The sequence below is a fragment of the Ovis aries genome, chromosome 12, assembly GCF_016772045.2.
Source record: "Ovis aries strain OAR_USU_Benz2616 breed Rambouillet chromosome 12, ARS-UI_Ramb_v3.0, whole genome shotgun sequence".
Classification (NCBI taxonomy): domain Eukaryota; kingdom Metazoa; phylum Chordata; class Mammalia; order Artiodactyla; family Bovidae; genus Ovis; species Ovis aries.
Genome location: NC_056065.1, coordinates 17,788,370 through 17,932,548, shown reverse-complemented (window position 1 = coordinate 17,932,548; position 144,179 = coordinate 17,788,370). Strand labels below are relative to the sequence as shown.

The window sequence follows — 144,179 nt, the reverse complement described above, 5'->3', positions numbered from 1 at the left end:
GACAAACTGGGTGGCCGACTGTTTCCTGACTATGCTCAGTGCTGTCCTGTATCTGCAGCTTTTCTTGTATTACCAAAGGTTTCTCTACATCCATTGTCTGACAGTCTAAATTCCAGTTTGCACAGATGCCAAGATCACCTGAAACTTGATGCAGTTACTTTCATTGGAAGCAACATTTCCAACCCAAATCCTTAGAGCATTCTTTATGTCTCTTATGATATTCTAGAAATGTCTATCTTGCACTTTTAAGTATTTGCATACAGGCTTTAGGGGCATATTCTAGCCAATTTTGTACGAGCAAAAATAACGCTTATGTAGTGCATGCTACAAAATTGTAACCACTGTTTTGGTGTATTTTCTTCCATTCTTCTCCAAGAAAATACGGCAAAGTAATTTATTAGACTCTTAAGATGGGAATAGCAAAGTAGCTATGCACCAGCAGAAGAAGATAAAAGCTTACTGAACCATTCCCATTCCTTTAAGAGCATTAAGTATTTTCATTGATGTTTAATCCTTGCTATTTTGATAGAGAAAATACAGTATCTTGATATTTTGAAAATTTTAAAAGAAAAGATGTTCTATTTATTCAGGTTTAACCTATATCTGGGCAACAGGCTGAGGATGTATTTATAATAGGTCATATGATAATAATAGTAATATCAAATGTGTGTACCAACTGTTATTTTAAGCACTGTATAAATTTTAATTCATTTAATCCTTAGGAAAGCCAATGGTGTATAGACTATTATGATTCTGATGTTATAGAAGATGAAACTGAGAAAACTAAATGTTAGGTAGCTGGCCTATAATCACAAAACTACTAAGAGGCGCAGACAGAATGAAAACCGTCTCCTAACTTCTTGTTGCTGCTGTTGTTTAGTTACTAAGTTCTGTTGGATTCTTTGCGACCCCTTTGACTAAAGCCTGCCAGGCTCCTCTGTCCATGGGATTCTCCAGGCAAGAACAATGGAATGGATTGCCATTTCCACCTACAAGGGATTTTCCTGACCAGGGATCAAACCTATGTCTCTTGGTTGACTGTCAAATTCCTTACCACTGTGCCACCTGGGAAGCCCTGTTTCACTTTAGAAGCTCTGACTCAGCACCTCCCAAAACAGTTCTTCCAAAATCTGTACTGTTTGTGGATACAACTTTTTTTTAGCAGTGGCCTTCTTATCACATTTGGGCACAGGTAGGACTTTAAAAAGCTCAGAATATCAGTGGCAATGCCTCTCCAGCTTAGAAAGTTGAGTTTAAATTTTCCTTTGAAGCATTTTACCAGGCAGACATTTGTTATTTTGAAGATTAATAATTTTTGAAAATAATTTGAGTTTTGGAATTTTAATGGCTTGGGTGTACCTTGGAACCATAGTCAGTGTGGTATTTCATTGATTTTTTGTTCTCCCTTGACCGTAGATCTGAGCCCAAACACCTTCTAAGAATAAAGTTATGTAAAGGAGATTTTTACTTACTAAAAAATGTTTTACTTACTGAAAAATGCATCTAATGTTCACTGAAGATTAGATGCATAAGATGGATGAAGAAGTAGAGAGTTCAGCAATTATCTTAAAGCCAAGATGGCAGGTGTTTCATAGTAACAATTACTGGAGAAAATGCTTTTGCTTGTATATTCCTAAACTTGCTTGGAGACTTTCATATTTCTGGCTTTATCGCTTCTTGGAATAAAAATTATTCTGCTATTCTTAACAGATTTGGAGAACTCATTGTGTTGAATTATTAAACACATTCAGTAAAAACAAAGGGAATGCTGGGGAGACTGGAAGATCTCAGGAGGCTTCCTTGTAATTCCTTGGCCCCACCCCCCAATGTGAAAAGAAACAAAAGAAGCCTGATAAACTGACTCCGAAGATATATTCACAAGGCAACATCTATCTCAGTAATAGTAATACATTCCATAGTTTACCTACTAACTTCTCTAAGAAGTCCTCTCTTTCCTCCAGTGTGTAATCTCTTATGACATATGGGTCAGTCATACTCCTCCTTTGTATTCTAGCATCTTGTCTTTTATTACCATATGCTCTAGCAGTGCACCCCCCTCTTTAACCCACCAGGACATCTTTCCTGTCTACATGTCTGGTGAGTGACAGTCTTTCCCATTAAATGTTGTTCAGGGAGGGACATCTCTTTTCAGCATGCATTCAGTTTGTGACATTTTTCTGTCCTTGGGGCATCTACATTTCAACTATATTTCCCGAGAATGGATTACTCTTACTGTGAATGTTTTGAACTTTTTTTGGCAAAACAAAAGTTCCAATGTTGTTTTGCTGCTATAATGTTTGTTTTGTTACTATAAGATCTATCATTTTATTTTGACAAAGATAAAGAATAAGATATTTTGATAAAGATAAATGATAAGTAAGTAAGATGGTAAGTGTTGCAAGAGGGCATCAGAGGGCAGACACACTGAAACCATACTCACAGAAAACTAGTCAATCTAATCACACTAGGACCACAGCCTTGTCTAACTCAATGAAACCAAGCCATGCCTGCGGGGCAACCCAAGATGGGCAGGTCATGGTGGAGAGGCCTGACAGAATGTGGTCCACTGGAGAAGGGAAAGGCAAGCCACTTCAGTATTCTTGCCTTGAGAACCCCGTGAACAGTAGGAAAAGGCAAAATGATAGGATACCAAAAGAGGAAATCCCCAGGTCATTAGGTGCCCAATATGCTACTGGAGATCAATGGAGAAATAACTCCAGAAAGAATGAAGGGATGGAGCCAAAGCAAAAACAATACCCAGTTGTGAATGTGACTGGTGATAGAAGCAAGATTCGATGCTGTAAAGAGCAATATTGCATAGGAACCTGGAATGTCAGATCCATGAATCAAGGCAAATTGGAAGTGGTCAAACAAGATGGCAAGGGTGAACATCGACATTCTAGGAATCAGCGAACTAAGATGGACTGAAATGGGTGAATTTAACTCAGATGACCACTATATTTACTACTGCGGGCAGGAATCCCTCAGAAGAAATGGAGTAGCCATCATGGTCAACAAAAGAGTCCGAAATGCAGTACTTGGATGCAGTCTCAAAAACGACAGAATGATCTCTGTTCATCTCCAAGGCAAACAATGCAATATCACAGTTATCCAAGTTTATGCCCCAACCAGTAATGCTGAAGAAACTGAAGCTGGACGGTTTTATGAAGACCTACAAGATCTTTTAGAACTAACACCCAAAAAAGATGTCCTTTTCATTATAGGGGACTGGAATGCAAAAGTAGGAAGTCAAGAAACACCTGGAGTAACAGGCAGATTTGGCCTTGGAATGTGGAATGAAGCAGGGCAAAGACTAATAGAGTTTTGCCAAGAAAATGCACTGGTCATAGCAAACACCCTCTTCCAACAACACAAGAGAACTCTACACATGGACATCACCAGATGGTCAACAGCGAAATCAGATTGATTATATTCTTTGCAGCCAAAGATGGAGAAGCTCTATACAGTCAACAAAAACAAGACCAGGAGCTGACTGTGGCTCAGATCATGAACTCCTTATTACCAAATTCAGACTTAAATTGAAGAAAGTAGGGAAAACCACTAGACCATTCAGGTATGACCTAAATAAAATCCTTTATGATTATACAGTGGAAGTGAGAAATAGATTTAAGGGCCTAGATCTGATAGATGAAGTTCCTGATGAACTATGAACTGAGGTTCGTGACATTGTAGAGGAGACAGGGATCAAGACCATCCCTAAGAAAAAGAAATGCAAAAAAGCAAAATGGCTGTCTGGGGAGGCCTTACAAATGGCTGTGAAAAGAAGAGAGGTGAAAAGCAAAGGAGAAAAGGAAAGATATAAGCATCTGAATGCAGAGTTCCAAAGAATAGCAAGGAGAGATAAGAAAGCCTTCTTCAGTGATCAATGCAAAGAAATAGAGGAAAACAAGAGAATGGGAAAGACTAGAGATCTCTTCAAGAAAATTAGAGATACCAAGGGAATGTTTCATGCAAAGATGGGCTCAATAAAGGACAGAAATGGTCTGGACCTAACAGAAAAAGAAGATATTAAGAAGAGTTGGCAAGAATACACAGAAGAACTGCACAAAAAAATCTTCATGACCCAGTTAATCGTGATGATGTGATCACTAATCTAGAGCCAGACATCCTGGAATGTGAAGTCAAGTGGGCCTTAGAAAGTATCACTACGAACAAAGCTAGTGGAGGTGATGGAATTCCAGTGGAGCTCTTTCAAATCCTGAAAGATGATGCTGTGAAAGTGCTGAACTCAATATGCCAGCACATTTGGAAAACTCAGTAGTGGCCACAGGACTGGAAAAGGTCAGTTTTCATTCCAATCCCAAAGAAAGGCAATGCCAAAGAATGCTCAAACTACTGCACAATTGCACTCCTCTCACATGCTAGTAAAGTAATGCTCAAAATTCTCCAAGCCAGGCTTCAGCAATACAGGAACCGTGAACTCCCTGATGTTCAAGCTGGTTTTAGAAAAGGCAGAGGAACCAGACATCAAATTGCCAACATCCGCTGGATCATGGAAAAAGCAAGAGAGTTCCAGAAAAACATCTATTTCTGCTTTATTGACTATGCCAAAGCCTTTGACTGTGTGGATCACAATAAACTGTGGAAAATTCTGAGAGAGATGGGTATACCAGACCACCTAACCTGCCTCTTGAGGAATCTGTATGCAGGTCAGGAAGCAACAGTTAGAACTGGACATGGGAAAACAGACTGGTTCCAAATAGGAAAAGGAGTACGTCAAGGCTGTATATTGTCACCCTGCTTCTTTAACTTCTATGCAGAGTTCATCATGAGAAACGCTGGACTGGAAGAAACACAAGCTGGAATCAAGATTGCCGGGAGAAATCTCAATAACCTCAGATATGCAGATGACACCACCCTTATGGCAGAAAGTGAAGAGGAGCTAAAAGCCTCTTGATGAAAGTGAAAGAGGAGAGTGAAAAGGTTGGCTTCAAGCTCAACATTCAGAAAACGAAGATCATGGCATCTGGTCCCATCACTTCATGTGAAGTAGATGAGGAAACAGTGGAAACACTGTCAGACTTTATTTTTTGGGGCTCCAAAATCACTGCAGATGGTGACTGCAGCCATGAAATTAAAAGATGCTTACTCCTTGGAAGAAAAGTTATGACCAACCTAGATAGCATATTCAAAAGCAGACACATTACTTTGCCGACTAAGGTCCGTCTAGTCAAGGCTATGGTTTTTCCAGTAGTCATGTATGGATGTGAGAGTTGGATTGTGAAGAAGGCTGAGCACCAAAGAATTGATGCATTTGAACTGTGGTGTTGGAGAAGACTCTTGAGGGTCCCTTTGGGCTGCAAGGAGATCCAACCAATCCATTCTGAAGGAGATCAGTCCTGGGATTTCTTTGGAAGGAATGATGCTAAAGCTGAAGCTCCAATACTTTGGACACCTCATGCCAATAATTGACTCACTGGAAAACTATGATGCTGGGAGAGATTGGGGGCAGGAGGAGAAGGGGACGACCCAGGATGAGATGGCTGGATGGCATCATGGACTCGATGGACGTGAGTCTGAGTGAACTCTGGGAGATGGTGATGGACAGGGAGGCCTGGCGTGCTGTGATTCATGGGGCTGCAAAGAGTCGGACAGGACTGAGCAACTGAACTGAACTGAAATGATAAGATTTATCTGAATGTTGTGTTGGGATGCCAGATGAAAATTCCCTTTGCCCATCTTGGGGGTGGGGCCTGCTGGAGGAGATTGGCCGGGGATGTGGGGTATCTCCTTTTTACATTAGGTAGAGATTTTGTTACAGGAAGGAGTAGCCATTCCAGGGCCTAAGAGTGGGCCCTTGGAAATTTAACATTCGGAAATGAATTGTCCAAGGAGACACATGACAAAGCAAGAGTGCAAGGGAAGCCCCTTTATTGAGAAGGGGAGCCTATCTGGAGAGCAGCAGGGTAAGGGAACCCAGGAGGACAGCTCTGCTGTGTTACTGGCAGTCTCTGGTTTTATTGTAATAAGGTTAGTTTCCAGGTTTTTTCTGGCCAATCATTCTGACTCTGGGTCCGTCTGGTGGCATGCTCATTGGTCAGCCAAGATGGATTCCAGCGAGGATTCTGGGAAGCTGTTAGGATGTATGAACTGGTGTCTCCTCTCTCCTTTTGAACTTTCCTGAATTATTCCAGTTGGTGGTAGCTTGTTAGTTTTAAGTTCCTTACCAGCACCTATGTTTAAGATAACACATGCAAGTGATTACTATGGTGTCTGGCCAGGGCAGGCAATTTCAGTCAGTGGTTCCCCTAACAATTTGATGTTACTAAGTGGTAAAGATGATCTGGTGATGTCCATGTGTAGAGTCTTTTCTCTTGTGTTGTTGAAAAAGGGTGTTTGCTATGACCAGTGCGTCCTTTTGGCAAAACTCTATTAGCCATGCCCTGCTTCATTCCATACTCCAAGGCCAAATTTGCCTGTTACGCCAGGTGTCTCTTGACTTCCTACTTTTGCATTCTAGTCCCCTATAATGAAAAGGACATCTTTTTGGATGTTAGTTCTAAAAGGTCTTGTAGGTCTTTATAGAACCGTTCAGCTTCAGCTTCTTCAGCATTACTAGTTGGGGCATAGGCTCGGATTACCGGGATATTGAATGGTTTGCCTTGAAAATGAACAGAGATCACTCTGTTGTTTTTGAGATTGCATCCAAATATTGCATTTCGGACTCTTTTGTTGACCATGATGGCTACTCCATTTCTTCTAAGGGATTCCTGCCTACAGTGGTAGATATAATGGTCATCTGAGTTAAATTTACCCATTCCAGTCCATTTTAGTTCGCTGATTCCTCAAATGTTGATGTTCACTCTTGCCATGTCCTGCTTGACTACTTCCAATTTCCCTTGATTCATGGACCTAACATTCCAGGTTCCTATGCAATATTGCTCTTTACAGCAGCATCAGAACTTGCTTCTATCACCAGTCACATCCCCAACTGGGTATTGTTTTTGCTTTGGCTCCATCCCTTCATTCTTTTTGGAGTTATTTTCCCACTGATCTCCAGTAGCATATGGGCACCTACTGACCTGGGGAGTTCCTCTTTCAGTGTCCTATCATTTTGCCTTTTCATACTGTTCATGGGGTTCTCAAGGCAAGAATACTGAAGTGGTTTGCCAGTCCCTTCTCCAGTGGACCACATCCTGTCAAACCTCTGCAACATGACCCGTACATCTTGGGTGGCTCCACGTGACATGGCTTAGTTTCACTGACTCTATACAGTCAGCAAAAACAAGACCAGGAACTGACTGTGGCTCAGATCATGAACTCCTTATTGCCAAATTCAGACTTAAATTGAAGAAAGCAGGGGAAACCGCTAGACCATTCAGGTATGACCTAAATAAAATCCTTTATGATTATACAGTGGAAGTGAGAAATAGATTTAGGGGACTAGATGTGATAGAGTGCTTGATGAACTATGGACAGAGTTTCGTGACATTGTACAGGAGACAGGGATCAAGACCATCCCTAAGAAAAAGAAATGCAAAAAAGCAAAATGGCTGTCTGAGGAGGCCATACAAATAGCTGTGAAAAGAAGTGAAAAGCAAAGGAGAAAAGGAAAGATATAAGCATCTGAATGCAGAGTTCCAAAGAATAGCAAGGAGAGATAAGAAAGCCTTCCTCAGTAATCAATGCAAAGAAATAGAGGAAAAGAACAGAATGGGAAAGACTAGAGATCTCTTCAAGAAAATTAGAGATACCAAGGGAATGTGTCATGCAAAGATGGGCTCAATAAAAGGCAGAAATGGTCTGGACCTAACAGAAGCAGAAGATATTAAGAAGAGTTGGCAAGAATACACAGAAGAACTATACAAAAAAGATCTTCATGATCCAGATAATCACGATGGTGTGATCATTCACCTAGAGCCAGAATCCTGGAATGTGAAGTCAAGTGGGCCTTAGAAAGCATCACTACGAACAAAGCTAGTGGAGGTGATGGATTCCAGTTGAGCTATTTCAAATCCTGAAAGACGATGATGTGAAAGTGCTGCACTCAATATGCCAGCAAATATGGAAAACTCAGCAGTGGCCACAGGACTGCAAAAGGTCAGTTTTCACTCCAATCCCAAAGAAAGGCAATGCCAAAGAATGCTCAAACTACTGCACAGTTGCACTCATCTCACATGCTAGTAAAGTAATGCTCAAAATTCTCCAAGCCAGGCTTCAGCAATATGTGAACCGTGAACTTCCAGATGTTCAAGCTGGTTTTAGAAAAGGCAGAGGAATCAGAGATCAAATCGCCAACATCTGCTGGATCATGGAAAAAGGAAGAGGGTTCCAGGAAAACATCTATTTCTGCTTTATTGACTATGCCAAAGCCTTTGACTGTGTGGATCACAAGAAACTGGAAAATTCTGAAAGAGATGAGAATACCAGACCACCTGACCTGCCCCTTGAGAAACTTATATGCAGGTCAGAAAGCAACAGTTAAAGCTGGGCATGGAACAACAGACTGGTTCCAAATAGGAAAAGGAGTACATTAAGGCTGTATGTTGTCATCCTGCTTTTTTAGCTTGTATGCAGAGTACATCATGAGAAACGCTGGGCTGGAAGAAACTCAAGCTGGAATCAAGATTGCCGGGAGAAATATCAATAACTTCAGATATGCAGATGACACCACCCTATGTCAGAAAATGAAGAGGAACTAAAGAACCCCTTGATGAAAGTGAAAGAAGAGAGTGAAAAAGTTGGCCTAAAGCTCAACATTCAGAAAACTATGATCATTGCATCTGGTCCCATCACTTCATGGCAAATAAATGGGGAAACAGTGGAAACAGTGTCAGATTTTATTTTGGGGGGCTCCAAAATCACTGCAGATGGTAATTGCAGCCATGAAATTAAAAGATGCTTATTCCTTGGAAGGAAAGTTACGACCAACCTAGATAGCATATTCAAAAGCAGAGACATTACTTTGCTAACAAAGGTCCGTCTAGTCAAGGCTATGGTTTTTCCAGTGGTCATGTATGAATGTGAGAGTTGGACTGTGAAGAACACTGAGTGCCGAAGAATTGATGCTTTTGAACTGTGATTTTGGAGAAGATTCTTGAGAGTCCCTTGAACTGCAAGGAGATCCAACCAGTCCATCCTAAAGGAGATGAACCCTGGGTGTTCATTGGAAGGAATGATGCTAAAGCTGAAAGTCCAATACTTTGGTCACCTCATTTGAAGAATTGACTCATTGGAAAGGACCCTGATGTGGGGAGAGATTGGGGGCAGGAGGAGAAGGGGAGTACGGAGGATGAGAAGGCTGGATGGCATCACCGATTCGATGGACATGAGTTTGAGTGAACTCCGGGAGTTGGTGATGGACAGGGAGGCCTGGCGTGCTGTGATTCATGGGGTTGCAAAGAGTCGTACACGACTGAGTGACTGAACTGAACTGAACTGAAGTGGTAAAGAACCGAGCTCCTAATGCAGGAGGCATAAGAGATGGGGGTTTGATCCCTGGGTTGCAAAGATCCCCTAGGGGGAGGGTTTAGCAACCCACTCCAGTATTCTTGCCTAGAGAATCCCATGGGCAGGGGGCCTGGTGGGCTACAGTCTGTAGATTCACACAGAGACATGGTGAAGGGACAGCACACATGCATACTCATGCTAAAGGAACTTTCCCTCATTGCCTTTTGAGTTTTCACCTTGTTATCATTCTCTGGAAGACTCCTGTTTACTGTAAGTAATCTCATGGCCGAAAAGGGAAAAAACTTGTGTGTGTGTATTTGTGTGTGTGTGTGTGTGTGTGTGTGTGTGTGTATTTAGTGGGGATTAGATTCACGGCCATCAAATCAGTGATGCCATCTAGCCTTCTCATCCTCTGTCGCCCCCTTCTCCTCCTGCCCCGAATGCTTCCCAGCATCAGAGTCTTTTCCAATGAGTCAACTCTTCGCATGAGGTGGCCAAAGTACTGGAGTTTCAGCTTTAGCATCATTCCTTCCAAAGAAATCCCAGGGCTGATCTTCAGAATGGAGTGGCTGGATCTCCTTGCAGTCCAAGGGACTCTCAAGAGTCTTCTCCAACACCACAGTTCAAAAGCATCAATTCTTTGGCACTCAGCCTCTTTCACAGTCCAACTCTCACATCCATACATGACTACTGGAAAAACCATAGCCTTAACTAGATGGACCTTAGTTGGCAAAGTAATGTCTCTGCTTTTGAATATGCTATCTAGTTTGGTGATGGACAGGGAGGCCTGGCGTGCTGTGATTCATGGTGTCGCAAAAAGTCGGACACGACTGAGCGACTGAACTGAACTGAACTGAAGAAGGAGAAAGAGAAGAGACTTGGTTATGCCTACTATGTGATAAACATGCTAATATGTGCTTTCATAGATTAATTCTTATTTCATTGATCCTCTGATAAAAACAGACTCTGAAGCTAAAATGTTTGCTTAGTTTCCCAGCTTCACAATTTACTAGCTGTATAACCTTGGGACTTCTCTTAATTTCTCTGGGATCCAATTTCTTTTGTTTGTAAAACGTGAACATTATTATTTGCAAAAAGTATTGTTGTGGAGTTTCAGTTCACTTCAGTCGCTCAGTCGTGTCCGACTCTTTGCGACCCCATGAATCGCAGCACACCAGGCCTCCCTGTCCATCACCAACTCCCGGAGTTCACTCAGACTTGCGTCCATCGATTCCGTCATGCCATCCAGCCATCTCATCTTCTTTTGTCCCTTTCTCCTCCTGCCCACAATCCCTCCCAGCATCAGAGTCTTTTGCAATGAATCAACTCTTCTCATGAGGTGTCCAAAGTATTGGAGCTTCAGCTTTAGCATCATTCCTTCCAAAGAAATCCCAGGGCTGATCTCCTTTAGAATGGACTGGTTGGATCCCCTGCAGTCCACGAGACTCTCAAGAGTCTTCTCCAGCACCACTCTTTAAAAGCATCAATTCTTCGGCGCTCAGCTTTCTTCACAGTCCAACTCTCACATCCATACATGACCACTGGAAAAACCATAGCCTTGACTAGACGGACCTTAGTTGGCAAAGTAATGTCTCTGCTTTTGAATATACGATCTAGGTTGGTCATAACTTTTCTTCCAAGGAGTAAGCGTCTTTTAATTTCATGACTGCAGTCACCATCTGCAGTGATTTTGGAGCCCAAGAAAATAAAGTCTGATACTGTTTCCACTGTTTCCCATCTATTTCCCATGAAGTGATGGGACCGGATGCCATGATCTTCGCTTTCTGAATGTTGAGCTTTAAGCCAACTTTTTCACTCTCTTCTTTCACTTCCATCAAGAGGCTTTTTATTCAAGTTAAATTCAAACCGGAGTATTCAATTTTTGTTCACTTAGCTTAGTACCTAATGTTTGCTCCAGGTTCTTTAGCTGTTATAACTCCTAAATGGTTATGAAATGTAACTGCACCCATCTTAAAAGATGAAATAGTTCAGTTGAAGAGTGTAAAGGGATTTCTCTGTTATTGAATACCCTATAAGTGACAGTGATAGAATCAAGATCAAAGTATATGTTTCAGTGAAGATACAGATTGGGCTACTGTGAGAGAAACATGAAATATTATGCTAGAAAATGACAGCCATTTTAGATAATCTATAAAAGTCTAAGCTAATAGATTTCAGGGACCCACAGTGCTTCATTTTTGAGGTCTGCTTTTTGTTTGTACAATCTAAGAGGGCAAAGGTCAATAGGGAGGGCATGCCCTGCCTTTAAGACAGTAGTTCTTAAGTTCAGATTTGCATATTAGAATCACTGGGGGAAGTGTTTACCAAATATTGATCCTGAGTCCTCTCCTCCTTAGAGATTCTGACTCAGTTGATTTGATAAAAGGTTTCTTTTTTCTTCTTTTTTGAAGCAGGTTAAAAAAAACTTCTTTAATTGAAAGATAATTGCTTTACAGAATTTTGTTGTTTTCTGTCAAATCTCCCATAGGTACACATATATCCCCTCCCTTTGAAGATCCCTCCCATCTCCCTTCCCATCCCACCCCTCTAGGTTGATACAGAGCCCTTGATTGAGTTTCCTGAGCCATACAGCAAATTCCTGTTGGCTATCTGTTTTACATATGGTAATGTAAGTTTCCATGTTACTCTTTCTATACTCTCACCCTCTCCTCCCCTCTCCCTATGTCCATAAATCTCTTCTCTATACCTGTTTCTCTATTGCTACCCTGTAAATGAATTCTTCACTACCATTTTTCTATATTCCAAATATGTGTGTTAGAATGTGACATTTATTTTTCTCTTTCTGCCTCACCTCACTCTGTATAATAGGTTCTAGGTTCATCCACCTCATCAGAACGGACTCAAATGCATTCCTTTTTATGGCTGAGTAATATTCCATTGTGTATATGTACCACCACTTCTTTATCCATTCATTTGCTGATGGACATCTAGGTTGCTTCCATGTTCTAACTATTGTAAATAGTGCTGCAGTGAACAATGAGATACATGTGTCTTTTTCAACCCGGGTTTCCTCAGGGTGTATGTCTAGGAGTGGGATTGCTGGGTCATATGGTGGTTTTATTCCTAATATTTTTAGTAATCTCCATACCATATTCCATAGTGGCTGTATCAATTTACATTCTCACCGACAGTGCAAGAGTGTTCCCTTTTCTCCACACCCTCTCCAGCATTTATTGTTTGTAGGCTTTTTGATGATGGCCATTCTGACCTGTGTGCGGTGATATCTCATTATGGTTTTGATTTGCATTTCTCCAACAATGAGCATCTTTTCATGTGTTTGTTAGCCATCTGTATGTCTTTGGAGAAATGTCTGTTTAGGTCTTTTTCCCACATTTTGATTGGGTTATTTATTTTTCTAGCACCGAGTTGTATGAGCTGCTTGTATATTTTGGAAATTAACCCTTTCTCAGTTGTTTCATTTGCTTTATTTTCTCCCATTCTGAGGGTTGTATTTTCACTTTACTTATAGTTTCCTTTGCTGTGCAAAAGCTTTTAAGTTTAATCAGGTCCCACTTGTTTACTTTTGTTATTTCTATTACTTCAGGAAATGGGTCATAGAGGATCTTGCTTTGATTTATGACATCGAGTGTTCTGCCTATGTTTTCCTCTGAGTTTAATAGTTTCTGGTCTTACCTTTAGGTCTTTAATCCATTTTGAGTTTATCTTTGTGTATGGTGTTAAGGAGTGTTCTAATTTCATTCTTTTACATGTAGCTCTCCAGTTTTCCCAGCACCACTTATTGAAGAGGCTGTCTTCACCCCATCATATATTCTTGCCTCCTCTGTCAAAAATAAGGTACCCATAGGTGCATGGGTTTATTTCTGGGCTTTCTATCTTGTTCCTTTGGTCTATATTGCTGTTTTTGTGCCAGACAGTATTGTCTTGATGACTGTAGCTTTGTACTATAATCTGAAGTCAGGAAGGTTGATTCCTCCAGCTCCATTCTTCTTTCTCAAGACTGCTTTGGCTATTCGGGGTCTTTTGTGTTTCCATATGAATTGTGATTTTTTTTTTTTGTTCTAATTCTGTGAAAAATGCCGTTGGTAATTTGATTGGGATCTCATTGAATCTGTAGATTGTAAACAGATGTTTTAATAGCTTCCTATTCACTGTATTAACAAGGCAGGGATTTTGAATATTGGACTTTAACTTGAGACCTTCACCATGATGGTCCAGGAAGGATTTTCCAGCTTTGCTCCTTGTGGTGGCTCAGGCATTCAAGCTCATTCTGTCCCGTGGCTCCTGCATCTGCTCTGATGGCTTGTCATCCTTTACTTCAGTCAACACAGTGCAGGCATATCTGTTTTCTAAAAGCCTCAGGCTTAAGAATCAAATGTCACCCTGTTCTCAGACCATAGCAAGGAGATCTGGGAAAACAGATCTTGACTTTGTAGCTTCCCCCAGTGAACCTCAATCAATCTAGAAGATGGAGAGGGGTTTGAATCAATAACAATCCACCATGACCTTAACATCTCATTTATAGTCTAGGGAAGTATTATTTATTATTTTTCTCTTAATATTATGCAGAATTTAACCCTTTATTTGTGCTTTATTTTCAGTGTTTCTGTCCTCAGAATGTATAATCCTTGTTTCTTCCCCACCCCCCATATAATTAAATAATGTTTTCCTTCCAGATTCAGCTAGTTGGACTTTCTTATAAAATCTTTTGAGGTTACTTGAGAAATTTTGTTCTAAATCCATGTACTCTCCCTTTGAATTACTTGATAAAAATTATCACAAGAAATTACTACATTTCTAACGTTGCCTTATGACTATAAATCATTTAATTCCTTTGTTAGTATTCCTTTTCATGTTTATTTTCATGATTTAATTAGGTCATAAATGCCTAAAACTTATAGTAGCTTGTGCTTAGTTTTTTCTTCTCTGGCAGTTAGGTTTTAGCCTTTCTACAAAGTAGGTGGGTAGGTTCATTTGATATACATATACAAAAACATATCCATGAACACTCACACCAATAATGAATAGATTTAACTGGTATATTTAATATATACTACTTTAGAGATATAAACTACTACTTGTAGTTCCCTGGTGGCTCAGATGGTAAGGCATCTGTCTATAATGCGGGAGATCTGGGTTTGATCCCTGGGTTGGGAAGATCCCCTGGAGAAGGAAATGGCAGTCCACTCCAGTACTATTGCCTGGAAAATCCCATGGACAGAGGAGCCTGGTAGGCTACCATCAATGGGGTCGCAAAGAGTTGGACACAACTAAGCGACTTCACTCACTTACTTTAGGGATATAGTTGAAATGTACTATTGGTCTCCTACTCTCCATTTAAATTGTATTCAGCAGGAATTTTTTTTTTTTCCCCTGCTACTAAATAAAAACTATGGCAGACCTCATGGTTTTTATTTATTTATTTTTTAAAAAATTATTTTGGCCACTCTATGCTGCATGTAAGATCTTAGTTGTCCAACCAGGGATTGGACTCATGTCCCTGTGGTGGGAACACTGAGTCTTAATCACTAGACCAGGAGGGAACTCCCTCATGACTTTTATGATCAAACTTAACAGAAAAACTTCATGTTCTTTTTATTCACAAAACCTCAGATTTAAAAAAAATCAGTTTCTTATTCAGTATATTAATCTTCTTTTATCTTCATTTGAGGATATCATAGTTTTTTGTCTCCCAGGATGTGATTATAAGAGGATGAGATGAAGGGGAGAGACGAAGGGCTAGTGTCTTTCTCTTCCTCTGTGTACCATGCCTCCATGTACCATCATTGCCTCTCATTTCCCATCTAGGGAAAAGAAACCTGATTTTGAGAACTCTCACACTTATATAAGACCATATAGATCACTCTCTATAGGCATTAATTATTTCCTATTTTGGTCTATTAAATTTCATAGTAATTTTCCCTTTATACTCTCTTGTCACTTACTTATATTTCCATCTTCCTTAGTGCTCTCAGAACTCTCCTTTAAAAATTTTACTCCTTTTCTCAGGAAAGCGTTGAGTTTCCTGAGCTTAAAAAAGTTACTTTCCTCCTTCCCAGTAGACAGTTGAGAAGAATGATGTTTTCTTCCTTATTTTTGTACATCTGGTGCATCAGAGTTTCTTATGCCTTTATCATTGGATTTCTCTCATAGTGTCTAAGATCAAAGTGTTTCCTTTTATATACCTGGTGTTTTCTTTGCTCTCTATACTATATACCTTTCATTCTTTGAAACTTTCTTTTATCCATCAGTCTATGTTGTTTTTGAATGAGGCCAGCAGGTTTCTACTCTGCTCCTCTGTCTAGGGTCTCTTCTTTCATTGTAGGTGGCCAGCTCTTTCTACCTGGCCATCCTGCCTTTGGCTACAAAGAAGCAGCACCCTTTGCTCTGTGAAGCTATTCCATTGTATCCCCAAAACCAGTACTGGTATTACGGCCCCACAGGCAAATTCCTACTCTTGTCTTTCAACCTAGGATTCTCTATTTAAGTCTCTTCAAGTTCAGAAAATTCTTTTTTCTTCTCCATGTATGAAACCATCACTCTTTATTTCTCTCAAGTTTTTAAACCTCTTGTTCAACAGATGGATTGCTATTTCTCTTTTCTTGCTAAATAAACTTTATCATCACTTCTATCTATTATTCATCAATTTTGTATTTCATGTGATGTTTTTGGTTTGGAACTCTTCCTACAACTTGAGCCTGCTGTATATACCCTTTGCGTGATTAAGAGTTTTAGAGCATCTTATTTCTTGTGTTGCCTTATAAAACTTCCTTTTTATTTGGCACATCAGGCAGAATGCACTATATTCTCCCATTCAGACAGTCAGTAATCACTTTTATATTCTTTATTATCTTAGTGATATATCACTGTTTCTCTTTCCAGAACACAGAGGTATTTTATTTTACTGAGGGTGAATCTATACAGCTATCATTTTCTAAAAGTCTTCAAGACTTTGTGCATAATATTTAGATATTTTTATCTATATTTAAACAGATGGATTCCTGTTTTTTTATGCTACTCTTTTTTTTTTTTTTAATTTTGGCTTTTTTTTTTTTGGCCATGTCACACAGCCTATGGAATCTTAGTTCCCTGACCAGGGATTGAATCCTTGCCCCCTGCATTGGAAGCATGGAATCTTAACCACAGAACCACCAGGGGAATCCCCTCCTGTTTTGATGTAATAGTCATATTTCATAGGTAAGCTGAGCGCTGAAGAATTGATGCTTTTGAACTGTGGTGTTGGAGAAGACTCTTGAGAGTCCCTAGGACTGCAAGGAGATCCAACCAGTCCATTCTAAAGGAGATCAGTCCTGGGTGTTCTTTGGAAGGAATGATGCTAAAGCTGAAACTCCAATACTTTGGCCACCTGATGCGAAGAGTTGACTCATTGGAAAAGACCCTGATGCTGGGAGAGATTGGGGGCAGGAGGAGAAGGGGACGACAGAGGATGAGAAGGCTGGATGGCATCACTGACTTGATGGACGTGAGTCTGAGTGAACTCCGGGAGTTGGTGATGGACAAGGAGGCCTGGCGTGCTGCATTTCATGGGGTCGCAAAGAGTCGGACACGACTGAGCAACTGAACTGAACTAAACTGAACTGAACTGCATTTTGACTTCCCTAGTGGCTCAGCGGTAAAGAATCCACCTGCAATGCAGGAGATGCAGGTCCAATTTCTGGCTTCGGAAAGTCCCCTGGAGAAGGAAATGGAAACCCACTCCAGTATGCTTGCCTGGGAAATCCTATGGACAGAGAGGCCTGGTGGGCTACAGGCCATAAGGTCACAAGAGTCAGATACGACTTAGTGACTAAACCTACCACCAGCAATTGTATTTTATATTTTTGTCCCAGGCCACATTAGTTTCTATAATTTTTCTTTTAATGTATGCTTTATTATTTTTCTCCCTTTTTAAAAATTTTTTTAGTGCATCCCAAATTTTCCCAGGTTATTTTTATTCAGTTAATCTGGGCTGTATAGATGCAAAAACAAAAACTGTCAGCTAACTATACATAGCATTTTATAAAATGTTGAAATTTGAAAGCTATGTAAGGAATAGCCTTTGCTCTCAGAGGGGAAAAAGAAAATCACAAGAAAGAAGGGAAAGCATATGCTTAAACCAGGAATTAAATTCCAGTGTGGTTTGCACAGAGGCAAAGGTTTATAAGCAGACAGAGGAGAAAATTGACACTGAGTATATGAGGAAATGCTGCTCAGAGACAGGTGACCCTGAGCAGTGCTGATAATGCAAATAGGTCCTCACATGAAATGGGGAGGAGGGAACTCCTGAAGGATAGAATGGCCTGAGGTCTCTGCTGGCTCATAGGGAATTTGGCGTTCTTGGAGCTTGTACTGGGGAGGTGGATGCCGGTAAACTGTGAGAGATGGGGATGGAAAAGCACCAGGTGGTGGCCATGAAATTTCTTGCCTGTCGCTGTATGTAGGCGTGTAGCCTTCATTCTTTTTGTGAGAAGAAACTATTAAAGGCAGATAGACAGGGAAATGATTTTGTCAGATAGGCTGAGAAGTGGTTGCTGCGAAGGATACTTTTGAGGGCAGCAGTAGCTATGCAGAGTCAGCCAGGCGAGTTATGAAGCTCTTGTCTAGAAGAGAGGCTTGGAGGGTCAGAGTATTGGTAGTGGCTGATGGAAAGGAAAAGGCTTGTTCCTGCCAGGATGTGGACCCAAACAGAAGAGAGTGTAGGACAACGGGCAGATTTCTGGCTCCCAGAAGGAGCTAACCAGTCGAGGCGGGTAACCCTGGAGGAAGACTTGTCCATTCCTGAATGTCAGCTTCTTTCTTCTTTGTACTGTAAATGAAGAGTTCTATTCAATCAGAAAGCATGACCTCTTAAATTTCCTGCCTTCCCAAGTGGTGCAGTGGGAAAGAACCTGTGTGCCAGTGCAGGAGAAGCAAGAGATGAGGGTTGGATCCCTGGGTCAGGAAGATCTTCTGCAGTAGGAAATAGCAATCCACTCCAGTATTCTTGCCTGGAAAATTCCATAGATAAGAGGAGCCTGGTGGGCTACAGTCCATGGGGTTGTGGAGTTGGACATGGCTGAACACAGTGCACACCCCAAATCTCAGTCCATTCACTTTCTGTTTGTAGCTCAACAAGGTATTTTCTATATAGGAAACGCAGGCTCACACTCTATAGAGGCAGCCAGGGACAATTACAGGGCAACAGTAAGTGATGCATCCTGGAATTACAGTAGCTATATTTCACAGCCATAGCTCATGAAATGAATTACACATATCCACGGATTCACCCACAGAATCAAATTTTTGGTGACATATGGGGAGAGCATGACTTGTTATATTTGTACCCTCAAAGCTGAATCAGTGCTATTTCATACTAAGCAAGTTGATTAACACTCTAGGTGAGTGTGTCTGTGCTTCAGGCATGCTTGAGCGTGCTGTCAGGGTAAGTACTATGCCATCCCAGCAATATTTCATAAATTCCCTGGTGAAACGCATATATGAATGCAGTGACAATCTTACATTTTTTTCCATTTAAAATCCTTAAATATAATCTTTAAAAAAGTAGAATTGGTGTTACAGTGTCCTAAAAGTGCCAAACAGCTTTCATATTTAGTTGAGATGTACCATCTATTCACTCATAGGGCTCACATTTTTATTTTTTTCATCACTAAATCTGATGGGTATTGTTTTTTTTTTTTTCCCCCTATCTTGACACTGGAAGTACTTTAGTTATCTGTCAAAGTTCTATAGAAGTTTTAAACTAACTTCTAGTTCATTCCAGAATTTTCCTTTCTCTTTGATAGACTTTTTTTTTTTTTAATCATGTTTCCCATGGTTATCTTATCTTTCCTTCTGTGGGCTTGAAACACTCAGCTGGAATGGGGTCCCTATTACACACCTGTCACCAATGCACAACCTATGGCAGCTTCCCTTTGCTTTATAATTAGCATTTCCATTCTTGACATATGCTTCAAGGCTTCCTTTGTATCCAGGCTTCCCTAATAGGGTTTGCATCTGTCAGTGAGCACAAAATCCCTCACGTTCCTCTAGTGAGACTCAGGAATATTTACTTTTCTTTCAATGTTCCCATGAGGACCTTGCTCAAAACACTTATCAGCTGCACCCCTTCCTCCCCTTCATTCTTCACTCCTGACCCCTCCCCCACCTCTGTGGACTCCAGATGCACCTTCTCCGCCCCCCGCCCCCATAGGTTTCATCTGTTTCCAGTGTCATCCAGATAATCCAGATACTGTGTATTTCCTTCTCAGGAAATGTGGGATCTTTATAAGACACCCCCTTGAGTCATCTTTCTGCTTCTGCGCCCAAGCCTGTTGTATTTCCCCCACGTGTCACAGGTGCACATGTCTCCTCTCTTTCCCAGCACTGACTTGACAGCCCTCCACCGTCTGTTCTTTTAGCAGTACAGTTCTCCTGGCCCTGGTACACCTTTCACCTCACACACTACCCGGCTGGGTTATCTTTTTTCATTGCAAGCACCCACCAGTATTTCTTGCATTGAGATTAGAGCAAGTCACTTCCGTTGCTTTAGAAGAGCAAGAGATGTTTCTGTTTGTTCCAGGTTGGCATCATATGACTTTATTCTAATGTGTATCTTTTGGCGCTGCACATCTTTCTTGTAACTTCCACCATACCAATAGGAAGACTGTATGTGGTACTGTGCCTTTCTTAAACTCTGGTCATTTTCACTAATATTCATTATTGCATGAAGTAAAAAAGCAAAGCAGAAAAGGAAAGATATAAGCATCTGAATGCAGAGTTCTAAAGAATAGCAAGAAGAGATAAGAAAGCCTTCTTCAGCGATCAATGCAAAGTAATAGAGGAAAAGAACAGAATGGGAAAGACTAGATATCTCTTCAAGCAAATTAGAGATGCCAAGGGAACATTTCGTGCAAAGATGGGCTCGGTAAAGGACAGAAATGGTATGGACCTAACAGAAGCAGAAGATATTAAGAAGAGGTGGCAAGAATACACAAGAGAACTGTACAAAAAAGATCTTCATGACCCAGATAATCACGATGATGTGATCACTCATCTAGAGCCAGACATCCTGGAATGTGAAGTCAAGTGGGCCTTAGAAAGTATCACTATGAACAAAGCTAGTGGAGGTGATGGAATTCCAGTTGAGCTATTTCATCAGCCTAAAAGATGATGCTGTGAAAGTGCTGCACTCAATATACCAACAAATTTGGAAAACTCAGCAGTGGCCACAGGACTGCAGAAGGTCAGTTTTCATTCCAATCCCAAAGAAAGGCAGTGCCAAAGAATGCTCACACTACCGCACAATTGCACTCATCTCACATGCTAGTAAAGTAATGCTCAAAATTCTCCAAGCCAGGCTTCAGCAATACGTGAACCGTGAAGTTCCAGATGTTCAAGCTGGTTTTAGAAAAGGCAGAGGAACCAGAGATCAAATTGCCAACATCTGCTGGATCATGGAAAAAGCAAGAGAGTTCCAGAAAAACATCTATTTCTGCTTTATTGACTATGCCAAAGCCTTTGACTGTGTGGATCACAATAAACTGTGGAAAATTCTGAAAGAGATGGGAATACCAGACCACCTGACCTGCCTCTTGAGAAACCTGTATGCAGGTCAGGAAGCAACAGTTAGAACTGGACATGGAACAACAGACTGGTTCCAAATAGGAAAAGGAGTACGTCAAGGCTGTATATTGTCACCCTGCTTCTTTAACTTCTATGCAGAGTACATCATGAGAAATGCTGGACTGGAAGAAACACAAGCTGGAATCAAGATTGCCGGGAGAAATCTCAATAACCTCAGATATGCAGATGACACCACCCTTATAGCAGAAAGTGAAGGGGAACTAAAAAGCCTCTTGAAGAAAGTGAAAGAGGAGAGTGAAAAGGTTGGCTTAAAGCTCAACATTCAGAAAACAAAGATCATGGCATCTGGTCCCATCACTTCATGTGAAATAGATGGTGAAACAGTGGAAATAGTCTCGGACTTTATTTTTGGGGGCTCCAAAATCACTGCAGATGGTGACTGCAGCCATGAAATTAAAAGACACTTACTCCTTGGAAGAAAAGTTATGACCAACCTAGATAGCATATTCAAAAGCAGAGACATTACTTTGCCGACTAAGGTCCGTCTAGTCAAGGCTATGGTTTTTCCAGTGGTCATGTATGGATGTGAGAGTTGGACTGTGAAGAAGGCTGAGTGCCGAAGAATTGATGCTTTTGTACTGTGGTGTTGGAAAAGACTCTTGAGAGTCCCTTGGACTGCAGGGAGATCCAACCAGTCCATTCTGAAGGAGATCAGTCCTGGGATTTCTTTGGAAGGAATGATGCTAAAGCTGAAACTCCAGTACTTTGGCCACCTGATGTGAAGAGTTGACTCATTGGAAAAGACTCTGATGCTGGGAGGGATTGGGGGCAGGAGGAGAAGGGGACGACAGAGTATGATATGGCTGGATGGCATCACTGAGTCGATTGACGTGAGTTTGAGTGAACTCCGGGAGTTGGTGATGGACAGGGAGGCCTGGCGTGCTGCGATTCATGGGGTCGCAAACAGTTGGACACGACTGAGTGACTGAACTGAACTGAATTGAAACATTTGTCCAAAATTTGCTAAGAACAAGGCCTAATGCCAAGTCCTGTGCTCATCAAAATGCAGAATACATAGCTAATGTGCTGTTGTGTACAGTATAATCTTAGCCCTAAGCTTTTGGAGACGGGTGACTATCGACACATAGGAAGCAGCATTCTGTATGTCTCTAATTCACATAACTTATATGACTGTTCCTCATAAACTACTACTCTGTTTTTTTTCTTGAAGTGCCTCAGTTTCGTAGAGTTGGGTTAGTTCTGTCCCTTGTTCCACAGTGACCTGGCCCTTCAAGTTCCTTAATTCAGTTTGCTCATTCATCATTCTAATGTAGCCATGCTTTAGTGATGTAGTCTCCTCCATCTTCAGCTTATTTAATTGGTTTTCTCAGAGTCTCGCTTAGAATTTTTCCTTAGATAGCCAAACTTCATACATTTCATTCTCTGTGGGGTACCTTATGCATCTTTGCTTCCATAACATTTAAAAATATAAACTATGCTCATTAATTTTTCTATTGATGTGCATGACAGTTCTGCCTGGGAACACTGCAGCTTGTCTCACTTGTGCAGAAAATATCTCTGAACAGTTGTCATCATTTCCTTTAGTACTATAAGGGGAATTGTTTCTCTTCTTCAGTATTAAGTCTTTATGGAAACTTGCTTTGAAATCAGGTTTTATCCATTTGTTTGGTTTTCAGCTAACTGAAACAACTGTACAACTAAGTTAACCTTTTCTATTCAGTACTTAGTTCCTTTGTGGGTTTTTTTTTTTTTTTTTAATTAGGGCATGAAGCCTCCATACTCTTTGCAGAATAAACCAGTACACTGTTCATATTTTTAATAAGTATCCATTCCCCAAGTATTTGTAGAGAACATATTTGTGTCAGGGCTTCCCTGGTGGCTCAGATGGTCAAGAATCTGCCTGCAATGCGGGAGACCTGAGTTCAGTCCCTGGTTTGGGAAGATCCGCTGGAGGAGGGCATGGCAACACACTCCAGTGATCTTGTCTGGAAAATCCCCATGGACAGAGGAGCCTGGCGGGCTACAGTTCATGGGGTCACAAAGAGTCAGACACGACTGAATGACTAAGCACCTATTTGTGTCAGGCAGTCTTCTAGGCTGGATAGCACAAAAGTGCACAAAAATTCCTGCCTTCATAATTCATACATCTTAGGGGAGATAGAAAATGACTGGATGACTAAGTAAAATCCATAAGACATGTGTGTGTTTTAAGATTTTGCAATTTTGGTAGGTGTCTAGGGAAGGTTTCAGTTGAGAGGTGGGGGGTGGGAGGTGAGTTATGTTGACATCCAGATGAAAACTATTTCAGGTGACAGGGACAGGAACTCAAATGCCCCAACCTGGTGGCATGATCTGCCATGCGTGGGACACCTGGGGAAGGCCAGGGAAGGGCAGGGGAAGTTAGGGGGTGAGGTTAGAGAGATGGTGAGATTCAGGTGGGGTAGGGCCTTGTAACGTATTTGAAATTCGTAAAGTCTGTACTGTGAAGACTTTTGCTAAGTGTGCACTTTAGTTCTCATGCCCCCAGGAACATTTCTGATGTGTTCTTTTTCTCACGGCTGCTGTTGTTAGTCGCTCAGTCCTGTCTGAATCTTTATAAACCCGTGGACTGCAGCCCACTGATGACTTCCTCCTAATGGATTCTGTCTCCTTCCATCCCTCCATTCTCGTCTCCTCCTATTCTTCTTTCTTTTTGCCACATGATATCCCTGTTTCTTCATTCACAATTTATCCCAACAGAGTCTCTTATCCCCACTTATTAATAGAAACATTTTCCTCCTGCCTATGAAGACCCTAGTATATATATTTTTTTTTTCTGAAAACATCATATTTCTTCCTCATTCTCAGGTCACAAGAGAACATGGGCATTTGGGAAATATTTGCAGCAGAAATGACAAGCACGGGGCTTTTCTCTTATGTATTTCAGCCCAGCATCTGATTTCCTTATTGCAAAATTCAGACTTAAATTGAAGAAAGTAGGGAAAACCACTAGACCACTCAGATCCCTTACAATTATACAGTGGAAGCGACAAATAGATTCGAGGGATTAGATCTGATAGAGTGTCTGAAGATCTATAGATGGAGGTTCGTAACATTGTACAGGAGGCCTTGATTAAAACCTTGAAGAAACCTTGAAGAAAAGAAATGCAAAAAGGCCAAATGGTTGTCTGAGGAGGCCTTACAGATAGCTGAGTAAAGAAGAGAAGTGAAAGGGAAAGGAGAAAAGGAAAGATATATCCATTTGAATGCAGAGTTTCAAAGAATAGCAAGGAGAGATAAGAAAACCTTCCTAAGTGATCAATGCAAATAAATAGAGGAAAACAATAGAATGGGAAAAACTAGAGATCTCTTCAAGAAAATTAGAGATACCAAGGGAACATTTCATGCAATGGTGGGCACAATAAAGGACAGAAATGGTATGGACCTAACAGAAGCAGAAGATATTAAGAGAGATGACAAGAATACACAGACCTATACAACAAAAGATCTTAATGACCCTGATAACCACGATGGTGTGATCACTCACCTAAAGCCAGATATTCTGAATGTAAAATCAAGTGGACCTTAGGAAGCATCACAATGGACAAAGCTAGTGGAGGTGATGGAATTCCAGTTGAGCTAATTCAAATCCTAAAAGATGATGCTGTTGAAGTGCCATACTCATTATGCCAGCAAACTTCGAAAACTTGGCAGTTTTCACAGTATTGGAAAAGGTCATTCATTCCAATCCCAAAGAAAGGCAATGGCAGAGAATGTTCAACCTATTACACAACTGCAGTCATTTCACAATGCTAGCAAAGTAATGCTCAAAATTCTCCAAGCCAGGCTACAACGGTATGAGAACCGTGAACTTCCAGATGTTCAAGCTAGATTTAGAAAAGGCAGAGAAATCAGAGATCAAATTGCCAGCATCCGTTGGATCATAGAAAAAACAAGAAAATTCCAGAAAAACGTCTACCTCTGCTTCATTAACTATGCTAAAATCTTTGATGGTGTGGGTCACAGCAAACTGTGGACAATTCCAAGAGATGGGGATACCAGACCATCTTACCTGCCTCATATGAAATCTGTATGCAGGTCAAGAAGCAACAGTTAGAACTGTTTCAAAATTGGGACAGCTGTATGTCTAGGCTGTTTATTGTCACTCTAGTCATTTAACTTAAATGCAGAGTACGTCATATGAAATGAAGGTCTGGATGAAGCACAAACTGGAATTAAAATTACTGGGAGAAATATCAGTAATCTCAGATATGCAGATGACACCACTCTTATGGCAGAAGAGGAACTGAAGAACATTTTGATGAAAAGAAGAGAGGAGAGTGAAAAAGCTGGCTTAAAACTTAACATTCAAAAAATGAAGATCATGACATACAGTCCCATCACTTCATGGCAAATAGATGAGGAAACAATGGAAATAGTGACATACTTTATTTTCTTGGGTTCCAATCACTGATGACAGTAACTGCAGCCAGGAAGTAAAAAAGATGCTTGCTCATTGGCAGAAAAGCTATGACAAACCTGGACAGCATATTAAGAGCTAGAGACCTTACTCTGCCTACAGAGGTCCATTTAGTCAAAGCTATGGTTTTTCCAGTAGTCATGTATGGATGTGAGAGTTGGACTATAAAGAAAGCTGAGCGCTGAAGAATTGATGCTTTTCAACTGTGGTGTTGGAAAAGAGTCTTGAGATTCCCTTGGACTGCAAGGAGATCCAACCAGTCAATCCTAAATGAAATCAACCCTGAATATTCATTAGAAGGACTGATGCTGAAGCACTAATACTTTGACCACTTAATGTGAAGAACTGACTCATTGGAAAAGACCCTGACACTGGGAAAGATTGAAGGCAGGAGGAGAAGGGGACTACAGAGGATGAGGTGGTTGGATGGCACCACCACCTCAATGGACATGAATCTGAGCAAGCTTGGGGAGATGGCAAAGGACAGAGAAGCCTGTCTTGGTGCAGTCCATGGGGTCGCAGAGAGTCAGACATGACTGAGTGACTGAACAACAACTCACATTTCCATTTGCTTTCCTTCTTCCTTGGCTCTTTGGTGCTTTCAAAGCACGGCCGAAACCCGACTCTTGCCTTGTGAACTCCCCACTCTGTATCTTTGCCAGTTGGCTTCTGCATACAGGGACGTATACCTTTTGGCTCACTCTTCTCAGAGAATCATGTCTGAGACTGTCAGAGGCACCCTGTCTTGGCTGGCTTAGCAAGCCCTTTGTCCCTTTGTCTTTGCTTGCCTCTGGCAACCCTGTTTCTATCTAATTTTGTGTACATCAGCAATTTTGGGGGCTTAGCTCTCTAGGCAGGTGTTCCCAGCCTCTGGGCTGTGGACCACTGTGTGTGTCGCTGAGTCATGTCTGACTTTTTGCAACCTCATGGACTGTAGCCTGTCAGGCTCCTCTGTTCCTGGGATTTCTCAGGCAAGAATACTGGAGTGGGTTGCCATTTCCTTTCCCAGGAGTTCTTCCTGACCCAGGAATCGAACCTGGGTCTGTTGCATTGGCAGGCTGATTCTCCACCACTGAGCCACGTATACCTCCTGTCAGATCAGTGGCAGCATTGGATTAGAAATAGTGTGTGATAAATGTAATATGCATGAATCATCCCAAAACCATACCCCAACCCTAGTCCGTGGAAATATTGTCTTCCACGAACTAGTCCCTGGTACCAAATAGTTTGGGGACTGCTGTAAGGTGATTAGAGAATCCTGGACTTGTGGAGTTAGAAATGATTCTGCCTGGTCCAGCATTACCAAATACATGGAGATACAGTGCTTTCCTTGTTGTCCCGTGTACATACATGAAGGCAGAGTGCCTGGGCTCGTAGCCGAGCTGTTATTTTTCTCAGGTGTACTTGCTTTAGATGCTTTTTGTTCCTCTGTGAAGAAGCAACAGAGATGTGATCCTTCAAATAACCCTAGGTGCCTTGTCATGTTGGTTTTTCCCATGTTCTGCTGTCCAAGTGGTATTCAGAATTCCACTTTCTCTGGGAAAACTTTTTGGATAATCCCAGCCCTTTTGCAGCTTGCTCTGAGCTCCTTCTTCCCTCGTGGTTGATACTGCTTACTTGATATGAACCCAATATTGTCTAAGTATGTGCATATTTATTTATCCATTTATATTTGCATTTATTTGTATTTCCTGATTCTTCAGTTAGATTGATGGATCGTAAGGGCAGAGTATCTCTTTCTCTCTCTCAAAATCTTTTTTTTTTTTAATACCCACCATGACACTTAAAACAATGATATTTTTAAAAGTAAGAGCTCAATAGTATATTTTTCAAATGATCCCAGAACATGATCTTTTTATTAACTTTAAAATTCTTGTATTTACTGCTCCTCAATTGATACTCTTGTTTTTATTTTTATTTTTTTTGGGGGGGGTATGTTTGCTTTACAGTGTTGTGTTTCTGCTGTACAAAGAAGTCAATCAGCTGTGTGTGTGTGTGTGTGTGTGTGAGTATTTTTTTTTTCCCTCCATCTTGGACCTGCCTCCCATTCCCCCTCACCATTGGAACTCTTGATGTGTCATATTTATGCCCAGGTCAAGCATGGATTCCCTGTCCCCTATTATTGCAGGAAAGGCTATTCATCATTATTGACTCAGGAAAATAAACTTTTCTTTCTCCTTTCATTTTCCGTATTTACTTTTCCTGAAATATTCTCAAGGGTGTTGTTTCTCTTCATAACCAAATTAAACCAACTTGTTTCTTCACTGTTTTTCCTTTCCCTGAGTTACCTTTCTTATTCCATACTGTTATTTCCATCCTGCACACACAAAGACACTTTTGCAGCTTATGTGTCTTGATTTTCTACAAATATCAATTTATTAATAGTTATACCTTAAAACAGGTGTACTACTTATTCAGCAGTATTCTTTTTTTACATCAAATTTTTAAAAATTAGAGGATAATTACTTTATGATATTGTGATGACTTTTGTCATACATCAGTATGAATTGGTGTTGATATCTATTTCTTATGAAGAGTTTAGAGAAAACTCCCATTAAAGTAGCCTGGAATACAATATGGTTGCCCAGAGTTAACTAGGGAGTGTGTATAGTCTGTTTTTCTTCATCAGTTCGGTTCAGTTTCAGTCTCATGTCCAGCTCTTTGCGACCCCATAGACTGCAGCACTCCAAATTTCCCTGTCCACCATCAACTCCCGGAGCTTGTTCAAACTCATGTCCTTCGAGTTAGTGATGCCATCCAACCATCTTATCCTCTGTCATCCACTTCACCTCCTGCTTTCAATCTTTCCCAGCATCAGGGCCTTTTCTAAGGAGTGAATTCTTTGCATCAGGTGGCCAAAATATTGGAGTTTCAGCTTCAGGATCAGTCTTTCCAATGAATATTCAGGACTGATTTCCTGTAGGATTGACTGGTTGGATCGCCTTGCAGTCCAAGGGACTTTCACAAGTCTCCAACAACATAGTGCTCAGCTTTGTTTATGGTCCAGCATAATCTTTTAGGATTTGAATTAGCTCAACTGGAATTCCATCACTTCCACTAGCTTTGTCCATAGTGATGCTTCCTAAGGGCCACTCAATTTCACACTCCAGGATGTCTGGCTCTAGGTGAGTGATCACACCATTGTGATTATCTGGGTCATGAAGATTTTTTGTATGGTTCTTCTGTGTATTCTTGCCTTCTCAATATCTTCTGCTCTGTTAGGTCCATACCATTTCTGTCCTTTATTGTGCCCATCTTTGCATGAAATGTTCCCTTGGTATCTCTAATTTTCTTGAAGAGATCTCTAGTCTTTCCCATTTTATTGTTTTCCTCTATTTCTTTGCATTGATAACTAAGGAAGTCTTTCTTATCTCTCCTTGCTATTCTTTGGAACTCTGCATTCAGATGAATATATCTTTCCTTTCCTCCTTTGCTTTTAGCTTCTCTTCTCTCAGCTATTTGTAAGGCCTCCTCAGACAACCATTTTGCCTTTTTTCATTGCTTTTTCTTTGAGATGGTTTTGATCATGGCCTCCTGTACAATGTTTTGAACCTCCATCCACAGTTCTTCAGGCACTTTGTCTATCAGATCTAATCCCTTGAGTCTATTTGTCACTTTTACTGTATAATCATAAGGGATTTGATTTAGGTCATACCTGAATGGTCTAGTGGTTTTCCCTACTTTCTTCAATTTAAGTCTGAATTTGGCAATAAGGAGTTCATGATCTGAGCCATAGTCAGTTCCTGGCCTTTTTTTTTTTTTTTTGCTGACTTTATAGAGCTTCTCCATCTTTGGCTGCAATGAATATAATCAATCTGATTTCAGTATTGACCATCCAGTGATGTCCATGTGTAGAGCCGTCTCTAAGAGGATGTTTGTTATGACCAGTGCATTCTCTTGGAAAAACTTTGTTAGCCTCTACTCTGCATCATTTTGTACTCTAAGGCCTAACTTGCCTATTATTCCAGGTATTTCTTGACTTCCTACTTTTGTATTTCAGTCCCCTATGATGAAAAGAACATCTTTTTTTTTTTTTTTTTTGGTGTTGGGGCTTCCCTTGTGGCTCAGCTGGTGAAGAATCCCCCTGCAACATGGGAGACCTGGGTTCAGTCCTTGAGTTGGAAAGATTCCCTGGAGAAGAGAAAGGGTTCCTACTTAAGTGTTCTGGGCTGGAGAATTCCTTAAACTGTACAGTCCATGGGGTCACAAAGAGTCAGACATGACTGAGCAACTTTCACTTCACGTTTTGGTGTTAATTCTAGAAGGTCTTGTAGGTCCTCGTAGAACGGATCAACCTCAGCTTCTTCAGCATTTGTGGTTGGGGCATAGACTTGGATTACTGTGATATGAATGGCTCTCCTTGGAAATGAACAGAGGTCATTCTGTCATTTTTGAGACTGTACCCAAGTACTGCATTTTGGACTCTTCTGTTGACTATGAGGGCTACTCCATTTCTTCTAAGGGATTGTTGCCTACAGTAGTAGATATAATGGTCATAATGTGTTGTTTTTACTTTGGCTCTGTCTCTTCATTTTTTCTGGAGTTACTTCTCCTCTCTTCTCAGTAGTATGTTAGACACCTGCCAACTTAGGGAGTTCATCTTTCAGTGTCCTATCTTTTTGCCTTTTCATACTGTTCATGGGGTTCTCAAGGCAAGAGTACTGAAGTGGTTGCCATTCCCTTCTCCAATGGACCATGTATTAGCTTCCAATATTTTTTTCTTACAATTCTGCAGCTAGCCTTACTGGAGAGACTTTTTATTTCACATTCCTGGTTTGTTTTTTTAAACTCTAGTTAAATCATCTTGAATTCAATTGAATTGAATTGCTAGACTATGATACATGTTGCCATTTTCCAGATAGTTTATGTTAGCTTACATGTGACTCACGGTATATGGGAATGCCTATTTACATGAGATCTTAATGTTACAGAGTTTTACCATAATTTTGTTTTTATTTTATTTTTTACTTTTCCAAATTGTAGGCATAACAAGCTATAGTATTAATTTATATTTCCTGAAATAATTAAACTTTTAAAAGTGGTTCTAAGTTTAGTTTCCTTGTTTTTTGAACTGCTCCTTTTCATTGATTAAGGTGTTTTTTTCTTATTTACTTTTAAAAAGAGATCCCTCTATATTAAAATTGGTAACTCTTTGTCGTATAGGTTGTAAGTGGTTTTCCTAGTTTGCTATAAACTTACCTTTGTATCTTTTCATGATGATTCTTGGCATGCAAACACTTTTGAAGCCAGTTAATGGGTTTACTTTCACATATGTGCTTAGGAAGATTATTTTATACCTGAAACCAGATAAACATTCACTATATTTTATATTGAATTATTTAATATTTAAATATCTACCATATTTGACAGTGAATATGGGTGTACAATGAGAATTTTGGAGTGGTTTTTTTTTTTTTTCAGAATGATCCAAATTGCCTCTTTTCCTATAATCTGTTGTACTTCACAGACTTGAAGTTTATTTTGTGTAATACATGTACAAAATACTTTTTCAGGTTTACATATCTCACCCTTATTTTTTGTTTATTTATTTGCATTGCTTATTTAATTTAACTTTCTTCATTTGATTCTTGGCTGAGTTTGTTTTTCCCTATCCAAGATCCTGTTGCATTATGCTTTTGGCATTTGCATGGGGAAATCCTTTTTTCCTACCTCCCACCCTCCCCAATACCACTTCACCCTTCTCGCTTCATCCCTAAATTACAGAGGGTCGTTCGCTGTCTCTTTCTGAATTTTGAAGACACCTTGACTTTCTACCGTGGTAATCAAATGAAGACTTTTGTATTCAATGTGACTTTTGTTATTTCAACTTAAAGCTCTTCCTTTTCTCCCTAAAGACCTTCCTTTTCCCGCTCAAATGTCATAAGATGCTTCTTCTTAAATTTATTTTGTCTCAACCACATCCCTGTTGGTCTTTGCTTTTAACTCTGAAGCTTTCTTGTGGCTTCTCAATCTCGGATTGTGTTTTGCCTTGCTGTGTTTCGGTGATTTCCTCCGCCCTTTTTTCTATGCCTGTGCCATGGGGGTCATCTTCACTATCTTTGAGTCCAATGCATTGAGTCCCCTCTCAGGGTCTCTTAGGCAGGCGCAGCGTCCTGCCTCATCCACCTTACACATCCTGTGTTCACTTCTAACTCCTCCTGCATTATATTTTCTTGAACACGGGCTTCACAGTAACCAAGCTTTCTCCTTTTGCGCAGTACAAGTGCTTTATTTTCCTCTGCAGACAATGGATTCCCTTTGTATCTCGCCTACTTTTATGTCTTTTAATTTATCCCAAGGTTATCTTTAGTCTCTTCTCTGCATCTCGGCTACTTCACTTGATCTCAACGTCTACCCTGTCTGTGTCAATAATATTCTGTTCCTTTGTTCCAGGTAGTTCACCAGATTTAAGGCATTTAGTGTTTGTCTCTTCAAGTAAGTCTGCTTTTATTCTTTGACACTCTTGAGAGATGTGGCTGTTTTTCTCCTTTATACAATTGTCCTTATTTTCTATCCTACCCTTCAACAGATGATTTATTTTCGTCTTTGCTTTCTTTTTCTTTCCACTTAGTTTCTCTCTGTATTGTGAACTCTTGTATTTCCCATCTCAGTTTCTTTTCATTCCACGTCTCTTGTCACCTTCCTATCTGAGAAATGTTACATTGCGTCTTAATCCTTCACATATTGTTGCAGCCAAGTTAAATCATCTTTGCTCTCAACGGATGGTTCACTTTTCCTTTTAAAAATCACAGTAGATAGTTTTGTTTTTTTCCTACTCGTTTTTAAAAGTGATGGTTCATCTGACCTTCTTTATTGTACCTCGTGTCTTTTTAGTTTGCTTAAGCTTAGCGTCAGGCATCTGTTCCCTTTGCACTTTTCAGTGATTTATGGATTCTGTGTTTCTTTTAAATGTTTGAAATGTATTGGTCTTCTAATTGATTCAGAGTACATGATTTTCTTATTCCTTAAATGCTAAATTGCTTTAGTGATTATAAAGTAATCTATTCAATAAATAGTTAAGCATAGTAACTTACCAGTGTGCCAGAGACTAAGAGAGATACATGAGAAGTTTTAGAGGACACTCAGTCTGGACTGAATCAACTAGTGAAAACTTTAGGGGCAGTAAGAATTTGAGCACATCTAAAGAATTCATAGATAAGGTAAGAGGAAAGGCCAATGCCAGGTACTACAATCTTTCTTTTATGGTTTAGAACAATTCACAGTTTTGGAGAAAAGCTAAACTAAGGTGATTAAATGACTGTCAGATGCTAACAATCAGGAGCATATTAAGTCCATTTGTTTTTTCAGTGAGAAGAATAGGAAAAATAAAACTGAACTGAAAAATGACCTCATTTGACCACTCAAAGCCAGCAAATGGTTTTACTTTTTTTTCTCTTTTTCTTAGATTTTTTTTTTTTGGGGGGGGTGTGGACCATTTTTAAGGTCTTTTTTGAATTAGTTACAATATTGCTTTTATGGTTTGGTTTTTTGGCTCTGAGGTATACGGGATCTTAGCTCTCTGACCAGGGATCAAATCCATACCGTGTGTGTTGGAAGGCAAAGTTTTAACCACTGGATCACCAGGAAAGTCCCTTTTATCACTTCTTTTCTTAATTTATAAATTGTTACTGTCGTTCCACTTTTAATCTATTATGTTTAATTCATCATCCACTATTTTGTAAATCAATGAATAAATAATGTACACCAATAAAATGTGTACATTAGCAGATATGAAAAGGACAGCTTTTAGGGAGCTTGTAGTCTCTTGTGCAAGCCAATAATTTAAATTTTGAGTTGATAAAGGATATGCAGTGAAATGATGACTATATAAAGAATCTCTCAGGCTGTATACATTCAGAAAATAAAAAAATTAGTGATGATGGAATTATTCAAAAAAGTCACTAGGTGGGTCCCAAAATACAACTGGGCCTTGAGGGATAGATAAGTAGAAGAGAGGAAGAAAACATTCTAAGGAAACCTTTCTAAGTATCTAAAGTATCTATCAATATCTAAAGATAATTACATGTCTTGGCATGTGAAGTCAGTGGTTGGTATGACTTGTATATCCATCCATTTGTTCATTTATTAAACTAGCAGATATTAAGCATGTATCATATGCCAGGTGTTCTTTTAGACTCTGAGATATGGTGATGAACAGGACAGACAAAATCTTTGCACAAATAGGTTTTGATGCTTGGGGTCAGCCACTCAATAAAGGAAAATCTAGTTAAGAAAAGGGCTGATAGTGGGGACTTCAGTTAATAATGGACTTCCTTTGTGGCTCAGCTAGTAACAAATCTGCCTGTAATGTGGGAGACCTGGGCTTAATCCCTGGGTTGGGAAGATCCTCTGGAGAAGGGAAAGGCTACCCGCTCCCAGTATTCTGGCCTGGAGAATTCCATGAACTGAATAGTCTATGGGGTCACAAAGAGTCGGACACGACTGAATGACTTTCACTTTCACTTTCATAGTTAATAGTATTGTATTGCATATTTGAAAGTTACTAAATGCAGAGTGGGAGAAGGCAATGGAATCCCACTCCAGTACTCTTGCCTGGAAAATCCCATGGATGGAGGAGCTGCAGTGTACATCATGAGAAATGCTGGGCTGGAAGAGGCACAAGCTGGAATCAAGATTGCCAGGAGAAATATCAATAACCTCAGATATGCAGATGATACCACCCTCATGGCAGAAAGTGAAGAGGAACTAAAAAGCCTCTTGATGAAAGTAAAAGAGGAGAATGAAAAAGTTGGCTTAAAGCTCAACATTCAGAAAACGAAGATCATGGCATCTGGTCCCATCACTTCATGGGAAATAGATGGGGAAACAGTGGAAACAGTGTCAGACTTTAGTCTTCTGGGCTCCAAAATCACTGCAGATGGTGATTGCAGCCATGAAATTAAAAGACACTTACTCCTTGGAAGGAAAGTTATGATCAACCTAGATAGAATATTGAAAAGCAGAGACATTACTTTGCCAACAAACGTCCATCTAGTCAAGGCTATGGTTTTTCCAGTGGTCATGTATGGATGTGAGAGTTGGACTGTGAATAACCCTGAGCACTGAAGAATTGATGATTTTGAATTGTGGTGTTGGAGAGGATGCTTGAGAGTCCCTTGGGGTGCAAGGAGATCCAACCAGTCCATCCTAAAGGAGATCAGTCCTGGGTATTCATTGGAAGGACTGATGCTGAAGCTGAAACTCCAGTAATTTGGCCACCTCATGTGAAGAGTTGACTCATTGGAAAAGACTCTGATGCTGGGAGGGATGGGGGGCAGGAGGAGAAGGGGACGACAGAGGATGAGATGGCTGGATGGCATCACTGACTTGATGGACATGAGTTTGGGTAAACTCTGGGAGATGGTGATGGACAGGGAGGCCTGGGGTGCTGCTATTCATGGGATTGCAGAGAGTCGAACACGACTGAGCAACTGAACTGAACTGAACTGAGGAGAGTAAATCTTAAAAGATCTCGTTACAAGAGAAAAAAAATTTAACTGTGTATGAAGGTGGTGTTGACTAGGTTTACTGTGGTGATCATTTTGTAATATATGCACATAGCAAATTAATATGTTGCATACTTGAAACTAATATAATGTTTTATGTCATATCTCAATTAAATAAAAATTTCGCATCCCAAAGCTAACAGTGTAGGCGGATTCCCTTCTCTCCACACTCTCTCCAGTGAATATTATTATTATTTGGCTGTGCAGTAACTTATGTGATATCTCAGTTCCCTGACCAGGGATGGAACCTGCACCCTCTGGATTGGAAGCATGGAGTCTTAACCACTGAACAGCCAGGGAAGTCTCCCCAGATTTATCATTTGTGGTCTTTTTAACTTTGTTCATTCTGCCTGGTGTGAGGTGATACCTTGTTGTAGTTTTGAGTTGCATTTCTGTGATGATTAATGCTATTAAAAGACTCTTCACTTGCCTGTTGGCCATCTGTAAGGACATGAGATTCTTGAGTCAGTGCCAAAGGACTTAATTGTGGCTGAGAAGGCCACTTGAAGTTCATGTCTGTGTCTGTTCTCCTCGCTCGCCCCCCCAACCCTGTACTCCATGGTAGGTGGTGAAAGGTGGGCCTAGGTGTGTGCTGCACGCAGTGAGTTTGTTTGACAGCTGTGGATCTCTGAGCTTAGGAAACCTCAGTCTTTTAATGTGGACCTTAAGCAAGATTGCCCAGGTTTGCTCAGGAGACATTACTTTTTCTGTATGTGTTTAGTCACTGTTGTGTTTAATTCTTTGTGACCCTTTGGACTATGGCCTGCCAGACTCCTATGTCCTTGGGATTTTTTTCAGTGGGTTGCAACTGGAACTCACTGGAATGGGTTGCCATTTCGTCCTCTAGAGGATCTTCCAGATCTAGGGATCTATCCTGCATCTCCTGCACTGAGGGCAGATTCTCTACCCACTGAGCCATCGGGGGTGCTGGGCAGCAAATAATCTGCCCTCTGTCTGGAGAAAAAGTCTTTATCTTCCAAGAAGATAACATGTACAAGAACCTTTGAGAAGGGATTTCAGAACAGAAGGCTGTCTGTGCCTCTGCTCTCATGATATGCAACAATGTGCGGAATCCCTGAAATTTGTTACCCATCAAAGGGAGAGATAAAATAATTGCAAACCAGAACTAATGTACATTTGACGTATGTTTTGAGCGCTACACTGTACTGAGTATTATTTCTCTCATTTACTAATCAAAACCACTCTTTTAGGCAAGTTTCCTTCTTGTCTCTATTTTAGAGATAAAAGTAGATCATAACGAACTTGCCCAGCATCTCACAGTTAGCAAATGGCAAAGTCGGGATTTGAACCTAGACCTGACTTTTGAGTCCTACCATGTGCTGATTCACAGTTTAGTAAAAAGAGTATAAAACATGTTCATTGGCAGCAGTCACATGACAGGGCTTTGTGACCTCACTGAGTGTCATTTCAGTGGAGCCATAGGGGCAGAGTCCAGCTTGGGTTAAGTTGTAGAATGATTGGGAAGACTATAAATGAGAGATGGTGAACATAAACAACTTATTTCATGCATTTGATTATAAAGAGAGGGTGAGAACAAAAGAATCAAGAAAGAAAATTTTTTTAATTTGGAGAGGTTTTTTTTTTTTTGCCTGCTTGTGGAAAAAAAGGAAAAAAATACCATGGTGTGCAAGAGAGGGCAGTTAACAAGAAAAAGGAAGAAACACCAAAGAAAGAGAGTTCAGTGCACTCCTGGGGAGATAGGAAAGCCACCTCTTCTATTACAGCAGGGAGATTTTGTCGCTGTGCTGGGGTTGAAGCCATTCCTAGCTGATGGCTTCTCTTTGATCTGTGAGGTAGAAGGGGAGATGGTCTGCTGAGTTTAAAATGCAGGGGACTGTAGAAAGTGGCCTGACTTTTGAGAATCAAGTAGTATTTTGTGAAGAATGGGTGAGAGACTCCCCGTTGAGAGGCAAAGAGTATAATGTGAGTTTCACTAGCAGCACTTGAGTGCTGTTCAGCTGGGATGGACACGCTAGGCTGCTGGGTTTATCAAGGTGGAGATTTGCCAGGAGGAGGAGAGGGGAAAGGAGGGTGTTGGAAAAAAGCATGGTTGATGTGATGGGCCATGACCTCTAAGCTGGAGAGGAAAAGAAGTGAAGGCCATGGGATGCTGGTACATAAGGACAAAGCATCAGGGTGGCCGAGGAACTGCAAATCCTGAGAAGATCAACCCTGTGTGGTGAAGTAATTGAGTGAGCAAGCTGGAATAAGTAGGAAGTGGGGGGTCCTGTTTTTTCACGGAGTTATGTTTCTTTTTGTCATCAAAACCTGTAACCTCTGCCTCTTTACATCATGTCCAGAATCTTCTGATCATACTCAGGAGAGCTTAGGAATGAAGCCCCTGAACCTTCCTCATTCACTGAACAGATGTTGACAGTGGGCAGTGCCTACCGCAGGCACAAAGTACTTTGTGAGGTTGCCAGGAAGCAAAAGGCAGCCGGGATGGAGCGCCTAAATTATAGGAAGCTCTCTGTCAGAATAAACAAGGTTTCCAGGCAAAGCAAGTGTGTGTGCTCAGAGAGTACTGAAATACTAGTGTAGGGTGACTGTGAAGCACGCCTGGGCTCGGCTCAGGGCTTGGCTAGTGCAGATGAAGCTGGAATGCGCCTGGGTGTGCAGATCTGTCTTCAGGATCTGATTTCATTTCCTTCCAGGCTTTACTCAGAAGTAAAATTGCTGGGTCATATGGTAGTTCTATTTTTAATCTTTTGAGAAACTTAAATTTCCACACTGTACTCTGTAGTGGCTGAACCAGTTTATATCCCTGAAACAGTGCTTGTTAGTGGTAAAGAATCCACCTGCCAATGCAGGAGATGCAAGAGATGCGGGCTCGATCCCTGGATCAGGAAGATCCCCCAGAGAAGGAAATGGCAACCCACTCTAGTATTGTTGCCTATTGTATCCCATGGACAGAGGAGTCTGATGGACTATAGTCCATGGGGTCGCAAAGAGCTGAGAACACACACACACAACAGGGCATGAGGGTTCCTTTTTCTCCACACCCTTGCCAGTTCTTGTAATTTTTTTTCTTTTGGAAAATAGCCATCCTAATGGGTGTGAGGCGATAGCTCATTGGGTGAATGTAGTCAAAGGGTACAATCTTCCAGTTATAAAATCAGTAAGATGAATAAGTTCTCGAGGTATAATGTATACCATAGTGGCTATAGTTAACCCCACTGTTGTGGATATTTGAAAGCTGCTAAGAGTAGACCACATACACACACACATTCTGACCATGTGAGGTAGTGGATGGGTTAACCTCACTGAGGTAATAATTTTGCAAAATATGCAGCAAATCATTATGTTGTACACCTTGAACTTGTACAGTGTTATATTTCAGCTCAGTGAAGCTGAGAAAAAGGTGAAGCCCACCCTCTCTCAGGATTGGCATTAGATACAAATGGATAAATAGATAGGTAAAGTTTTGATGGAAGTGGGGTTTGTTTTTATTTGCCTCTTACCCTCCTTTTCCCACTTCTTTCCGGTTTTTGATAACTTTTCTCTTGATAGATACCCCGAGCACACTTACCCCAACTTTAGGGCTGTATTACTTTTTAGCTATAACTCAACTGGGAGATATTTTTCAGGTTTTATCTGTAACCTTTGATTACATGGTGAAACTTTCCTTTTAAATTTTGCTCTTTCCTTGTAATTTTTTGTTGTTGGTGTTGTTGGCTTAGTACATTCTTCAATGATAAAGATGATGGTAAAGATAGTTGTTTAAACTTTTAGCTTCAGTGGCATATAGTTGATTTATGATGTTAGTATGAGGTTATAGCAAAGTGATTCAATTATATATATACCCATTCTTTTTCAGATTCTTTTCACATATAGTTCATCACAGAAAATTGAATAGAGTTCCCTCTGCTATATAGTAGGTCCTTGTTGCTTATCTATCTTATAGGTAGTAGTGTGTGTATATTAATCCCAAGCTCCTGATTTATCCCTCCCCACAACATTTTGCCTTTGGTAACCATAGAGACATCACTTTGCTGACAAAGGTCCATATAGTCAAAGCTATGCTTTTTCCAGTAGTCATGTACAGATATGAAGTTGGACTATAAAGACGCTGAGCACCAAAAAATTGATGCTTCTGAACTGTGGTGCTGGAGGACTCTTGAGAGTCCTATGGACAGCAAAGAGATCAAACTAGTCAATCCTAAATGAAATCAGCTCTAAATATTCATTGGAAGGACTTGAAGCTCTAATGTTTGGCCACCTGATGCAAAGAGCTGATTCACTGGAAAAGACCCTGATGCTGGGAAAACTGAAGGCAGGAGGAGAAGGGGACGACAGACGATGAGATGGCTGGAAGGCATCACCAACTCAATGGACATGAGTTTGAGCAAACTCTGGGAGATAGTGAAGGACAGGGAAGCTTGGTGTGCTCCAGTTCCTGAGATTGTAAAGAGTCAGACATGACTTTTAGCAACTAAACAATAACCATAAATTTGATTTTGATATCTGTAAGTCTGTTTCTGTTTTGTAAATAAGTTCACTTGTATCATTTAAAGAATTAGATTTCACATATGAGTGATATCATATAATATTTGTCTTTTTCTGTCTGACTGACTTAGTATGCTAGCCTCTGGGTCCATCAGTGTTGCTTCAAATGACATCATTGCATTCTTTTTTAAGGCTGAGCATGCTGCAGTCCATGGAGTCACAAAGAGCCGGACACGACTGAGCGACTAAACTGAACTGACCGACTATTCCATTGCATGCGTGTACTGCATTCTCTTTATCCATTTATCTCTCAGTGGACATTTGGGTTGCTTCCATGTCTTAGCTATTGTAAATAGTGCTGCAAGGAATGTTGGAGTCATGCACCATTTTAGATTATGGTTTTATCTAGATGTAGGCCCATGAGAGAGTTGGTTGGATCATATGGTAATTCTATTTTTAGTTTTTTAAGAAACCTCCATACCATTTTCCACAGTGGCTATACCAGTTTATAATCCCACTACCAGTGCAGGGGAGTTCCTGTTCTTCATACCTTCTTCAGCATTTAGTGCTTGCAGACTTCTGGATGATGTCCATCCTGCCCGGTGAGAGGTGATGCCTCTCATTGTTTTGATTTGCGTTTCTCTGATAGTTAATGATGTTGAGCATCTTTTCATGTGCTTTCTGGCCATCTGTATGTTTTCTTTGGAGTAATGTCTATTTTGAACTTCTGCCACTTTTGATTGGGTTGTTTGCTCTTTTGATATTGAGCTACATGAGCTGTTTGTCTATTTTGTAAGAGTGTCTTCTATTATAATGACACTATTATAATGACAAATGTAGTGTCTTCTGATAATGAATAGGGTTGTAATTTCTGTCATTTGATGTTGTTCTCCATTTCAAATGGTACTTTTTTTCCAATCTTCCTAATGACCTTTTCTTTCTCCATTCATCTCATAAGTACTGATGAGCTCCAAGTCTTGAACACTGATCACCATTATAGAAGACATTGCTGGTTGCTTACCCATATCTACTGCATTTCCCCTATGCTGAAATGTTCATTTCCCCCTTTTTCTTTAGCAGCAAAACCCATTTAAACTGAGTTTGTTGGTCAATAGCTTAAAAATGGCTTGTTTTAGCCTCTCTTGCCCTGGGATGTGATCATGTGACTAGGATGACCAGCCATGTCACATGGGGCATAGCTTTCCCTTTAGAGTGTGGGCATGCTCCCTTTCTTTTTCTGCCTGATGAGATTATTGGAGCTGCAGCCACCATCTTGGAGCTTGGGTTGACCTTGAGGAAACAGAAACTAGGGCCTCGAGTCCCTGATGATGGTGTGAAGTCATCTCAGTATTACACTACTACCGTTCTTCTGAAATTTTTTTTTTTTTTTGCCCAAGCCCAGGGGTCAAATCCCATCCCAGAGGTTAGGCCTTCCTTCCCTTCCCACTTGCAAAGTGGAAGGGTAACATCCTCCACTCGAATGACATAAAATAGCACTTGATCGTACATGGAGCTCCAGATCCTTGTGTATAGCTCTATTAGAGAGCTCTAGTTAAATACTCCATGTGCTAAAGCAAAACTCAACGTCTCTGTGTGAAAGCATGTTCCTTTACTGCATTCCTTTTCTTGTTATGTAGCCTGATCTGCAAGGCATACAAGACAAAAGTCTGCTAGTCACTTTTGCATTTCTCTTTTCTTTATAACTCATATCCAGTTGATAACTGGTCTTTCTTCATTATATATCAAAAATCTGACCTTTCTACTCTACCTGAATGTGTGTTGGTTTATTTCTTTATGTCTCTCCTGGGTCATTAAATCACCTGGAACACTTCCAAAGTACTATAGTTATTAACAGTGATGCCAGAATTACGTTTTTAGAACGCAACTCAGGCCATATCTCACCCCTGTGTTAAAACCCTTGCTATTGTCTTCAGAGAATAATAGCAAATTAATAGGTCTGCAGTGTGTTTCAGAACTGGCCAGCTCTCTCTCTGCCTCATCCGCTTGTGCCAATCCATCCCATGAATAGTAGTGTCTTCTTATAATGAACAGACACATTGGTCTAAATATGTCGGACACTCCCTCACTTCAGGGCTGTTGCACATGGAGCTTCTTCCTCTTGGAATATCCTTCTCCCAGCTGTGACTGAGTGTTAGTCAAGGGTTCCCGTAGCTGCTGGGCTCCTGATGCTTTTAATGATTCAGTAGTTTTTTTTATAGTGCCTGTCGGTATTGATGCATATTTATGTCCTAACAACTCAGTAGCCATTTTTAAAAAGTAATATGCTTATGTTGGAAGAAAGGTAATATTTTACAGTTCTTTTTAAACATTTGAGTATAGCTGCTTTACAATGGTGTGTTTCTGCTGTACCACAAAGTGAATCAGCCATATGTATATATATCGCCTCACTTTTGAATTTCCCTCCCATTTAGGTCACCACAGAGCATTGAGTAGAGTTCCCTGTGCTGTACAGTAGGTTCTCTTTTGTTATCTATTTCACACACAGTTGTGCATTTGACATTTCTTTATTCACCACAGTTACTTATTTTTTTTTTAACTGGAGGAGAAGGTGTGATGAATTGAGAGGTAGCATTGAAATGCACACATTACCATGTGTAAAGTAGCTAGCTAGAGGGAAGTTGCTGTGATGACCTGTGTGAGTGGGATGATGCAGGGAAAAGGCTCAAGAGGGAGGGGATATATGTCTACTTACGGCTGATTCATGCTGTTGCAGCAGAAACCAAAACAACATTGGGAAGCAGTTATTCACCACAGTTACTTATCAGGGGGATGCGTGCTTCTGTTGGGTACCTCCCTTCTCTAACCTTTGATTAGATCGGATCTGGCCAGCCTCCTTTGTCTTTCCACATGGATATTTTCACAGTCTTAGCTTTTCTACTGAGAAATCACAGGTCTACAAACATACATCTTCAAAAAGAATGTGCCGTTCTTAAACCTAATGTTAAAACTGTGAACAACCTTGAGGGAGTATTTCACATCCTGTCTGACACTGCTGCATTTCCTTGGAATTTTAAAAATATCCCAGGTTTCTCCAGTGAGTTTGCTTCAGTGCCCGGAGTGCCTTGGCACATAGTTTGGAAACAGTGATGCTAAGAGCCTGGCATTGGAAACTACTGTGATAATCCATTCTTTTATTTAAAAATGTAGTGATCTGTTCAAGACATGGTAACCGGTAAGCCACTGTGAGCTGAGAGCCTGTAAGTCTAACGTTCTTATCTTAGACTTCACTGTGAGTCTAAGAATTTCTACATAAAGTGGTATTTGAGTTGACAGGATGGACTGGATATATCAAATTAGTGAGGAAGTCTAGAATTACAACTAAACAACAGGACACTCTCACTTATCTTTCTATTGCGATGCAAGGGGCGCTGAAGGGCATCTCCACCTTGCCCCCCAGATGAGAAACATTCCACAGCTGCTTGGGGTGCTGACTGCTGGTTCCTGGGACTTGCATGTGGTCCAAATGTGCTGCCTTGCACAAAGTTATATCCTCTCCCTTGGGGCAACACCCACATCCGGTGACTCCTGAGCGCACCCATACAAGCTCTCAGGTCCCTTGCCTAAATTGGGCACATCTCTGAGGAGCCATGGCTGCTCCTAGACTCCCCAAAGAACTGGTTTGGACTTCTGTTCCCCTCTATCTAATCTTCCTTCCCCCATCCACTCAGAGGTCTGGGTACCAGCTGTGTTCCTCAGTAAACTCACTGCATACAAATCTCCATCTCAAGAGTGGAGCCGGAGATTGTAATCTGACATGCTGGTAAGGTGATCATATACAATGCTTTCAAATCAAAATATTATTTTTACTTGTGAGTGTACCCTTGGGCAGTAGGATGAATTTCTTACTTTTTTGGACCCATGCTGTTCTATTAATGCCATTGTACTATACTACATACAAACTATTAGGAAAAATAGATTGAGCATGTCTTATTTCCCCAATAAATTTTCATTTTTTTCCTTTATATAATGAGACGGGGAGGGTGAAGAAGGGAGGGACTAACTTAGTATCTCACATTTTTCCCTTTCCATTAAAAATCAACATGTATTCTGAGATATGGGAACATTTTGTACTACTGAAAATGATGGTCCACACACTTAGTACCTATAATATTTTAGCATTAAAAATAATAAATGTAAAGTTCTTATTTTCTGTGAACAAATAATCTTCAACATATTTTACTGCATGCAAGCACAGGTGTAAATAAGAGTTTAACATGGAAGGTTTCCCCCCCTTTTTATTGCTTCTCTAAAGACATGAACACTCTCCAGTGACTCAACTGGTTAAAGAATCCACCTGCCAATGCAGGAGACTCAAGAGACATGGGGTCGATCCCTGGGTTGGGAAGATCCTCTGGAGAAGGAAATGGCAACCCACTCCAGTATTCTTGTCTGGGAAATCCCATGGACAGAAGAGGCAGGCAGGCTACAGTCCATGGGGTCCCAAAGAGTTGGACATGACTGAGCATGCAAGCACACACACACACACACACACTCGAAACATAGTGACTTTATTGTATTTGTGCAACTCAGGGTCCTCTTAGAAGTTGAATATGTGTAAATTTAGTATTTTTTGTAGATTTATTTTTAAAATATTAAATAGTGGTATAGTCAGAACAAGGCCTTTCACAGTGTTACAGTGGAAAAGTGTCAGTGGTACACACTGTGGAGAAAGGCAGAGGGCTGGAACCCATGCAGCCTCAGAATGGAGTTATTCTGGCCTAGGAACATCAGGGGTTGGTGGAGCATCTTCTGGGGATACTGGCAGAATCTCATGGAATTCTGGAATAAGATCTGGGCATGCATGACATAGCACTAACACTGGGAGTTCGTGCTCTTCTGTGAATCTTCCATTCCTGGATGGATGTGTTTTGTGAGCAGAATGGTAATGAGATTTCTGGATCCACAAAATTTACTATTAAACTGTATCACTGTTATTTATCTTTAGAGCTATCATAGGAGAAGTTAAAGAAGTTGCTTGATTCATTCTTTCAAAGCGAAAGTCACTTTAAAGAAAAACTGACACTATTTCAGTGTCATCTACATTTGAGTCCATTTTAGAATGACCACCTACAAGACAGGAATTGAAAGAGCTGTTAGGAAAAAAATTAAGCTCATGATTCATGTTTGCCAAAAGATGGTGCTCATGTATCTGTTAAGACCATTTAGGCAGCAATGAAGCTGAAAAACAACATCCTTTCCAAGAACTGGAAGGCATGACTCCTAAGGCTGTGGCATAACAACAATATACTTGCATTTTTCCATACTGCATTTGAAATGTAAACAACTTAATTTAAGAGAGAGGCTTTCTTGCAAATGTACTGTTAAACAGCAGCCGCCCAGAAGACAGTTAACATACCAAATTAAAGCACTTTCAAAGATACAGGATTCTGCAAACATTGTTCTTTCCAACAACAATGCTGGAATGAAGGTATGAGAATGTCAAAAAAGGAAATAGTAAAACAATATATCAAAGGCATATGTGCTAGTCTGATGCTCAGAATTTCATTCTTTTGCCATATAAGATGAATATGGGCTTTCTGTGTCTGCATTAAACGTGTCATTTAGCATCCCCAGTAACCATCATTGTGCATCTGCTGTGTATCTGGCGTGCATTCAGGATTTCACTTCATCCTCAAAAAGCTTTAAGATGTAGGTATCACTCTCATCAAATCCATCTTACAGAAAGTTGAAGCTAGTTTAAAGATGGCAAATATTGGGAGCCAGTATGTGAACCCATGCCAGCTTCCCAGGTAGCTCCATGGTAAAGAATCTGGCTGCAATGCAGGAGACCTGGGTTTGAGCCCTGGGTCACCAGGATCCCCTGGAGAGGGAAATGGCAACTCACTTCAGTATTCTTTCCTGGGAAATCCCATGGACAGAGGACCCTGGCGGGCTACAGTCCATAGGGTTGCAGAGTGTCAGACATGACTGAGAGACTAAACAACAACAGCTAATTTCAAAACTCATTCTCTTAACCACTAGGCTCTATCAGCTCTGTAAAGATTTTACTTAAAATTTGAATCCCAGGTTAGTGTTAGTCACTCAGTTATGTACAACTCTTTGAGACACCATGGACTATAGCCCACCAGGCTCCTCTGTGCATGGAATCCTCCAGGCAAGTATATTGGAGTGGGTTGCCATTTACTTCTCTGGGGGATCTTCCTGAGGCTGAGATTGAACTCCAGTCTCCTGCATTGTGGATGGATTCTTTACCATCTGAGCTACCAGGGAAGCCTGAATCCCAGATTAATAGAATATACTGTTTATACATCCCTTGTTTACTGTTACTCTTATGGGTAGCCAATTATTTTTCATAAACGTTTGAAAGTAGTAGGTATATCTATTCTAGAGTCCTGCATCTTTGGACAGAATGCCACTGATTGCCACCACAAGTGCTTTCATCTAAGATACATTTCTCTATCTGGAAAGTAACTGCAGGTTTGTGCTTCCTTTAAGGAGTGTTGTGAGATATAGAAGTAATTCACACAGTGCTTACATTCAGTACACACTCAGTTTATGAGAGCAATTATTTTCAAAAAATGCCTAATAAAACGTGATTTCATTCTACACACAAGCTCTAAATCATCTCGTGAAAAGAAATTATTATGAAGAAAATTACTAAGGCAAACATTCCATCCTTTGAGTAAACTTAGAACATATATTTCGACCATAGGTCTGCTCCACTCTAAAACATTAGTTAAACATGTAGTTTCAGAATTATGCATTTGAGGATTAAGTTGTGGCAGATAGATGGGGAAACTGGAAACAGTGTCAGACTTTTTTTTTGGATGGGGGGCTCCAAAATCACTGCAGATGATGATTGCAGCCATGAAATTAAAAGACACTTACTCCTTGGAAGGAAAGTTATGACCAACCTAGATAGCATATTGAAAGGCAGAGATACTACTTTGCCAAAAAAGGTCCGTCTAGTCAAGGCTATGGTTTTTCCAGTGGTAATGTGTGGATGTGAGAGTTGGACTGTGAAGAAAGCTGAGTGCCGAAGAATTGATGCTTTTGAACTGTGGTGTTGGAGAGGACTCTTGAGAGTCCCTTGGACTGCAAGGAGATCCAACCAGTCCATCCTAAAGGAGATCAGTCCTGGGTGTTCATTGGAAGGACTGATGCTAAAGGTGAAACTCCAATACTTTGGCCACCTCATGTGAAGAGTTGACTCATTGGAAAAGACCCTGATGCTGGGAGGGATTGGGGGCAGGAGGAGAAGGGGACGACAGAGGATGAGATGGCTGGATGGCATCACTGACTCTACGGACATTAGTTTGAGTGAACTCCGGGAGATGGTGATGGACAGGGAGGCCTGGTGTGCTGTGATTCGTGGGGTTGCAAAGAGTGGGACATGACTGAGCAACTGAACTGAACTGAAGAGATTCATAAAATGATACATGTTGAAGTTGTAGTTTGTTTTCAAGCATTCACAATATGATACAATTGACGTGTTCTATAAATTATATAAAGTGAGATGAAAATTAGGATGATTATTCTAAATCATCAAATTCTAGTACTTTCAGTAGTGAATCAAGTTGATGTGAAATGTTATTTTATCTATTTCTTTTACCCATAAAGTTCTAGATTAGTTTATTTGCTGGGGAGAAACTCTGTGATGAATCAGAACTAAATCAAAATATTACTGTATTTAAATTATCTTGGAAATAATGAATGTACCACAGATGTATTAAGTGAGGACTATATATACATTTGGGTTTTTCAGGTGGCTCTAGTGGTAAAGAATCTGCCTGCCAGTGCGACATACAAGAGACTCAGGTTCAATCCTTGGGTGGGAAAGATCCCCTGGAGGAGGGCAGGGCAACCCCGCTCCAGTATTCTTGCCTGGAGAATCCCCATGGACAGAGGAGCCTGGCGGGCTACAGTCCATAGGGCCTCAAAGAGTCAGACTTGACTGAAGTGACTTAGCACTCACATATACAATTAAGGTATTCAGGTTTGTTTGTTTATTTTGTGTTTTTACTTAATATAAACCCACATACGTATTCCCAAATACCTCATTATGGCTATTTTAATTGTGACTTTTTTCAACTGAAATCCTCTTCTATAATTTAAAATTCGAGAGTTCCCCAAAGTCATAACATAAATGTATGTTTAAAAAATCCTCAGTCCCTTGGTGAGTTTACTTTAACACATCACCTCCTGCATTTCATTACGTGGATTAGTCTCTAAAAATGGAGAACAGCTGGCCTTCGCCTGCTGCGTAACCTCCTCCCATATTCTTCTCCAGGCTAAATAACCCCCAATTCCCTTAGCCTCTCATCCTAAATCCTATTTTCTAACATTTAAATCACTCTGCTGATCAACCTGGCCCTCTTCAAATTTACTCACCTCTCAGTTATGCTAAGCAGTCATAATTCATTAACCAGTCCTCAATCAGTAATAAAGCAGCTGCCACTCACTGTGGAGCCTGCTGGATAAGAAGTGGCCTGTTCAGAACAGTCACGGACACATAAAATGGAGTTGTTTCCAGCTACTCTTTGGACTCATGCATTTGTTTATATTCATACCTATCAAATTCAGGTTTATGTAGTAGGCACTGTGAGCCAGGCCTGCTTCTCTCATTAGGCAGACTTATACTGGTGTCTGCAGTGTTCCTGGCCGTGCTGGTGATACGGAGTGAATAATACAGACCTGTCCACCTGGTGCTCATATTCTCATGAGGGAGTCAAGTTCAGTTCAGTTTAGTCACTCAGTGGTGTCCAGCTCTTTTAGTCACTCAGTGGTGTCTAACTCTTAGCAACCACATGGACTGTAGCACGCCAAGCTTCCCTGTCCTTCACCATCTCCTGGAGTTTGCTCCAACTCATGTCCATTGAGTCAGTGATGCTATCCAACCATCTCACCCTCTGTTACCCCCTTCTCCTCCTGCCCTCAATCTTTCCCAGCATCAGGGTCCTTTCCAGTGAGTCGGTTCTTCCCATCAGGTGGTCAAAGTATTGGAGCTTCAGCTTCAGCATCAGTTCTTCCAATGAATATCCTGGGCTGATTTCCTTTGGGATTAAATAAACTGTAGTTATCACGAAAAAGAAAATAAAGTATGAACACTGAGAAGAAAAAATAAAGCACTTATGAAATAGAAGGATGTTTAGGCACGAGGGACAATAAGGAATAAGTATGGTTATTTCTTCACTTTATTGCCTGAGAGCTAAAAGTCTGAAGCTCTAATAGTACAATAATAATGATGCTGATAAAAGCTGATGTTCATTGGGTGCTCATAGACAATCACCCATTATATAGGCCATTGTATATGAATTATTTCATTGATTATCTGAGTCCAGGCTCGTACTTCTCACTGCAAAACAGGCCAATGAAATGGGAAATGAGCTACTGGGGCAAAGAATAGTGACTCTATTCAGAAAGCTAGCAGACCTAGAAGATGGTGGACTTGTGCCCCAAAGAATTACCATGTTTGAGTTAGAATTAAATTTAGTATAAATTAAAATTGTTTTATAGTAAAGAGGAAGGGAGTAAAGTTAAACAATTCCTGGTTTCAGTCATCCTCTGGAGGAGATATGTTACTTTCTTCCTTCCTGTAGTCCTTCACAGGTGGGCCTGGTCAGGATGTTTCCTGGGAGTTAAACAAAGGTTTTTTAGCTTAATGCCCATTATCTGGCAGCCAGGGTTCCTAGAGATGTTTAATTTATGTATAATTTAATCTTACAGGCAACATCCTTCTAGTGATTAACTTGTAATAGAATACAAAAGATTCTTCCCTATTACATCATAACAAAAACTTCACAACGCAGATATAATTACTAGTCCCATTTCCTAGTAATAAAACTAGGGAAGAGTCTGAGTAACTTATCCAGCCATTACATAGCAACGCCTGGAAGCAGAATGAAGTCTTTATGAGTCTACAGCTTAAATTTTTAACCCTCATATGGTGCCATTGGTATAAGTATGGAAAAATAAATTCTCTGCTTTTTCTGTAGCTTTGTCCTGCTAAGATAAGATGCACTCTTTCCAGAAGGCTATTTCATGACTAACTTTTCTTCTCAAGTATTCCCTTGGGGGAGAATCTCACACTATCACCCTACTCCAAGTAGCTTTGTAAGATATTCCTTCCAACTTGGACAGTATTTTCCCTGAGGTTTAAAAAAAATGCTCATTTTTATTTATTTGACTGTTCTCGGTCTTAGTTGCAGCATGTGAACGCTTAGTTGTGGCCCATGGGATCCAGTGCCCTGACCAGGGGCTGAACCTGGGCCCCCTACATTGAGAGTGTGGAGTCTTAGCCCCTGGACCACCAGGGATGTCCCCTCCTTGAGGTTATTAAACAAGATTTTCTAGTTAGGAAGTAAAATCGGCTCAACCAATGCAATTTTTCTCTCTCAAAGAGTCAGTTGATATGGGCAATCTGACTGCATGGCCTGCCCTTAAACCAGCTGCTTCAGGGACCACCGTGGTGGAGTCATTATGCCAGGGTGACCCAGGATCAGTCACACAGGGCTTAAGACCTCAAGTCTGATAAGGTCTTTGGTCTACTCAGGGCATATGAATCCCGGCAGACTCCAGCACTCTGGAGAATTTGCATCTGGGTTGTCCAGGCTCCTAGCTAGACGCCCCCGCCCCCACCCCCATGTACCCCCACCCCAACACAAATAATGAAATTCTCCACAGGTGGGAATTTTTCTTAATTTAGGAGACTGTAGTTTTAACCATATGATCCAGTTAATTTGTTTATAATACCAGTGTCTGGAACAAAGCTGGTGTGTAGAAATAAACGGTAGTTTATCATCTTGGCCATTGATGACTGTATTTAAGCCACAGATAATGGCAGGATTAATGTCAAGGTCAGGGTGTCTTACAGTCCCCTGCTCCCTGGTACCCCGTGAAAGGTATGACGTCACTCACCTTCCACTCTTGCTTCTCTTCTGTTTGTCCTCTTTACTAAAGGTCTGCTCCAGTGCTCTTGCCTGAAAAATTCCATGGACAGAGGAGCCTTGTGGGCTACAGTCCACGGGGTCGTAGCTTCACATGACTCTTTGAGGAACTGAGCACCCCACTGAATGGCTGCTCTCCCAACACCACTGTTTCTATAGTCTTCACGCCTCCATCCATTCCTGTTTCTTCCCACCACGGGACCTCATCCACACTCTTTCCTGTGTTCATGGCAACACATGAGCTTCCTGGGGAAGGAGGACTGGTGCTTCTCTTTTACAGAACGCTGGTGCTTTCTCTGCCTTTCAGTACATACTTTCCCCTCTAGCTCTGCTCCTATGCTTGTTCTCACTGGCAATGCCCTTCTTTGGGCATTTTGCCTTTATAAATTGGGCTTGGCTTGTTACGGGTCAGCAATCCTTTTCTGGCTAAGCTTATGATATTCTGCTTTCTGTAGGAGATAGAGTCAGGCTCATTATGTTGAAATAATGTTTGCTGCTTAAAAGTTCTCTCGTAGAACCTGGAGCTCTTCAGGGGAAAGATAACTGTATAAATCCAATAAAAAATGAATACTTAAGTAGTAAGTCTGGCCAGTGCTGAGTACAGTAAGATTTTTTTTTTTTTGCTACTGTGTAAGAGACACTATAAATTACAATGTTTCAAAAGGGTGGCACTCTTATTAAAAGAATGAAGATTATGAGATAGTTCCCCTTTCTCCTGAGGATAAAGAGAATATGTGGGCTTAAATTGTAGTAGAAGGAATTTGGGTTAGGCATAGTTTGTTTCCACAGGGCTATTTTATTTAAGTAGATCTGATCAGTATGTGAGGGTCATTAAAGATACACTGATAACAAGTGGGCCTGCAAATGATGGATGCCAATCCTTTCCTCAAGCTGATTGCCCAGCTGTGGGGACATTCTTTATGTGCTGGGTGATTCTGTGTGTGTGAGGGGATGACAACTATAGCACATTGGGTTTCATTTCTGACTCATCAGTTGAGGTGGTATTGTGTTACAGGTGTAAGCCTGGGGATCAGAAAAATCAGTATATTACAAAACCAGTTTAACTTTGTGAGCTCAGGCCACTTATCCTTCCAGAGGCTTGGTTTTCCTACCTTGAACTTGCAGCTATCTCCTACCAACTAGTATTGTCAAGCAAGCAATTTACGATAGGATATATGAAAAGTGCATAGCATAGGAATTGGCACATAGCAAACCTCCAATAACTGAGTTAATCAAACTTGCAGTCTCATTATTCACACATCTCTAGATCTTAAATAAGTTACTGAGAACAAGTATTCCCTTCCCTCCCCACTCCTCAGACAAAATTTATTGTCAAAACAACAACAAAATGGCTTTCCACTTGGTATCATATTCTATACTACACACTCCAAACAAAACTGAGGAATCCACAGTTTCATCTGGGGTAAACATCGAAGAGAATATCTTCAATCAATGATTCATGAAATAGTCTTCTCATTTTCAGACTGAAGAATGACCAGCCCCGGGCATAGTAAACACATGTGTTGATATTATTGGAACTACAGCTGTAAAATCTTTTCCTGCAGCTTAAACACAGGTGAAATATCAGCAGGATTTCTTAAAATGACTTGCTATCATCTTCCATGTTTTGATATTATTTTGTGACTTATAGGTTCATGTTCTTTTAAAAAAAATTATTTATTTGACTGCAGTGGGTCTTAGTTGTAGCATATGGGGTTTAGTTTCCTGACAAGGGATTGAACCCAGGCCCTCTGCATTAGGAGCACAGAGTCTTAGCCACTGGACCACCAGGGGAGTCCCTAGGTTCATGTTCTTTATCAGTCATCCCCAGCTGAATTTAGAACCAGTAAGAGGGAGATTTATGATTAAGAAATTAGATTTCATCTAAAACCTTTCAAAATTAGAGAGTAAAGAAAGGGCACAAATATACAAGACAACAGACGGGCAAAGAGAGATCAGCTGATGAAAAGTATCAGTCCTTTAGAACCTGAAAAGCAAGTGATACATACTGATTCAGTCATCACAGAAATCTACTGTGTTGTAGTGCATGGGGCAAGCCTGGAAACAAAATTTCTTCTGATGTAGAAAATTCCAGGGAGACTGAATTACAGTTTTGTCTGGATATATGCCTAGGAGTGGGATTGCTGTATGATAAACATGGAATTTAATTCTCTATAGTTGTGACATTAGAAGGTTTTTGCACTTGAGACATCTGACACACTCTAGGGTGGAGGTGGGATTTGTTATTAAAAGTAGAGATTTAACAAGTTTACTCACATAATGATTAGCCACTATCTCACTGCTTTCCCATCTTCATTGCTTGGATGTGCAGTTTATTTTGTCAACCTCACCTGATTCCCCACTCTAAGGGGTTTGTAAAATCCCTCCCATGCATAAAATGACTAGCCCAAGATAATGTCAAGAACCCCTCCAAGATCAGTGATTTTCAAATTTGTATTTTAGAATCTGTTAGGGGAGATTTAAAACATTCCCATGCCTGTGTCTTGCCTCAAATTAGTTGACTCAAAATATCTGGATTGATATTTTGGGGTTGAAGTATCAGTACTTAAAGCAACCAGCAGCCAGGATTGGGAACCATGCCCTGGAGTGATACCCATCAGTCAACAACGGTGTCCTTGTCCCCAGAGCTGCCACTTTGCCCTTTAGTGTTTCCCTCACTATCACTAAGCCTTTGAAGGAAATTTTAATGTGAAAGAGATGAAAACAAAAATAAAAAAAATATTAGATTCAGAGAAACAATGTGTAGAGGAGGCAGACACTCCAAAACCTGAACGTTCTAAAAAATATATTGCGCATATGAAAAAAGAACAAATCACTGCATAAAAGATAAAATTATAAAGCTAGAGAGAAATTTTTGAAATTAATACAACTTTATAGCAGAAAAAATAATCACTGAAAATTTATAAAGCTGCTCATAGAAGTTTCTCCCCAATGAGGAAAAATGATTAAGAGGCTGGCTCTGCTATTTTCTAGACTTTAGGCTAATCATTATAATTATTAGTATCTACTGTTTCTCCTTCTCAGTTTCCTTATATGTACAATGAGTTAATAGTAAATACTTTTATAGTGTTATTTATAGAGTTATTGTGAGAACTAAATGAGCTAATAAATATAACTTAGAACATAGTGGTGTTATTTGCAATAAGAAGAAAGATGAAATTTCCCTGGTGGTCTGGAGATTAAGACTTTGCCTTCCAGGGCTGGAGGTGTGGGTTTGACCCCTGGTTGGGGAGCTAAGACCCCACATGTCTTGTGGCCAAAAAACCAAAACATAAAACAGAAGCAATATTGTAACAAATTCAATAAAGATTTTAAAAAATGATCGACGTCCAAAAAAATCTAAAAAAAAAAAAAAAAACAACCCAAGAGGAAAGGACCCATTGAAACTGACATAGGAAATAAAAGCAGTGCAGCACATCATTGTGAAGTTCCTCCAGCACTGAAGGAATGAAAGAGAAGAGATTTTGAAGCTTTTTAGAAGAGAAAAACAGATATACAAAGCTTTAAGCTTCTCAGTTTTAACCCTGGGAGCTAAAAGACAGGACAGTTATTCCCAGCTTAAAATTCCATGCCCAGCTACACTGATATACTTGTGAAAGTGGTATAAAGACATTTGAAACATATAAGGAATCAAAATGATTATTCTGGCTATCTTAGGAGTAGATGGGAGGTTTTGTCACAACAAGATGAGAGACTTAAAAAAGAAGCAGAAGGATCCAGAAAGCCAGGGATTGAACATAGAGCAAAGAGAATATCATCGTTCAATGGCAGAGTGAAGATTTTTGAACACACATTTGAGTATAACTGCAAAATCACTTTTTAGAAGTAGAATTACTGGCTTGGAGGATAGATGAATTTAAAATATTGACAGATTTTGTCAAATTGGCAGGTCTTTCTGACTTATACCATCTGTTAGGACAAAGGGGTATTCCACTTCACTTTTAGTTTGTATTTCTATTTCTCTTAATATGAATGAGGTTAAGCATATTTTCATATATTTATGATCATTTGTTTCCTTTTCTGAAAAATGATCTGCTCAAATATGTTCAAGAGTTAGTATTTTTACTGAATGTCCAGCCAACATATCCTATAATATGCCAATTATTAAGCTAGCCATGGAAAAATTTACTTTAGGGAAAGGGGTCAGATGGGAGTGGCAGATAATGAAACTACTCAGTAATAAGTGATACAACATGATTATATAAGTGATACATAAAATGTGCTGTATGGAGCCATATTTCAGTGTTTCCATCTCTGATACAAATTCTAATTATTATGACTCCTAAGTTATGTTGCTTTCTTTGGAACAGCATTTTATCTGTTTTATTTTCCAGGGCTAAAGTCTTTAGTTCATATATCTATTTTAAAATGTTTATAGCTCACATTATTTCACATGCTGTAAAACGGACTCCCACCACCATGTCTTCAGCCTTAGTCCTTTGACCCTACCTCTCCCCCCAGTGACTCTTACCTCCAGCAACATTGAATACTGGGTCCTCCCCTTCCCTGCCCTAGGTGCCAGGCTGTGACCTTCCTTGGAGCTTGTTTCCTGCTGTCCCTTTTGTCAGAGTCTCCTGTCCCCGTCTTAGTAGCCCTGTCCTCATTTTAAAGACGGGGCACAGATGTCACCTTTTCCAGCATATTTTTACTCTCTTCCAAAGTCAGAATAAAATAAACCTTCTGTATAATCACTTCCTAATAAAAATGTGTTCCTCCCTCTTATGATTTGCTTCTATACCATAGAGGTTAAAAGCACTTTTGTGGAATCAGGTCTAGGTCTGCCATTTACCTACATTTGAATTCTGTGTATTCTTGAGTAAGCAAGTGGCATCATTTAATGATGTCATTTTTCCCTGAACAAGGCTACTGTTACTAATGCCTACACTCTAGGGTGGCAGTAAGTATAAGATGCAGTACATACCCACTGTCTGGCACACAGTAAGCACACACATTGTTCAGTCCCATTAGGAAGCTAGGAAGTCCCACTAGGATTATGTGGCTTTTCCATACCCACTTTGATGGTCCGCTGCCCTGCATGTTAAAGAGATCCATCCTTTTATTTTTTTTCCTTAAAGTCATTTGTTTGTTTTGGTAGTGGTACAGTGATTTGGGGTCATTAAAAAGGAAAATGTCAGCATTTTGCCGAGCCAAACTGAGGACGAGTTATAGGCAGCTACTGAGGCAGGTGTTCACAGCCAACAGTCACTGGAGGACCAGCTTCTTGGCTGTTCTGCTGGTTTCAGGTTCACGTCAGCTGCTAGGGGTTGAAAGGAGAGGTGTTCTCAGATTCTGATGCTGCCTCCCCCACCCCTCACCTCCTTTCCTTGCTGTCTCCCATCCAGACCTCTTATCTCAGTCTCCCTGAGGTTACAAACCTATCTCCTTACTCCTTGCCACCTGGAGAGGAAAGACTTTTGAAGCCACCCTTGATCTCCCTCTTCTCTGTTTGGTCAGTTACGTGAGAGGTATTCCACTATGATCTTCTTTTTTTCCCCACCTCTCATTTTCCCTCTCTGCAGTCAAGTTGGAAGATCAAACAGCTAATAACAATGATAAGAACAACGACCTTCTTTGTGTTGTTTGTTTACCATCTTGATATAATAGTCTGAATACACCCTGATATCAGCTGGATGGAAATGTTGGAGAAATGATCAATATTTCAGAATAGTGTATCTCACTATATACACTCCAGCTGGCTGTGATTATTTTTTATTGCACAATTGCTTATTGGTCCATATCTGAATCAGAACATGATCTCCTTGAGGTTGGTACCTGTATCTTAGACATTTTTGCTTTTCTGGAGGAGAAGGGGATGACAGAGGATGAGATGGTTGGAAGGCATCACCGACTCTATGGACATGAGTTTGAATAAGCTCCAGGAGTTGGTGATGGACAGGGAAGCCTGGCATACTGCAGTCCATGAGGTTACAAAGAGTTGGACACGACTGAGCAACTGAACTGTCCTTTACCACAGTCTGAGTACCTGGTGCAGTTGATTGTTGAAGATCCTGCCAAATACTATTATATAAGTGACATATAGATTTTGATGCTGCACTAGGCTTAGCATTGTTTTATTCTCTTGTATATTATTTATTGCAAAAAAACATTTAAGGGATGTAAGTTTGCCAGCATCAACATAACTTTTTTAAGTGAACACAATAATTTTGGTACAATTCTTTTCTTTCAATATAAAAATTCAGTTGCAACAGTTCCCAGGTTCAGTACTGTGTTCACATTACAAATTCCAATAATATGCACACACAGTTATTGCTTTAGGGTAGTGGTTCTTCAGTGTGCTTTCAAGTCACCAGGGGATCTTGTTAAAGAACAGATTGTGATCCAGTGGGCCTGAGGTTTTGTGTCTCTAAGAAGCGTTCAGGTTATGCTAATCCTTCTGGCTCATGGAGTACACTTTGAAGAGCAAGGCTCTGGATTAAAAACAAACTGCCTCATGGAATATAGGAACAAAGCAAATGGCTTACAAATTCTATTATATGATGTCAATATGCCACCAAAGCATAAAGAAAAAACCCATAATGGCAAAAAAAAAAAAAAAAAAAACCACCCATAAAGTTTTCAGTAACATTTACTGAAATTATATGCAAATAATAATCACAACATAAACAAGACTTCTCTCTCTTAATAAATAGTAGCGAGCTTCAAGGCACCTTTATTCATTGATGATTATTGAGATGTCTGCTGATTTTTAAAATAATTTTTTCAGGTGTTATAGTAAAATTTGGATGACTTTTTTTTTGCTAATATAAATGTTGACAAATACACATCTGATTTTCAAAGAAATTCTGCTTTATTACAAGGGGAAATTATAAAACTGTAGCGATGAAACATCAAGTCCTGGAGACTGATATCTGCTTACATTATGAATTATTTACAGTTAAACTACCACACGTAGATTAATTCTTTATTATACTAATGAGAAACAGCAATGTCTGCCATTGGCAGAGCAGAATTTAATTTTAGTTCTAGAGAAAATCTCAACATAGATTAGTTCCTATTTAAAAATTTAGTATATGCAAAATCAGGCACAAAAAATATTAATTAATGTTTGTAAAGTACTCTGCAAACAGTAAATAATTCTTATCATGCTGTGTCTTTATTTTTATGTGTACTATGCAGTGGTGAAAGCTAGAATGTGTTTGCAGACAATAAAAAGATACTGTTTTGTATCAGGAAACATCTATGGGAAAGCATCTGAGCATTTTGCTGCTTGAACGTTGAATTAATTTCATTGGAATTAAGAAAATTTAATAAGCTGAAATGTCTCATAGAGGTTGTTCAACAGATCATGAAACAAATGTCTCCTCTGATGTAAAGAAATGATTTCCAATAATGTTTAATGAATTGAAGAAAAATGATACTATTTCCTCGAGCAAGGATACTGCTAAATTTCTAGGCATACATGCTCTGTACTCACCCTCAGTATTTCCCACATCTGTTCTTTCCCTTTAATTCCCGTCTCAATAAAGCAGAAGTTTTGCCTGATTACAGACGTGTACCTGCCACTTGAGAGTATGTGTGTATACATATATGCACACACAGCACTGAAATGTTACCTTTTTATGTGCAAATTAAATGAATAAATTCAGGCCAAAGATGTAAGGCTGTAAAAGGATTATATCTATTACTAAAATTTCCAAGGGTTAACATTTTTTCTAAACAGTTATATTGGTGGGAATTTGGGGGGCTAGTTTTTAGTGTTTATTTGTCTAGTATTTATGCATTTGTTGACTACAGCATTTAGGTCCCCAATGTTTCTTTGTGGGTTTCACTTGTTGGAAGGACTTCACTCATCCAGAATAGACTTGGAGACTTGAGACTGAAGAATAATTATTTTTTTTCCTTTACAAGTTTTAGAACAGCAAAGATGCAAGTTAATGTCATGTCATTTGCCTGTCAGAAAGTCCCCTTAACTCTCACTCCAAAGTCTATATTTATTTAGGTGCACCCCCAGTGACTTTTTCTGGATTCATAAGCTGAAGTAGAAAAGCAGCAGCACATTGAAGAAACCTGAGGATGGGCACTGTCCTAAGAACATACTAACTATCGTTAGCTATACTAACAATAAGAACAGAAAGATCAGACTTACGGCAAAGCAAAAGAGAAATAGTGTAAAAATGATTGTAACACAGGCAAGAAAGCATGCCACACTGATAGACTTTAGAAATGCGTCTGTAGCAACAGTTCTAAGTAATGGTCATGAGTAAAAAGACAAGTAAAATTAATTTCAGTGTACTCTGATTGAAAAGATAGGATGGTCACAATTTGGGATGAAAACCTGCTTCTAATTATGTCAGGTATCAGGCTTACATTCTAATCTGGAGGAAGCCTCCCTCAGCAAAGCCAGACCAATGCCACGGCCCTGTAGGACTGTGTGACATGGGTAAACCTATCGGTGTGTACACAAGCTGCAGTCCTTCCTGCCTCCATCCAGTGGGGCTTGTGAAAAATAAGTGTGTGAGAACTGCAACTGTAATGGTATACAGAATATGGTTTTATCATAGAGGAGGGAAGAATCAAGTCGCTTGGGAGTCAGGAGGACTTCATCGAGATTATCAAATTGGGTCTTAAAGAAGTAATAGACACTCATCAGGGAAGAAACGTACATAAAACAGGGGTTTTAATAAAAGTGTATGTACATGTCCTCCATTAACATCCTCTTTGCATCTCATAAATTATTCATTATCCTAGAAATAATTAAGGCTATTCTAACAGAAGGACATAGAGCAGGTATTATCCCATAAATAGTAATTCATACATGCAGACCACTTATCCATTCATGCATCCATTTAGCATTATGCATGAACTTTTAGAGAAAGATTGCCAAATCCCAGGTAGATTTGGTAGGTGCTGCTTAGGTGGGTAGTTGGGAGAAAAATCTGATAAGGTACTCAGCTGGAGGAGATTGGAACCTACCCAAGGCAGTGGATGAAGACCTGTAGGTGACAGGCAAAGGGGTGTATACTCAGTACAAGGAAATTGCCAGCTGTCATCCCATCCCACATTCTGTGGCCTGAATGTTTGGTACCCCCCACCCTAAATTCCAGTATTGTAACCTATTGCCTGTTGTGATGATTTTAGGAAGTGGAATCTTTAGGAGGTGCTTAGGTTATGAAGGCAGAGCCTGCAGGAGTGGGATTAGAGCTTTTATAAAGAGACCTCACAAAGACCCCTTTCCCCTCTACCATGTGAGGGCACAGCGAGTCAGCTCTTACCAGGACCTGATCAGGCTGGCACTCTGACTGGTGCTTCTCACCATCAGAGCTGGGAGAAATCCATTTCCATCTGTGATGTCTTGTTTTAGCAGTTCACAGACTAAGCACAGTATTGTCCTTCTCCACACACTAGCAAATTAGTTCCTGTGGCACATCAGTAATGTGCCACTAATCTTTGATAACTTTATTTTACCCTCATGAAAGTTGGTACCCATGGATCATTCCTCAGAAGTTTTTTTTTTTTTTTTTCTCTCCCTTATGTAATGAGGCTTTGCCAAATCCCAACAGGAAAAAAGCCTTTTAAGAGGTCCTGAGTATTCACCAATCCCACTAGACTAGAAAGTGGTACTTCCATCTACCTAGAAGTTGAGGATGGCAGTCTGTATAGGAAAACACCAAGCATCTAATCTTTTAAAATTTATTTTTAATTGGAGGCTAATTGCTTTACAATATTATGTTGGTTTCTACCATGTAACAACAACATGAATCAGCCGGAAGTATACATATATCCCCTGTTTCTTGAACCTCCCTCCCATACCCCTCCATCCCACTCTAGGGATGTCACAACCCCTCTAGGTTGTCACGGAGCAATACGTTGAGCTCCTTGTGTTATACAGAAACTTCCTACTAGCTATCTGTTTTACATATGGTAGTGTATATTTTTCAAATAGCATCTGATTTTGAACCAACTCAGGACTTCTCCTGGGAGAAATCAAGGTTCCGTTTAACCAATAGCTTCTGTGTGTGTGTGCTTAGCTCAGTCCTGTCTGACTTTTGTGACCCCATAGACTGTAACCTGGCAGGCTCCTCTGTCCATGGGATTCTCCAGGCAAAAATACTGAAGTGGGTTGCCATTTCTTTCTCCAGGGGATCTTCCTGACCCAGGGATGGAACACAGGCTTCTTGCATTGCAGGCAGACTCTTTACCAACTGAGCTACAAGGGAAAGGGGGGAGGCCCTGAAAACTTGCCAATATTTTTGTTCGATTTTAAGTTAGCTTCTATTCTTAAAATCGAACAAAAATACTGGCAAGTTTTCAGGGCCCCCCATCATCTCCTTAAGTGGATGCTCTTCTGGGACCGCATAATAATTCTCAGTATGGCCTTTTAAGAATGGATCTCTTTATATCATAACTGTTGATTTATGTGCTTGGATTTTTCCCAAATTGCAGATTCTTTGCAGGAGATCACATCTCCCCTGACTTTGGATCCTCAGCACCTAGCACAGTACTGGGCATAAAGCTTTTAAATATGTGATCATTGAAATACATGATCTAGTTTTAAAATTAATTTCTATTAGACTAAGTGGACTTACAATGTTATGTTGCTTTCATGTGTACCGCAAAGTAAGTCACTTGTACATATACATATACCTACAGTTTTTCAGATTCTTTTCACATATAAATCATTATAGACTATTGAGTATTGAGTAGAGTTCCCTGTGGTATGCAGTAGGTTCTTGTTAATTACCTATTTTATATATAGTAGTGTGTGTATCGGAGGAGGCAATGGCACCCCACTCCAGTACTCTTGCCTGGAAAATCCCATGGACGGAGGAGCCTGGTAGGCTGCAGCCCATGGGGTCACTAAGAGTCAGACATGACTGAGCGACTTCACTTTCACTTTTCACTTTCATGCATTGGAGAAGGAAATGGCAACTCACTCCAGTGCTCTTGCCTGGAGAATCCCAGGGATGACAGTGCCTGGTGGGCTGCTGTCTATGGGGTTGTACAGAGTTGGACACGACTGAAGCGACTTAGCAGCAGCAGCAGTGTGTGTATGTCAATCCTAATTTCCCAGTTTATCCATCCTCCTCCTATTTTCCCTTGGTAACCATAAGTTTGTTTTCTGTATCTGCGAGTCTTTCTGTTTTGTAAATAGGTTTATTTGTATCATTTTTTAAACTTCACCTATAAGCGATATCATGATATTTGCCTTTCTCTGACTTAACTTCACTCAATATGACAATCTCTGGATCTATCCATCACTCAATATGACATCTCTGGATCCATCCATGTCACTGTAAATGGCATGATTTATTATTTTTAATGGCTGAGTAGTATTCCACTGGGCTATGTGATCTTGAATAACAGCCTCATAGTGAGGGCAACATGTATGTGAAGGCAGGAATGGTGTAGAGCTGTAGTTTGGGCATTCGCTGGAAATGAGAGTAAAAGTAGGACAAATAATACGGGAAATAACATCAGAGAAAAAAATCAGCGGCGAGGACATAAAAGGCCTTTTGTGCCACAGTAAGGAGTTCAGACTTTATTTGGCAATAAAATGTTTTTAGCCTGAACACAGCAGGAATGTCTTTGCACTTTCGAAAGATAAGAGGCTGCCGTGCAGATGGTGGGTAGAGCGGGATGGGGCCGAAGCATAAGACAAGATCAGAACTTGATCTGAAGCAGTGGCAGTGGATACGAACGGGGGCAACAGTGTCACAGCTCTCAGAAAGGAAGAGTTGCTAGCATCGGTGTGGGGAACGGGTCATGGACCCCTGTGCAGTGCTAACAACCTCACTAGACCTGGTGATTCCGTAGGAAAAATATCACAAAAGTATGTCTGGGATGCAGCATATGGTTATTTCTCTGGTAATGCGGGGAACACTTGTGTGCTACCATGGTCCCTCCAGTGGCCGAAGAGTACAGAATAAACCCTCAAAGGCGGGATTCTCTGATTGGTAGAATTTTTTCATTCTATGTGGCTAGCATTGATCATCATTCTTCTGGCACATCTCTGGGAGGATTAAGGAGGATATTGGCCGGTCAGGTCCACTTCCTTGGGTCCAGGTTTACTTGTGTATAACCTTTGCACTGTTGAATGCCTGTTTAACAGATAGAATAAGTCCCCTACATATGAACCTTAAAGTTGCGAACTTTTCAAAGATGCAAATGTGCATTTGCGCATCCGGTCGTGTCAGGCAGGAGTGAAACTGCAGCTCGCCCTCCACCTCCCATTGCTGACAATCCTCCAGTTCTGTCATCTCCCACCTCCTCTCCCTGCCTCAGTCAGTAACTCTTCCTGCCTGTTCACTCGATGCCAGCCCTTGGATGCCAGCTGTTGTACTGTCCTACTGTACTTTTCAAGGTACTGTACTATGTGATTAAAAATATTTCCTTTATTTTTTGTTTCTTATGTATTATTTGCACGAAAAGTATTATAACTCTATTACAGTAGAGTACTATACAACCAGTTGTGTTATTTGGGTACCTAGGCTAACTTTGGTGGACTTAGGAACAAATTTGAGTTAATGAATGAGCTCTCAGAATGGAACCTGTTTGTGTGTAGAGGTCTTACTGTGAGTTTAACGAAAGTAAATTTACACAAAGTCTTTGTGGATCAGCTGACTAAGCTCACCAGCAGTTAATTACTTGGAGGTGGTGAGGAGGACAGAAGCACTGGTAATAATTCCCAGGTCTCTTAATTAGATGAAGCTTCATTAATTACAATCAGACAGGAATGAGGAAAAGGAATAAGTGACTGAGGGATGGTTGTAGTGAGTTTCATTTCTGTTGTATTGAGCTTAAAGAACTCTGGGAGAGCCAGAAAGAGTCATTTGGTTTACATCTCTAATCTGCGGCACCATAGTAAATATTCTACCCTGGATAGTGTTGTTTGTTTGAGGGGCCCAGTTGAGCATCGGTATTATTCCAATGCTTTCGTCCTTCTCAATATGCTTTCTATCTTGCTATCCCCCTGCCCCATTTTCCACTGGAGATTCAAATTAAGCTTGTGACACTCTAGCATTACCGGGGTGAAGAGCCCTTAGATTTGCTGACAGGAGGCTTGAGGTACAGTAATGGTCACAATTGGGAACATGGGACTTGAAGAAACAATTGAAGGGAAACTCGAGGTAATGATCGTGGTCCAGCGATGACTATATTAGCTTTGAAGGCTGTTACCACCAGGTCATGGCTAATGATGTGCAGGATGAAAAATTTCTAAGAGAAGTCTGCGTAAGCATCTTTTGCTCTAGATCTAAAGAAAAGCTGCAGTTCCTACCCAAAGTCTGCTGTGTTAGGTGTGTTGCTGAGGAAGATGTTTTCAAGTCTTTAAGTGCTGAGATCAATAAAGCCGTGTGATTGTCTCTTTTTTGTTTAGACCTGGGTGCTCATGGCTCACCCAAAGATAATGGGAAGCTAATGCTGCTGAAGAGAGATGATTCTCATCAAAGGCCAGTCAGAACCCTCGGTAGTAATAGAGCTGCTAAAATTACCTGCAACAGAGACTAAAGGAAAGTACACGCAGGCGAGAACCAGAGCTTCTGATGCTTGGCTGGGCCTCTGATGGGAGGCTGGTTTCCACAGTGCAGAATTGTCTCTCTTGAGGTGTTGTCACTTTCATGTCTATAACACAGATAACTCTTTCTCTCTAAACCAAATGGATGCAGTCAATTAGAGGTCTGTGATTACATCTAAAATGAGAGAAATCAGACCCTTTGGTTAGATACTGGGAAGACTGGAAGTGGCTGATCTCATCTGCCTCCTGAAAAAGCTTGAAGGGTGAGTTACAATTATTTTTTTGATAATCTGTTCTGATGGACAGATGTCCTGGAAAAAGATCCAGACAGAATTTAAACTGGAGCTGGGGAGCCATTTAGAGACTTTAAAATATATGTGTTACTAGCATCCAAAATCATGTCTGACAAATAATAAATGCTCAGTAAGCCCTCAAACAGCAAATTAAATTTACCATATCTTTTAATGTGCTGTTTTCCTCATTAGCCTCTCTCTCTTTGTTTTTATTTTGAGCTAGTTCCAAAATGCTTACATAGACACTGTGCTTAAACATTTGTTGGACTTAACTGACATGCTAGAAACAAAGAAATAAAAATCAGTTCCTATTGGGAAATTTTTGTTTACCAGTGAAGAGATTTCTCAGATATCCAAAGAAGGGGCTATGGAGTATATATTGTTTTATTCCCAGCATTTATCACGTTGCCTGACGTGTAGTAACTAGGGTAACTGGCTTGTCCTGGTCTGCCCAGGACTTCTAAAATTTTAACACAGAAGGTCCAATGTCTTGAGAGCCCCCTCAGTTCTGAGCAAAATGGGGTGACTTGCCACTCTACATCAGAATGTGTATCTAATGAAGGAAAAAAGTAAAAGAATTGAATTTATGAAATTAATGAAGGTAATTCCTCAGATTCCATATAAGTGCACTCTCGCACTGTATGTATTACATAGGAAATCAGATATGAAGCATAAGCCTCACTCCATGTGATCATTTTTACCCCCTGAGCAGACCTCTGGGGGAGTCAAAGGTTGAGTGGTAAAAGTGGGAGGCTGACAAGGGTCAGTAGATGAATTTACTGCTCGACATTAAGCTAAGATAGCTTGACCCATCTCACTCACCCATCTCCTGGAGGGTGGACATCCTTTGTGTAGGCTCCTCTAAGAAGGCAGAGAGCACTGATGGATTCTGTGTCCATGATTCGCCATGCCTTCATGTTGTTGCGCCAAGTCCCTCTTTCTGATACTTTCTCTCAATGTTTGTGAATTTATTAAGTTTGGGCTTGTCTTGGTATGGAAGCTATAGTGTACAACTGTAGGAGATTTGCATGTCTGTTCCTTCATAAATCTTCCTGCCATGAGTCACTTATCCCTTTATTTATTTATTATTTCCTTCTAGAGTTTCTACCTTGTGCAGGCATTGTCTTGGTTTGATGTATATACCACAAGGAACAATATGGACAAATATTTCTGTTCCGCAGGATCTTTGTAACATGGAGAAACATGATAAGCAAAATAAATAAAATATGTAGTGAGATAATAAGACCTGTGAAGATGAATAAAGCAAGGTGAATGGGAGTTGGGCATTCAAGAAGAGGTCAAGCAGGTGTCAGTGATTTTTATTTTATTTTATTGATTTTTTTTGATGTGGGCCATTTTTAAAGTCTTTATTGAATTTGTTACAATATTGCTTCTTCTTCTTCTTTTTTTTTTTTTTTTGGTCTGTGAGGCATCTGAGGTCTTAGATCCCTGGCTAGGAATTGGCAGGCATCCCCTGCATTGGAAGGTAAAGTCCTAACTACTGGACTGCCAGGGAAGTCCTGAGCAATATTGTGTTGCATTGAGTCATTAGGGAAGCCTGTCCTAAGAAGATGACAGTTGAGTCAGGATCTAAGGAAAGTGAGGGAGTCTGGCAAGAACCTAAATGGCGTAAAGTGCTTTGGGCAAGGGGAGAGGCGGAGTCTCTGTTCCTGAGACAGGACCTGGCCGTTTGAGTTCCAGGAATAGCAAAAAGATCAGTATGGCTGAAGCAGGGTGAGCAAGTGAGCAAGTAGCAGAAGGTGATGGGGTTCAGGGCATAAGCAAGGTGTGAGACCCTACTGGGCCATTTAGATCATTCTGAAGAGAGTGATAGACTCCTCTGGGTGATATGGGCCACTTGATTTAATTCACATTTTTATAGTATCGCTGTGGTTACTGTGTTGACAACTGACTAAAGAGACACTGGGGCAGTGTCAGGAAGTCTAGTTGAGAGGCCACTGTGACAAGCCCAGCGAGGGAAATCCATTCCTAGGAAAAGAATGGAGGCAACAGAGGTGGTAACATTTTTTGATGGTAGGGCTTTCAGGATTTGTTAGGATTAAAGGGGAAATAAAAACAAATGGAAGAGGAAGTGATGACTGCATGGTACTTGGCTTGGGCAACTGGAAAAAAATGGACACTATACAGTATTCATAGGAATCCTCAGTGCAGCCATGCCTCATCATAGTGATTTCCCACGACTGGATTGATTATCTCCTGTTTCCATACTGCAATGTTGAGCAGGCAACGTGATTTTTCCTTTATTCCAAATTCTTGGTGCTGAGGGGTCACATCAATAGACTCCAAGAACTTATTAAAGTAATCATATACTTTAAGATTAATTGCTGGAAAAGATGCAAATTTTCACAGATTTCTCACTTCACAGGATAGGAAATTCTGCTTATTCTTAACTCTGGTTATATATTGTACCCTGTGATATTAGACATATATTTCTTTTAAGTAAGCTTGGCTGACAGAATATTTTATTTTTCCAGGTTCAGCAATCAATCATTTCACACTGGCTTTTTTTAATTTTATGTTTCCAAACACATCCTCAGGATTGTCTTCATGATTTGTTGATTGTGTGAAACTTCACTTGTAAAAGTAACGTTAGTTGAGAAAGTTGGCCAAAAACAAAACAAAACAAAATCCCCCCAAACAAACAACACCTCTACAATCCATGTTAGAACGTATTAAGAGCTTTGAAAATTTTCTCATTACCTATAAATTTGACAATGTAATTACCCCTAAGGAGAGTTTGGATGTGCAGTTTTATATTCCCCTCCTAATTATGCACATGAAGTAACATATTGGATAAACGCCATGACAAATGGCATGCTGAAGAGGTACTAACCATCAGAAAGATAATTAAGTGAGTAATGCACTCTAGCACTTTCTGTAATAGAAATAGTTTAACCCCTGATGATGGTAGTGCAGCTTATTTAGACTTGTTTTTAACGCTCAAAAGACAATAACATATCAATTTTATGTAAGATTATTGACCTTGGTTAAGCTTTCTAGGAACTGAAAATTTACCCAAGAAGGCTGAATATTTTCTGTTATAAAAAATGAAAAAGAATCTTCATTAGGTTTCTTGTAAATGAAAGTCATTGCATGCAATGGAAGATAAATGTAAATATCCACTCTTCAGATGGTGACATAGAATGACACATTTTTAAAGGTGTGAAAGTGTGTATTGTGGCCTGAGAGAAACCAAACCATAAAAGATTCTGCCTCTCTTAAAATAGTGGCCTAATATTTCTTTGGTGGGAATTTTTTAAATAGCAATAAAATAAAACATGAAAGACCCATTATCTATGAAACGCAGGACACTGAGTTGTGAACCCCATTCACATATCAAGGAAACTTTCTTGTAACTTATTCTGTAAATAAATTCTGAACAGATTCAAGGAATTAGATCTAATAGAGTGAAGAACTATGGACAGAGGTTCATAACATTGTACAAGAAGTGGTGATAAAAACCATCCCCAAGAAAAATAAATGCAAAAAGGCAAAACGGTTGTCTGAAGAGGCCTTAAAAATAGCTGAGTAAAGAAGGAAACATGCCCATCTGAATGCAGAGTTCCAAAGAATAGCAAAGAAAGATAAGAAAGCCTTCCTCAGTGAACAATGCAAAAAAATAGAGGAAAACAATAGAATGGGAAAGACTTAGATACATCTTCAAGAAAATTAGAGATACCTAGGGAATATTTCATGCAAAGATGGGCACAATAAGGGACAGAAACAGTATGGACCTAACAGAAGCAGAAGATATTAAGAAGAGGTGGCAAGAATACACAGAATAACTCTACAAAAAAGATCTTCATGACCCAGATAATCATGATGGTGTGATCACTCCCCTAGATCCAGACATCCTGGAGTGCAAAGTGAACTGGGCCTTAGGAAGCCTCACTATGAACAAAGCTAGTGGAGGTGATGAAATTCCAGCTAATCTATTTCAAATCCTAAAAGATGATGCTGTGAAAGTGTTGCACTCAAAATGCCAGTGGCCACAGGACTGGAAAAGGTAAGTTTTCACTCCAGTACCAAAGAAAGGCAGTGCCAAAGAATGTTTAAACTACCACAAAGTTGCACTCTTCTCATATGCTAGCAAAGCAGTTCTCAAAATTTTTGAAACTAGGCTTCAACAGTATATGAACTGAGAACTTCCAGATGTTCAAGCTGGATTTAGAAAAGGCAGAGGAACCAGAGATCAAATTGCCAACGTCTATTGGATCATTGGAAAAGAAAGAGAATTCCAGAAAAACATCTACCTCTGCTTCCTTGACTGTGCTAAAACCTTTGACTGTGTGGATCCCAACAAACTGGAAAATTGTTAGAGATCAAATTACCAAACCACCTTACCTGCCTTCTGAGAAATCTGTAGGTAAGTCAAAAAGCAACAGAACCAGACAAGGAAGAATGGGTTGTTTCCATTCTGGGAAAGGAGAAAATCAAGGCTGTATATTGTTACTCTGCTTATTTAACTTATATGCAGAGTGCATCATGCGAAATGCCAGACCGGATGAAGTACAAGCTACAGTCAAGATTTCCAGGAGAAATATCAATAGCCTCAGATATGCAGAAGACACCACCCTTATGGCAGAAAGTGAAGAAGAACTAAAGAGCCTCTTGATGAAAGTGAAGAGGAGAGTGAAAAGCTGGCTTAAAACTCAATATTCAAAAACAAAGATCATGGCATCCGGTCCCATCACTTCATGGAAAATAGATGGGGAAACAATGGACTCTGAAATCATGGCAGATGGTGACTGCAGCCATGAAATAAAAGATGCATGCTCCTTGGAGGAAAAACTATGACCAACCTAGACAGCATATTGAAAATACTACTTTGCTGACAAAGGTCTGTCTAGTCAAAGCTGTAGTTTTCCAGTAGTCATGTATGGATGTGAGTGTTGGACCATGAAGAAGACTGGAGCACTGAAGAATTGATGCTTTTGAACTGTGGTGTTGGAGAAGACTCTTGAGAGTCCCTTGGACAGCAAACCTGTCAATCCCCAAAGAAATCAATCCTGAATATTCACTTGAAGGACTGATGCTGAAGCTGAAGCTCCAATACTTTGGTCACCTCATGCAAAGAACTGACTCATTGGAAAAGTCCCAGAAACTGGGAAAGATTGAAGGCAGGAGGAAAGGGATGAGAGAGGATGAGATGGTTAGTTGGCATCACCAACTCAATGGACCAGAGTTTGAGCAAGCTCTGGGAGATGGTGAAGGACAGGGAAGCCTGGTGCAGTGCAGTTCATGGGGTCACAAAGAGTTGGAAACAACTGAGCGACTGAACAACAACAACAACAACAATTGTGTAAATATACATAATTAATTTTCCCTGCTTAACATGTTTGACTCCTACAAGTATCTGAAAATGAACAGTTCATCTATTTTACGGTGTTTTCAGCAGACAATTCAGAAACTCAGTGATATTATTCATGACATGGTTCAGTTGTGGCCCTGGAATAAGATGGCACTTTATTTGCTTGTTTGTTGGTTTGCTTTGATTTCAGTGTGTCGCAAACTGAATTCACTTAGGGGCCCTAGGTCTACAAAGAAGGCACTCAGTCTGTACTAGTCATTAATAATCTGTATCTGTTGATGCCAACACAGCAGTCTGAAAAATATAATCAGTTGGTGCTTCACTGCTTGTTTGACTTGATATGCCTTATTGTTTTAGCATCAAATAGGTATCTTAAATGCCAAGGTTCTAGCATTCACTATTAGAATCTGTGTTCTCTCTAGCCTTATGTGTTTTGGATCTTTATGGCAATCTGATAGAGAAAGGCTATGTGGACTCCTCTCAAAATAATGTTTTTAAATATATAGGATAAAATAAAACACGTTGAGATTCAGCCCTACCCACAGACTCTTTGGGAACCCCCATTTTGAAATTATCTATTTTTGTGGCCTGTTCAGGCTTCTGTAGCAGAATGCCGTAGACTAAGTTTCTTATAAACAACGAAAATTTATTTCTCACGGTTCTAGAGCCTGGAAAGTCCATGACAAAGATGCCAATAGATTTATCTGGTGAGAGCGAACCTACTTCCTTGTTCATAGATGTAGTTCAGATGGCAAGTTCACGCGGTGAAAGGAAGCTCAAGGGAACTCTTGGCTGCATCTTCTCATGGGCACTGTAGCTGAAATTTTGCTCCTTTACCCTAGTACTGATTTGAATCTCAGGAAACAAAGTTTTGGGTGAAGTAGAAAAGAATAACTTTATTGCTTTGCCAGGCGAAAGGGGCCACCACAGGCTAATGCCTTCAAAACTGTTGTCCTGACCTAGAGGAAGTAGTGAGGAGTTTTGCAGTAATGGCTCAAAGGGGAGGGTGTGATCAGCTTGTGGACATTTTTCTGATTGATTGGTGGTGAGAAAAGTGGGAGTGAGCATCCTCAGTCTTCTGGTTCCAGCTGGTCTGGGGTGTACCTGCTTTTAAGCAGCATACGGTTAAATTCTTCCTTCTGGTGGAGGTTTCAGTATCTGCAAAACAGCTCAAAGATATTTTTACATATATCCCTTGAGGGGGAAGGAACCAAGACGTGAACCAAGGCTGCACTATTGTTCCTTAACCACTACTCCTTTGCCTCCTATTCCCTCCCTTGCCTAATTGGCAACTGTTTGCACCTAACCTTTGGAACTCAGGGAAGGTCAAGGAGGCTATTTCTGGTAAAAAAGAAATGGGGGACCCAGAAAGGCTTTTGTACCCAGGAACCCCACAGGATCCTGCTAGGTTTCAGCACTAATTCATACATGAGGGCTCCATCCTTATGACCTAACCACCTCTCAAAGACCCCACCTCCTCATATCATCACATTGGGGGTTAAAGTCTCATCTTATCAAATTTGGGAGGATAGGTTCAGTCCGTAACATCTGCTTTAGCACAGTATACAGAAGACATTAGAGTCTGCCATTAACTTTGAGGGTAAGAGGTCAGTAGAGAAAAAGCATTTCTTTTGTCTCCAGTTTATCTTTCTTGCTGAGAATAACCAGTACTGATAAAAGTTTTGTGTAAATTTAAGAGGGAGAATTTAGTGTTTCAGCATATACTTAGGGATGGAAAATGATGGAGAATATCAACAGCATGTAATTTTTCTTTGTGTAATGATCATTTTGACTCTTGAAGGTAAAAGGTATTGCTTCCTGAATCCTTGTTATTTTGTATCCACCCCTGGAAAAGATTTTCTCATGGTTTAATGTTATATGAATTGGCCTTAATGGTACTAAAACTGGGAAAAAGTAGTGGATGTTTTATCTTTCTACTCTACCTATACTCAGTACTTAGTTTATTCTGTAGATTGCATCAAGTTAGTGGGACAGATGCTGAAAGGAGAATTTCCCCCCAGATTACTCGGTTATTAAGTCAGTGTAATCATCAATGCCTGAAGCAGCATTGATTCTGGAATTTTGCAAGGTTTGGACAGATGCAAATGATACCTACCTACCTGGGAGTGCTAATATCAGATTATTTAACATTGGGCGTTTAAGGAACCAAAATGGAAATACATTTTGGAAAACAATGTGCCTAGGTGGCTCCAAGACTGTTATCCTCCTGTTCCTAAATGAGTCCCTGAATTTACCTTTTGGTTCTTAATCTGGTTTCATCCTTGGATTTTAGTTTCTCAACTTTCCCTACCACCTTTTCACCCTTAAATGATGTTTCACCTTCTATATACAAACCCCCATGCTAACATCATTCTTTAATACTCTGCCTATCTCCGATGGTAATGATAACCCTGTATGTGAGACAGCAAAAGAGACACAGATGTATAGAATGGACTTTTGGACTCTGTGGGAGAGGGAGAGGGTGGGATGATTTGGGAGAATGGCATTGAAACATGTATACTATCATGTAAGAAACAAATCTCCAGTCTATGTTCGATACAGGATACATGATGCTTGGGGCTGGTGCCCTGGGATGATCCAGAGAGATGATATGGGGTGGGAGGTGGGAGGGGGTTCAGGACTGGGAACTCATGTACACCTGTGGCAGATTCATGTCAATATATGGCAAAACCAATACGGTATTGTAAAGCAAAATAAAGTAAAAATAAAAATTAAATAAATAAATAAACTGGATACCCCTAGGTGTTATCCTAAACTGTCCCTGATCATAATTTCTAATGAATAACAGACTACAAAAAAATTCTTATGTACTACAACCTATTAATTGGACTTCAAAACAGAAGTTGTAAATCTGGTTGTGTGAAATGAAACTCACTACAGAGAAAAATACAAGCAAATTTTATTAGTTACAAGTTTTACTTTTGGAAAACAACCATTAGGAAAATCCCTAAAAACAAAAAAAACAAAAACAGAACTAAGTAACAGCTCTCACTGATTTGTGACTTGTTAAAAACATTTTACAGGGGAAAAATAAGTTTGGTTGTATGTCCTGAAGGCTAGATACCTCATTCAGACCTTTGTTGGCTTCTGTCTAGTTCATCTTGGCATATCACAATGCAAATGGGCAGAATAACGATGACAGATGGGCAGGAGAAGAATCATGCCAAGATTCTAGGCTGCATTCTACATTTGAATAGCTAATAAGGAATTTTTGCTCAAAAATGTGCATTTGGCGATGTTGGGCAGTAGTTTGTATGTTTGAGTTGACCTAAGCCAGTGGATTCAAAAAGAACATGAAATTGCAAAATCCGTACATACATATGTAATAAAGACAATTTGTCAGACACATCATAGCTTCTGGATAATCTCAACTAATTGAAGGAGAGACATTAACTAAAGCACAAATACAAACATTTATTAACTTCTCTGCAAGTTGTCTTGAAATGAGTCTCGAGTTCGGATTTATGGTTTGTCAAGTAGATCAAAGAGAAGTAGATGCAAGGCTGAATCCTACTGTGAGAAACAATGAAGCAGACCCAATCTTATTATTTGTTTTCCTCTGGGATATCTGTCAAAAGTAAAAAAAAAATTTTTTGTAGCACACACATTTATGGATCATGGCTGGCGGTTTTCATATCATTCATATAAGATATGCAATTGTGGAAAGTTGTATTTCTCATTTTTTAAGTGAACTTGCTGTTCCAGTGTAATTAGTTTAACAGACAAGATCTCAATAGTCAGAAAATAGAACATAAATGAAGATAGCTCAAAAACATCTCTCTGGTTAAAAAAAAAATCAAAAGCATAAATTAACTTGTAAAAAAAATGTATGCCACAACCATGAATAAGTTAGCTGTATGTAAAATGATTATTGTTTTGCTGAAGATTGAGGATTGTAACATTTGCTGTTCTTTTAACCATAAATGAATTTTTCTGCCTGTCTGATTTTGTAATCAGAGTCTGCCAGAATGCTATTTACATATACCATCATTTGCAAAAGCAGAAATACATTCAGGGCATCAAAGTTGATAATATATAAAGTCAAGGCACTTTCTTGCTTTCCTGAAACTTCATTCTTTAAGTGAAATACTGACTAAAATGAATTGTGCTACTTGAAAGTTAGGTTAGTCCATGCACAATTGGGCAACTTTCAATTACAGAATTCTTGAAGCTTCCCTTGAATAGGCTAGTTATTAACATTGGCCTCACACTGAGATAAAACTACATTTTTAATCTTAAAGTACTCATGGTATAGAAAGCAACACCGCTGCTAGAGACTTTCTAGTTTCTACGGCTCAGGCTCATTTTGTCAGCACCCTGAGAAGTCTAGTCTTTGTGAATGCTTGGCTTATTGCATTAGGAGAATATTGAAGAAATACTGGCTATTTCCATGGGCAGTGGATGCTTAATTTAGCTTCCATCATTATCATACCCATGTCTCCAAAATGCAAACTTATTTTATTAGGATAAAATGTGCTATATTTTTTTTTGTTAAAACTACAACAACAACAACAACTCATTTCTTTCTAGGAGAAGGAGAAAAATGTTTAAATGATCATAATGGAGATTTAGGGCAGCAATTGAGAGTAGAACTAGTTTTGAGCTGCTTCTCTGACTAAAAAATTGATCATCTATCAATTCAATGATAAGAATTCATTAAGGTTACTGAGAGTTAAAATGTGATATAAAATTACTGTTGCTGAAATAGGTAACAACTTTTCTTTGTTTTCATTTGGTCAAAAATAAAGGGAAGTAGATAATTTTCCTGTCATGTAGAGCAAAGTTCTATCCAAATTAAACAAGATAAAAGTGCCTTTAGGTTTTGCTGCTTTCTTGGTTCTAATCACAAGAAAATTTTGTTTTAAAGCTTTAGCAATGAAGGTATTTTTAAACCTAGAGGCCTTGAGAAGTAGTCATTATATGCCTTGGTCTCCTATGTGAACATCATGCTGAATATTAGAGGGATAACAGGATCCAGTGTTCTTTTTGTTTAGAATGTGATTCAGAGAAAAGGTGAAATAAGGAGAAAATACTTCAGATGGAAATGTACATACATACATAATATAAGAAGCCACAATGCCATAAAATTAGCCTAGGCCTTTTATACTAAGGAAGGATTGAAAAAAAATTTTTTTTGAAATCAAGTACAGTTTGGAAATCAAAGATCACTGAACATGGATGAGTCCAGAGGAATAGGGGTAGAAAAGCAGGAACTTCCCATTTGCAATCCCGTGCTCTAGAGGGGATTATGTGCTCATTCTAGACTGTGGATCCTAGTTCTTTTGTATTCAACTTTATAATCTTTCTAATTCCTGTGTGTAGATTTATTGACAGTACAAAGAAATATGGAAGCCTTCAGATAACTGATAGATCCAGCTAAGCCACCAGGGAAGCCTGTGGATCACTAATCCTTTGAAAATATTAAATAAATTGGAAAGATTATCATCCTAAAGAAACAAAGGACAGTAAGTGACTATTTTATCCCAAGGAAATATATTGTTATATTCTTTTGAAGAAGGCAAACTTATTAGGCTGTGTTTGTTTCTTGCAAATCTCCCTTCAAACCACACTTTTAGTTTGATTCTGACGCTCATAAAGCTTCTGATTTTTATTTATTTTCTTCAGGTAGCTTCACACTAGGAAACAAAACAGCAAAGGAAAAATGACTACTTTCCTGACTCTAGTATTTTTCATTAAGAATTTAAAAAGTTGTCATTTTTTTTTTCTTTTTTTGCTGTAAGTCTTTGTGGAATTTGAGAAACATAAATGGAGTCACTGAGGCTGCAGCAACCCACTAAAGTCACATTTAACATCAATAACATTGCTTAGTTTGGACATAAAGGTATGTTTTAGAGTACACTTGATAGATGCTACATCTGTAAAAATATCAGCATGTGGAGCACTATTACCACAGTATGGAAGAAGGATAACTTTGTTTAATACAGTTTTACAACCTTTGACCTAACATATGGCAATAGGGATCATCTTATGGGAAAGACTAACCAATCTAACATTATTTTCTCAGATAGTACCCAAAGCTAGCGAAATTTTTATTTCAGTATAAGTGATATCATATGCTTTTTGTCTTTCTCTCTCTCACTTTCTTCTTTTAGTAGGATTATCTCTAGTTGCCTTCATGCTGCTGCAAATGACAGTATTTCATTCTTTTTTTTTTTTTTGAGAAACAATTTTTAAGTACAGATTTTCTTAAATGAGTAAGTTCCCTCATCTAGGCATTATTTTCTGATGTAACATTTTATTTCTCTGTAAGAATGAGAGAGTAGAAGAATCTTTTCACCGATGTTCCAGTACCAAAAGTTGGGATCATGATGATGTTTAACTTTTTGGTTGATTTTATAAAGACTAATGTCAAATCAGGCCACTTGAATAGATCATTCTGATTAACTGACATATTCTTACTGCTTTACAGAGTACTTTCTTAATATACTTATTATTTCCCCTTATGTGAAGAGACATCCCATGGAAAGCAGTGGGATGTTTTCCTACTGCTAACCTGTATAGTGCTATGTAATTAACTTAAAGGCAGGCATTTTATAAATATGCTTAATTGAGCCCTTTGTTCTTGAACTGTTTCTTTTATATGCTGTCTCACTTGCTGGAGTATGCAGTTTCCAAAACACGAACTTGGGTTGATTACACAAAAGTTGAACAGCTTGCTTCCTTTTGCCAAGGCTTTAAGAAACTGTTCCATTTGATTTTTAGAGGACATAGTCAGGAAATTTAAAATATCTCTGGATGCTGGATTTTTTTTTCTGTGAAAATGTGTGGTTTGTATGAGAAGACATGCCCTGTCTCATCAGTCAGCATTATTTTAGACAGAGTATTTGTTTCTCCCTGGGCGACACATATACCAATTATCCAGAGGAATTCAATTCTCTTCCAGCTGCTTCCAGGTCTTATTTATAGGCTTGATTATCTGACAGACCATTCCTAAATACGTAGCTAGTAGTCTCAAAATGTCATTCTCGCCTCTCCGAGACAAACAATTTTGATAAACACTGCATCTAAAGCTTCAGAAGTGATCCAAAGCAACATAGATGGCCTTGATTTTTTTTTTTAAATTATATTTTTTGGTAAGAATACTTTTGAAACATAAACACTCATGAATAGTGGTAAATAAAACTCATTCATTGCCCTAAAATTGCACATTGTGTTCATCTTTGAAAATGCTCACATCCTGTAGTAGTAACTTATTGGCGCTTGGAATAGATCTTTCATCTTAGATTGTCAAACTGCAATTGTCAGTCTGAATGGTGAGCTAGGTAAGTATGACATTCACTTCTTAAGTGTTTATATTAAAGGAACTACAAAATCTCAAGACAAACTATTGAAAAGATAAGCGGGTTTGGTAAAAATGAGTGCCTATTGGCCTCACAGCTAATTGAGATGATTTTAATTCCTTGATCTGGTTTCACAGATTTTTCATAACTGACTTTAGATTTGAGGTTCAGGTTTTAATTTGTGACCATATACATGCAGTAGCATAGTTCTGAGAACTGTGCTAGCTTCTCCTAATGCCAACAATTATATAAAGACCTACATAAAGTGGGGCAAACTGGTCATTCTGGTCACTCTGCCATTATCAGTATGAGGTTGGTAATTTGGCTCAACATAGAATCAGAATATCCTTAGAATGTTTCTACTCTTGTTTGCCTAGATATGATTTTGATATTTAAATGACTTTGGAATATTGTAGCTGATTATTTACTGATTAAACTATTAGTTTAATAGTAAGGAACAATTGCTTCCTCAGTGGCTTAGTGGTAAAGAATCTGCCTGCAATGCAGGAGACATAGGAGATGTGGGTTCTGTCTCTGGGGCAGGAAGATCCCCTGGATGAGGAAATGGCAACCCACTCCAGTATTCTTGCCAGGAAAATCCCATGGACAGAGGAGCCCGGCAGACTCCAGTCCTTGGGATCACAAAGAGCTGGACGCGACTGAGGGACTGAGCATGCATACAATGAAGAACTGCTTTTCTTTTAAAAATTTTTCCTGAATTTTGTATAGTGTTTAAGTCTCAGCCATGCACCATTTGAAAAACTTTGCAAAAATTAGCTTTAGCTCTCACAAAGAACAAAGTAAATGGATGCTATTATTTTTCCATTTTACAGATGAGGAAACTGAGAAACAAACTGTATAAGTAATTTGCCCCAAATTACACCTCTATTAACTGCTGAGACCATGATTCTAATATAGATGGTTTGACTCCCAAGTTTTACTAAAGATGGTTTTGATAACGAAATTGTAATAAACCAACATGCCTTCTATCATGCTAAGTGAAATTAGCCAGTTACAGAAGAACAAATACTACATGATTCCTTGTATGTGAAGTATCTTTAATAGTCAACCCATAGACTCAGAGAGTGTAACATTGGTTACCAGGGGCTGAGAGAGGAAGAAATAAGCTGATGTCCAAAGGGTATATGGTTTCAGTTACATGAGGTGGATAATTTCTAAAGACCTGTTGTACAGCGTTGTACCTGTTGTATACAACACTATTTTATACTTAAAATTTTGTTAAGAGGGTGGATTGCAAGTGGTCTTACAGTAATAATAATAGTAATAGTAAACAATAATGATAAGAGAATCTAATAAAGACCATTGCTATCTTCAAAAAATGCTCTCAATTTGTTCTTAGATTCATGTATATGGGTAGAAAAGACTTACATTAAATGCATTATTTGGCTATTATCTTTCTAAAAGTGATCCATTTGAATAAGCCTGCATATTTTAGTTTTATTTATTTGGAAATTATTCTATATTTTCTTCTAAGTTTTTAGAACCCTCAAAAGATCATTTTGGGTTAAAAAAAAAGAATAAAATCATATAGATTGGATGTTATAAGTTATCTGAAAAGACATGTCTGATTTAGCTCTAGGTATTAAATTGTAGAGAAGAAAGGAATGATTTAGTCAGAAGAATCAAGGGTAAAGGCGGGAAACTAGCATATCTTTTATTATTATTATTATTATTTTGGCTGTTCAGCTTGTAGGATCCCAGTTTCCCAACCAGGGATTGAAGTTGGGCCTTCACCAGTGAAAGTGCAGAGTCCCAACCATGGGTCTCCAGGGAATTCCCTAGCATATCTTATTATCTTCTATATGTCAAGTTCTTTGTGTGTATATCCTGATTTAATCTTCAGTAAAATCCTTTCATGAAAAGATATCATCCCCAGTTTACAAAACATCAAGATGAGCCTCAAGGAGATTAAATGTATCTTCCAAATTCACAGGGCCAGGAAGTGACAAAGCAATACGTGAATCCACTTGACAAAGCCCATAACTGCTCTATCCGATGGCTCCTCCAGTATAAAGACAACGTACATGTAACTTCATTACTAGAGATAAACTTTTCAAAAACAAAATTTACCATGGGATTTGTCCCATGAATCTTCATGTAAGTTGTGATGGATATAAAAGTGGAAAATGCCTTTGGCTGATCTTTTGTAAAACCTATTATGCGGCAATTGAAATAGATGATTCTTCTGTCCAACCCCTATAAATGCAGTGACATTAAATTATTAAGTCAAACTATGTCTGCCAGAGGGTTGAGTGTAGAAGAAACAAGCCTGAGGGAACCATAACGAATAAAATTCATATGAAATGACCAAAGACACACTGAGGATAAGGTACAATTGGTCTGACTGGTGAAGGATGGGTAAGCCTAAATTACCAGATAGCTAAAGAAAAGCATTCAAAGCATGAGAAAAGAAATAAATGAATCTGAAGGGCTTAGAAAATGCCAGTACAATGCAGAAATGTCAGTGGCTTTTATCACTTTTGGACCTACTTTCTGTATCGGTGACTTATCATTTATGATCTCTAATTTTTACAACTTCCCTGAATGATCGGTATTGTTATCTCCTTTGTAAAGAAGGGTAAACTGAGACTCAGGACTATTAGTGAATGAATCCAGGAAGGAAGTAAAGAATTACTGGAACACAGAAGTGCATAGCAACTGATTTGAGATCATAATGTGGATTAAGAGCTAACTACAGAAGCTCATTCTCATAACCTCCATTTATACTTTGGACACAATATTCAAAGCATGGTAGATAAGTTCTTAAAGCAGTTCCTTTGAGGGAGTTATTATCCCTACTGATGTACATATTAAACAAACAAACAAAAAATTGAATCTTAGAATCTCTTGAAATTATATACAATTTTTGTGCAGATTTACTTGTATGCACCTTTTCTGGGGAGAGGTTAAGTAGCTGGCATCAACTTCTCAAAGGAGTTCATGAGGTATCAAGAAGGTAAAAAAAATTCTGTATTCCTAATTAAAAAAAAATGCTAAGAACCACTTTGTCGGTTCAAGGAAGGCACTGGTGCACAGATGCATGGAAGTCTGATAGGGATGAAGACCACAGAGGGAAGATTCTGTGTGACACGGCTACCTGGTAGGGTCTGGAGACTGTCTACATAGAGGAACAGTGAACAAATAAATTCCTGTAGATATGGGAAGGCAGTCTTCTCACCACTGGAGAAGGGGAGTACAAATCTGAAAGGGTGAAAGGTGGGATGAACCGTATGGTGTTGAAATGAAATTCATGGCATGATTGTAAACTCATGTTGTCAGTATGTAGAGATAGGTATAGAAATAAATATAGATACGTGTGTGTACAAATACATACATTTTTAGCCTTTCTCACTCCAGTAGCATTGAGCATACCACTGGCAAAGACTAAGAAATTTATCTAAAGTTCCGGCTAGTGTAGAACAAAACCAGGATTTGAAAACCCAGACAGTGGGACTCCATGTGCTGCTCTCCTTACCCACAATGCTATAGAAGATGGAGACATTGTACAGTGTGGGTGGGATGTCAGAAATAATGTGTCCCCACCTAAAAAAAAAAAAAAAAGGAACAGGAACCCAGGGATAAAATTGCCATCATTCGCTGGATTAAAGAGAAAGCGAAGGAATTTCAGAAAAACATCTATCTCTGTTTCATTGACTGTGCTAAAGCCTTTGTGTGAATCATGACAAACTGTGGAAAGCTCTTAGAGAGATGGGAATATCAGATCATCTTACTTGTCTCCTGAGAAACCTATATGTGGGTCAGGAAGCAATAGTTAGAGCCTGTATGGAACAACTGATTGGTTCAAGATTGAGAAAGGAGTATGACAAAGCTGTCTGCTGTCACCCTGTTTGTTTAACCTACATGCTGAACACATCATGAGAAATGCCGGCTGGGTGAGTTACAAGCTGGAATCAACATAGGAGGGAGAAACATCAACAACCTCAGAATGGCAGAGACCAAAGAGGAACTAAAGAGCCTCTTGATGAGGGTGAAGGAGGAGAGTGAAAGAGCTGACCTAAGAATAAATATTAAACTAAGAGCATGGCATCCAGCCCCACGACTGCATGCAAATTAAAGGGGAAAAGGTGGGAGGAGTGACAGATTGCCTCTGCGTGGGCTCCAAATTCACTACAGATGGTAACTGCAGCCACGAAATCAGAAGACGGTTGCTTCCAGGCAGGAAAGTGATGACAAACCTAGATAGTGTGTTGAAACGCAGAGACATTACCCTGCTGACAAAAGTCCCTATAGTCAAGGTTATAGTCTTCTCAGTGGTCATGAATGGTTGGGAGAGCTGGACTGTAAAGAAGGCAGAACACCAAAGAATTGATGCCTTCAAACTGTGGTGCTGGAGAAGACTCCTGAAAGTCCCTTGAACAGCAAGATCAAACCAGTCAGTCTTAAGGGAGATCAACCCTGAATATTCACTGGAAGGACTGATGCTTAAGCTCCAGTATTTTGGTCATCTGATGTAAACAGAAAACTCATTGGAAAAGCCCCTGATGCTGGGAAAAATTGAAGGCAGAAGGAGAAGAGGGCATCAGAGGATGAGATGGCTGGACGGCATCACCGATGCAATGAACATGATCTTGGGCAAACTCTGGGAGATGGTGAGGGACAGGGAGGCCTGGTGTGCTGCAGTCTATGGGGTCACAAAGAGTCAGACATAACTGGATGATTGAAAAACAACAACCAAAAACATATTTTTTCTGAAGCTTTCAGCAGAATAATTTCATTGTTATGCTAGATCTTTGAGTCTTTATAAGTGGTAGGTTTTGATCATAATGCAAATATTTTGCCAGGTTAGTCCCTATTGCCATCACCACCTGGAAGCATAAAAATGCACAATATTGTATCATTTTTTTTAGTGGCTAGAGATAAGTATTTGCATACGTGAATCTAATGGTAAACATTATGTCATTGCTAAATTAATAGAAAACAAAATCCAGACAGTCTGTCAACTACTTTACAAACATTTTCTGAATTTCACAACAGATTGCCAACATCCGCTGGATCATGGAAAAGCAAGAGAGTTCCAGAAAAACATCTATTTCTGCTTTATTGACTATGCCAAAGCCTTTGACTGTGTGGACCACAATAAACTGTGGAAAATTCTGAGAGAGATGGAAGTAACAGACCACCTGATCTGCCTCTTGAGAAACCTATGTGCAGGTCAGGAAGCAACAGTTAGAACTGGACATGGAACAACAGACTGGTTCCAGTAGGAAAAGGAGTACGTCAAGGCTGTATATTGTCACCCTGCTCATTTAACTTCTATGCAGAGTACATCATGAGAAACGCTGGGCTGGAAGAAACACAAGCTGGAATTAAGACTGCCGGGAGAAATATCAATCACCTCACATATGTAGATGACACCACCCTTACGGCAGAAAGTGAAGAGGAACTAAAAAGCCTCTTGATGAAAGTGAAAGTGGAGAGTGAAAAAGTTGGCTTAAAGCTCAACACTCAGAAAACGAAGATCATGGCATCTCGTCCCATCACTTCATGTGAAATAGATGGGGAAACAGTGGAAACAGTGTCAGACTTTATTTTTGGGGGCTCCAAAATCACTGCAGATGGTGACTGCAGCCATGAAATTAAAAGATGCTTACTCCTTGGAAGAAAAGCTATGACCAACCTAGATAGCATATTGAAAAGCAGAGACATTACTTTGCCGACTAAGGTCCGTCTAGTCAAGGCTATGGTTTTTCCAGTAGTCATGTATGGATGTGAGAGTTGGACTGTGAAGAAAGCTGAGTTCCAAAGAATTGATGCTTTTGAACTGTGGTGTTGGAGAAGACTCTTGAGAGTCCCTTGGACTGCAAGGAGATCCAACCAGTCCAGTCTGAAGGAGATCAGTCCTGGGATTTCTTTGGAAGGAATGATGCTAAAGCTGAAACTCCAGTACTCTGGCCACTTCATGCGAAGAGTTGACACATTGGAAAAGACTCTGATGCTGGGAGGGATTGGGGGCAGGAGGAGAAGGGGACGACCGAGCATGAGATGGCTGGATGGCATCACTGACTCGATGGACATGAGTTTGAGTGAACTCCGGGAGTTGGTGATGGACAGGGAGGCCTGGCGTGCTGTGATTCATGGGGTGCAAAGAATCAGACACAACTGAGCAACTGAATTGAACTGAACTGAGTCTGAATTTAGAGGAGTTACCATCACCATTTTATTGATATTTATTTATTGATATATATTTGTTGATATCTCAAAATGGTTAAAGAGCTTGTTCAAACAATTTCTCTCAGAGGGCACTATATTTTGCACCTAATTATTGTGGACTCATATGCATTCATCTGTGATATGTGCTACTGTGACTCAAATGTCCTGTGTATCTTTGAAGAAGAGATTAACCTGAAAAAATATCATTTTCTCAAAAACAAAGCCTTTTGTAGAAAGTGATGGCCTGACCCCCTCTGTAGTCTGTCTCACCCTGGACAGAGGGAATTTTTTGATATTATAGGAAACTCTTTTAAGGAATATAAGGATAGCTCAACATGAAAGCACATACCAACTTTTATTATCAGACTTTTTTTAGACATTGTATCATACTGTCTCCCAAAAAGAGGTATTTTATCATGCAGAGCAAAGCCTGGTGCTAATGTACCCCACACATCAGTCAGTGACATAAGGACTGGTCAATTGGCAGAAACGTTAGTGAACTTAAAACAAGGCTTAGAAAGGCTTTCAGGAGATCTAGCAGCACTGAACTCACTGAGAAAGGTGTACAAGTGTAAGCCCTAAATGACTCCACTGATATCCCTGTAGAGATGTGAACCAACTCTAGTTAGAAATACAAAGTAGAACCAGTGGCAAACAGCACAGATGAAAAGCAAATGGTATCATAAAGCAAACAGAGTCAAATTTGAAATCAAAACTATCATCCAATTGCCAGTGAAAGGGAAAATAGTGTCTGAAGTTTGATTTAAAAGGGCAGGTAATAAAACACTTAGCCCTGAATAGATGTAAGTGGGGCAACCAGGTAAGACTGTAGGTGTTTCATAACACATTTACTTTATTTTAATGATTATTCCATTTTATTGGAGTCTTGATAAGGATGGGAAGGTGGAACAGTTGAAAGCCTTTTGTTGTTCAGTCCTTAAGTCATTGTTCATCTCTTTGTGACCTCATGGACTGCAGCACACCAGGCTCCCCTGTCTTTCACTATCTCTGAAAGTTTGTTCAAATTCATGTCCATTGAGTTGGTGATGCTATCTAGCCATCTTATCCTTTGCTGCTCTTTTCTCCTTTTGCTTTCAATCTTTCCCAGCATCAAGGTCTTCCAATAAGTTGGCTCTTAGAATCAGGTGGCCAGAGTATTGGAGCTTCAGCATCAGTTCTCCCAATGAATAGTCAAGGCTGATATCCTTTAGGATTGACTGGTTTGATCTCCATGCTGTCCAAAGGATTCTCAAGAGTCTTCTCTAGCTCCACAGTATGAAAGCATCAATTCTTTGGCACTCAGCCTTCTTTACGGTCCAACTCTCACATCCATATGTAACTATTGGAAAACCAAAGCTTTTACTAGATGGACTTTTGTCAGCAAAGTGATATCTCTGCTTTTTAAGATGCTGTCTATGTTTGTCATGGCTTTTGTTCCAAGGAGCAAGTGTCTTTTTAATTTCATGGCTACAGTCACCATCTATGGTGATTTTGGAGCCCAAGAAAAATTTTCCATTTTATTGAAGCCTTGGTGAGGATGGCTGAGTGGAACTGTTGAAAGTCTATCTGTTGATATGAAATTTATGAATATACGTGACTGAAATCACCTAGAGCCAGACATCCTGGAATATGAAGTCAAGTGGGCCGTAGAAAGCATCACTATGAACAAAGCTAGTAGATGTGATGGAATGCCAGTGGAGCTATTTCAAATCCTAAAAGATGATGCTGTGAAAGTGCTGCACTCAATATGCCAGCATTTGGAAAACTCAGCAGTGGCCATACGACTGGAAAAGGACAGTTTTCATTCCAATCGCAAAGAAAGGCAATGCCAAAGAATGCTCAAACTACCACACAATTGCACTCATCTCACATGCTAGTAAAGTAATGCTCAAAATTCTCCAAGCTAGGCTTCAGCAATACATGAACCGTGAACTTCCAGGTGTTCAAGCTGGTTTTAGAAAAGGCAGAGGAACCAGAGATCAAATTGCCAACATCCACTGGATCATGGAAAAAGCAAGACAGTTCAGAAAAACATCTATTTCTGCTTTATTGACGATGCCAAAGCCTTTGTATGGATCACAATAAACTGTGGAAAATTCTGAAGGAGATGGGAATACCAGACCACCTGACCTGCCTCTTGAGAAATCTGTATGCAGGTCAGGAAGCAACAGCTGGAACTGGACATGGAACAACAGACTGGTTCCAATAGGAAAAGAAGTACGTCAAGGCTGTATATTGTCACCCCTGCTTATTTAGCTTATATGCAGAGTACAGCATGAGAAAAGCTGGGCTGGATGAAGCACAAGCTGGAATCAAGATTGCTGGGGGAAATATCAATAACCTCAGATATGCAGATGACACCACCCTTATGGCAGAAAGTGAAGAGGAAATAAAAAGCCTCGATGAAAGTGAAAGAGGAGAGTGAGAAAGTTGGCTTAAAGCTCAACATTAAGAAAACAAAGATCATGGCATCTGGTCCCATCACTTCATGGGAAATAGATGGGAAACCGTGGAAACAGTGTCAGACTTTATGTTTTGGAGCTCCAAAATCACTGCAGATGGTGATTGCAGCCATGAAATTGAAAGACGCTTACTCCTTGTAAGGAAATTTATGACCAACCTAGATAGCATATTGAAAAGCAGAGATGTTACTTTGCCAGCAAAGGTCCGTCTAGTGAAGGCTATGGTTTTTCCAGTGGTAATGTGTGGATGTGAGAGTTGGACTGTGAAGAAAGCTGAGCACTGAAGAATTGATGCTTTTGAACTGTGGTGTTGGAGAAGACTCTTGAGAGTCCCTTGGAGTGCAAGGAGATCCAACCAGTCCATTCTAAAGGAAATCAGTCCTGGGTGTTCATTGGAAAGACTGATGCTAAAGCTGAAGCTCTGGTACTTTGGCCACCTCATGCGAAGAGCTGACTCATTGGAAAAGACCCTGATGCTGGAAGGGATTGGGGGTAGCAGGAAAAGGGGATGACAGAGGATGATATGGCTGGATGGCATCACCGACTCGATGGACATGAGTTTGAGTGAGCTCCGGGAGTTGGTGATGTACAGGGAGGCCGTGGCGTGCTGTGGTTCATGGGGTCACAAAGATTCGGACACGACTGAGGGACTGAACTAACAGGCCTTGCCAGGAAGGCTCTGCACTAAAAAGCATAATAGTTCAGAATTGATTAGTATTTAGAAAAATACCATGAAAATGCCTCACAGTGTTCATAGCTAGGGATGATTGTAGACAAAGATGTGTACTCTTAAAAATCGCCTTTGTATCCTCCATACTGCTCAAGGGTTTTCCCGCAAGTGTTTCCAGGCACAGGACTCTGATGCTCTCCGAACTCCTCATTATGACTCCTAATCGTGGACCATACTATTCAGTAAACTATTTCTTCCTGCTTCCCCCGGAAAAAGCTTAGGCTTCAGAATCAACCATATCTGATTATACACCCACGCTATGCTGCTGACTTGTTACAATTTGAGAAGGTAACATACATACTCTGGGCTTTGTTTTCTTCTCTGAGAGAGAAAATAGTAATTCCTGTCTTGAAGTTTACTTTGAGACTTGATTAGGTAAATCAAAAGCTTAGCACAATACACGGGACATATCTGGGTGTCAGTTACTATTAGACAATGACAATAAAATCTGCCTACAGTTCTGCTGCTCTTATGTTAACTGAACAGTTAATGTTTCATTTCCATGGGTATTTGCACTTAAAAAAATCAATGAAATCATTGGTGTAGAAAATATTTTCCAAAACATTTAGGAGAAGTGTTTTAATGTTTTGGACAAAACTCATATAAATCTGTGTAGGCTCTGACTACTTTTTAGTATAGATAAATTACAAGCATTCTGTGTCTATGTAGTGGTAAATCTGGTTCTAACTTGAGTCTTTCTTTTCTTTTCTCAGAAATAAGCATAAACGACTCTGAAAGTGTTTTGAAAGTAAATGTGTAGGTACACCAAATTCATGTACATGGAAACTTTAGTTAATAAAGCCTCTGCATATATTCACATCCTTGAAAACATAAACCTGTAAGGAAAAGTTATGTAATATGCTCTCCACCAAAATGTTAAAAGATGTCTTTACTCTTCACTCAGTCAGGTTGATATAAATTTCAATAGCAGAACTAAAATATAGCAGGGCAAAATTTCTAAGAGCTGGAAGTATGTTGGGGCAATGGTATATGGGGATTTATATAGAAAGGAAAACTACAGAGGGTGATCAAGAATCTATTTGTGGTGGGATGAGGGGTGGGAGGGAGGTCCAGAGGGAGGGCATATATGTATACTTACAGCTGGCTCATGTTTTACAGCAGAAACTAACATAACATTGTAAAGCAATTGTGTGTGTGTGTGTGTGTGTGCACGCACGTGTGCATGCTCAGTTCTGTGCAAATCTTTATAACCCCATGCACTGTAGCCCGCCAGGCTCCTCTGTCCATGGGATTTCCCAGGCAAGAATACTGGAGTGGGTTGCTATTTCCTCTTCCAGGGGATCTTCGCAACCCAGGGATTGAACCTCTGTCACCTACATTGGCAGGAGGATTCTTTACTGCTGGGATTCTTTACCTGGGAAGCCCCTGTAAGGGGGCCATTATCCTCCAATTAAGAACAGAGAGGGGCTTCCTCAGTGGCTCAGATAGTAAAGAATCTACCTGAATTTCTGGAGACCTGGGTTCAATCTCTGGGTTGGGAAGATGCCCTGGAAAAAGGCATGGCAACCCACTCCAGTATTCTTGCTTGGTGAATCCCATGGACAGAGGAGCCTGGCAAGCTACAGTCCATGGGGTTGAAAAGAGTCAGACATGACTGAATGACCAACACTTAAAAAAGAATCTAGTTGTAAATAATACATAGTGAATGGATATATGTTACTAAACAGGAAAGAATGAATGATAATATTCACATTGCCATTATTTTTTTTTCTTCCCCCTCCCTCCATCCTTTGCTTCCTTTATAAATTTCTTTTTAAAAATATTTCTTTATTTGGATGTACTGGGTCTTAGTTGCAGTATGTGGGATATTTTAGTTATGGCATGTGAACTCTTAGTCGTGGCATGTTGAATCTACTTGCCTGACCTGGGGTTGAGCCCAGGCCCTCCACTTTGGTGGTGTGGAGTCATTGGACCGCCAGAGAAATCCCTTCTTTGTTTCTTCTCTGTTGTTGTTAATGGTATTTAGTTTTGATATGTATGATACTGTATACATGTAGTTTACAGGTTAATGTTGTTGTTCAATCGTTCAGTCGCTCAGTCGTGTCTGACTCTTTGTGATCACATGGACTGTGGTCAGCACTCCAGGCTTCTCTGTCCTTCATCATCTCCTGGAGCTTGCTCAAACTCATGTCCATTGAGTCGGTGATGGCATCCAACCATCTTGTCCTCTGTTGTTATAAGTTAATAATAGAAAAATGGTAATACACTCAACATCTTTCCTACTTGAGATAAGAGACTTATCATTGCAGTATCTCAGGAGCATTCATGCGCCCTTGTGCAGAATTTTCCTTTTTTTCCCCTTTCCTTGGTTGGTTTTCTGCCAGTGTACATTGAATTAAATAATATTTAGTTTTGAAAAATATGTGGCAAAGACAGATGTGCTTGCAAAAGGGAATAACAGCAGCACCACTGTTAGGAGGATCCAGGGGATGAGAAGCTGAATGGAGCATTGGCATCATAATCTGACTTTAGCTTCTTTGAGAGTTTAATAAAATGCTTAACTCTCAGTCAGTGGGGAAGTCAGTGGGGGAAGACTTGAAATGGCCCTAAGAAACTTAAGTCTCAGCAAAACTGGGTCATCTGACAGGCCTAGAATATGGGCCAGGTACCAAAGTCTGGACGTGTCCTTTGCTTCTGAGTTCACATGGTCTACTATTTGTTCTTACATACAGTTCAAAGTTGACCACTTGCTTTGAGAGAGAAATGTGTATTATAAACTGATCCAGGCAGTAGGACATAAAAAAAAAGAGAGGAAGAATTTCAACAGTAGGTCAAGTTAAGTGCATGTGTGAATCTGAGTGAAGTTCACCAAGGCACTGTGTTTTGAGGTTATAAAGATGGTATATACAATGGCACTGGGGATCTTGGCTGTAATAACCCTCATCCCATCTATTTCTTAAGTCACAGTGTTCCAATCTGAACCCATCACCTTATATATCACTGATGTACATCTGTCAGCTTTGGGCTCTGTCTTTATTTTTGTGGGGATTTCATGGACATATCCTTTTTATTGCCTCTCCTCTTCCTGTAGCCCATGTCTTCCTCTTCTGGTTTATGTTCTAGTTTTGGTACAATGCATCCTCAGTGGCATTTTAAGAAAAGGTACATGGGAGATAGATTTTTCAACACTGTGCATGTTTGAATGCATTATTTGACTGTTGACTGTTGGGTTTAGAATTTTATTTATAACTTGAAGCTTCATCATCTTCTTGATGCTCATGCTATAGTTAGATTCATTCTGATTCTTTGTCTTTTATATATGAGTTTTTTGTAACATATTCAATATAGACTTTAACAGTGGTCCATGGTTTTTTTCCCCTCTCTCTCCATAACTTGTAAAATCTTTTTTACCGACAGCATTTAGAAAACTCACAGTAGATAGGTCTATTTCCATCCACTGTGCTAGGCATTCAGTCTTGCAAATAATGGTTGTCAGTTCTGTGGAAATTTCCCAAATTACTTCTCTAATTTCTAGGACTCCTTGTACTTTTCTACTTGTTATCTTTCCTTCTTCTAACTCTTTGACGTTTTGCTTTTCATTCTGGGAGATTTCCTCAATTTTGTCTTCCTAATCTCCTGTTAGAATTTTAAACCCAACTGTGATGTTTTTAAATTGCAAAGTTTTTTCTTTTTTCTCTGAACGTTTTGTTCTTTATTCCTGTACCAATTCTGCACTAGGGATAAATGATCATCTCTCTTCTTACCAGTAGTGTTAATAATAATGTTCTTATTTTTGAAGACAATTGTTTTTCCTCCAAGATGAATTGTATTTTTTGTTTGCTTGTTTAGAATTGTCTATAATTTCCATATTACGGGCTTTCTTAAGATGTTTAATTATACTTTTTGTTTTCTCATTTAAGAGTGGAAACTGTGACTGGATGTCATATTTGAATGTGTGTGGTGGGGAGTGTTTTCAGTATGATCTTTTGTTTTGTATTGTTATTTTTTTTTTAAGATTTTTTTTTTTAACATGGACCACTGTGAAAGTCTGTATTGAATATGTTACAATATGGGTTCTGTTTTACATTTTGGTTTTTTGGCTGCAAGGAATGTGAGAACCTTAGTTCCCAGACCGCGGATCAAACCCACGCACCCTGCGTTGGAAGGCAAAGTCTTAACCATTGGACCACCAGGGAAACATCATCTGAGCTGAGTATTTTAAACAAGAGCTAATGTGTAAAGAAATACTTTTTCTTTCTTGAGAAAGCCAGGTTCTCATGACTATTATCTTGCTACAGAAGTCTGGAAACCTTTCTTGCTACCTTAAAGCAAACCTCAAGCTGAACAAAGGGTTGTTTTGGGGGCAAGGTTTGCTCTCATTCCCTTTTCAAGAAAGTCTTAGGAAATGAGAACTTAAAAAAAAATAACATACAACAGTTAACATATTTGCAAATCGTTTTTCTTCTTATAGTGGATAGATTGGAAAATGCCCCTGAGTGATGTAGCATCTTAAACACCATAAAATGTAATTTGAGAGGAGTTGATTAAGTTTTAAATAGAGGTTAGAGAGAAAGTCGGAGAATGCAATGGCACCCCACTCCAGTACTCTTGCCTGGAAAATCCCATGGATGGAGGAGCCTGGTAGGCTGCAGTCCACAGGGTCGCTAAGAGTCGGACGTGACTGAGCGACTTCACTTTCACTTTTCACTTTCATGCATTGGAGAAGGAAATGGCAACCCACTCCAGTGTTCTTGGCTTGAGAATCCCAGGGATGGGGGAGCCTGGTGGGCTGCTATCTATGGGGTCGCACAGATTTGGACACGACTGAAGCGACTTAGCAGCAGCAGCAGCAGCAGGGAGAAAGTGGATCAATATAATCCCCTTTTTTGTGGTTAAGAGGTGACCTTGGAGAAAAAACATATTTCTGGGTGCTGGGAACAAAGGCTCTAATGGGGCTTCAGGTAGTAGGGGAAAGGGAAAACAGGCATGCTTGGCACATGCAAGATGTTCAACAGCAGAAGAGAAGATAAACTCACACTTTTAAAATATCAGGTGCCATGGGACTTCCCTGGTTGTCCAGTGGTTGAGACTTAATTTTCCAATGCAGGGCCTGTGGGTTCAATCCCCAGTCAGGCAGCTAAGATCCTTCATGCCTTGTGGTTAAAAACAAACAAACAACAACAGAAAATAATAAAAAAAATCAAAACATAAAGCAGAAACAATGTTCTAACAAATTCAATAAAGATTTTAAAAAGATAGTCCATGTCAAAAAAAAATTAAAAAAAAAAGTAGGTGTCAAGCACTGGTTCAAAAAAATTAGGTGTCAAACATGTCCCCCCAAAAAAATTTAAACAAAAAATTAGGTGTCAAACACAGGCTCTGTAAACTCAGTGCACTTCTAGCAAAGAAATTTGAAAAGGAGAAACAGAATTACTGAGAAAAATAAAATCTGGTTGCAAATAGTCAGCAGCTGCAAACCTCATTGTTTCACTTCAGTGGCTCTCCAATTATATCTCTCAAGTTTTATCCTTTAAACACTGGTGTGTTTATAAAGGCCATGTTGACACAACTGATCATGTCAGGACTGGTGAGGGTGGGGAACAGTTAGGAATGTCTCTTGGCTTTCTACTGCAATGTTAGTTCGCCCAAATTTTCCACGCTGTTTAATAAAGTACCAATTTAGAAAACTAATGAGAACATTTATAATTTGTACTTGACATTACTATGCTGAAATCACCAAACTAAGTTTATGGTTATAACCTTAATATTGTACAATGTTTATGGTGTAAACATTTGGAAACTTTTAAATACAAAAATACTTAATATCACAAAACTGTCCCAGTGTGTAAGTAGTTATCAAATTTGAAAGGTCTAAACATGCCAAAAGCTATAAAATAAATATATACCCTTGATACAACATTACAATTTGTATAGTATGTTTGCCTTTCTAACATCATCTGCCCTTGGATCTCAGTTTTGTTTTACATATTTGGTATACCCAAAAGCTGAGTACTGTGTTAGCAACAGCTGCCTGGATGTGAAATGATAATAGTAGCAATTATGGTGAGGACAGCTTTTAATGAAAGGTTGTTGCCTGAAGTTAGTAAACCCTCCTCAAAGATTCATTAACAGTCAGAATTAACTATGCTATTATTAAAGCAAAAAAAAAAAAAAGGCAAAAGGAAATACAATCCACTCTGAAAACAACAAAAACTTATTTTGCTGAGCATTCAGTGGGTAAGACTATATAATTATATCAAGCCAATTATGAAGGGAACACACTGGTCATAGCAAACACCCTCTTCTAACCCAAGAGAAGAGTCTACACATGGACAGCACCAGATAGTCAATACTGAAATCAGACTGATTATATTCTTTGCAGCCAAAGATGGAGAAGCTCTATACAGTCAGCAAAAACAAGACTGGGAGCTGACTATGGCTCAGATCATGAACTCCTTATTGCAAATTCAGACTTAAATTGAAGAAAGTAAGGAAAACCACTAGACCATTCAGGTATGACCTAAATCAAATCCCTATGATTATATAGGGGAAGTGACAAATAGATTCAAGGGATTAGATCTGATAGAAATAGTTCCAGAAGAACTATGGATGGAGGTTTGTGACATTGTACAGGAGAAAGGGATCAAGACCATCCTGAAGGAAAAGGAATGCAAAAAGGCCAAATGGTTGTCTGAGGAGGCCTCACAAATAGCTGAAAAAAGCAGAGACGCTAAAGGCAAAGAAGAAAAGGAAAGATATACCCATTTGAATGCAGAGTTCCAAAGAATAGCAAGGTGAGATAAGAAAGCCTTCCTCAGTGATCAATGCAAAGAAATAGAGGAAAACAATATATTGGGAAAAACTAGAGATTTCTTCAAGAAAATTAAGAATACCAAGGGAACATTTCATGCAAAGATGAGCTCAATAAAGGACAGAAATTGTATGGACCTAACAGAAGCAGAAGATATTAAGAAGAGGTGGCAAGAATACACAGAGCTGTACAAAAAAGATCTTCATGACTCAGATAATCATGATGGTGTGATCACTCACCAAGAGCCAGACATCCTGGAATGCAAAGTCAAGTGAGTCTCAGGAAGTATCACTATGAACAAAGCTAGTGGAGATGATGGAATTCCAGCTGATCTATTTCAAATCCTAAAAGATGATGCTGTTAAAGTACTGCAATCAATACACCAGAAAGGTCAGTTTTCATTCCAATCCCAAAGAAGGGCAGCACCAAAGAATGCTCAAACTACTGCACAATTGCACTCATCTCACATGCTAGCAAAATAATGCTCAATATTCTCCAAGCCAGGATTCAACAGTATGTGAATGATGAACTTCCAGATGTTCAAGCTGGATTTAGAAAAGGCAGAGGAACCAGCCAGCATTCATTGGATCATTGAAAAAGCCAGAGATTCCAGAAAAACATGTACTTCTGCTTAATTGACTATGACAAAGCCTTTGACTATGTAGATCACAGCAAACTGTAGAAAATTATGAAAGAGATGGGAATACCAGACCACCTTACTTGCCTCCTGAGAAATCTGTATGCAGGTCAAGAAGTAATTATTAGAATCAGACGTGAACAACAGACTGGTTCCAGATTGGGAAAGGAGTATGTTAAAGCTGTATATTGTCACTCTACTTATTTAACTTATATGCAGAGTACATCATGAGAAATGCTGGGCTGGAGAAGCACAAGCTGGAGTCAAGATTGCCAGGAGAAATCTCAGTAACCTCAGATATGCAGATGGCACCACCCTTATAGCAGAAAGTGAAAAGGAACTAAAGAGCCTCTTGATGAATGTGAAAGAGGAGAGTGAAAAAGTTGGCTTAAAGCTCAACATTCAAAAAACTAAGATCATAGCATCCAGTCCCATCACTTCATGGCAAATAGATGGGGAAACAGTGGCAGACTTTATTTTCTTGGGCTCCAAAATCACTGCAGATGGGGATTGCAGTCATGAAGTTAAAAGACACTTGCTCCTTGGAAGAAAAACTATGACCAACCTAGAGAGCATATTAAAAAGCAGAGACATTAATTTGCCAACAAAGCTCCGTCTAATCAAAGCTATGGTTTTTCTAGTAGTCATATATGGATGTGAGAGTTGAACACTGAGCACTTTCTATAAAGAATTGATGCTTTTGAACTGTGGTGTTGGAGAAGACTCTTGAGAGTTCCTTGGACTGTAAGGAGATCAAAACAGCCAATCCTAAAGGAGATCAGTCCTGAATATTCATTGGTAGGACTGATGCTGAAGCTGAAACTCCAATACTTTGGCCACCTGATGCAAAGAGCTGATTCACTGGGAAACACTCTGATGCTGGGAAAGATTGAAAGCAGGAGGAGAAGGGAATGACAGATGATGAGATGGTTGGATGGCATCATCGACTTTATGGACATGAGTTTGAGCAAGCTCCAGAAGTCGTTGATGGACAAGGAGGCCTGGCCTGCTGCAATCCATGGGGTCACAAATATTCAGACAAGACTGAGCAACTGAACTGAACGGAATTATAAAGACATTGATTTTTTTTTTTTTCTTCTTGATTGAAAGAGCAGAAGTTTTTTTTTTTTTTTTAAAGGGTCTGAATTTTATTCATCAGTTCAGTCACTTCAGTCACTCACTCGTTTCCGACTGTTTGCAACCCCATGAACCACAGCACACCAGGCCTCCCTGTCCATCACCAACTCCCAGAGTCCACCCAAACCCATGTCTATGGAGTTGGTGATGCCATCCAACCATCTCATCATCTGTTGTCCCTCTCTCCTCCTGCCCTCAATCTTTCCCAGCATCAGGGTCTTTCCAAATAGTCAGCTCTTCTCATCAGGTGGCCAAAGTGTTGGAGTTTCAGCTTTAGCATCAGTCCTTGCAATGAACACCCAGGACTGATCTCCTTTAGGATGGACTGGTTGGATCTCCTTGCAGTTCAAGGGACGCTCAAGAGTAATCTCCAACACCACAGTTCAAAAGCATCAATTCTTTGGTGCTCAGCTTTCTTTATAGTCCAACTCTCACATCCATACGTGACCACTGGAAAAACCACAGCCTTGACTAGATGGACTTTTGTTGACAAAGTAATGTCTCTGTTTTTGAATATGCTGTCTAGGTTGGTCATAACTTTCCTTCCAAGAAGTAAGTGTCTTTTAATTTCATGGCTTTAATCACCATCTGCAGTGATTTTGGAGCCCAGAAAAATAAAGTCTGACACTGTTTTCACTGTTTCCCCATCTATCTCCTATGAAGTGATGGGAGTGGATGCCATGATCTTAGTTTTCTGAATGTTGAGCTTTAAGCCAACTTTTTCACTCTTCTCTTTCACTTTCATCAACAGGCTCTAATTCCTCTTCACTTTCTGCCGTAAGGGTGGTGTCATCTGCAAATCTGAGGTTATTGATATTTTTCCGGCAATCTTGATTCTAGCTTGTGCTTCTTCCAGCCTAGCATTTCTCATGATGTACTCTGCATATAAGTTAAATAAGCAGGGTGACAATATACAGCCTTGATGTATTCCTTTTCCTATTTGGAACCAGTCTGTTGTTTAATGTCCAGTTCTAATTGTTGCTTCCTGACCTGCATACAGGTTTCTCAAGAGGCAGGTCATCAGTTTTCCCTTATTTTGGGGGGAATCTTGTAATACCAAGTACCATTCAGTTGTCCTACCCATAGGGATATAAACAAGTTTGGAAGCAAATGTGGTGATATTTCATCCCATAGGTTTTGAATCAATGAGTTTTCATTGTCATTTATCTCTAGGTATTTACAAAATTTCCTTTTTGATTTCTTCAATCATGCATTGATTGTTTAGTAACATATTATTTAGCTTCTATGTGTTTGTGTTTTTTACAGTTTTTTTCCCTATAATTGGTTTCTAATCTGATAGTTTTATTTTTAGAAAAGATGCTTGATATGATTTCAGTTTTCTTAAACTTACTGAGGCTTGATTTGAGACCCAGCGTGTGGTCAGTCTTGAGAATGTTCCATGTGCATTTGAAAAGAAAGTATATTCTGCTTTCAGATGGAATGCTCTGTAATTATTCAAGTCCATTTAGTCTAGTGTGTCATTTAAGGACTGTGTTTTTTAAAATTAATTTTCTATTTGGATAATCTGTACACTGGTGTAAGTGGGATATTAAAATTTCCCACTTTTATTGTTGTTACTGTGAATTTCCCTTTAATGGCTATTAATGTTTGCCTTATATATTGAGTGCTTCCATGGTAGGTACATGTATATTTACAACTGTTATATATTCTTCTGGAATTGGCCCCTTGGTCATTATGTAGTGACCTTTCTTGTCTCTTGTAACAGTGTTTATTTTTAAAGTCTATTTTGTCAGACATAACTATTGCTATTCTGGCTTTCTCTTTATTCCATTTGCATAGAATACTGTTTTCTATCCCCTCACTTTCAGTCTGTATGTGTCCCTAGGTCTGAAGTTGGTCTCTTGTAGACAGCATATATACGGGTCTTGTTTTTGTGATATGTCATTCAGCGTTTGCGGTGTCTTCATAAACCTTATGCATTTTCTGGTAAAGATCCTGAAACCAATACAGAGAATGAAAACAGGGAAGGTTGTGGGCTGCTAACTGTTGCTCTGAGACTGACAGCATAACGTTTCTCGTAAAGTTCCATTCTGGCACAATCCTGTTCTTCCTTGAGTTGTGAAATCTTCACCCTAGGACCCCACAGCAAGCTGGTGGCAGAGCTGGGATTTTAGAACTATTGCCATTGTCATTTGAAGTTTTGCTCATTAATGTTCTACACCTGTGCTGTCCAGTATGGTAGCCACTGGAAACATGTGGCTATTTCAGTTTAAATTAATGAAAATTAAATAAAATTAAAAGTTCAGTTCCTCAGTTTCACTATTACATCTCAGGAACTCAGTAGCCATATATGTTTGATGACCACCACATTGGACAATACAGATATAAACCATAGTGTCTCAGAAACTTCCTTTGGACAGTGTTGCTCCAAATGCTAAAATGATGTACACGTTTCTGATTGAAGCAGTATCCTTATTTGTAGAAACCTATTAAAATGAAATTTTAGTGTTACACCTAGCTTCTCTAGTATACCAAAGGTCAATGTAAATTTGGGAAAAAATTAGAAAAATAAACACTAAGAAGGACTGGGAAAAGTAGATAAAAGTAACATTGCCTGTATAAAAGTTAAAGTTATGCTGAAGTGATTCTTTGGGGGAATTGAACTCTCAGGTGTAGGAAGCCACAAAGGCAAAAGAAAATTTGTTTTTCTGCTTTTGTGTAATTTTCTTTCATTAAAAAATCCCTTTCCAAAGGTCCTTAAGCTAAGGTACAAATGTTGAGTAACATCAGACAGCTTTGAGCTAATCAAAATTTAAATTCATATCATAAAAAAACCCTAAGTATTATCACATTTGGATTCTGTATTTGCCTGAGGTGATGGCAAGAAATAAAAGGTAAAATCATTTACAGCAGATGAGTGGGAAAGAGAGCCTTTGTTGATTTTTTATTAGCTGTTTAGCTTCAGGGACTCAGGGGTAATAAAAACAGTAAATAGTACCTTGGTGGCCTGAATAAGTTAGTGATCCTTCCAAAGGTACAAACTCTCAATGAGTGATTAGTTTAAGCCTAGCAAGACCCAAGCTCACCAAAGGTAATTTATAGTAATTATCCCAGTTCTTCCCTATAGGCCTTTCCAGATGATTTGTAATAAAGTCCAACTAAATACTGTTTAAACACATACTATCTGGAATAAGTCTTTTATAGTATAATATACTAAAACATAAACATGTTACTTTCCTTTAACTATTATGTAATAGAGTTTTAAAATAACACATGTAGTGTCCGGGAGAGTGTTCTGTGTAATTTTTAGTGGATTAACAAGTGGAAATTTTAAGAAGTGTATTTTTCAATAATAGGATTGGTTTAGAGGAGGGCAAGTGAGATGAGTACAAGTTGGGTTCAAAGAAAGTGGGATATATGTCAGAGAGGAAGTGACAATATTATTCTGAACATTGTGGACATAAAAAATATTTACAGCCTAAAAGTTGAGAGTTATGTTTTATTTGGTGGGGATTTTTAAGACTGAAAGCCCAGGAGACAGCATCTCAAGTAACTGTGAGAGAACTGCTCAGAGGAGGCGAGGATGGGAGCCAGGTTATATAGAACTTTTGCAACAGAGGGCAGGTAAACTGAACGTCAAAAGATTATTGTAAATTAAAGAAAACCAGATATCCCAAGTTATGCAATTTAGCACTTTTCATGTATGGGAGGATTTTAAGAATCTGGGATCACTGAAATCAATCTTTTGATATGCACATCACCTATCTGGGACCAATATCCTTTGTTTCACATCTTGAGTTTCCTCAGGGCTCAGGGTGAGTGGCTGCAGTCTGAGGGCTGCTAGATGGCAGGTATTTTTTCCTTCCTGACTCCCCTTAGGGCTCACCAGCCCATCATCCATGGTGGCTGCAATTGCTGATGACCACAACATCCATTATTTACTGATATGGCTGGAAATATTTCATTTCTCAACATGTTTGGGCACTCCTCATTCAATAATCCCATAAGCCAGTTACTACAACCTCATGTTTCCTAAGGGAGACGATGGCTTTTGGGAGATGATTACAACAGAGGAGTAAATGAAAGTCAAAAGAAAGCTATTTGGCTAAAATGATGATTAGACATGTGTGGCACCAGGAACCAATCATTAGTGCTAACATCATTTAAGCAAGAGGTTGTACAGGGATCTATAGAGATGGTACCCTTTGTCCTCAGTCCAGTTGTTATCCTCTCCAACACCAGGCTTCCAGAACAACAGGAATAAGCAGCCTTCAGTTCAGTTCATTCTCTCAGTCATGTCCGACTCTTTGCGACTCCATGAATCGCAGCACGCCAAGTCTCCCTATCCATCACCAGCTCCTGGAGTTCACTCAGATTTACATCCATCAAATCAGTGATGCTATCCAGCCATCTCATCCTCTGTCATCCCATTCTCTTCCTGCCCCCAATCCCTCCCAGCATCAGGGTCTTTTCAAATGAGTCAACTCTTCACATGAGGTGGCCAAAGTACTGGAGTTTCAGCTTTAGCATCATTCCTTCCAAAGAAATCCCAGGGCTGATCTCCTTCAGAATGGATTGGTTGGATCTCCTTGCAGTCCAAGGGACTCTCAAGAGTCTTCTCCAACACCACAGTTCAAAAGCATCAATTCTTCGGCAATCAGCCTTCTTCACAGTCCAACTCTCACATCCATACATGACTACTGGAAAACCATAGCCTTGACTAGATGGACCTTAGTTGGCAAAGTAATGTCTCTGCTTTTGAATATGCTATCTAGGTTGGTCATAACTTTTCTTCCAAGGAGTAAGCGTCTTTTAATTTCATGGCTGCAGTCACCATCTGCAGTGATTTTGGAGCGCCCCAAAATAAAGTCTGACACTGTTTCCACTGTTTCGCCATCTATTTCTCATCAAGTGATGGGACCGGATGCCATGATCTTCGTTTCCTGAATGTTGAGCTTTAAGCCAACTTTTTTACTCTCCTCTTTCACTTTCATCCAGAGGCTTTTTAGTTCCTCTTCACTTTCTGCCATAAGGGTGGTGTCATCTGCATATCTGAGGTTATTGAGATTTCTCCCAGCAATCTTGATTCCAGCTTGTGTTTCTTCCAGTCCAGCGTTTCTCATGATGTACTCTGCATATAAGTTAAAGAAGCAGGGTGACAATATACAGTCTTGACGTACTCCTTTTCCTATTTGGAACCAGTCTGCTGTTCCATGTCCAGTTCGAACTGTTACTTCCTGACCTGCATACAGATTTCTCAAGAGGCAGGTCAGGTGGTCTGTATTCCCATCTCTCTCAGAATTTTCCACAGTTTATTGTGATCCACACAGTCAACGGCTTTGGCATAGTCAATAAAGCAGAAATAGATGTTTTTCTGGAACTCTGTTGCTTTTTCCATGATCCAGTGGATGTTGGCAATTTGATCTCTGGTTCCTCTGCCTTTTCTAAAACCAGCTTGAACATCTGGAAGTTCACGGTTCACGTATTGCTGAAGCCTGGCTTGGAGAATTTTGAGGATTACTTTACTAGCATGTGAGATGAGTGCAATTGTGCAGTAGTTTGAGCATTCTTTGCATTGCCTTTCTTTGGGATTGGAGTGAAAGTTGACCTTTTCCAGTCCTGTGGCCACTGCTGAGTTTTCCAAATGTGCTGGCATATTGAGTGCAGCACTTTTACAGCTTCATCTTTCAGGATTTGAAATAGCTCAACTGGAATTCCATCACCTCTACTAGCTTTGTTCGTAGTGATGCTTTCTAAGGCTCACTTGACCTCGCATTCCAGGATATCTGGCTCTAGATGAGTGATCACACCATCGTGATTACCTTGGTCATGAGATCTTTTCTGTACAGTTCTTCTGTGTATTCTTGCCACTTCTTCTCAATATCTTCTGCTTCTGTTAGGTCCAGACCATTTCTGTCCTTTATCGAGCCCATCTTTGCATGAAATGTTCCCTTGGTATCTCTAATTTTCTTGGAGATATCTCTAGTCTTTCCCATTCTGTTATTCTGTTCTTTTCCTCTATTTCTTTGCATTGAGCACTGAAGAAGGCTTTCTTATCTCTTCTTGCTATTCTTTGGAACTGTGCATTCAGATGCTTATATCTTTCCTTTTCCCCTTTGCTTTTCACTTCTCTTCTTTTCACAGCTAATTGTAAGGCCTCCCCAGACAGCCATTTTGCTTTTTTGCATTTCTTTTCCATGGGGATGGTCTTGATCCCTGTCTCCTGTACAATGTCATGAACCTCATTCCATAGTTCATCAGGCACTCTATCTATCAGATCTAGGCCCTTAAATCTATTTCTCACTTCCACTGTATAATCATAAGGGATTTGATTTAGGTCATACCTGAATGGTCTAGCGGTTTTCCCTACTTTCTTCAATTTAAGTCTGAATTTGGTAATAAGGAGTTCATGATCTGAGCCACAGTCAGCTCCTGGTCTTGTTTTTGTTGACTGTATAGAACTTCTCCATCTTTGGCTGCAAAGAATATAATCAATCTGATTTCAGTGTTGACCATCTTGCCAATGTCATCAGCGTCTGTATTCTAGGCAAGTGTCAGCAGCCCCTTGCCATGTAGAATATGAGGGGGACTAGGAGGCAGTGCTATGGAAATTCAGAGAACAAACAGCAAACCTTACAGTAGCTAAGCGGTCTAGAATCCAGGATACACCCTGAGAATCCTGAGAATCATCTGTGGTGAATTCTGAAGTTTTTACATGGAAAACTTCAAACAAATAGAGGAAATTATGATGAACCCAAGGTATCCATCTACCACTGTCAGTTCAGTTCAGTTCAGTTCAGTCACTCAGTTGTGTCAAACACTTCATGACCCCATGGAGGCAGTGTGCCAAGCTTCCCTGTCCATCATCAACTCCTGGAGCTTGCTCAAACTCATGTCCATTGAGTTGGTGATGCCATCCAACTATCTCAACCTCTATCATTCACTTTTCCTCTTGCCTTCAATCTTTTCCAGTATATGAGTCTTTTCAAATGAGTCAGTTCTTTGCTTGAGGTGACCAAAGTATTGGAGCTTCAATTTCAGCATCAGTCCTTCCAATGAATATTCAGGACTTATTTCCTTTATGATGGACTGGTTTGATCTCCTTGCAGTCCATCAGACTCTCAAGAGTCTTCTTCAACACCACAGTTCAAAAGCATCAATTCTTTGGTGCTCAGCTTTCTTTATAATCCAATTCTCACATCCATACATGACTACTTGAAAAACTATAGCTTTGACTAGATGGATCTTTGTTGGCAAAGTAATGTCTCTGCCTTTTAATAAGCTATCTAGATTGGTCATAGCTTTTCTTCCAAGGAGTAAGCATCTTTTAATTTCATGGCTATTGTCACCATCTGCAGTGATTTTTGAGCCCCTCAAAATAAAATCTGTCACTGTTCCCATTGTTTCCCCATCTATTTACCATGAAGTGATGGGACCAGATGCTATGATCTTAGTTTTCTGATGTTGAGTTTTCAGCCAGCTTTTTCACTCTCCTCTTTCACTTTCATCAAGTGTTTCTTTAGTTCCTCTTCACTTTCTGCCATAAGGGTGGTGTCATCTGCATATCTGAGGTTATTGGTATTTCTCCTGGAAATCTTGATTCCAGCTTGTGATTCATCCAGCCTAGCATATCACATGATGTACTCTGCATATTACTTAAATAAGCAGGGTGATAATCTACAGCCTTGACATACTCCTTTCACAGTTTGTAACCAATCTGTTGTTCCATGTCCAATTCTAACTGTTGCTTCCTCCCCTGCATACAGATTTCTCAAGAGGCAGGTAAGGTGGTCTGGTATTCCCATCTTTTGAAGAGTTTTTGTTGTGATCCACACAGTCAAAGGCTTTAGCATAGTCAGTGAAGCAAAGGTAGATGTTTTTCTGGAATTCTCTTGCTTTTTCTCTGATCCAATAGATGTTGGCAATTTGATCTCTGGTTCCTCCGCTTTTCCTAAATCAAGCTTGAACATCTGGAAGTTCACGGTTCACATAATGTTGAAACCTGGCTTGGAGAATATTGAGCATTACTTTGCTAGTGTGTGAGGTGAGTGCAATTATGCTGTAGTTTGAACACTGGCATTTCATTTCTTTGGGATTGGAATGAAAACTGACCTTTTCCAGTCCTGTGGCCACTGCTGAGTTTTCTAAATTTGCTGGCATATTGAGTACAGCACTTTTAGCATCATCTTTTAACCCACTGTTCAGTTCAGTTGAGTTCAGTTCAGTCACTCAGTCATGTCTGATTCTTTGTGACCCCATGAATTGCAGCACTCCAGGGCTCCCTGTCCATCACCAACTCCTGGAGTTCACTCAAACTCATGTCCATCGAGTCGGTGATGCCATCCAGCCATCTCATCCTCTGTCATCCCCTTCTCCTCTGGCTCCCAATCCCTCCTAACATCAGAGTCTTTTCCAATGAGTCAACTTTTTGCATTAGGTGGCCAAAGTATTGGAGTTTTGGCTTCAGCATCAGTCCTTCCAATGAACACCCAGGACTTATCTCCCTTAGGATGGACTAGTTGGATTTGCTTGCAGTCCAAGGGACTCTCAAGAGTCTTCTCCAACACCACAGTTCAAAAACATGAATTCTTTGGTGCTCAGCTTTCTTCACAGTCCAACTCTCACATCCATACATGACTACTGGAAAATCCATAGCCTTGACTAGATGGAACTTAGTTGGCAAAGTAATATCTCTGCTTTTGAATATGCTGCCTAGGTTGGTCATAAATTTCCTTCCAAGGAGTAAACGTCTTTTAATTTCATGGCTGCTGTCACCATCTGCAGTTATTTTGGAGCCCCAAAAAACAAAGTGTGACACTGTTTCCACAGTTTCCCCATCTATTTCCTATGAAGTAATGGAACCAGGTGCCATTTTCTTAGTATTCTGAGTGTGAGCTTTAAGACAACTTTTTCACTCTCCTCTTTCACTTTCATCAAGAGGCTTTTTAGTTCTTCATTTATATCTGAGGTTATTGATTATTTCTCCTGAAAATCTTGATTCCAACTTGTACTTCTTCCAGCCCAGCGTTTCTCATGATGTACTCTGCATATAAGTTAAATAAGCAGGATGACAATATACAGTCTTGACGTACTCCTTTTCCTATTTGGAACCAGTCTGCTGTTCCATGTCCAGTTCGAACTGTTGCTTCCTGACCTGCATACAGGTTTCTCAAGAGGCAGGTCAGGTGGTCTGGTATTCCCATCTCTCTCAGAATTTTCCACAGTTTATTGTGATCCACACAGTCAAAGGTTTTGGCATAGTCAATAAAGCAGAAATAGATGTTTTTCTGGAACTCTCTTGCTTTTTCCATGATCCAGTGGATGTTGGCAATTTGATCTCTGGTTCCTCTGCCTTTTCTAAAACCAGCTTGAACATCTGGAAGTTCACGGTTCACGTATTGCTGAAGCCTGGCTTGGAGAATTTTGAGGATTACTTTACTAGCATGTGAGATGAGTGCAATTGTGCAGTAGTTTGAGCATTCTTTGCATTGCCTTTCTTTGGGATTGGAGTGAAAACTGACCTTTTCCAGTCCTGTGACCACTGCTGAGTTTTCCAAATGTGCTGGCATATTGAGTGCAGCACTTTTACAGCTTCATCTTTCAGGATTTGAAATAGCTCAACTGAAATTCCATCACCTCTACTAGCTTTGTTCATAGTGATGCTTTCTAAAGCCCACTTGACTTCGCATTTCAGGATGTCTGGCTCTAGGTGAGTGATCACACCATTGTGATTATCTTGGTCATGAGATCTTTTTTGTACAGTTCTTCTGTGTATTCTTGCCACCTCTTCTCAGTATCTTCTGCTTCTGTTAGTTCCAGACCATTTCTGTCCTTTATCGAGCCCATCTTTGCATAACATATTCCCTTGGGATCTCTAATCTTCTTGAAGAGATCTCTAGTCTTTCCCATTCTGTTGTTTTCCTCTATTTCTTTTCATTGATCACTGAGGAAGGCTTTCTTATCTCTCCTTGCTATTCTTTGGAACTCTGCCTTCCGATGCTTACAGCTTTCCTTTTCCCCTTTGCTTTTCACTTCTCTTCGTTTCACAGCTATTTGTAAGGCCTCCCCAGACAGCCATTTTGCTTTTTTGCTTTTCTTTTCCATGGGGATGATCTTGATCCCTGTCTCCTATACAATGTCACTAACCTCTGTTCATAGTTCATCAGGCACTCTACCTATCAGATCTAGGCCCTTAAATCTATTTCTCACTTCCACTGTATAGTCATAAGGGATTTGATTTAGGTCATACCTGAATGGTCTTGTGATTTTCCCTACTTTCTTCAATTTAAATCTGAATTTGGCAATAAAGCAAATGATCTGAGGCACAGTCAGCTCCCGGTCTTGTTTTTGCTGACTGTATAGAGCTTCTCCATCTTTGGCTGCAAAGAATATAATTAATCTGATTTCGGTGTTGACCACCTGGTGATGTCCACGTTTAGAATCTTCTGTTGTGTTGTTGGAAAAGGGTATTTGCTATGACCAGTGCCTTCTCTTGGCAAAAGTCTATTAGCATTTGCCCTGCCTTATTCCATATTCCAAGGCCAAATTTGCCTGTTACTCCAGGTGTTTCTTGACTTCCTACTTTTGCATTCCAGTCCCCTATTATGAAAAGGACATCTTTTTTGGGCGTTAGTTCTAAAAGGTCTTGTAGGTCTTCATAGAACCGACCAACTTCAGCTTCTTCAGCATTACTGGTTAGGGCATAGACTTGGATTACTGTTATACTGAATGGTTTACCTTGGAAATGAATAGAGATCATTCTGTCATTTTTGAGATTTCATCCAAGTACTGCATTTCGGACTCTTTTGTTGACCATGATGGCTACTCCATTTCTTCTAAGGGGTTCCTGCCCACAGTAGGAGATATAATGGTCATCTGAGTTAAATTCACCCATTCCAGTCCATCTTAGTTCGCTGATTCCTAGAATGTTGATGTTCACTCTTGCCATCTCCTGTTTGACCACTTCCAATTTGCCTTGATTCATGGACATAACATTCCAGGTTCCCATGCAATATTGCTGTTTACAGCATAGGACCTTGCTTCTATTACCAGCCACATCCACAACTGGGTATTGTTTTTGCTTTGGCTCCATCCCTTCATTGTCTCTGGAGTTATTTCTTCACTGATCTCCAGTAGCATATTAGGCACCTACTGACCTGGGGTGTTCCTCTTTCAGTATCCTATCATTTTGCCTTTTCCTACTGTTCATGGGGTTCTCAAGGCAAGAATACCTAAGTGGTTTGCCTTTCCCTTCTCCAGTGGACCACATTGTATTAGACCTCTCCACCATGACCCACCCATCTTGGGTGGCCCCATAGGGCATGGCTTAGTTTCATTGATTTAGACAAGGCTGTAGTCCGTGTGATTAGATTGACTCATTTTCTGTGATTATGGTTTCCATGTGTCTGCCCTCTGATGCCCTCTCACAACACCTACCATCTTATTTGGGTTTCTCTTACCTTGAATGTGGGGTATCTCTTCATGGCTGCTCCCGCAAAGCACTGTTAACAGTGATCCATTCATGGCCTAATTTGATTCAGTTTTCCTTCATCTACTCTCTTCCACTTTCTGGATTGTTTCAAAGTCAGTTTTAGGACATTTCAAGGAAGGATTTTTTTTTTTTCTACAGTGTATTGGCACAGATAAATAGTATCTTTGTCTGCTATCATGGTATTTATTCTTTAAGGACATTGGTAGTTACACAGGAAAACGTAAGGTATGTTAAGTGGATTCACTGAGGAAAGGACAGGGAACTATGGGAATAGACAATCCTAGAGATTGAGGAAATATCCTAAGAATGTGACATCTAGACCAGTAAGTAGTCTTCAACTTTTTTGGCACCAGGGACAGGTTTTTTAGAAGAGAAGTTGTCCATGGACCAGGGTCAGGGGATGGTTTCAGGATGATTCCAGTGCACTATGTTTATTTTGCACTTTATTTCTGTTATTCCATCACTCCACTTTAGATCATCAGGCATTAGATCCTGGAGGTTGGGGATTCCTGATCTAGACTCAATCATGGTGGCCTAATAGGTATCAGTCAACAGAAGACGGGAAGAAAGGGAATTCCAGATGGATGAAATATCAAATAATTATTTACTTAATGAGTTAAGCATATTCATAGAAGTTTTGCATAGTGTCTTATGTACTAGTGTTAAACAGGTGGGGGGGGGCCCTAATCTCTCAAGTACCAATAGAGTGAATGTCTGTAAGGTACACATGAATCTGGATTGAACAGAAGATGATCCATTCAAGACACTGCATATAATCAGAAATCTTGGAGAGTAAGGTGTACTGAGGTGGTGGTAATTGTAGGCATGGCCCAGTCAAGCAGTGATTCTGTAGCAGCAGCAACTGGAGGAGACTGGAGCCTTGTGATGACAATGAGGGTGTCCACAATAGGAATTGTCTAGAGTGCAGTGTTCCCACACTATGTAATATTGGATTGGCCAAAAAGTTCATTGTGGTTTTTCTAAAAGATGTTATAGAAAAACCTAAATGAACTTTTTGGCTAACCCAGTATTTAAAAATCTACCTTCCAATATGAGTGTGATCTTTGAAAGATTTCAGTGGATATTTTTTATTATCATATTATCATAACTGATGTTTATTGAGTTGATGGACATGAGTTTGAGCAAACTCTAGGAGTTGTGATGGACAGGGAAGCCTGGCATGCTGCAGTCCATGGGGTCACAAAGAGTCAGACATGACTTAGCAACTGAACTGAACTGATGTTTAATTGAAAGTAACATATGATTGTTTCTTTAGAGGAAATAAACTCATTTCTATAAACTTGCAAGTTGAGGTCAGGGAAGAATTTTCAGGAGTCCCAACTTATTAATAAGTTCTGAATGTTTTAGTGTTTTCTCTAAAGAATAAGAAAGTAATATGAAAGTTCTTTATATATCAGTTAGGTTTCAGTGTAAGAAGACATAAACCACTCTAGAGTTTTCAAACAGGAAAGAATTTAATAAAAGGAAGTGGTACTTATCCAAATTTACTGGAAGGTTTGGTGATAAAGAAGTGGATGGGAGGAGGATGGGTACAAGTAAGTTTTCAGGTCAGACCCAAGGTGCAGCCAGAGCTGGTTCATTACATTTGTGATATTATATCAAATGAAACTGATGAGCAGGAGAGATCAAACTTCCTAGGAGCTTCGGTAAGGCATCTGTGCAAGAGGTTGAGATATCATCTCAGTGAAAATGGAGGGCCATGCCACAATTTTGACATTTCTAAAAGGGCCCAATGGTCTATGAGAATTTGAAATGCCCTTCAAAAATGAGAGATAATTTGATGTGCTTTGAATCACCCACCCCAAAGTGAGGTAGAATACTTGCTGTGCCTGTTTGGATTTTTAAAATCTTTTAATTATTTATTATTTTATTTTTTATTTTAAAATCTTTTAATGAATTATAGTTGATTTGTATACAATATTGTGCTAATTTCTTCTATATAGCAAAGTAATTCAGTTTATATATATATTATATTCTTTATATCCATTCTTTTTAATATTATTTTCCATTATGGTTTATCACAGGATATTAATATAGTTCCCTGTGCTATTCAGTTGGACCTGGTTGTTTATCCATTATTATTCATTTGATAGCTTACATCTCCTAACCCCAACTTCCTATGTTATCCCTCCACCTCATTTGTTATTTGACTCTAGCCTATTTTCTGGGTATCACAAAGACTGATAGTTCTTATATATTAGAGCAAGGAAATGGGTCTGCATGAATAGAGACTATAATTCAAGCTTACACTTGGCGCATGAGTCAGAAGTTCCAAGTACCTGTGGTCGATGCTGTACAGCAAATTCAATACTATTAATGCCATTAATAGTAACTACACATTTTCAGGAAGGGCATTACCTCTTCTAGTAACAGATTTTGTTCATGGAGAACCAGCTGACTTGCTACTATAACAAAGTGATTATTCACCCCCAATTGCCCACTGTGAACTGAGTATTATCTTGTCTGTGCAGCCTAAAATTGGATGTGCACAGCAGCATTCACGTGCAAAATGGAAATGGTCTATAAAAGCTGTGACTAAGCAGGAAAGGAATGAGGAAACAGCCCTGGTAGATAGCTTAGATTTCTGTCATACCTGCATTATGTCATGGATTCTTCCTTCACACAGAGATTTGACCATATGAAGAGTTGTTGTTTGTTATAGTCACACAAAGTCATGTCTGACTCTTTTGTGGTCCCCATGGACTGTAGCCTGCCAGGCTCCTCTGTTTGTTGGATTTCCCAAGCAAGAATACTGAAGTGGGTTACCATTTCCTTCTCTAGGGTATCTTCCTGACCCAGGGATCGAACTCATGTCTCCTGCATTGGCAGCTGTGTTCTTTACCACTGAGCCACCAGGGAACTTCTATATAAAGAGTTACCTATGATGAATTAACAGAAGGAAAAACTCAGATATGATTTATGGATGCATATGCACAATATGCTGAGATTAAATAAAAGTGGATGACCACTCCATTACAACCCCACTCAGGAGAAGCCCTGGACAACAGTGATGAAAGGGGCAGAGCTTCCTGTGGCTTATCCAATATCATACAGAACAGTTTTCTTGTCCTAAAATACCTGTTAACTCTTCACCTATTCAACCTTCCTCCTCTCCAGCCAATCTCCTGGAAACCACTGATTTTTTTTTTTTTTAATTTCTGTAGATTTCATTTGTCCCAGAATGTTATATCATTGGAATCATAAAGTATATAGCAGGCTTCTTTCACTTAGCAATATGTATTTAAGATTCATCTCTGATTTTTCATGGCTTAATAACTCATTTTGTCTTTGAAAAATATGATAAAATATACATAACACAAAACTTACCATTTTAACCATTTTCAAGTGTGTATCGGTGGCATTCAGTACATTTGTAGTGTTGTGCAACTATCATCATCATCCATCTGCAGAACGCTTTTCATCTTAGAAAATTGAAACTCTGTATCTATCAGACAAAAATTCCACACTACCCCCTTCCTCTCGGCCCCTGGTGAGCATCATTCTACTATCTATCACTATGAATTTGGTTAATCTCAGTACCTCATATAAGTGGAATCATGTATTGTTTTTATACTTTTGTGACCACTTTACTTTACTTACTTTACTTAATTTACTTAATTTAGTGTAACGACCTTTAGGGTTTGTCCCACCCCCCCCCCCCTTTGTGAGTCACATTGGCAATTTACTAGGAAGAAAGTATTATCAACTCCTTTTATTATCAACTGTTTTATCCATGTTGTAGTGTATGTCAAATTTCCTTCCTTTTTAAGGTTGAACAGTAGTCCATTGTATGTAGTATATGTGCATGCTAAGTCGCTTCATTCATATCCAACTCTTTGTGACTCTATGGACTGTAGCCAGCCAGGCTCTGCTGTTCATGGGGATTCTTCAGGCAAGAATACTGGAATGGGTTGCCATGCCCTTCTCCAGGGGATCTTCCTGACCCAGGGATGAACCCATATCTCTTATGTCTCTTGCATTGGCAGGGGGGTTCTTTAACACATACACCACATGGGAAGCCCCTATTGCATGTGCATACCATGTTTTATTCATTTATTTATTATTTTATTTTGGCTGTGCTGGGTCTTTTTTGAGGAATGCAGGCTTTCTCTAGTTTTGACCTCAGACTCAGTTGCCCCACAGCATGTGGGATATCTTAGTTCCCTGACCAGGGATCAACCCGCATGTTGGAAGGCAGGTTCTTAACCTCTGGACCACCAGGGAAGTCTCTACACTATGTTTTATTTATGCATCTGTCAACAGACAATTTGATTGCTTCCACCTTTTGGCTATCAAGGGTAATTCTGTTATGAACATGGGTAGACAGATACATACATGCTCGAGTTCCTGCTTTAGATTCTTCTAGGTACTCGAGTTCCTTCTTTAGATTCTTTTGGGCATATGCTCTGAGATAGAAATATCTGGATCATATAGTAATTCTACTTTTATTTCTTTTAGAGGTACCAATGCTGTTTTCCTAGAGGCTGCACTGTTTAACATTTCTACCAACAATGCACAGGATTCCATTTTCTCCATATCTTTGCTAAAACTTATTTTCTGATTTTGTTGTTTAGCTTTGTTAATAGTATCCATTCTAATGGGTACAAGGTGGTATCTCATTGTGGCTTTCATTTGCATTTTTCTAATGGTTAGTTATATTGGTAACCTTTTCATCTGCTTATTGGCCATCTGTTTCTTTTTTTAGGGAAATATCTATTCAAGTCTTTTTGTCCATTTTAAAATTGTTTTAATTTTAAGTGTAAAACACATTTAAGATTCATCCTTTTTTAGTGCTGTTTTGAGTTGTCCAGATTCTTTATATATTCTGAATAGAAACGTCTTATCAGATGTATGATTTTTTATTGTTCTTGTTGACTTGCAGGGTTTTATATATATATTTTCAGGATAGTAACCTCTTATCAGATATATGATTGAAATTTTAAAAAATTCCAAGTTACTATTTTATTGTTAACTGTCATTTGACACATAGAAAATTTAATTTCAACATTGTCCAATTTATCTTTTTTGGGAGGTTACCTGTGCTTTTGGTGTTATGTCCAAGAAACCATTGTCAAATCCAGTTTCATTATTTCCTATATGCTTTCTTCTAAGATTTTGATCATTTTAGCTCATATTTGATCCATCTTAAGTTAGTTTTCACATATGGTATAATTTAAGAGTCCAGTTGAATTGTTTTGCAAGTGAATATTCTATTTTCCAATACAATTTGTTAAAAAGACTGGCATCTCCCTATTAAATGGTCTTATCATTGTTAATGATTGGCTGACCATATATGCAAAGGTTTATTTCTGGGCTCTCTGTTCTATTCCATTGGTCTAAATATATGTTATTATGCTATCAAACCATTCTGGTTACTCTAGCTATGTAGTAAATTTTGAAATCGTGAAGAGTGAAGCCTCCAACGTTTTCATTTTTTTCAATACTATTTTGTTTATTCAGGGTCCCTTGAAATTTCATATAAATGTTAGATCCAGGTTTTCTATTTCTACGAAAAGAGTCATGGATTGTGGTAGGGATTACATTGAATATATATATCATTTTAAGTAATATTGGTGCCTTAATCATACTAAGTTTTCCTATCCATGAATGCTTTTCATTTAGTGGTGTCTTTAGTTTCTTTCAGCAACATTTTGCTGTTTTCAGTATACAAGTTTTTAGTATTATTCACTAAGTTTATTCCTGAACACTTTTATTCTTTGTGATATAAGTAGAATTTTCCTTCTAATTTCCTGTTTTGGTTGTTCAATTTCAGTGTACAGAAATGCAACTGACTTTGGTTTAGTATCCTGAAAACTTACTGAATTTATTTATTAGTCCTAACAGTTTGTGTGGAATGTTTAGGATTTTCTACATATAAAATCCTTTTCAAATAGAAATAATTTTATTTCTTCCTTTCCCATCTGAATACCTTTTATTTAGTTTTCTTGTCTAATTGTTCTTGCACTATGTTGAATAGAAGTGGTAAAAATGGGCATCCTTGTATTGTTTCTGGTCTTAAAAAAAGCTTTTAATTTTTCACCAGTGAGTGTGATGTTAGCTGTGGGCTTTTTTATATAGATTTTATTATGTTGAGGTAGTTTCCTTTTATTTCTGCTTTGCTGAGTGTTATTGCCATGAAAACATGTTTAATTTTCTCAAATGCTTTTTCTGCATCACTTGAGATAATCATATGGATTTTTTTCCCTTAGTATTCCATTTACATTCTGTTAATGTGATATATTATATTGACTGACTTTCATGTGTCTAGCATCCTTGCATTCAAGATACAAATTCCACTTGGTCATGGTGTATAATCTTTTTAATGTGCTGTTGAATTTCTTTTGTTAGTATTTTGTTGAAAATTTTTGCATCAATGTTTTATCAGAGATGTTGTTTTGTACTTTTATTTTTCTGTAGATTCTTTGTCTGGCTTTGGTATCAAAGTAATGCTGGCCTCACAGAATGAGTTGCAAGTATTTCCGCTTCTATTTTTTTATATACATTCTTTTTTTAAATTTATTTTTTTTAAATTGAAAGTTATTTATTTTGATTGGAGGCTAATTACTTTATATTGGGATGACCCAGAGGGATGGTATGGGGAGGGAGGTGGGAGGGGGGTTCAGGATTGGGAACATGTGTACATCCTCTTAAATTTTTTATAAATCTTTGAGGAGGAGTGATATTAACTCTTTAAATGCTTGCCAGAATTCACCAGTGAAATCATCTGGTTCTGAGCTTTTGCTTGCTAGGAACTTTTTGACTTCTGATTCAATCATCTCACTATTCATAGATTTGTTCAGATTTCCTTTTTTTTTTTTTTAATGAGATAATCTTAGTATGTTGAATGTTTCTAGGAATTTGTCCTGAAATTTTCACCTAGGTTATCCTATGTTTGTGTGCACTTTCTCTTATTACTCTATTATAATCCTTCTTATTTCTCTATAATCAGTAATGATGGGCTACCATGATGGCTTAGTGATAAAGAATCCACCCACTAATGTAGGAGACTTGGGTTTGATCCCTGGGTCTGGGAGATCCCCTGGAGAAGAAAATGGCAACTGACTCCAGTATTCTTGCCTGGGAAATCCCACGGACAGGGGCGCCTGGTGGGCTACAGTCCATGGCGTTTCAGAGTTGGACACAACTTAGTGACTAAACAACAAGAATAAATTGAAATCCACTACTTTTATTGTAGAGTTATCTATTTATTCCTCTAGTTCTATAATGTTTGCTTCACATATATAGGAATTCTGATGCTTGGCATCTATATGTCTAAAATTGTTATATTTTCTTGGTGAGTTGACGCTTTTATTATTATACTGTCCTTCTTTGACCCTTCTAACACTTTCGATTTAAAGACTTTTTTATCTGATGTTAGAATGGCCACTCTTATTTACTGTGGGTTACTATTTGCATGGAGTAACCTGTTTTTATCCTTTCTTTTGCAATTTATCTGTGTTGTTAGATCTAAACAGGTCAAGAAGCAGCAGTTAGAACTGGACATGGAACAACAGACTGGTTTCAAATCGGGAAAGGAGCACATCAATGCTGTTTATTGTCACCCTACTTATTTAGCTTCTATGCAGAGTACATCATGTGAAATGCCAGGCTGGATGAAGCACAAGCTGGAATCAAGATTGCCAGGAGAAAGATCAATAACCTCAGATATGCAGATGACAGTACCCTTATGGCAGAAAGTGAAGAGGAACGAAAGAGCCTTTTATGAATGTGAAACAGGAGAGTGAGAAGTTGGCTTAAATCTCAACATTCAGAAAACTAAGGTCAGGGCATACGGTCCCATCACTTCATGGCAAATAGATGGGGAAACAGTGGAAACAGTGACAGACTTTATTTTGGGGGCTCCAAAATCATTGCAGGTGGTGACTGCAGCCATGAAATTAAAAGACACTTACTCCTTGGAAGAAAAGCTATGACAAACCTAGACAGCATATTAAATAACAGAGACATTACTTTACCAACATAGGTCCGTCAAGTCAAAGCTATGGTTTTTCCAGTAGTCACGTATGGATGTGAGAGTTGGACTATAAGGAAAGCTGAGCACCAAAGAATTGATGCTTTTGAATTGTGGTGTTGGAGAAGATTCTTGAGAGCTCCTTGGACTACAGGGAGATCCAACCAGTCCATCCTAAAGGAAATCAGTCCTGAATATTCATTGGAAGGACTGATGTTGAAGCTGAAACTCTGATACTTTGGCCCCCTGCTGGGAAGAATTGACTCATTTGAAAAGCCCCTGATGCTGGGAAAGATTAAAGGCAGAAGGAGAAGGGATGACAGAGGATGAGATGGTTGGATGGCATCATTGATGTGATGGACATGAGTTTGAGTAAACTCTGGGGGTTGGTGATGGACTGGGAAGCCTGGTGTGCTGCAGTCCATGGGATTGCAAAGAGTTGGACATGACTGAGCTACTGAACTGAACTGATATCTAAAATATGTGTCTTATAGATAACATTAATTAGATCCTGAGGAGTTGGATCCATTTACATTTAAAGTAATAACTGTTAGGGAAGAATCTACCATTGCCATTTTGGTATTTGTTTTATATCTTTAAAAAAAAAATCTTGTATTTTCTCCCTAACTGCTTTCCTTTGTTTTTCCTTTGTTTGATTGTTGTTTTAGCACATGTTGATTTCCTTCTCATTTACTTTTTTGTATATTCTATAAATATTTTCTTTCTGGTTATCATAGAGATTAAATATAACACTCTAAATTAATAACAAACTGTTTAAACTGATAACAGCTTAGCTTCAATCACATACAAAAGCTATTCCTTTTCAGTCCCCTTCCCAGTGTATGTTATTTGTGTTACAAATTGTATCTTTACATATTGTATAATCCATTAGCATAAATTTATAATTACTTTTTCAGCTTTTGTCCTTTAAATCCTATTAAAGAATCAAGAATGTAGTTATGCATCAAAATCATAATAATACTGCCTTTTTAATTTGTTTTTGTATTTACCTTCACTAGAGTATGTTATGTTTCTGTATTTACCTTAACTAGAGAATGGTATGTTTCATATGGCTTTCAGGTAGTGTAGTATCTCTTTGTTTCAACATGAAATATTCCCTTCATCCTTTTTATAGGAATGTTGAGTGGTAATAAATTTCTTCAGCTTTTTTTTTTTTACATGGTGATGTCTTAGCTTTTACCTTATAGCTTTGCTGTGAAAGCAATAGCTCTTACTTCACACTGGTGGCTTTAGTTCCAACTTTATGTCAGCAAGTCCTAGTTGTTGCTCAAGCTTTGTGTGTACTGCTTTTAGCTTGGTTAGCAGTTCCTGGTCATAACTTGGACCAGACTTGGAGTGAGCACACTTTTGTGTGTGTGTGTGTGAGTCATGGAGATGTATATGTCTTTGATTCAGTTTTAAAAAATACTTATAGAAAGTTTGTGGTTTAGGGTGGGAAATTTTGGTGTTTTCTGTGTCTTACCTTGATCCCCTCAGTATTTTTTACTCTTCTGCTACAAGATAATAAAAATATGTCATTATTTAAAAAAACAAAAACTCTTTGGAGCACACATTCCTATGATAATTAGCAGCTACAAAACCCAGAGTCTATTATCTTTTCAATTCATTTGTGTTCTGTTGTTCTTCTTAGGATCTTGTTTTTTTTTTTTTTTTTTTACTTTATTTTACTTTACAATACTGTATTGATTTTGCCATACATTGACATGAATCCACCATGTATACAAGCTCCCAATCCTGAATCCCCCTCCCACTTCCCACCCCATGTCATCTCTCTGGATCATCCCCATGCACCAGCCCCAAGCATCCTATATCTTGTATTCGAACATAGACCGGCACTTCGTTTCTTACATGATAGTATACATGTTTCAATGCCATTCTCCCAAATCATCCCACCCTCTCCCTCCCTCTCAGAGTCCAAAAGTCCGTTCTACACATCTGTGTCTCTTTTGCTGTCTCGCATACAGGGTCATCATTACTTCTTGTTTTTTTTTTTTTTCTGATGTTTGCTCTTCATTTTCTGCATTACTAGGATCTACTCTATAATCATTTTTGTATCTTTGCCCTTTTACATTTAATTTTGAGTAAATTCTCAAGACTACCCATTCTGTCTTTTATGATATTTATTTTTTACACATTAATCATGACAACACTATAATATTTTTTATTGTTATCTTTAACTTTACTCTGAACTCTGCTTGCTAATTTTTAATTTCCTTATTTTGTTTTAGAGCTATTGTATCTCTAGTTTGAGCTCTTTCTGACTTCATAGAAGTGATGTCTTTTATTTTTTGTGACTAAGCTTAATCATGTTTTATAGTCTCCTTAAGTAATTCCTATTGTAATATTTCTTATTGAAGTTACTTTAAATTTATTTCTTTAATTAAAAAATTTTCTTATGGTTTTCCCCTGATTATTTCTTATATTTGAATGGTGTTAGCTATTTGCTCAACAACAGTGTGTTTGTGTATTTATTATGGAAGGGATGTATAATACCCATAGTTCATTTCAAAGGTTGTTTGGTGGCAACAAATCTCCATGGAGTCAGAAGTCAAATCTTTTATATACATTTTTTTTTTCACTTGGCATAAGTCTTATCTTGGTTTTGGTGCTCATGGAATCTCCATAGCTAATATCAAGGCTTGAAAGTCTGTTTTGTAAACTCACAAATGTCTTCAGTTCTTCAGCCTTCATCCAAATGGTCTGCTTCTGCCAGATATTTCATGTCAGTAAATTTTTTCCTTCAACTTTTCTTTCTCTATCATTTTATTGTATTGAATTTAATTCTTCAAGAAAATTTTCTTTCTCTCATTGATCATCTTCCTATTTTTAGTTTTTTCCTCTGTAAAAATAGATAGGGCTTTTAAGAATTTGGGATTCCATGGTGACTCAGATGGTAAAGAATACATGCCTGCAATACAGGAGACCTGGGTTCAATCCCTGGGTTGGGAAGATCCCCCGGAGAAGGAAATGGCAACCCCCTCCAATATTCTTGCCTGGAGAATTCCATGGATGGAGGAGCCTGGCAGGCTACAGTTCATGGGGTCTCAAAGAGTCGGACACTACTGAACAACTAACAGTTTAAAGAATATAATGATTGTAAGTACTTTCTTTTCATGTTTTGGCACTTAAAATGTGTAATCATCTCTTAAAACCCCTATTTCCAAGTATTTATTGTAGTTATTGTATGAGATCTTTTTCTTCCTTTGTTTCACTGAAGATTAAATTTGTTGTTTTTCAGCTTTTATATTCATTTAAGTATATTTTAATAAAAGAGGGCAAAGTAAAAATGTCTTCAGTTCAGTCGCTCAGTCGTGTCCGACTCTTCGCGACATCATGAATCGCAGCACGGCAGGCCTCGTTGTCCATCACCAACTCCCGGAGTTCACTCAGACTCACGTCCATCGAGTCAGTGATGCCATCCAGCCATCTCATCCTCTGTCATCCCTTCTCCTCCTGCCCCCAATCCCTCCCAGCATCAGAGTCTTTTCCAATGAGTCAACTCTTTGCATCAGGTGGCCAAAGTACTGGAGTTTCAGCTTTAGCATCATTCCTTCCAAAAGAAATCCCAGGGCTGATCTCCTTCAGAATGGACTGGTTGGATCTCCTTGCAGTCCAAGGGACTCTCAAGAGTCTTCTCCATATTGAGAGCCATGATTCAAGTGTTTAAAAAATGTTCTCTTCAATTTTCTTATCACAACCTTTTCTGATAAACAGGTAAGAGGTGCATTATTTTACAAGTTAAAAAAAGGCACTGTTCACTTGCTAAAGCTCAGATCATTAAAACAGAACATGGAATGAAAATCTTAGACTGTATATTTTCATGTTTTTATGCTAATTTTTATTGAATATGTTAGTAAAAATCAAATATATGGACTAGATATGATAAAATGCTCAAAAATGTTTGGGGACATTTTTACTGCAGCTTTGGCCTCTTCTATTTGTCGGTACTGACAAAGGACCATATAGTCGAGGCTGTGGTCTTTCCAGTAATAATGTATGGATGTGAGAGCTGGAAAATAAAGAAGGTAGAGCACCAAGAAATTAATGCTTTTGAACAGCAGTCCTGGAGAAGACTCTTGAGAGTCTCTTGGAAAGCAAGGAGATCAAACCAGTCAATCTTAAAGGAAATCAACCCAGAGTACTCTTTGGAAGAACTGATGCTGAAACCGAAGCTCCAATACTTTGGCCACCTGATACGAACAGCTGAGTCATTGGAAAAGACCCTAATGCTGGGAAAAATTGAAGGCAAGAGGAGAAGGGGATGACAGAAAATGAGACGATTGGATGACATCACTGATTTAATTGGGCTTGAACTTGGGCAGATTCTGGGAGTTGGTGAGGGACAGGGATGCATGGTGTGCTGCAGTCTATGGGGTTATGAAGAGTCAGACATGACTTGATACTGAACAACAACAACAACAGTGCTTCTGACAAGAAAACTTCATTGTCAGAAGTTAAGAGCCACTGGTTCCTCAGCACTTGACAGAGTTGATTAATAAGAGTCTTTCCAGGTGTTCCTTAGAGCCTAATGTTTAGGTTTCTTCTTAAACCAGTTTGATCATAGTACTTCTTGTGAATGGCAGTTTGGCTTTGCATAGTTTTCTCCAAATGTATTGCAAACTTTCATAAAATCCAATTTCAGACTCTTCAATTTAGCAGTGGACAGAGGGTCTTCATTCAGGATGATGGTTGGATTATGCTTAACTGTTAACTCCTGTGTTTCCTCTTTCAGAGAAAGAGGTCTCTCACTAGTTTACTTGGTTACCCATGGCGTGATTGATTCCTATTCTAGAATACCCATAAATCATTTTACTAAGGCTAGAAAATAATGAAAAAAAATAGCACAGAGAGTAATAGAGAGGAAAATAATCTGGTTTAAAATTAAGATCCAGTTTCTGTTCCCTTCTGGTTTCCTGATTCCTTGTAAGTGATAGAGGATATGTTTATCCATTTTCCCCAGAAGCATAACTAAGAGGACCCCAAAAATCAGGTACAAAGGGGAGATACTAGAAGAAGCTAGAGATTTCCTTTCCCACTTAAGGAAAGTCATGTTGATAGTTCTATATTCCTCTTTCAGATCCCTATTTTCTTATTACAGACATAAGAACGTACTTCCTTTATGAACAACAAAAGAATGATACTTACCCTGTTGATTCAAACAGGTAACCATACCAGAGTATATTGCAATAAACACAACATGTAAACAAGGGTTGGGTGGTAAAGTGAAAATACTTTTTCAACACTCTGAGATTTTAGGGGGAAGTAACACCATCACCACTAAGCACTGACATTTATTGAACACTCCTCTGTGTAAGATGCATTATCTCATTTGATCTACAGAACAATGACCTATGAGGTGGCTGTTAGTATTACCTCTGTTTGGCAGGGAGAAAGCTGAAGGCTAAAGAGGATATATAAGTTGCTTAAGGTCACACAGCTTGTTCATAGTGAAGCCAAAACCATACCAATCTATTGGGCTTGACTAACTTTTTGCAGTCTGTTCCCAATTTACATTTTTAACTGGAGTATGTATGCATGCTAAGTTGCCTCAGTCTTGTCCGACTCTTTGTGATGCTGTGGACAGTAGCCTGCCAGGCCCTTCTGTCCATGGGAATTTTCCAGGCAAGAATACTGGAGTGGGTTGCCATGCCCCACTCCAGGGGATCTTCCCAACGCAGGGATCAGAGTATAATTGCTTTAAGATGTTATGTTAGTTTCTGCTGTATAGCAATGTGAATCAGCCATAAGTATACATATATCCCCTCCCTCTTGGGCCTCCTTTCCACTCGCCTTTATGCCACCCATATAGGACACCACAGGCTGAGCTCCGTGTGCTAGACAGCAGCTTTCCACTAGCTATCTGTTTTACACATGGTAGTGTATATAAATTAGTGCTTACTTTTGAGAACTGGATGTGTGTCTTCTGTATTTTTTCAGTATTTCTGTCAAGACTCTGCAGGACATGGATAAGCAACTATAGAATAATGTTATAGATGACCAGGAAAACACTCCTTTTCCATGAATGAGGATGTTGAAGACTGCATTATATTGGAGATTCTAGTCAGTTTAGTGTGTGGCTTAGTATGTGAGTGCCACCAGCTTTTCACTGGTGTGGAATTCTGAAAAAAGTTAGAATGGTCCTCTTAAAGGGTTAGTGGCAAAAAACTTGAATTGATTTAAAATTACTTATATTAATATGCCACTCCAAATAACCAAATTTCTTGTCTTGTAGTCATATAGCCTGCATTCTTTAAGACAAATTTTAATTATATTAAGTAATAATTATCAGGATGATACATATTTGGATATGCCTAATACAAAATCTAGGTCAGTAACGGAAGCTTACATTTAGCTGTGCTCTTTCATTTTATTAGTATTTAAAAGTGAATTCTTCATGTATGCCTTTTTTGCTGTTACAAGTTATTTCAAGAGGGGTAGTAAAAGCTAAACAATATTGACTAGATGATAAAATTAAGATGCTTACAAAAAAGGGAATATGTAAGCTGTGTTCACCAATAATATTTATATTTTTAACTGATTAGATAAGTAAACCCAGAAACTCAAATTGGTGTTTTAGCATTGGTTATTTTTCATCACTAGGAAGAACTGAAGTGTTTTAAAGACGACATGCCAGTTTTTAACAAAGCTTTTCTGAAAAACATCTTTGAAATCATCACCAGTCTTTGCAGGTTTGGGTTCAGATAGAGTCAGCTATGATCAAAATAATTTGATACTCCATAAAAAGGAGTAGCAGAATAATTTATATTCAGCAGAAGCTCAAATACTAATTCAGAGAGAAGATTTCAAGATGAAATATATCTTGGAGTTAAAAAAAATCTAATTACCCTGACTACTGCATTCCTTAGTAAACCAAATTTTACTTTTGTATCTGTGCTATGAAGGCAGTGCCTAGTATGGTTTAATGGAGTTCTTTTTTCATTACAATCTGTAGATTTTGCTTATTCCTGAGAATAAAAATAAAATTTTCAGAAAAGCTGATGCAGAGTGATAATTTTTCATGAGTATAGCTGTCTCTAAAACTAGATCCTTAACTCATGTTTTATTCAGTGATTACATTTACTTCCAGTTTTATTAGGGAAAAAATTAAAATTATGTAATTTGAAGAGCAAGAAATAAAAATATATTTTGTCTATACTTATTATATTTTTCCTATATGCTAGTGATATGCATTTTAAGTTCTCATCTTCATGGAGTTTCTTGCTTCTCATGTGTGCACATTTTGCTAATCCTTCTGTTTGCAATGTATCTGAGATGCTTTTGCCTTATGAAAACACCTGAACAAATTGCACATGTCACCACTGCAGCTTTCAACTATCATAATCTTTAACTTTATTGTCAAGGGATTCTTGTATTCCTTTTGTGCAAATATTTAATTGTTCAGGTTAATCCGATTTATGTGGTCAGAAAGAAGGAAAATAGAGTGCATTCTGAATTTGACCTTCTTTATTGAATATTCTACTAGCAACACTCATGGTTGCTGAATTGTACAAGCTACTGAAATGAATCTGAGTGCCAGCAAAAACCTTGATTACAAATAACAAGCCATGCTTTATTAGTCTTCCAAATAGCTACACAGGCATTCCTTTTCCCCCTCAACTTCTTAGAAGAAGAATAGTATAATGGGTAGATCAATGGAGGAAACAACAAAGAAAACTGCACCATCATTCGATTTTTAAAGTTATAGTCGATTCTTTTTATTTTAATCTTCTTAGCCTCAAAGCAACTTAATATTCTTTCTGCATTTTTAGGCTATTGCATTTCTTGTGTTTAAAAGTTGAATACTGAAAGATTTGCGCATGTAGGACAAGCATTTTATATTTAAGTATATCTGTAAGGTGTTTTCATTAATTTTATTATATTTCAAGAGAAATTTCAGGCCTAATAAATAATAGTGACAACAAAGGAATAATTCTGTAGACAGAAAGCAAAGTATACGTGTTAAGATCTAAATGCAAGCAAAACCTCAAAATACAAACAGCAAGTCATTATATCAGAATCATATAAGACACAATGGCTAGAGAGGATGCAAAGCTAAATTGGCATCTAATTTGAGTCAGTGAAGTTTTCAGCCTTGAGCTTAATTAGTAGAAGGGCATAGTGAATTAAAGAACCCTTTGCTAAGTCAGAAACAGGGGAGGGCAAGAAGCAATAACAGCAAAAGAGATACAGACTTAGAGGAGGTCAAATTAAGATTGATAATAATTAACAGTGGATGAAAGAGGAGAAGTAGAAGTTTTACAGTGACCTGATAAAATGCATGTATCTATCAGGTGTTAATAATGTAAATATAGGTATTGGCTTTGCATTTTGAACAACTGCCATTTAGGGTAACCAAAAGAGATGCACTTCAGTTCAGTTCAGTTCAGTTATGAGTCATGTCTGACTCTGTGACCCCATGAATTGCAGCACATCAGGCCTCTCTGTCCATCACCAACTCCTGGAGTTCACTCAAACCCACGTCCATCGAGTCGGTGATGCCATCCAGCCCATCTCATCCTCTGTCATCCCCTTCTCCTCCTGCCCCCAATCCCTCCCAACATCAGAGTCTTTTCCAATGACTCAACTCTTTGCATGAGGTGGTCAAAGTACTGGAGTTTCAGCTTTAGCATCCGTCCTTCCAAAGAACACCCAGGGCTGATCTCCTTTAAAATGGACTGATTGGATCTCCTTGCAGTCCAGGGGACTCTCAAGAGTCTTCTCCAGCACCACAATTCAAAAGCATCAATTCTATGGTGCTCAGCTTTCTTCACAGTCCAATTCTCACATCTATACATGACTACTGGAAAAACCATAGCCTTGACTAGACCGACCTTTGTTGGCAAAGTAATGTCTCTGCTTTTGAATATGCTGTCTAGGTTGGTCATAAATTTCCTTCCAAGGAGTAAGTGTCTTTTAATTTCATGGCTGCAATCACTATCTGCACTGATTCTGGGGCCCAAAGAAAATAAAGTCTGACACTGTTTCCACTGTTTCCCCATCTATTTCCCATGAAGTGATGGGACCAGATGCCATGATCTTCGTTTTCTGAATGTTGAGCTTTAAGCCAACTTTTTCACTCTCCACTTTCACTTTCATCAAGAGGCTTTTTATTTCTTCTTCACTTTCTGCCATAAGGGTAGTGTCATCTGCATATCTGAAGTTATTGATATTTCTCCCAGCAATCATGATTCCAGCTTGTGCTTCTTCCAGCCCAGCGTTTCTCATGATGTACTCTGCAGAGAAGTTAAATAAGCAGGGTGACAATATACAGCCTTGATGTACTCCTTTTCTTATTTGGAACCAGTCTGTTGTTCCATGTCCAGTTCTAACTGTTGCTTCCTGACCTACATATAGGTTTCTCAAGAGGCAGGTTAGGTGGTCTGGTATTCTCATCTCTTTCAGAATTTTCCACAGTTTATTTTGATCCATACAGTCAAAGACTTTGGCATAGTCAATAAAGCATAAGTAGATGTTTTTCTGGAGCTCTCTTGTTTTTTCCTAGTGCTTACTAAATAAACTAAAGACCTACATATAGAAAACTATAAAACACTGGTGAAAGAAATCAAAGAGGACACTAATAGATGGAGAAATATACGATGTTCATGGATCGGAAGAATCAATATAGTGAAAATGAGTATACTACCCAAAGCAATTTATAGATTCAATGCAATCCCTATGAAGGTACCAGCAATACTTTTCACAGAGTTAGAACAAATAATTTCACAATTTGTATGGAAATACAAAATACCTCGAATAGTGAAAGCAATCTTGAGAAAGAAGAATGGAACTGGAGGAATCAACCTGCCTGACTTCAGGCTCTACTACAAAGCCGCAGTCATCAAGACAGTATGGTACTGACACAAAGACAGAAATATAGATCAATGGAACAAAATAGAAAGCCCAGAGATAAATCCACACACCTATGGACACCTTATCTTCGACAGAGGAGGCAAGACTATACAATGGATTAAAGACAACCTCTTTAACAAGTGGTGCTGGGAAAACTGGTCAACCACTTGTAAAAGAATGAAACTAGAACACTTTTTAACACCAATCACAAAAATAAACTCAAAATGGATTAAAGATCTAAATGTAAGACCAGAAACTACAAAACTCCTAGAGGAGAACATAGGTAAAACAATCTCCGACATAAATCACAGCAGGATCCTCTGTGACCCACCTCCCAGAATACTGGAAATAAAAGCAAAAATAAACAAATGGGACCTAATTAAAATTAAAAGCTTCTGCACAACAAAGGAAACTATAAGCAAGATGAAAAGACAGCCTTTGGAATGGGAGAAAATAATAACAAAACTGACTAACAACTAATCTCAAAAATATACAAGCAACTCATGCAGCTCAATTCCAGAAAAATAAACAACCCAATCAAAAAATGGGCCAAAGAACTAAATAGACATTTCTCCAAAGAAGACATACAGATAGCTAACAAACACATGAAAAGATGCTCAACATCACTCATTATCAGAGAAATGCAAATCAAAACCACAATGAGGTACCCTTTCACGCCAGTCAGAATGGCTGCGATCCGAAAGTCTAGAAGCAATAAATGCTGGAGAGAGTGCGGAGAAAAGGGAAACCTCTTACACTGTTGGTGGGAATAGCAAACTAGTACAGCCACTATGGAGAACAGTGTGGAGATTCCTTAAAAAACTGGAAATAGAACTGTCTTATGACCCAGCAATCCCACTGCTGGGCATACACACCGAGGAAACCAGAATTGAAAGAGACACATGTACCCCAATGTTCATCGCAGCACTGTTTATAATAGCCAGAACATGGAAACAACCTAGATGTCCGTCAGCAGATGAAAGGATAAGAAAGCTGTGGTACATATACATAATGGAGTATTACTCAGCCATTAAATAGAATACATTTGAATCAGTTCTAATGAGGTGGATGAAACTGGAGCCTATTATACAGGATGAAGTAAGCCAAAAGGAAAAACACCAACACAGCATACTAACACACACACACACATATATATGGAATTTAGAAAGATGGTAACAATAACCCTGTATGTGAGACAGCAAAAGAGACACAGATGTATAGAACAGACTTTTTGGACTCTGTGGGAGAGGGAGAGGGTGGGATGATTTGGGAGAATGACATTGAAACATGTATAATATCATGTAAGAAATGAGTCACCAGTCTAGGTTCAATGCAGGATACAGGATGCTTGGGGCTGGTGCACTGGGATGACCCAGAGAGATGGTATGGGGAGGGAAATGGGAGAGGGTTCAGGATTGGGAACTCATGTACACTCATGGCAGATTCATGTTGATGTATGGCAAAACCAATACAATATTGGAAAGTAAAATAAAAAAATAAAATAAAATAAATGCTGGGTATCTGTCTCTTTTATAAAATCAAAATTGTAATACAGCTATGCCTATGTGGGAGAGTTAAATACACAGTCTGTTAGTGGCCATCTGAGTCTTCCTTCATGAATCTGCCTCAGATCATATTCTCACCTCCCACAAAGAGTATGGGAGAATACCCATATTCTTTACTAGCCTATGATCTAGTATCTTGTTCCCTTATTTTGTAGATTCTGAAATGAAGCTTTTAAAACAATTCAATTTCTGTGAAATTGGAATGTGTTTTGTCACCTGTGGGGGCCTCATAGGCTCACATGCACTGCTGGCTGGGCAGCAGTCAGGAGTTAGCTGTCACCATATGTGTGAGTTTGTTTTTCCTGATTAGACGTGACACACCCTTAGTGTTTCATTCCATAAACCATTTTAGATCAACTGGAGGAGGGATTGTGTGTCTCACATTGACACCTTCTGCTATGATTATGAAAGTGACAGCATCAAATCTTGGGAAGCTTGGATGACAGTTCCACCGCCAACTTATTTAATGATGTTGTGTGAAAAACATAGGCATAAATGGCTCCAACTTGCAAAGTTATTCAAAAGAGTTAGACTTGAAACATAATGTTAGAAATATTCTAACCAGTTCATTTTGCTCGTGTTTTCCTGTTTATATATCCACAAGAGTGATTAATATATATTTTAAAAGTCCACTATAGCTTTTACAGTGAGGAAAAAAGGACACATTTCAAGTTATAGCATTATGTCATGGTTTAATTGGCAAGCATTCAAAATTTTGTAGTGGTCACTGAACAGCTGATAATTACTAGGGCTTTATGTGATACATATGTCTTTTTTTTTAAAGATTTTTTTTTTTTTTGACGTGGACCGTTTTTAAATTCTTCATTGAATTTTTTGCAACATTGTTTCTGTTTTATGTCTTAGATTTTTTGGCCACAACCTGTGTGGGCTCTTAGCTGCCTAACTAGGGATGGAACACACACCCTCTGCATTGGAAGGCAGTCTGAACCACTGGATCACCATGGAAGTCACCATATATGTCTTAACTGGGTTTACTAAACCAGGTCTCATGTTTCAGAGGTTCCTTTCCTACTCTGTCCACTAAAGAACACAGTTTTTCCCTAGACTCTATTTCTATTGGACCTTCCTCTATGTAGATTAAGCAAATTAGACACTGATAGCTTCATAGATGTCATGGTGGTGCACCAATGATCCCCATAATGTATTTGCATTTTATCAATGGTTTTTGGAGCCCAAAAGCCCAAGAAGATGATTCTCATAATTAGCTCATGTTTATACCAAAAATTTGATTGTCAGTGACAGTAGTTCTTAGGTTCTTCCCATGTGCGCTCATCTGGGATCAATGCACAATGACTTTTTTTTTTTTTACCATTATTTGAAACTTAAAATATATCTTTCCATTTATATAATAATACATGTATACTTCAGAAAAATGTGGAAAATATAGAAATGTAGAAGCAATGGCAGAATATTCATAATCTTACAGAGAAGTCATCTAGAGTTTACATTTTCTTATGTGGGACGACAGAGGATGAGATGGCTGGATGGCATCACTGAATTGATGGACGTGAGTCTGAGTGAACTCCGGGAGTTGGTGATGGACAGGGAGGCCTGGCACGCTTTCATTCATGGGGTCGCAAAGAGTCGGACACGACTGAGCCACTGAACTGAACTGAACTGAACTGATGTATCTTTCAGGTCATTTTGTTTCTACAAATTGTGATCATATATGTGTATAATAGTGTTTCTTCCTCCTTTCACCTAACACTTAATAGTTTATCTTGCTATGAAACTCCATACACCTTACCTAAATACCTGTATGTTACTCAATCAAACACACAGATTTCATGTCCCTATAGTTACAAATTGGGATTATGTTAAATTTATATTCTTTAGTAAATATCTTGAAAAGAAACCTTTTTTTTTTTTTTTACCTTGCATGATTTCAGGTCATTTCTTTAGGATAAATACATGAACTCTCAGAATTCACTGTCAAAGAGGATAACTTTCTTCAAGGTTTTATGTTTTTGTCACCAGATTCCTTTCTGAGAGCTCTAAAATAATGTATCACCCTAACAGAGATGGATAAGTAGACATGAGCATATTTTTCCTCAAAGGAAAAAAAAATCAATTGTCTAACATTTTCTCTTCAAAATTCTTTGATTTTTCTATCAATATTAATGAGTCCTGATATAATCAGGGAATAACCAGGCAAGCATGTGGACAAACAAAACAAAGTTCACAAGCAAATGAAACAAAGTAGGACACACAGGACATATTGGAAAATAGAATCTGGGCAATATAAAATTAAGAGAACTTCAGAGACGATCAGGCCTGGAAATGTGAAGGGAGTTGAACATTTTCAAACTTAATGAGAGCTTTCCTGGATAATGTCTGTGGATTGTATTTATATTTCTGCTCGAATTGTACAATGTGATGCTAGTAAGTATCCCATTTTGGACTGAGCTACTGCTCTCTACAGATAAGGCAATGGCAACCCACACCAGGACTCCTGCCTGGAAAATCCCGTGGACAGAGGAGCCTGGTAGGCTGCAGGCCACAGGGTCACAAAGAGTTGGACACGACTGAGCACCTTCACTTTCACTTTTCACTTTCATGCATTGAAGAAGGAAATGGCAACCGACTCCAGTGTTCTTGCCTGGAGAATCCCAGGGATGGCAGAGCCTGGTAGGCTGCTGTCTATGGGGTTGCACAGAGTCGGACACGACTGAAGTGACTTAGCAGCAGCAGCAGCAGCACTCTCTACTATCAGAACCTTTTATTTATAAAAGAGTCTGTCCCTCCTTAGATGTGCAATTTTTAAAGTTCAGTTTGAGAACTGCATCTCCTGAGGACATTTTACATTTCAGTATGTTTGACAAAGTTTTGCCACTAATCATTTATTACGCTGGGGGTGTTTTATCCTCTATTTGTATGGCTCTGTTACCTAAAGCCTTTTTGTATTCTGAATATTTCGTGCTCCACATGCTGCGACTATGGGACATATTGAATATTATTACTTTAGATGGAAGATTTTTGAGATTTTGAGATTGAGGCTCAAACATGTACACTGTAACTTTATCTCTAAACTATTAAATGTCCCCCATAATTCAGAGTTCATCATTTCCATGCTTTATCATGTAAATTCCCATCTGATGTCAGTTCTATTTACCAAAATCCTAATTTAGCTTGTGATGCTTACGGAAACTGCATTAATCTCCTCAGAAGAGGTTATGGGAATTCCCTGGTGATCCAAGGGTTAGGACTCTGTGTTTTCACTGCCAAGTGTGCAGGTTCAGTCGCTAGTTGGGGAACTAAAATACTGCAAATTTCACAGCATGGCAAAAAAATAAAGAACGTGTGTGAGAGATTATCATCATTTCATATGTGTATTCCATAAATCTGTGTATTGTTTCCTCAAACATTTCCATGGTCTGAATCATATCTTTGAGGTCTTGACATGCTCATAGAGAACTTCATATATATACCTTTAATCCATATCAAAGTTTTTATTACAAATTAAAAATTTTAAATTTTGGAACAACAGTATTTTTTAATAAATTCTTATTTTATGTATGGCTGTGCGGATCTTTGTTGCAGTGCCCATGCTCTTTGTTGCTGCACGTGGGCTTTGTCTACTTGCAGCGAGTGGGGTCTACTCTCTAGTTGTGGCGTTCAGGCTTCCTGGTGGCTTCTTTTGTTGCAGAGCACTGACTCTAGGGTGCACGGGCTTCAGTTATTGTGACACATGGGCTTAGTTGCCTCACAGCATGTGGGAACATCCCAGACCAGGGATTGAACCTGTGTCCCCCGTGTTGACAGGCATATTCTTAACCACTGGACCACCAGGGAAGTCCTACTCTTTTTAATCTCTTGTTTTCCACCCACTATTTCCCTTCTGCCTACAAAGCATGGCAACATCTTCCCTTGATTCTGAAACACTGAGTAACTCTATCCCTTTGCAATAATTTATAGATAGTATACATTTATAAGAAAAGGGCTTCCCTGGTGGCTCAGCTGATAAAGAATCCACCTGCTCTGTGGGAGACCTGGGTTCAATCCCTGGGTTGGGAAGATCCCCTGGAGAAGGGAAAAGATACCCACTAGTATTCTGGCCTGGAGAATTCCATGGACTGTGTAATCCATGAGGTTGCAAAGAGTCAGACACGGCTGAGCTACTTTCACTTTATAAGAACAGAAGCAAATGTGTATTAATGATATGTGACTTCTCAATATAGCTAATATTGCATAGCACATGTTATCTGACTTGTGTATTCACTATTCTCAAACTACTGTTTGCGGGCTCATTTCTCTATTTGGAGAAAGGATTTTTTCTGGCTTCATTTAAATTAATCTAACTAATAAACACCAACTCATTCTTATCACTTCTTTCTTCCCTGATCTCAGTGACATTGCGCTTTGTGATTATAGTTATACCTAATTTCCTTTAAGGCCACACATATGTCTTCAAACTATAAATCACCTTACCTCCTCCCTATACAATCTAAGGCAAAAAGCACTGATCTTTGGATCTGAAATTCTCTCCCTACTGCAAAAGCCTGAATAAAATAAATGCCCTTATTTACTTGTTTCCTGTCTTTGACAGTATCTCAAAATAACCTCTTCCAGTTCATTTCCTACTTTGTGTGGTCTGTTCTGATTTTGTACTCTCCATCTACCTGACTCTTAGAGTTGTTCTATATGGTTCCTGTTTTTAAATTACAACATTGCCTGAGTAATCAAATCCTTTCAAAATTCTCAACTTCCACCATGGTACATCTCTTTGAAATTCTAATTACATGCTTCTAATGGCCTACTGAGGGAAGGAGTTACCCACTCTAGTTACCCACTCTAGTACTCTTGCCTGGAAAATCCCATGGATGGAGGAGCCTGGTAGGCTGCAGTCCATGGGGTCGCTGAGTTGGATACGACTGAGCGACTTCACTTTCACTTTTCACTTTCATGCAGTGGAGAAGGAAATGGCAACCCGCCCCAGTGTTCTTGCCTGGAGAATCCCAGAAACGGGGGAGCCTGCTGGGCTGCCATCTACGGGGTCCCGCAGAGTCGGACACGACTGACGCGACTCAGCAGCAGCAGCAGCAGCAGCAGCAATGGCCTTCTGAATGTTCCTAAAGATGAATCTGTTCTTCAAATTCAACATGTACCAAACCAAGCCTATTTTCCCCATCCCACTTCATCCTGATTTTCCTTTTATATTTTCATTATTGATAACTGGAATTATTTATTGTCTATGCAAGTTTCCCAAAGCAGGAAACTGAATATATCTCTCTTTCCTTACATGTAATATCCAGTCAATCACTAAGTCTCTTTTAATTTCCCCTCATTGAGGATTTCATTTAGACCTTCATCATCTCTCACTTAAAAGGCTGCATAAATTCATATCCAGTTCCCCAGCCTTTGATCATAACCTCCCTACAAATTATTCTCACAGACTAAAATTGTCTTCAAGAATGCAAAGCAGATCATGTCTCCCAGTTTTAAAAAGGAAATATCAAATTCCTTAACTTGGCACTAAAGATCCCTTGGGATTTAGACCCAGAGTCTCTCTCCAAACTCTGATCCTTCAAACTCAACCTGTGTTCCAGAAATAAATGTCAAAATGCCAGACTATGTGCCACACCTCCTCAGTCATTCAAGTCCATGTTCTCACACTGGCTGGGTTCCTCATCCCCTTCTTATTGGCATGATTTCTTTAAAACTTTATCCAAATATCTCTTCACAGAAAGCTTTCATGTATATCTCTTTCTTTATCTTGAGTTATGTCTTCCTCCCAGATTCTCTTCTAGGATTCCTATCACACCACATTATAATTACTCATTTGTTTCACCCACACAAGCTGTCTATAGATCCACTGTCTTCTTTTCTATATTCCTGTAAATGAATACATTGAAAGGCAGTTTCCACATTTGGCTCCTTGAGGGCTGTCTATTCGGGCCTCTTCCCTACCACTTGTGAAACTGCAAGGATGCTGGGGTTGAAGTTACTTAGCACATGACCAGGTCGTGTAGATTTATGATCCTCTTCATGGGGAGGCCTAAGGTTGAAGACATGGGCTATGGTAGCAAGAAATTGTTCATCTCATCATATTTTAGTCATTTTCTATGTTGCTTTTTGGCCTTCTCTCTAAATATATCCCTAAAGAAATGTCCCAGGCAAATTTATCTTCCAAACATATCTTTTGACCTTTCTTATCTTGGTTATCCCTTTCACTCCTTTATAACATCTCAACCATTACTTTTGCTTGCCCCATGTTTCTAAGTACTCTTCCTTTGCAAAGCTCATTGCTGAAGAGGATATCAGCAAAATCTTAGAAGTAAAAATCTTGCCCCAAGTCTTTCCTCCTGAGATCTGAAGTTATACAGAGCTGTCAGAGTGGACCAGGATGGGCCCACAGAGCATTCTTTGGCAGTCAAGCAAGGAATTGACTGAAATAGTAAATTACCTGTTACCTGTGCTTAGGTGTTCAGTCCTGTCTGGCTTTTTGTGACCCCATGGACTGTATCCTGCCAGGCTCCTCTGTCTACGGGGATTCTCCAGGCAAGAATACTGGAGTGGGTTGCCATGTTCTCCTCCAGGGGATCTTCCCAACCCAGGGATTGAACCCAGGTCTCCCACATTGCAGGCTGATTCTTTACCATCTGAGCCACCAGGGAAACCTGTTACCTAGAAAAGGGATTATCTCAGCTGGAAATCATAGCTCAGAACATGGTTGTAAGAGTTCATAGATGTAGGGCTTTTTCTGGAAGAGAAAACAGTCAAGACTGAAAGGAAAGAAGAGAGAGAAAGGGAGAAAGATGTGTGTGTGTGTGTGTGTGTGTGTGTGTGTGTGTGTGTGTGTGTGTGCATGCTTAATCTCTTCAGCTGTGTCTGACTCTTTGCAACCCTGTGGACTGTAGCCAGCCCAACCCTGGGGTTTTTCAGGCAAGAATATTTAAGATAGTATTCATCCAGGAGGCTAATTCTTCCATCAATAAATCACTCCTTTCTAAGAGACCCTGGAAGAAAAGATGTAAGCATATAAGAGACAATTACCAGCAAAGTGGGCAGAAAACTTTATCCCTAGCTGTGGCTTAGGAGCTCAACCCCAAAATAAAACCCAATAAGTTGGGTTGGACTAAAAAGAGCTCTCTCTTTCTTTTTTCTCTCTCTAATCCTGTTTAACATGAACATTTTCAAATCAAAGCATGATGTGAAGCTACTCATTCCACTATTCCCAACCTCTAAGCATTAGAATTTGCAATCTTAATTATATGACTAGAGGAAAACTCAAACTGTACCCTGAACCCAAAATGAAACTAGAATTCAGATCATTAGATTCTTCAATAAATGTTAATTCTTCTATGCATGATATAACTGCCTCAATAGGATTACCTATGGTTGAAAATTGTATAATTGATAAACCATAAATTCATGGAGAATCAAATAGAAGAGTATTCAATTCAGCAGTATCTTAGGACTTTAAATTGACATTTCGGGGAAAACATAAAAGCTGTATGCTAATTGCCTATGTGTACATCAATGGGAAGATTAAAACATCAATTAAAATGGCAAAAAAGAAAAGAATACTGGAGTGGATTGTCATGCCCTCCTCTAGGGGATATATATATATGATGAGAGAGAGAAATCCACCTTTAGGAAAGAGGGAACAGTGTCAGTGCCATGCTTTGGGAAACGATACCTGAGCGCTGGTGTTGTGACCATGAGACTCGGTAATAGTTTTCTGCAGCCTGTGTAAGGTCTTAAAATAGCAAGAGTCATCTCAGAGAGACAGAACTTCAGCATAAGCTTCAGTTTCAAGAACTCAGGACAAGAAGAAGTAAGAGTAGAGGACTAACCAAACTTGAATTTTTTAATTTAATTGACATTTAGAAACAAGCAGGTTTCATTTGTGTCTGGCAAGAATCTGGGGGTAATTTAAGGTGGACCCACATCTTCCACTTATGGACAGTGGATGATTGCTTGAGAGGCTAAACAAACTAAAGCTAGGTACAACCCAAGAGGACTATAGAAAATAAATAGGGGGATGTCAAAACTACCTGTGGCTAAAATATAGTATGAGAAAAAATTCATTTTCCACTTTAAGTAGGAAGAAGAAAAGGCAGTTAAGGGGATTCCTTGATGGTCTGTGCTTTCACTGCCAGTGGCCTGGGTTCAGTGCCTGGTGAGGAAACTAAGATCTGTAAGCTGTGCTGTGTGGCCAAAAAAAAACAAAACAAAACAGGGCAATTGATAAAACCATTTCAATAGGTTCTCTAGCCAGGGAAAGAAGTTGCTTACCCAGTAAGAGCTACACGTTTAGGGAATTTGAAAAGTGGTTAATACAGCATAAAAGCATGTATAAGACATATGTCACATTGCAAGGAGATGGGATTTTTTTTAAAAAAAAAAAACATATTTAATTGAAGTATAGTTGATTTACAGCGTTGTGTTCCTGTATAGCAAAGTGACTCAGTTATACATATATATACACACATTATTTTTCATATTCCTTTCTATTATGGTTTATCACAGGATGTTGAATATAACTCCCTGTGTTATATAGTAGGGCCTTGTTTTTTATGCATCCTATAGGTAATAGTTTGCATCTACTAATCCCAAACTCCCAATCCTTATGGAAAACTTATTTTGAAGGAAAGAAGCCTATAGAAATATTTCTGTGGAGTAATACATAGTGAAGCCTCTGTTATGCCAACACAACTGACCTTTACCATCAGAATGCTAGGTTTGAGTATTTCTACAAGTATTATTTTTTTGAAAATGTGAACTTGGAAGAGTCTGCATCTAATAACCATGCCATTGCAAAAGCAATTTCTCTTGAGAATGTAAAGCAAAAATCCTAGAGGTGAAATATTCCAGGTCAGGGCAACTGGTCAACACAGAGGACTGCTCTGGACTAGAAGAAAATGCCTTGGAGAAGACATATATTCAAGGAGGAGCTGGAGACAGAGTTGAAAACAGTCAAGCTCTGTGTTTCTGAAAATGCAGCAGGCATTTTGATTGCTTTTGGCTCTTCTGGTCCCATTTTATTAAAAATTAAGACTAAAATCCTGTTTCACATGAGCTTACAGTCAAGCAAAAATGCATTTTATCATGGCATAATAACTCTTCCTTCCTTGTTTCATAGCATTTTTGTGCTGGAAGGGGGAAAAGTATCATGCTTCACAAAACCTCAGGTTACAATTATGCATACCATAGATTTTTTTCTACATCTATGTGAGAAAAGTGTGTATTTTTATGAATTTGGGGATTAACAAATTTCTCAAGATATATTTTTCATGACATCCAATGATCTTTTTTTTTTTTTTTTGAAGAAAGGAAAGTTTAATTACTGATAAAGTAGATTTACCTAAAGTAAAAAGGAATGGTCCAATTCAGACTACCAAAACTTTCATAAGAAGTTGCATTTCTGAATGATGATGCATGGGGTCCAATGGCCACATCCGAGTGTCTTAGGAGATTCTGTTTTGCTCTAACATGGACTTTTTCTGAGCACACCAATAGCTTTATGAGTCTCTGTGGTGTATATGAAGTTGGAGCCATATCTGTATACATGAAGCAGTGCTTCTTCTGATTTGAACCTACATAAATTAATCCACAGATACCAGAGAAACATTTTTATGTGAAGTGATTTGATGGACCACCAACATCTTGAAGAGATGATCCTAGAACTAAGAACATGATGTAGTCAGGGTAGACAGCTGTGTGGAATTGTTGCTGAAATACACTCAGGCATTTTAATTAGATACATTACATAAAAAGAGCTTATTTCAGTGTTACATAAAGTTACTAATAAATATGAATTGTAGATTTTCACCAAAGCCAAATGGTCAGAGGCTGTCAGAAAAAAAAGAAAGAAGGAAAAACAAAAGAGAGAGAGAGAGATTGATCTTACTGACATGGGTCCAGTAACCTAGAACTGGATCAAAGAAATTATGTGATTACTGTCTTCAAGGTCATTTAAGAATTCATGTATATTCACTTAGATTTTTCCATTACTGGAAAATTATCTGGTATTCATTATGACATAGTGTCCTGAATATATTAAGTACATTTTTTTGCTACTAAATCATTCGGCCACTAAATCATTTGCCTAAAGATGCAAAGATAAGCACCACCCCTGTATCTCTCAAATTATCTGTTTTTTTCCCCTTAAGAAAACAAGACTGTACACCCGTGGTGGATTCATGTTGATGTATGGCAAAACCAATACAATATTGTAAAGTATTTAGCCTCCAATTAAAATAACTAAATTTAAATTAAAAAAAGAGAACGACTTTAAAATTAATAAATAAAAATGGATATCCAGACAACTAAAATGACATTCTTGGATATCTTAGCAATGCCATATTGTAATATAAGTTCCTAAACACTCTCAAATAACCTATTGATCTTGATATGAACTGTATTAGTTTTCAGTCTTCCACTAACCTAACCTGCAGACCAGACTTTTAAGAAGTACTGTTTTAGAGAATTTTTGGATGTGGGGAATAGGATGTTTTTTTGTGGAGTTCTTGTATAATTATAGGGTGAAAGCTAGAGGAAATCTCACATCTTATGCTGCTGCTGCTGCTAAGTCGCTTCAGTTGTGTCCGACTCTGTGCGACCCCATAGACGGCAGCCCACCAGGCTCCCCATCCCTGGGATTCTCCAGGCAAGAATACTGGAGTGGGTTGCCATTTCCTTCTCCAATGCATGAAAGTGAAAAGTCAAAGTGAAGTCACATCTTATAGCACATAATTATTCAGATTTTATATTAAGGAATGGATTTTTGATCACTGTGGCATAGCTAAAGAATATTTATCTGACATTTTTAGGAGTAGAATGCTATTTAGGTAACTGTTATGTGTCAAAAAAATTAAATATCCTCTTTTATAGCTTAATTTTATGAACTAATTTGTATGATAGTACATTGTGGCTAATAGCTTGGAAAAACTAAATTATAATTAAAAACAGAAGGAAAAACATCTGAGGAAGAAAGGATGATCTTGTTATCACAATCCTAGTTAGTAAGGATAATACTAGTTTCTCATTCCATCAGCATGAATAGACAGTGTCCATAACTATACCACACTAGGGTTCTCATCCTTTCTAAAATCTTGTCCTGGTTTTATATTACTTCAAATTTGCTGCATTTCTTACACAAATAATTCTCTCATTACTATATAAGTTTATGTTTTAAGCTTATCATCAACTTAAACAGCTTTAAAACATGATTGATATTCAGAATGGTATTTAGTGCACAAGATAACAAAATATTTTTTTGAGGCTCAGAAAATTAACCATTTGTTTCTTTCTATAAATTTATCATCTCAAACAATTATTGAGTCAAAGCTATTTAATCTTGCTTTCTTTTGAACTTATTCATTCCTACCCTAAATAAAATTTATTAAGGGTCTGTGCTCTTAAAAATTGGTAGATTTAGGATAACTAACTTGTATATAGGTATATATTAATTCAAAATAGTCAATATTTAAAAGTTCTATCTAAAGAAGACTATACTACTGTATTTAACTAAATGATAATTTACTTATAAAAATACGTGCATGGTCCTACATTTGGGCAAGTTCAATTTGTAGGACAACCAAATTTAAGAGAAATAGTGCAAACCTGGAGTACATATTTTCTAGATAGTAATGCGTTCTAAAAATGTGTAGACATTTGATTTTGAAATTGAATATATTTCACTAAGTTGTTATAATTCTTCTCAGTACCAATATAGTTATATAATATGTGTTAAATATACACATGTGGCTATGTGTGTATATATAATGATTATGATACTAAATAAATCTTTCATCCTTGTATATTTACCATACTTCTGGTAGAACCTGTATAAAGCTTTCGTGGAATAATTCATGTAAAAATTCTACTTTGTTCTAAAATCACTTACACTGATCATTTTATTTAAAAAAATATTGGAGTACAGCTGATTTTCAATGTTGTGTTAATTTCAGGTGTACAAAGTGAATCAGTACCCCTGATTCACTCTTCTCTAGATTCTTTTCCCATACAGACCATTATAGAGTACTGAGTAGAGTTGCTTGTGTCATACAGTAAGTTCTTATTAGTTATCTGTTTTAGATATAGTAGTATGTATGTGTCCATCCCAGTCTCCCAGTTTATCACTTCTTGCTTGCCTCCTGATAATCATGTTTGTTTTATACATCTGTAGAAATTTTCTATATTCTATTTCTGTTTTATAGGTAAGTTCATTCATACCCCCTTTTTAGATTCTACATATAAGCTCTGCATATGATATTTGTCTTTCCCTCTCTGACTTACTTCACTCATATGAGAATCTCTAGGTCCATTCATTCATGTTGCTGCAAGTAGAATCATTTCATTGCTTTTTATGGCTGAATAATGTTTCATTGTAAATATGTGCATGTGTGCATGCTTCATTTGTGTCCGACTCTTTGTGACCTTATGGACCCTAGCCCGCCAGGCTCCTCTGTCCATGGAGCTTTCCAGGGAGCAATATTGGAGTGGGTTGCCATGCCCTTCTTTAGGGGATCTTCCCAACATCTTTATCCATTCCTCTGTTGATGTTCCTCTGATATTTATGTTGCTTCCACTTCTTGGCTATTGGAAGTAGTACTGCAGTGAATTTGGGGTGTATGTATATTTCCAAATTATGGTTTTGTCTGGGTATAATGCCCAGGTGTGGGATTGCTGGATCATTTGTTAAGTATATTTTTGCTTCTTTAAGAAACCCCATACTGTTGTTTGTTGCCAACAAAGGTCCATCTAGTCAAAGCTATGGTTTTTCCAGTAGTCTTGTATGGATGTGAGAGTTGGACTATAAAGAAAGCTGAGTGCTGAAGAATTGATGCTTTTGAACTGTGGTGTTGGAGAAGACTCTTGAGAGTCCCTTGGACTGCAAAGAGGTCCAACCAGTCCATCCTAAAGGAAATCAGTCCTGAATATTCATTGGAGGGACTTGATGCTGAAGCTGAAACTCCAATACTTTGGCCACCTGATGAGAAGAGCTGACTCATTTGAAAAGACCTTGAAGCTGGGAAAGATTGAAAGCAGAAGGAGAAGGGGACGACAGGGGATGAGATGGTTGGATGGCATCACCAACTCAGTGAACATGAGTTTGAGTAAGCTCTGGGAGTTGGTGATGGACAGGGAAGCCTGGCGGGCTGCAGTCCTTGAGGTTACAAAGGGTCAGACATGACTGAGCTACTGAACTGAAGTGAACTGATGATACTGTTCTCCACAGTAGTTGTGTCAGTTTGCATTCTGACTAATAGTGTAGGAGGTTTACCTTTTCTCCACACCCTCTCCAGCATTTATTGTTTGTAGACTTTTTGATGACGGCCATTCTGACCAATGTGAGGTGATACTGCATTATGGTTTTGATTTGCATTTCTCTAGTTATTAGTGATGTTGAACAAATTTTCATGTGGTTTTGGATATCTGTATGTCTTCTTTGGGGAAATATATATTTAGATCTTCCACCCATTGTTTGATTGGGTTGTTTGTTTTTTTGATAAGGAGCTGCATGAGCTGCTTCAATATTTTGCAGATAATTCCCTTGTTGGCTGCTTCATTGGCAAATATTTTCTCCCATTCTGTGGGTTTTCTTTTTGTTTTCTTTATGATTTCCTTTGCTGTGCAAAAGTTTTTAAGTTTAATTAGGTCCTATTTATTTATTTTTGTTTTTATTTTCATTTTCTAGGAGACGGGTTGAAAAAAATCATTTTGCAATTTATGTAGGAGATTTTTCTGCCTATGTTTTCTTCTAAGGGTTTTATAGTATTTGGCCTTACACATAGGTCTTTAATCTTTTCTGAATTTATTTTTTGTGTATGGTGTTAAGAATGTTCTAATTTTATTTTTTTACATGTAGCTGTCTAATTTTCCCAGGAACATTTATTGAAGAGACTGTCTTTTCTCTATTGTCTATCCTTGACTCCACTGTTAAGGTTAGGTGACTATAGGTGCATGGATATGTTTCTGGACTTCCCATCCTGTTGCATTGATATATCTTTCTAGTTTTGTGCCAGTATCATATAGTTTTGATTACTCTAGCTTTGTAGTAATGCTCAAAATTCTCCAAGCCAGGCTTCAGAAATATGTGAACTGTGAACTTCCACATGTTCAAGCTGGTTTTAGGAAAGGCAGAGGAACCAGAGGTCAAATTGCCAACATCTGCTGGATCATGGAAAAAGCAAGAGAGTTCCAGAAAAACATCTATTTCTGCTTTATTGACAATGCCAAAACCTTTGACTGTGTGGATCATAATAAACTGTGGAAAATTTTGAAAGAGATGGGAATACCAGACCACCTGACCTGCCTCCTGAGAAACTTATATGCAGGCCAGGAAGCAACAGTTAGAACTGGACATGGAACAACTGGTTCCAAATAGGAAAAGGAGTACATCAAGGCTGTATACTGTCACCCTGCTTATTTAACTTCTATGTAGAGTACATCATGAGAAACCCTGGGCTGGAAGAAGCACAAGCTGGAATCAAGATTGCCGGGAGAAATCTCAATAACCTCAGATATGCAGATGACACCACCCTTATGGCAGAAAGTAAAGAGGAACTAAAAGCCTCTTGATGAAACTGAAAGTGGAGAGTGAAAAAGTTGGCTTAAAGCTCAATATTCAGAAAACGAAGATCATGGCACCTGGTCCCATCACTTCATGGGAAATAGATGGGGAAACAGTGTCAGACTTCATTTTTTTTTTTTTTTTGGCTCCCAAATCACTGCAGATGGTGATTGCAGCCATGAAATTAAAAGACGCTTACTCCTTCGAAGGAAAGTTATGACCAACCTAGATAGCATATTGAAAAACAGAGATATTACTTTGCCAACAAAATTCCATCTAATCATAGCTATAGTTTTTCCAGTGGTCATGTATAGATGTGAAAGTTGGACTGTGAAGAAAACTGAGTACCGAAGAATTGATGCTTTTGAACTGTGGTGTTGGAGAAGACTCTTGAGAGTCCCTTGGACTGCAAGGAAATCCAAGCAGTCTGTTTTAAAGGAGATAAGCCCTGGGTGTTCTTTGGAAGGAATGATGCTAAAGCTGAAACTCCAGTACATTGGCCACCTCATGCGAAGAGTTGACTCATTGGAAAAGACTCTGATGCTGGGATTAGGGGCAGGAGGAAAAGGGGACGACAGAGGATAAGATGGCTGGATGGCATCACTGACTCAATGGACGTGAGTTTGAGTGAACTCCGGGAGATGGTGATGGACAGGGAGGCCTGGCGTGCTGTGATTCATGGGGTCACAAAGAGTTGGATACGACTGAGCGACTGAACTGAACTGAACTGAATATAGTCTGAACCAGGGAGCCTGATTCCTCCAGCCTTTTTTCTTTCTCAAGATTGTTCTGGCTATTCTTGGTTATCTGTGTTTCTGTACCAATTGTAAAAAAGTTCTATATCTGTGAGAAATGCCATTGGTAATTTGATAGGGATTTCTTTGACTGTGTAAATTGCTTTGAATAGTATAGCCATATTCATGAAAGTATGGAACATGTCACCAATTTGCATGTTATCCTTGCACAGGGGCTATACTAATAGCCCCTGTACCATTTCAGTTTTAGTACATTTGCTGCTAAAGGGAGTACTTGATCTTCATTTTAATTGTGTACATTTTCTCCCAGCATTTAAGGCACTGAATATTGTACATACAATATTCATGTCTATTGATGCAATTAAAAGGTGAAATGAAAGAAATTCTGATGATAAATTTAAACTGTTTTCATTATTTAAATTTTCTTCCTTGCAGAGAAAACAGCATCTTTCCTTTTACAGAAAAGTTTCTTAAAGGTAGTGTTACTTCCTGGTTAATCCTGATTGCCCTGTAGCTTCAAGCAATCCTAATGAAACTTTTCTCACTGAAGTCATTACTGATTCCAGTTCTTAATTTATTTTAATAGCTTGTGTTTAATATCTATTTCTATTTATCCCTTGAAAATTCCCCCTTTATTTTTGCTTCAGTGACACTGCTTTTACTTAAAATAGTTTTCTTTCAACTGATTCTACTTTGCAACATTTGAAGATATTCATTGATTGGACCTTCAAGTGATGGTGTTCCATCCACAGCCTCTGTTCTTAGAATGCTTTTCTTCTTAAACACTTCTCAGATATCTCATCTGCTTTCATGAGTTGAAATTTTCTTCAGTAATGAGAGACTAGTCTTTTCTGTAATGATCTAGCTTTCAGTATCTCTGTGTCTTAACTCAATAAAGGTTAAACAAACTGGTCAGCTGGGATCCAGCACTCATTATGGTCAATCAAACGAACTGGTAAATTACACAATCTCTAGGAACAACTTTGCAGACATGACATACATCAATGCTTATCACTTATTCTTATCATGGCCTTGCTTTACAACAATGGGAGAGTGGAGTAAATGCTATGTGAAAAGACTGGAATTTCTGTGAATAGTTCTAATCATATCATGGCCTCTGACTTCAATCTCCAGCTCAGATCTTTAGACTTGTGTATTTCTCTGTCTTTTGGAAATCTGTATTTATACTTTTTTAAAAAATGAATCTGAAACATATGTCTAATAGAACTCTTATTTTTTCATTCACATTAGAATATCCTCCTTTTATTTCCTGCCTCAGTGAATGGCATTGATACCTATCTAGTTGTTTTAGCTTGAAACGTAGGAAACCATACTAGACATTGCCTAATCTATCTAAAATTAACTTTCAAAAAGTCCTTTACTTTGACATAATTTATACATAAAATGCAATTTAAAAGTCGTTACCACGGTAAACAAGGCCTTTCATTACTTTTCTTTAGTTATCTTAGAAAAATTATGATATACCAATATACAGTTCACAATTTCTGCTGCTGTCAAACTGAGCTATTGTTTCTCTCTTGTTTCTGGAAATTTGTCACATGATGTTTTTGCCCTTGGCAGGAAGATCTAGAACGGTCTCAGCACCATCTTGAACTAATTAATTCCTATTGGCCTTTCCAGGCTCAATATATGCTTTTTTCTGTGTTAAATCTTCCCTGACCTCAAATCCCATTGAATCTAGTGCCTCCACTGCACTCTCAGTTCACCTCCTCTCTAGAATTTTACTCACTTATATAGTAATTTGTTAATCACAGATATTTATTAAGTATCAACCATAGAAATGGTCCCTTTTTTTTTTTCCTCAGAGGAAAATAGACAGAATGACTTAGGGGTAGATAAGACAACACTCAATAATCAGCTCAATAGGTAACATAATTATATGCCAAGGTACAAACTTGAAATTTGTGATCAAGAGTAGCTATGGATTTTCCAGTAGTCATGTACAAATGTGAGAGTTGAACCATAAAGAAGGCTGAGTGCTGAGGAACTGATGCTTTCGAATTGTGTTGCTGGAGAATAATCTTGAGAATCCCTTGGACAGCAAGGAGATCAAGCCAGTCAATCCTAAAGGAAATCAACCCTCAATATTCATTGGAAGGACTGTTGCTGAAGCTTAATCTCCAGTACTTTGGCCACCTGATGCAAAGAGCTGACTCATTGGGAAAGGGCTTAATGCTGGGAAAGGCTGGAAGGAAAAGAGTGCTGCACATAATGAGATGGTTAGATAGCATCACCAGTACTCAATGGACATGTATTTGAGCAAATTCTGGAAGAAAGTGGAGGGCAGAGGAGCCTGGCATGCTACAACATGTGGGGTTGCAAAGAGTTGGATGCTACTTGGCAATTGAACAACAACAAAATGTAATGATCAATAAGCAGCTTCTCTGAGGAGCCAATAGTTGAACTACCCATAACAGATAGAACTAGCTTTATGAAAAGTAATTCAGCCCAAGGTTATAAGGCATGAGTGGTCTTGTTATGTTCAAGGAACAAAACGGAGACCAGTGTATCTCCCTGAGTGAATAACAAAGCAAATGGCTTGAGATTACCCTGATAAGCATAGCAATATTCTGTTGGACCTTGTTGGTCAAAGTGGGCTTTACTTGAGATTAGTGTAAGCCCTTTGAAGACATAAAATTGCAAGAAAGGTTGGTGAAGGGAAGGGAGGAACAGAATGAAATAATCTGATTTAGTAATTTTGAAAAATTTACTCCAACTTTTTTATAGCAAGCTGAGAGATCCCTAGGAAATTGATTGTGGTGATCTTGGGGGAATAAAGGATCATATTTTTAGTGCATATCATTGTATGTCAGAATGGAGCACATCATAATTTTCTAAAACTTTCTGTTATTCTGTTAAATCTGTGCCATGAACTTCATGTGGGCAAATGTTGGTGTCCCAAAGATATAGTACAGTGACTGTGGATAAAAATCTCTTAATAATTACTTGTTAAATGAGTTAGTATATTAAAGCTGAGGGAAAGACCAAGAAGGAGTGAAAAAAAAAGTTGATGTCTAAAAAGTGTTTTTATAATATATTGTTTTTTGTATAAAATTATATACTAATTACAAATGAAAGATAATTTGGAAGAACTGTTAATTTACTTTTCAGAGACAGAGAAAGACAACCTTAAAATTTGCCTATGAAGTGGTCCATGGATAACTTTGGAATCTTTCTGTGCTGGGAGGGATTGTGAATAAGACAGAGCAGAAGGGCTTGCATACATAAAAAGCTTGCAGTAGACTTACTTTCCCCAAATAAATAGTCACTTTTTGT

General features: G+C 39.0%; 1 non-coding gene across 1 annotated transcript; it reads right to left on the bottom strand.

The window, feature by feature from the left end:
• Window positions 1-141,049: 141,049 nt before the first annotated feature.
• LOC114117412 (U6 spliceosomal RNA) lies at window positions 141,050-141,156 on the bottom strand. The gene has a single exon (XR_003591112.2). It is a non-coding gene; the product is annotated as a U6 spliceosomal RNA (small nuclear RNA).
• Between the last annotated feature and the right edge of the window lie 3,023 nt (window positions 141,157-144,179).